Source organism: Gastrolobium bilobum, unplaced genomic scaffold (genome assembly GCF_033153095.1).
Source record: "Gastrolobium bilobum isolate Gb01-03AN ecotype WA unplaced genomic scaffold, APGP_CSIRO_Gbil_v1 utg2810, whole genome shotgun sequence".
In the NCBI taxonomy this organism is placed as follows: Eukaryota; Viridiplantae; Streptophyta; class Magnoliopsida; order Fabales; family Fabaceae; genus Gastrolobium; species Gastrolobium bilobum.
In genome coordinates this window covers 537,638-676,808 of record NW_026895666.1, presented here as the reverse complement: position 1 = coordinate 676,808, position 139,171 = coordinate 537,638, and the positions used below count along the sequence as shown (strand labels likewise).

General features: G+C 33.9%; 4 protein-coding genes across 5 annotated transcripts; 2 read left to right on the top strand and 2 right to left on the bottom strand.

Annotated features, from left to right (window-relative positions):
* Positions 1-24,875: 24,875 nt before the first annotated feature.
* Positions 24,876-25,420, bottom strand: LOC133287747 (ras-related protein Rab7-like). Its single transcript, XM_061485417.1, has 3 exons — positions 25,401-25,420; positions 25,171-25,270; positions 24,876-25,031 (listed from the first exon to the last, which is right to left on the bottom strand). The coding sequence occupies exons 1-3, from the start codon at positions 25,406-25,408 to the stop codon at positions 24,876-24,878; spliced, it is 264 nt and encodes an 87-aa protein (XP_061341401.1). The 5' UTR covers positions 25,409-25,420.
* A 31,878-nt stretch (positions 25,421-57,298) lies between these two features.
* Positions 57,299-62,659, top strand: LOC133288058 (uncharacterized). Its single transcript, XM_061485757.1, has 3 exons — positions 57,299-57,458; positions 58,318-60,172; positions 60,453-62,659. The coding sequence occupies exons 1-3, from the start codon at positions 57,394-57,396 to the stop codon at positions 62,457-62,459; spliced, it is 3,927 nt and encodes a 1,308-aa protein (XP_061341741.1). The 5' UTR covers positions 57,299-57,393; the 3' UTR covers positions 62,460-62,659.
* Positions 62,660-79,624: 16,965 nt separating this feature from the next.
* Positions 79,625-83,187, top strand: LOC133287740 (uncharacterized). The gene is made up of 9 exons (XM_061485409.1): positions 79,625-79,708; positions 79,804-79,920; positions 80,392-80,895; positions 80,980-81,344; positions 81,413-81,512; positions 81,611-81,670; positions 82,215-82,298; positions 82,434-82,550; positions 82,885-83,187. The coding sequence occupies exons 1-9, from the start codon at positions 79,625-79,627 to the stop codon at positions 83,185-83,187; spliced, it is 1,734 nt and encodes a 577-aa protein (XP_061341393.1).
* A 2,905-nt stretch (positions 83,188-86,092) lies between these two features.
* On the bottom strand, positions 86,093-130,423 carry LOC133287491 (uncharacterized). 2 transcript variants are annotated; one of them, XM_061485123.1, is made up of 24 exons: positions 130,291-130,423; positions 127,647-127,756; positions 126,516-126,681; positions 126,309-126,409; positions 126,082-126,154; positions 125,847-125,982; positions 125,489-125,649; positions 125,129-125,253; positions 120,514-120,613; positions 119,891-119,987; positions 105,863-105,914; positions 105,556-105,657; positions 105,318-105,464; positions 105,022-105,184; positions 104,700-104,930; positions 103,991-104,157; positions 92,616-92,744; positions 92,215-92,332; positions 91,882-92,077; positions 91,611-91,722; positions 91,378-91,532; positions 88,500-89,904; positions 87,477-87,671; positions 86,093-86,867 (listed from the first exon to the last, which is right to left on the bottom strand). In XM_061485123.1, the coding sequence occupies exons 1-24, from the start codon at positions 130,421-130,423 to the stop codon at positions 86,397-86,399; spliced, it is 4,845 nt and encodes a 1,614-aa protein (XP_061341107.1). In that variant the 3' UTR covers positions 86,093-86,396. The 2 variants fall into 2 exon arrangements, with proteins under 2 accessions (XP_061341107.1, XP_061341114.1); XM_061485130.1 differs by lacking the exon at positions 130,291-130,423 and adding an exon at positions 129,088-129,431.
* Positions 130,424-139,171: the final 8,748 nt, after the last annotated feature.

Genomic DNA, 139,171 nt, shown 5'->3' with positions numbered 1-139,171 from the left:
TGTTATGTTATAGAAATTCGTTTTGCGTGCCGTAGTTTTTTTTTTCTTTAAAACATACGGATGACACAAAATGTTATGTGTGTAAAAAAAAAATTTATGATCATATTAAATGATAAATGCAAAGTATTTAAATTAAATCGATAAAGCAAACCACAAGCGGAAATAAAGTACAGTGAAGCTTAATAATTAATACAGTTGTAGCCTCTACAACTCTAACCAAGGCTATCTTTGATTCTTTGCGTTGCATGTGCCTCCCGTTAAAAAGCTGCACTAACAGCCAAAACAACTTGCAACTACAGCACAAAATCTTTTTAACGATGAGGGAGGAAAATATTCATCTCAACATTGTTAGTTGCAATCTGGTTGGAAAGCTGACTCTTTTTAGTGAAATCCTAAGGGAGTCCCACTGTCCACGGAGGAGACAAACAACAAACGAAATAGACAAATAGTAAATAACTAAATATTCATAGATAGGGATATTCATACTACCTTATTTTTTTACTATTATTTATTATCATTCACTATAATTATATAGGGAAATACTATCTCATTTTATATGAGATAGTTATCTCATTTTCTTTTATTTCGAAAATCATACCTCCTCTTTTTTTTTTTTCTTTTTTACTTTTTGATGACGGACCTCACTTGAATTCTCTCTATAGCATGAGAGAACTATTTTTGTTACATGAGATTAATATTTTCCAATTATATATTTTGAAAAGTACATAATTAATATTAAAGTCTTTTTTCTCTCTATATGCCAGTCGACAAGTTTATAAAGAGAGAGAAAATAAAGACTTTAAGAGTTCTGTCTGTATGTGCTTATAAAAAAGGGTTTTCTATGTCTTACTTATTTTAGAAGTATTTTTTTATAAAAAGTATAGTTATTTAGATTTTTTAAAAAATATTTAATTTTGAGAAAAATTATTTGTCTTTGGATTTCTGTATTTTTTTTAAAGTTACAATTTTTAGCTTCCAAAAAAATAAGTTTTTGATTTTTTTTTATGACTTTTGCATTTTTTTTTAAAGTAAACATCTAAACAAACTTTGTAGTAGAAAAAAAAAATTCTTAAAAAATAAACAACTTTTGACTAAAAAAACACATCCAAAAGGTCCTAAATGACAAACAAGTTAATATATTCACGAAATAAGTTTTACAATAAATTAGAATAAAAAAATAATTTGTAAGAATGCTATAAAAGTTGCCATAAAAGACACAGAAAACATTACTTTTGACATGATTCAACTTTCCTTTTATAGTTTTTCTCATGAAAAGTCATTTGCCTCGTTACAAAAACTCATTAATTAAATCAGGAACAATATACTCAGTTTTAAAATTGAACCCATGACTAAGACACTAAGCGTGACAAAATATAATTATTCTTTATATTAAAAAATAAACCCATCAAGTTACCTTCCACATTCCTTTGATTCATCCAACAACAGTATTACTTGGTACGACAATTTTATACAAGTATTATTATGATACCTAGTAACTAATTATAATAAAAAATATATAAATATAAAAAAGTAGTTAACAAAACTTAATAATATTTAAAATCTTTTTTTGTATAAGTAATAATGATAAATAATATTTAAAATCTTGTTATTCATAAATTGTATCACAAAAACACATTCCTATCATTTCGCATTTTTTCTGAGGACAAAGACTTTTTTGCCATGTTATTGGCAAAAAATTATCGGACTGCCATGCTCTAGAAATAATTTTTCAAAACGTCATGTCACCTAACTCGCTACAATATCTAGCTAGTTAGGTATGGACACGTGGCAGCCAGTTTGAGGCCACGTAACTCGTTGGACAGTTCAGCATTTTTCCCCAGTCAACGTGTCAGACTGGCCAATTTGAGACTGCAATCCACTTAGCATAAAACACTGGGCAACATGATGTGTTACGTGGCAAAGTCGTTGCCACACTACACAACATCTTACGTGGCAACGACACATGGCCATCCGGAGGATATCCCACATTTTTTTCAACCCCGCCACTCGGAGGTCAGGCATATCCACCCCCGATTGTGCCCGTATACCATGGAGGGGGTAGTGCACAGTATACCTAGGGTATAGAAGACTTTGTAGATGGATACAGGACCACGTGGTAGGCCCTTTACATGGCCACACCCACATCATTTTCCAATACTTCTATGCAATCCCCCCATGGACATCCATCGCCATAGATGTCGTGGGAGAGTTTAGAATGGCTCTTGAATGAAGATGATGGTATGGATGGTGCTGCACAGGCCAACGATGGAGGTGGTATTAAGAGGAACCCTGAAAGGGGGTCATGCATTCCAACAATGGACTTGGGTTACTAACCTGCCACTGGCGGGTCATGCATTCCAACGATGTCAGGTGAAGGAATCAGATAACACACAGCGGTAAACGGACATGAACAAAAATCTCCCTCGACGTCGATGTCTGATGAGTCACTGTCTGGAACAACACCTTCATCCACTTCTTCATCGGAGTTGTCAGTATGGCATGTCAGAGCATGTACTCATCTTGGGTAAGATGCATTTCAAGTGACATTGGTACCAGTGGTGAAGGTGACACATACCTATCTTCAGGATTCACCAACAGCTCTTTGTTAATGTCGATGGACTGAAAGGAAGGAAGAGAATGTTGACTGCTAGATTGTCCACCGAAGTCGACTTCCGCATACAGCTCAATAAATGGGGGGTCTGGATGATCGCGAAATGCATCTACTATTAACGTAATATCTTCATCCTCAACAATCTCCACCGGAACCCATCTTTATTTACCTGAGGCGCATCAAGCAGTCAATCGAGATAAAGATTGACCTGTTGTAATTTCAATTTCTTGTATATTATTTTCTTCAGTTCATTAAAACTACATCGTGAGCTCATTTGAAATATTTTTGTATCTCCTTCAAAAACTTGACCATTAGGATCAAAATATTTCCTCCCGTTGTAATATACTAAGACAATTACTGAATCATTGCCATCACTCATTTTGAAAAAATTTAGATGAAAAATGCAGAAGGAAATAAATGGAAAATCTTTAGATAGTTCAGACGAAATGTTGCATCTGGCTGGAGAGGGAAGGGGTATATATAAAACCATACTCATTGCACTGTTGGGCGTTGTACATGTGCCATTTCCACATAAGATGTTGTGCAGTGTGGCAACTTTAGCCACATGTCAGAATGTGTCGCGTAACAAACCGTGCTGCCCAGCGTTTTATGTGGAATTGTGCCACGTGTCAGAATGTGCCACGTAACACACCAAGCTGCCTAGCGTTTTTTACCAAGTGGACCGCAGTCTTAGACTCATGGTAGTTAAAATCTTAATTTATCACTATGATTTTACCTTTTTATAGATTTTTTTCATCAAAATGATTTTACCAATATTCCAAACGCTTTTACGTTTTTATGATTTTTTTTACATTACGATTTTACGTTTTATGATTTTTTACCCCCTTCTGATTTTACGTAAAATCTCGATTTTAACTACCTTGCTCGAACTTGCCAGTCTGCCACGTTGACTGAGGAAAAATGCTAGACTGTCAAGCAATTTACGTGGCCTCAAATTGGCATTGGCTACCATGTGTCCAGACCTAACTCTCTAGGTGTTATAGCGAGTTAGGTGATGTGACATTTTAAAAAATTATTTCTAGAGCGTGGCAGTCCGATAATTTTTTTTGTCAATAATATGGCAAAAAAGTCTTTCTCTTCCTCTTAGATTTCTAAACTTAAAAGACTCCAATTGTATTCCAACTTGCCATTTTATTATGGTAAAGCTGACCCCATACCTGCACCCTACATTATAATGCTTGAAGTACATTTTTCCAGCTGTGGTCCCTTATTATACATTAATTATCTGAACTCAACCTTGAACAACTTGGATGGTCATAAAATTGCTTCAAATACCCGAAAAGAACTGCTTTCAGGTCATGTGAATTTCTGTTGACATATAAAATAAACGGTGCAAAAGTGCAAAACCACCAGTTAATTAGCATGAGACATGCACATTAACTATTGATGACAACAGGCTAAATGGCATGCTATATATAAAATATATATTATATAGTCGAAGTTAATAGGTCACAGACGCACTTCTTCAACTGAAAAGAGGGAATCAAATTCCCAAAGACTTTCCCACTACTTAGGAAACGACACGTAAGGCCCACGCGCACTATTCCTTGAGCTATATAAAAGGGCCTCCTTGGGATTGTGTCTATGCAACTCAATTGACATCTAAGCATCCCATTTGCTTGCTTAGAAAACTATAGTTCAACATACTACTAACTAGTCTTTGCTAGTTAATTAAATGGCCCAAAACAAGCCCTTTTTCTCTTTGATTTTGCTTGCATTGATCATTTTCTACCAAGGATTCCAGTCTATTGAGGGAAGATATCTGAAGTACGATGAAGGAATCAAAAGCCTGGCTAAGCATGAGGATCAGGACGTCGTACATGGTGGCATTTCAACAAATGTAGCCACACTTATAGACGGGTCTCCTCCAACGCCGCCCAGCGCGGCGGTTGGTGGGGTGCCGCCGGCTCCGGGTCGTGGCGTTGATGATTTTAGACCCACAGCCCCTGGTCACAGCCCCGGTGTTGGACACTCTATTCACAACTAAGGTTTACGGTTTGGTTTCCACTATATATATGTTTCTTATTCGAAGAAAATGGAGAAAAAAAAGAAAAAAGATAGTACTGATTGATATCCTTGTTAGTGTGTGCGTGGATTACTTTTTGGGGTTCTCGTGGTGTAGCATTCTACTATAGATTTGAAAAACATGTACCTTGTAAATATGTCCGTTTAATAAAGGCAATTTCATTTAAATGTTTGAATGTTATGTAAGATCAAATTTCACTCTATATTATCTCTTAACTAAACTAGTAACTTGTACCAATCAGAATGGGTTAATTTAACAGAGGACACGCATATAATATGTGAATAGATAATTAAATTGTATTATGTTTCTCTTTTTTATATTTTTTTCTTTGAGTATAACAAAATTTACACTAACTTAATAAAATATGCAATGAATAAATATATGAAAGAGATTTTAGAATTGAATAAAACAAATAGATGGAAAACTTTAATTTTAAAATGTTAAAGTATTAACATTAATTTAAGATTAACTAGTAACAAAGCATTACTTAAACTTGTAATTGCATCCACGACATTCTTCTAATATAGTATAACAATTTATATTAATGTTTTCAACTCTGGACCTCAAATAACTCAAATGAAATCTTAAAAATTAGAATGATGAACTGAAATAAAAGAAGGCACACGTTAGAAGCGAAACTCTCTTGCTTGAAGGAAAGAGCTATCGATGTTTGCGAATAGGATTCATGTTTAAAACAATTTGAATATGGTTGAAAAACATAAAAAACAAAACAAAAACAAAACAAAAAACAAAATAGAATACATATATGAATGTTCATGCTAAAAGAGAGGTAAAAATTATTTTCAAGAAAAATTAACAATCCTATGAAATAGACTTATATTTCGCGCTTTTGAGCGTAGGCAGTACTTTGGAAGTGGTTTAGAGATGGCTAATTCATTTAGTGCAATTTTCTTGTATGTTATGACTTCTTGTTTGCTGTTACCGCAAACAATGATATAAAAGGGAATATGTTTTTTTGGAGTTTGTATTTAATTGGAAAGTAGTAATAATAATAATAATAATATATAATAAAAAATCTTACTCATAGCTAGTTAAGTGCCGTTGGATTCGATAAAATTAAAGTGACCGGAAAAGTTCCATCATTCCTTGAATGTCGACAGAAAAAAGATTTATAAAATTTGTTATAAAAAAAATATTTATAAAATATACTATTTATATATGTTTAAGTTGTTATGAACAGAAAAAATATATAATTAATTAAATACATGAAATTACATTAATAATTAGTAAAAAAAAATTGTACTTTATTTATTTTAATTTCTAAAAATATTTTCACTACTTTAAGATATGACACTAATTTTGTGAGAATATAGAGCCATATGAATATGCACCTTCACAAGTAACGCACGCCTCTATTACAAAACCTTCGAATTCATACTCAATCACTTATAAGAAGAGTTCCTGTACCCTATGTCTAAACCCAAAGGGCTTAATCTGGGAGTCATTTTTAGGAAGAAAAAAAAGAAATAGAGGAATTTTATTATATCTTTCTCTTGTGAATCTAAAAAATTGAGAGAAGGGAATTGGAAATTTTTAAAATCCTCTAAAACTCTTCACACCCTTAAAATTAAAGTTTCTTCAATTTAGGGGATTTGAAAGAAGAGGGCGGGGATAATATTGAAAATTATTTACCTACTCTTAGCATTAAAATTTGAAAACTACATAAGTGTGAATTATTTTTTAAATGTGACATTACTAGAAAGTATCAAATACCGATAGAATTTATCGACGAAATATATTTCGTCGAAAATAGTAACAAATTTTTTGACAAAAATCATATTCCTTACAAAATAGAGACGAAATTGTTTTTCATCGAAACTAAAGACGAAACAAATTTTGGTCATAACCACTAACATAATTTTTTTTCTTGACGAAATCTAAATTCTAACAAAAGTTTTGACGAAAACATTTGAAATGAAATTTTCTACGAAACAAATTTCTATGGAAATTTTTCGAACAAATATTTAAACGGAAACATTTTCGTCAAAATTTTCATTGGAAAACAATTTCGTCAAAAGTTTTGACAAAACACATTTCCAACGAAAAAAAATTTCGTCGAAAATATTTAAGAAATAATTTTCGTCAAAATTTTTTATGGAAACTAAATTCCGTTGTAAATTTTGACAGAATTTTTTTTGTGAAAAATTTCCAGCAAAATTTTTTCTCCAAAATTTAAAAAAAAAACACGTCATCAATCTGCATGAAACCTCAACCCATGTCAATAATCTGCGTGAATATTTTCGATGAAGTTTATTTTCGTCAAAAATTTCGACGAAATTTTTTTCATCCAAAATATAAAAAAAAAAATGTCATCAATCCATGTCAAACCTCACCCCAGTCATCTATTCATGTGAAAATTTTCGATGAAATTTATTTATTAATTATATTAATGCTTTATTTTTTGACAAAAAAACAAGATTTTTGACGGATAAATTTTCGTCAAAAATTTTGACGCCAATTTATTTCAGTTAAAATTTCGTCGCCTTTCGATGCAAAAATTACATTAAAAAACTATTTTTTGAGAAAATTTTTGTCGTTTGCAACGTACCATTTTTGTCAAAAATATGATCTTTTTAGTAGTGTGAAAAGTATAAAAATTAATTTTTTTAGAAATTCTAAATTTATTTTTATATGTAAAGTATATTAATTTTATTAATTTTTAAAAAAAGGGTAAAATAGTAAAAGCATTTTATTACCCTCCATTTTACTCTCAAATAAAATAAGGAAATATCTTTCATTTTCCTTCCGTTCTTTTCCCTCCCTTCTTTATGGATTTCTTCCGTTCACCTCCCCTCCAAACTCCCAAACAAAGTCTAAGAGGAATTATTCTTAAATAATTTGAGATAGGATATTCTTATTACCAAATGTTTATACTACCAATCTAACATAACTATGTATTTTCAGGAGCACATCAAAAATTGTTTTTCTCTCTCTCATTCTTCACAAACTTTCCAGAGATTATCGGTTGAAAAGTGGCATCCAACGGTTGAAAACTGGTAGTAAATTAATAGTATGAACATTTCTTAATAAGAATATCCTACCTCAAATAATTTAAGGGAAAAACTACTTTCTTATTGTCGGGGAGTAGTTATCTTTCCTACACACTCATCAATTTCAGTGCAGTTTAATTTTATTATTTTTTTATAAGTGAGTGTATCATGATTGTGTCTCTGGTAAGAGAGAACTACTTTTTTACAATATGATATTAATAAAGCTCATAATTTAATGTGCTTTAACCAATTAATTAAAGAACTTTATTAATCTCATGTAATAAGAAAGAAGTCATTTCATACTATAAACACAATCATATATAAAATTCACTCACTTATAAAAAAATTACAAAAATCAATGTATGTATATAAAATAAAAATATTCTCCAAGAATATATTTTCGCTTAATTAATTGAGCATGTGGACATGTGGAGGCCTAGGGAAACTGCAGGTTCCCCAAACCGAGGAGCCAACCTTTTCGAAGATTCTCCATTCCCACTAAAATTAAGTAGACTAGTGCATAGTGACTGCTGGAGCTTGATTGGCACCATATGACTTTGCCACTTCGTAGGATCAATGACTATTTTATTTATCTTTGCCAGTGTTTGAGATGTTAGATTACAAAAAAGACCAGCTGTCCGATGTGACAAGTTCAAGTGGAAAGGACTGTGCAACTATGCTCCTTATGATTTGATTATGTAAGCAAAATTTTTAACTTCCAACTATCCGAATTTAAAATGATACTAATAGGAGAATGTAATAAAATAAAGGATGAAAAAAAATAATTATTAATTTATATTTAGATGATTGAAATCTTATTTTATATGAAAGGATCCGCTCCTTTTTTATTTTGGTTGTTAAACCGGAGGATCCACTCTTATTATTAACCCCTAACTTGGTTTATTTTATTTTACTTTTTGGTGAATTAGCATGGTTTATTTGATCAAGGCATAACTCGATGTATATATAACTAAACATATTGTTATGTGTTCACATTTTTAACTCTCTCAATCACTTAAATAACAGACTATAAGAAAATGTTAATGAATTGCAAGAGACTGTTTTTAGTAGATAATATGCTAATTTTTTTTATAAATAATAATATGCTAATTAATTTCATTATAATGGTACTTAAAATTTGAATTAATTGATATTCATATAAATTTACTTAATATATTTAATTAGACTATTCTCACAGCCATAATTATTATTTTAACCACTTAAGAATTAATTTATTTATAATTGGAACTTTAATTAATGTAAAAGATATTAGAAAAAAATAGCAAATAAAATGGAAATTGGATTGAGACTCTCGGAGGTCAAATGTATGGCCCACACGGGACAATAAATACAATAACCAAATGATCGGAGTCAAATTAGCTAGGAACTCCAGCAAGTGGTCTAAACACACAACTTTGATATATATATCAACTTTGATATATTTTAGTAATAAAGTTATGTGTACTGAGTTAATTTAATACAAACAAAGTTATGTGTACTGAGTTAATTTACTACAAACAAAGTTATGTGTACTAGATCAATTAATGATAAAAAATTATATTAATTGTGCCAAAATAATATTTTGTTTAAAAATAATAATGTATCACTCATTAATTAACTTCATACATACAGCGGTGCATACCCAATATAAAATATTTCTCGCAACATATTTGAAATGTATTTTGTTTTGTTTTGGACGGTGGTGCAGATGGTACCTATATAAATTAAGGGTTTAATATTTTTGTTTTTTTACAGAAAATATTAATCTGCTGTACTCGTATAAAAGTGAATAAGTTCTATTTTTTTTCTTCCCTAATTTATAATGGAATCCGCTTAATTTTATATAAGTATGACAAAAAAAAAATTACCGTAAAAGAAGAAATATTTTTTCTATAAATAAATAAATGCAGTCTCGGCTCAAGTGGGAACCACAAAATTGTGGTCCGGTCCAACCAGAAAGAGGTATGGTGATCGATGCCAAATCTTGGTCTCTCACTCTCATTCTCATTCATATGCAATATACCCATTACCCAATTAAATAGACCATAAATGTAGTTAATTACCGGATCTTGATGCAAGTCAAACAAAAAGAGGAGAAGTTGAATCTTTCTCTTAAATTCTTTACATTTAAGTTGCGGCTGCTCAATCATGCTACCCACTTGAAGTTTGGGCATACCATAAACAAAGATATATATACAGAGCATCACAGATATGTTTCACTTGAACTTGTCGACGAAATTAAAAAAAGATTACTTAGATTGAACCGAGGCCGTTCACTTATAGTATAATTAATATACTCTTTTGCTCACCAAAAAAAAATATAAAAATAAAATATAAAAAAATAAAATAAGAAGCGTACAGGATATCATCCCCATCTTTCTGCAGGGTCTATTAATTTTATGCTGCGAGAGTTGGCCAACTATTCTTTATTGCTTTATAAGAGCTCTTTAATTCGTACCTGTCGATCTGTCAAAGCAAAAAAAAAAAAAAATAGAAAAACATCTCGCGGACTTTGTCATGCTCGCAACTCATCAAAAAATTAACTATTGTAATATGGGTCACAAAAGCATAAACAACTAACACACAACACACACAATTCTAATTTATTTTTTTATAAATATTCATGCAGCAACTAAGGAAAATATTAGCCTCATGTGATAGAAGACAATAAGTCTCTCCTACACACTCAAAAAGACGTGAAACTCACTTTAAATTCTTTTTTATCTTTTTCTGTGCAATGAAACTCACATAAATTTGTGAGTGTAACATGAGATATCTTATTTCATGTTGCATAAAAAAATATAAGGGCAACTAATCTAAATTCAATCCCACATGGTTGGGTGGCAAAGTTTTTGCTACTAAATTTTTATCTCAGTTGCCTATTTAGGTAGAACTTAGTACAATACACAAAATTTAGTGTGTATCATTTTGAAGGATATAAGTTTATATTTCTTCATCTCTTATAGTTATGTATTTCAGAAAGTATATAGTTATAATATATAAATAATTTTTTTACTCTTCTACGTCATCCAATAAGTTTTTGAAAAATTTATGAATAGAGAAAAAAAAATAACTTTTATATTATAACTATATACTGTAGAGTAATAGTTATAAGAGGTGAAAAAATATAAATTTATATATTTTAAAATGACACATATTTAACAAATAATAACTAAATATTTCACTAAAAAAAATTCGACGGAGAATATAAAAGTACACTTGGCTAAAAGTACAAACACCGAGTGCATTTGGAATATCTCTTAGTATTATAATGATTAATCCTCTCAACACTCACAAACTATACACACAAAAGATATATTCTAGAAAGGAAAACAAGTTTTGCTCTACAAGTACTGCAAAATGGCTTTATATACAAATGTGGAAGTGATGATATTGAAATCCAACGTGCGCCTTTATTCAGCTGCTGATGTATAATGTTGCTTAACGATTCGGAAGTCGTACACTGAAATTTGTTAATTTGACAATAAATTCATATTCAATCAAGTTGGATCCAAGAAATGATGGCTTGTCCAATTACTAATTTAGCTACGCGCAGCCTTCATGGACTTTTGTCCATTTGTAGTAAAAACAAACACATGACAGCTCCGAAGCAACCTAAAAATATTTTCTTAATGAATTCTTTTAAAAACATTCAATTATTTAAATAAAAAATCATTTTTTTTCTCAAGTATTCTATATTCACCATTGTCCCTACCAGATCAAGACGTGATTGAGAAAAATTTAAAATAAAAAACATTGAAATCTCCATTAAGGTTAATTTGGAAAACAAGAAAAAAAAAATCTTTTATTAAAAACAATTGGTATTTGAAAATAGAAATAGATTCGAGAGTCAATTACGAGTAGGAAAAATATTAATATCCTATAACGTCTATTTTAAAAATGGAGACCTTAAATTAATTGTGTAAATTGTTAATAAACTCTTAAAATATTTGTTTTACCCCCAAGAAATTAAATTAAATAAAATTAATTGCTTAAAAATTTTAATTTGTGAAAAATTAATATTTGTTTAACAGGAAAGATCTTGCTCCAATGTATCCCTTAGGTAATAAGAAACTTAAAATTATGTCGTTTTTTAGAAAATATTTATGGATAAGTTGATTTTAATTTTAAAAAAAATCATAAAATTCATTTGATTAGACTTTATGTTTTTAGATCATGAAGTTGTCACAGTCAAAATGACCTAAGTTAAAATACAAGATTAATAAATTGTCACAGCTCAGCTAAATCTTAAAATCAAAACTAATTTTTCAACATTATTTGAAAAAAAAAAGATAATTATTAATTTATAAAAAAATAATTTGAATCACCAAATTTCCGCAATTAAAATGAGCATAAATAAAAATTGCCATTTTTACTGAAAATCACCAAGTTTTCTCTTTTTTTTAAACTGAAAAAATAACTCCCGGGGCTTTAAGCCCTCCTCGCATACTTGAAAAAGAGAAAAAAGAATGCCTGTTCTTATGTGTCAAATAGAAAATTAAATGATTTTAGGGTGGGCCATAAAAAACTTTGGAGAAACTATGAAAGATTAAATTTTTTTGCGGAAGAATGACAATCACTAAGTCATATTACTTGACTAGTCTGACCTCAATTTGACTTTTATTAATGTGAAGTGGATTAAGGGGAGTTCATGATAAGAGATCACCTCTAATAGGTTAAATAACACAAATTGTAGTAAGTAGGACCAATACTAAATCTCAACCAAAAATTAAGGTATTGAGTTAATGAGTATTCCTGTTTATATAAACTTGACTTGATTAATTATTAACTACTATGAAACTATAAACATGACCTTGAGGTGATATGTATCATCCTATTCCCATTAAATTATTAATAGAGCCCGTGTGAGTTAATAACACATATCATTCTGATTTCGTTGGTATAAGTTTATGGGTCAAATTTGATCAGATTATATTATTTTAAAGAGGTAGGTTCTTTTGACATAAATGTCAAATTTAAAGTTTGAGAATTTATCTGAGAGTTGTTAGATAAAAAAGATTAACGACTTTGATTTGTAAGCGTGTGACATAATTGATTTTTTTGATCTAACGACTTTCAGATGAGGTGTGAAACTCTAAATTTGATACTGATGTCAAAGAATCCTACCTCAATTTTAAATGTATTATATCGGTAATGTGAGAGACTGAACTAAAAAAATTGAGGGATGTAAGTTCAAATTAAAATGAAGAAGTTTTAAATATTTTGGTCATTACCCCGTCAACTCAAGACACACATAGATCAGTCTCTATCTTTTAAATAATTTATTTACTAAAAAATATATACAAAAGGAAAAAAAAAACAAAGTTTTTTAGTTTAATTATAATTGTCCTTTTTTTATGAAGAAATTTCTCCTTTTTTTAAAACGTAAAAGGTATTTTATTAGTGATATACCTCTATATATATATATATATATATATATATATATATATAATAAGACGTCTCAATAATTTTACTTCAACATGACTTATCCATTCTCATCAATACAATGATTGAATAAAAAAATTAATTAAATTTTGAAATCTATATTGTGGCTAATATTTTCTGCCGTAGAATAAACCAATTAAAAAAATAGATAATTATTTATCTCTTGATATATCTTTAATTAGATAGATAAGATTCAAATCTATCAGACAATTTTAAATTAGACCAATTCAATCATGTTTGTTCTAATAATAAAGAAAAATCCATTTTTTATATTCAATTTTAGTTTTTAATTCGCTTGAATCTAATCACTTATATATTTAATAAATTAAAACTGTCGAATATAAAAAAGATCAAAATGCATAAGACTTATAAAACAATTATAACCCTGTATGACTTGGGATATATATATATATCAGAATAATTTCTCTGCAGTTAATGCATATAAGTTATCTGCATTTACTCTCAAAACGATGTCGTTTTGGGATTAAAAATTAAATAATTATAATTATAAAGACTATAATAACCTTGAAATAAATTAAAATTACAAAAGTACCATGATTTCCGCCCCAAAACGACGTCGTATTATGCTTACTGCAGATAACTTATCTGCAGTAACTGCAGAAAAAGCAAACCCTATATATATATATATATATATATATATATATATATATATATATAGTGAAAAAGATTTCTGCAGTTAATGCAGATAAGTTATCTGCATTTATTCCCAAAACGACGTCGTTTTGGTATTGAAATCTTAAAAAATTATAAATATAAAGACTATTATAACCCTAAAATAAATTAAAATTACAAAACACCATGAGTTCGACCCCAAAACGACGTCGTATTGGCTTACTGCAGATAAGTTATCTGCAGTAACTGCAGAAAAAATGAACCCGTATATATATATATATATATATATATATATATATATATATATATATATATATATATATATATATATATATATATCATATCCATTTATTTTCGTCAATCAACTTTTATCATTTATTGGGAATCAAACTTATTAATTAACTATTAATTCCCAATAAATGGTAATCGTTGATTGGTGAAAATCAACTATTAGGATTTGATGTCAAATTTTAAAGTTTGACACCAGTGTCAAATGATTATATTACACACATATATATGGGATCTTTTAACTCAATGCATTTGATCATTGTAATTTATTAAAAATTAATAATTATTTAATGAGTATAATTCGAGAAATTACAACAATCAAATGTATGAAAAATCAACAATTGAAATATTGGGCAAATTTTTTATTTTTATACCAGAGTCAAAATATTCTCTCTCTCTATCTATATATATATATATAATAGGGATAAGTATTTTTTTTCCCTTAAAAATTTAATAAGTAAAATCGATTTTTTTTTTTAAATGAAGTATACCAATGGGAACTTCACCTATTTATACAATCATGTAAATAAATAACCAAATTAGTTGCATCCTTAATACATACGTATCACAATAAACCCAAATAATTAACCTCGAAAATATTTTAATGTAGGGTGACCCTATTTATTGAAAGAAAATAAGATTTCTGCTGAGAATTTCTCTCTACCGCATAGAGAAATTATAGAGAGAGAAAACAAAAATCAATGAGAAAGAAAAATGGAAATAGTAACCCATTTTGTTTTTGTCTCCGTGTCAGAGAGAAATTCTCTGCCTAAAAAAGCTGAGATCTTATTTCTTCAGGCGACGTTAGACGTTTGGTAAAATAGATTTTTTTTTATTCAGAAATTACAATTTTTAAAAATATAATGAAAAAGTGAATTTTTTCTTGAATATTAAAAAAAATATTTAATAAATCAAAATATTACTGAAAATATTGACTTAAATTTTATCAGTCTATATTTAATTGAGGGTAAAATATTATTAGAAATATGTGGTAAATTTACAAAATTAATCCTTGTAATTAATTTTGTTTATAACATTTTTGTTTTTTCATTTCCTCTCTCTGTCTCCTATCAAAATTCCCGTGGTTATAAATCTCATGAATCGCATGTTCCAGAATTTTCCATGTCTTGCCGGTGTATTTAGGATCCATCACAACCCTGTGCTTAAACGCCTCTATTTGAAAATTCATCTTCTTCTGATTTACTCATCTTTCCCTTCCAATCCAAATCCCAATACCCACAATCCGAAATCGCAACTTTCTTTTTGAAACCGGAATCCGAAAACCCTTCAGGTTATGAAAAAGCGCAAGATCGATGAGGTCGCAGCAGTAATGACATGAAAAATCAAATTTTTGTTTATAATTTATGTTTTTTTAAGAGTGTTTATCTTTTTAAATGACACAATTTATGTCATTTTACTCTCACAAAGATGTGAGACTCATATCTTTATTTTTTTTTTGTCAACACTCTCTCTGTTCCTTTATCTATCTTTTACTCTCTCTTAAAATGACACAACTTTATATCCTTTAAAATGACACATATTTTTTTTCATTTTTTTTACATAAAAAGTTTTGTACGTTGATGAATCGTTAGGTGGAATTAGAGGTGTGCATGGGGTAGGTCGGGTCAAGTTTTTATGCCGACTCGATCCAACTTAATTTTTATGGGTCATGTATTTTGACCCGACCCGTTTTAATTTGATTCAAGTCAGGTCTGACTTGGTTTGAATTTTTTTGAACTAGTTCAGATCAGGTCGGATCTGACCTGACTTGATTTTTGAAGTAGGTCAAATTCGACCTAACCCGTTTTTGACTTGGTTTCAAAACATGTTTTTAATTTGATTTTTTTATAGTATTGATTTATTTTTTAAACTCATGAAATTTCTACGTTGCAAACGACAAAATTTCGTCACAAAATTATTTTTTTGTCGTAATACATTTTGTACAAAAACGACGAAATTTTTTCTCTAAAGAAAATTTTTACAAAAATAAATTTTCGACGAAATTTAGTTTCCGTCAAAAGTTTTGACGAAAATGATTCCCTCCATCAAATGTTTTAAACGAAAAAAGAATTCCGTCAAAAATTTTGATGAAATTTTTTCCGTTCAAAACTTCGATGGGAATGTGTTCTGACGAAATTGTTTTGAAAGAAAAGTTTCATTCGAAACTTTCGACGAAATTTAGATTCTCTAAAGAATTTTGACAGAATATTTTTTCCGTCGAAATTTTTTATCGAAATATTTTTTGTCAAAAATTTTTGACAGAAATGTGTTCCATTGAAAATTTTGATGAAAATATTTTTTATCAAAAAATTTGACGAAAATATTTAGTCGAAAATTTTCGATGAAAATGTGTTTCGCTAAAAATTTTGACGGAAATTTTTTTTTTTTGGTCAAAAAGTTTAACGAAAATGTTTCTGTCGAAAACTTTTGCCGAAATTTGAATTCTATAAGATTTTTGATGAAAATTTTTTTCTTCAAAAAATTTCGATGGAAATATGTTTCGTCGAAATTTTTGATGAATAAGTTTTTTTGTGAAATATTTTGACAAAATTTAGATTCCGTAAAAAAATTTAACAAATTTTTTTTTTGGTAAATGCAACAAAAAAAAAGCAAAAAAAAAAATTTCCGTCAAATTATTTTACATAAATGTTTTTTGTCTCAAATTTTGATTAAAATATTTTTCGTCAAATTTTTTTGCGAAAAATTTTGATAGAAATATTTTCCGTAAAAATTTTTGACGTAATTGTTTTACGTTAAAACTTTTCTTTTAATGTAATTATGATTTTTTTTCATTTTTTTTTCACATAATTGGTGTGGGTCATTATTAAAGCCAAGTCAGGTTTAAAATTGATCCAAAAAAAAGTTGGTCAGTATTTAAATCCAGTTCAAAAAAATTGATATTTATGGGTCAGGTCAAGGTCAGATTAAGAGCAAAATAAGTGAACCATTTTTTTTGCACCCTCTGGAATTGAAGTAAATGTGTTGAGATTGAAATTTTATTTTGAAGCATTTATCCCGAGCCAATAAATGGGTAGGGATTAATTTGTGTAGAAGATGATGACGAGTCTCTCTGTATGTTTCTTTGAATCAATTTTTAGGATTATTTTGGTCTAATGATGTGTATGTGTTTAATTAATGAAATAACTACTCTATATATAATCTATAGTTTATGCGCATCAAATTATTCTTTTTATTGAAACTATGTGTTGATTTGGTTATTGCGGTAATTTCGACCTGCCGCAAATTCGAAAGACTGGACCCTATGTGTTAGCCCAGGCCCTAGGGCGTAAGCTAGATTCCTTATTGATTGGTTTAAATATTGTTCTGATTGCTTAATTTATAATTGGCTCTCTCTTAACAACTCTGTCTAGCTTTTAAAAAGGCTATGTCACGGAACAAAAGGAATCGAAAGAACGACAATTTGCTGGAGATCACAACTCCAAGAGTCAAATATCTCCCGCCATGTGCATTACTGGTCATTTGTCAGTCTTAACATAGTTGCGGTTAAGACACAATGCAAGTTGCATGACAAAGCTTCCTTTGCGCGCGCTTGTATTTAACTGCGCATATTCTTAGAACAAAACAACAGTGGCAGAGAGGAAATTAATGAGATATATAAAGGTTTTATAAGGGTTACGTTGTAGGAAAAGTGATAATGTAATGTTATAGAGATTCGTTTTGCGTGTCGAAGTTTTTTTTTTTTTTTTGCTGCGAATCCCACAAAATGTTGTGTGTGTAGGAAATTTTTTGTGGTCATGTTAAATAATAGATGATAAACTCAAAGTATAAACAATAATCTGATCACATCATGATTGTTTCCTTTTCAATTTTCTAATCAAGTATAAATTAACTCTCAACTAATAGAATGAACGAAGCTGATTTCTTATAAGACTGAAGTGGTCAAGTGATACCATGTCAAAGACCTGATTTTTTTATTATTTTTTGGACATCTCATATATGGAATGATATATTCGCTTCAATTTTCTAAATTAATTGCTAACTGACATTTTTTTTGTTTTAACTATGAAGCTATATAATGTGTTTTTATCTATTTCCTTATTTATTTCTGATTCATCTGTAGTGTTTTATGCATCATAAATACGTCAAACTCGTTGAAATTTCACCCAGATAGGGCTAACTTGCAAAATAGCTAGAGCAAAAATTACTACAGATCTCAAATCTAGTGGTAGGTGATGAACTGGTCTCCAGATACATCATACATGTTTCTATCTGATCTTGAAATCTATCAACCGCAAGGCAATTAATCACGGGGAGAGATCTTTTGACTCTAGAGTAAGACTTACAACTCTTACTCCTCATCTCAACCGTTGATTTCCGTTCATCTAACGGTTTTTTATAACAATTAATTATTTATTTCTTTCAAATAAATAATAACCGTTAGATGGACAGAAATCAACGGTTGAGATGGAGAGTAAGAGTTGTAAGTCTTACTCTAGAGTCAAAAGATCTCTCCCCATTAATCACCTAGAGTAAACGCTAACTTAAAGAATGGTGCATATTTATTATTCTTTACACATATATCTGGCCATTCTATAGGGTAAGCACAACTAATGGTTAATTGGACGTATGCTTTTTTGTGAAATTGTCTACTCTCCATTACATATTCTTAACCTTCTAATAATAACAAAATCCCTTCCCACTTCTCCTTGACAGCAGAGAAAGAAAATAGGCAAATGAAGTATATTGGAAATCTAAACTTGGAGGTATTTCTCATCTCTACCTAGCAACGTCCATTATTTAAAGTTGTAATAAAGTTGCATGTGCAGAAAACTTGTGGCCCATAACTCCTTTTGTTTCACACAACCGCCAAGGGGGTTTACTTTTTTATGTGTGTTGTTTTTTTCATTTAATTTCCAAAATTGCTAATATGTATGGTAACGGAATCTTCCTTGATGCTTGGCTCCTGCTTCGTTTCTTCTGTTTATTTTTATTTTTTTCTCACCCCTCCCTCAGTGTTTGGAGCACATGCTTCTGCTTTTCCCGGTCTATATAAATATTAAATATCATACCTAGCCTCATATATCAATCTTCTCCTCCAATTCCTTCTCCCTAATCACCAAGCTCTTCCTTCCCCGCCGCCTTTTAAACCTCAATTAAGCTCTTCTTCTTTAGCCTTTTATTCGTTACTTTCTCATCCTCACATTTGAAGCTTTGACCATGGCACATTTCACTCGCACTTGCTTGCTCTTTGTTCTGTTGTTTCTGTCATGTGAAATACTCTGCACAGAAGGAAGGAGTTTGAGAGAAAGCATTCTATCACCAAAATCTGCCTCCGTCAGGGCAATGAGCACTGCAACAGGCACAAGAAAAAGTGTTGTTGCTACCACAAGCAAGTTTCAGAGAAGTGCTAGAAGTTTGGAGGGATATGTTGAAGCTTTTCGACCCACAACACCAGGACATAGCCCTGGTGTTGGCCATTCGGTTAACAACTAATCAATTAGTAATATGCAAATGCAGCAGAGTACTGCATGTGCACCCGATATATATGTTGTTCTCCTTATAATGCTATTTCATTTCACTGTTAGTGTTAGACATATTCTGTGTTCGCAGCAATTCATATCCATTCTAGGTTTAGGTTCTTCTTATGCTGTTATGCATGCATGTATTAGTGCAGTTTGTAATGATTAAGCTATTTGACTTGTATTAAAAAAATAGCATATGTTTCTTAAAATTTATGATACCGAAAGCGCATTGAAAAGTTGATTAAATAAAAAGTTTGGATTTTCATAAAAGAGTAAATATTTTATTCTCAATTTCTAATTATCAAAATAACAAAATTCAACCTAGAATAAAGGTCGTAAACACTCTTTTATAAACTAATTACATATTGATCTAAAATTCAAAAATCTAAAATCTTAAGAATAAAAAAAAATTCTAATATAAATATAAATGTAACTAACTTACAAAAATAAATAAATAATTATAATTAAATCATTCAAAATACGTCTCAAATATTAGATCTCAAATCATGTCAAATGTGTTGCTTTTCTTTTCACGCCAAATAAATCACAATCATATTTGCTACTTTATTAGGACTTAGATTTGATCGTAGTTTGTTATATTTTAAATGACTGCTATTTTCAACAATTGAGCCATACTTATCGGGACTCTGAGCTTCTTGAATCATTGGTTGAGCCATGTGCAATAGATCAACCGTAAACGCATCAATTTATAAAAGGATTTTTTATGAAAGGAAAAATAGTTGGAACCTTATATTATACCGTCCTCTATTTCATCTAGAGTAACCAAGATATTTTTTTTTTTCTAGTGAGAAATAACAGCGAATTTCGGGGAGTTTTAGCGAAATATTGGGAAGAATGAAAATGTGAGTAGGTAAAAATGATGTAGAGACAGGATACACGGTCTTCAACCATTTCATCTATTTTAACTTATCGATCTTACGGAACATATATATCAGTCAGTTTTCGAAATAGCATATTCTATACTACGAAAATAGGCAAAAACTTCAACGCAAAGTGCAAAACCTAAAAACAATATCATATATGTAAGAGCTTTGCATGGCAAGGCTGGATTTCTATATTAATTTATTTTTTTGTACAGCATTTATATATTTTTCAAGTACAGCCATTAACTAATTAGCTTTATTAATCAATAGTTATTTAATTCAGTCAGCCTTTTCTTTCTTTCTTTCTTTCTTGTTTACGAGAGCCTTTTGTTCATACGGTACATATTTCATTTGCATTACGATTAGATCAATGACGTGATGTGGTAATTAATCTAGTAAGGGAATTGAATCAATGACGTACGTGATTCCAATTGTAAAAGTATAATAATACTCTATATAAGCTGATTCACATGGTTTTAGCTAGGGTAGGTCACAATGAGAATATGCCAGACAGCTAGCTTGCAAACCATTTCATCAACAGAAAAAGTTTGCCAGGGAATATATATGTTTCTCAATTCGATATACTAACTTTCTAGCTTGTAAAGTTGTTCTCTCCAACTACTAGTACAATTCAATAACTGAACACGGTAACAATTTGAACCTACAATTCTGAAGTTCAAAGTTCATTAAGACAGACGGATATAATTTAGAGGAGGGCAATGATGAAATAATATCCCCTCTACCATTTATTGTGTAATCCAAATTCCAAATGGGACGTGAAGAAAAAAATATATAACTCAGAAAGATTTGGTTGACATGGGTGCTACTTACAAGTTTAGTGCTTAAAAAATAAGGGGAGAAAATGAATCCAAAAGCTATGAATTATTATCTAATGTATCTTAAGTTGGTGATGATCAACAGCCCCTCTACCATCGTGTAACCCTAATTCCAAATGGTACGTGAAGAAAAAAATATATCAACATACATGACTGTTAAGGGATGGTAACGCGGGTCTGATCTGTGGGTAAATTTTTTTTTTTTTTTTTTTTTTTTTGTAAGCATGGGTAAAATTTTTAAACCCCAACACAATATGTATTTGTTTATGGGTTAAAAATTTAAACCTGAATACGACCTGCTATGAGTCAGGGTTAATGGATTAACGAAAAAAAATAAAAAAATATTTTTTTTAGAAAAATTAAAAACAAAAATTACAAAAATACACGAGTTGATCTATGTCCCACAACGGGTCGTGTTAAAATTACAAAAATTTCAACTCTTATCTTGGACAACTTAATTATGACATGACGTAAAATAATGTGTCATTTTTTCAAATTTGGACATGCGTAAAGAATTAATTCAACCTAGTTAAAACTTTAAGATATTAGGTGAGATTACATTAATAATTTTATATCTCTCAAATATACTCCTTCATGCAAGAGCTCTTTAGGCTTAAAGTGTGAATTTAAAGTGTGAATATTACACAAGTCCACTTTTTGGTCTATACCTTGTGTTTACTTAATCTCACCACAAAGTAGGGACAGTGAAGGTTAAATTCGTAACCACTTGATCACTTCAGCTCGAATACTATATAAAAAACCAATTCAACCCACCCACTTTATCAACTCAGATTGCATCTCAACATAAGCATTTTTTATATTGCATGCCGGTGTTAACATTTTTCACTTGGAAGTCATAGTTTCTAAATTAAGAAAATATTCTTGTAAATTGTAATATATTTATGTAACATTATTTAGAAAGTTGACAAAACCCCACACTGTGACACTCATATATGATTAGCTCAATGACGTGAAGTGGTAATTAATCTAGTAAGAGAATTGAATCAACGACGTACGTGATTCCAATTGGAATAGTATAATACTCTACATAAGCTGATTCACATGGTTTCAATTAGGATAGGCCACTATATATAGGGTGTGCATGGGACTTTTTCACCCTTTTGTACCTCATTAATTATTTAATAACTATTTTGTCCCTTATCGCAAATTATTTACCAATTTGTCCCTCTTTAATCGATTAAATGGAATATTTAATCAATTAAATGGTCAAATGAAGATTTAGTCGATTGAATCTCCTTATTTAATCGATTAAATCTTCTTCTTTTGACCATTTATGGGAGATTTAGTCGATTAAATAGAGAGATTTAATCGATTAAATCTTCAAGTCAACGATTTTTTTGTCTATTTTGACCATTTAATCGATTAAATTTTTGGCTTAATCGATTAAAGAGGGATAGATTGGTAGATAGTTCTGAATAAAAGGAAAAATGGTTATTAAATAATTAATGAGGGACAAAAAGGTCAAAAAGACGTGTGCATGGAGCGGTTCATAATCGGTTTTAACAAAAATCGAACCGAACCGATTTTAAAAGGTTTGGTTTTCAAACCGAACTGGTTTTCTTCTTTTAAAATCAATTTTTAATTTTCTAAACCGGTTTGAAACCGGTTCCAAAATCAGTTTATGGTTTATAACCGGTTTTGATTTAAAACCGATTTTAATTCACAACCGGTTTTAAATCAAAATCGTTATGAACCATAAACCGGTTATCAAGTTCAAAATCAATTTTTTAACAAATTCAAAATCAGTTTTTGATGGATTGTGCTATTTTTATAAGCAGTCGTTTGTTTCTCCCGGTTATAAGTAGTTGACCAACTATTTCTTGCAAGAATCTTCATTGTTTTGAAACTCTTAGGACGAAATGATTCTTACAGAAATTATTTCACGTTGTTTTGACAGTGATTGGTAGAAAAATAGTTGAATTATTTTAAAATTATAAAAAAAATTGCTCTTCAATCTCTCAAGATTTATGTTACTAAAAGTTTCATTTGAACTAATGGAGGAAGGTATGGGTAGGGGTGTTCAAAATGTCCAAAAGAACTAAAACAATCCATAACCAAGTTGTTCCATATTTTAAAAATTGGTTATTTTTAAAAATCGGTATCACATGAAACTGTATTTTATTTTTATAAACTGGTTATTTACCAAACCATAAAAATAATTGGTTATCCATAACCAAACTACTTTATAATTAAAGAACAGATAAATAAATCCATTGTGAGTTGTCCTTTTAATGTCGCTCTCTCAGAGACGTTAAGTCAATTGATTAATTTTGTTGCCGTTTTCGTTATGATTTTTTAACTTCATCTTTGTCATTTTAAAGTCTTCGCCTTGTCAAGTTATGAGTTTGCCAGGAGGCCTGTATGTGGTTTTTTTTTTTTTGGGAAAAAAGTTGTTACGTTACATAAGAAGTGCTTTTATTAGGATGCGACCTTTCGATTTATGTGTAATTTTTTAAAAATACATGTTTTCTTCTTGAGCTGCTTAACTTTTTTTGCTAGTTTATTGTTTTTGAGTCAATTGACTAATATGATATGCATGGTAAAAGATAATACTTATTTGTTCTTTAATTGTAAAGCAGTTTGGTTATGGATAACCATGGATAACCGATTATTTTTATGGTTTGGTAAATAACCAGTTTATAAAATAAAATGCAATTTCATATGAAACCGATTTTTAAATTGTGGAGCAGTTTGGTTATGGATTGGTTTAGTTCTTTTTGACATTTTGAACACCCCTAAGTCTATATATGAGAATATGCCAGACAGCTAGCTTACAGACCATTTAATCAACAGAAAAAGTTTGCCAGGGAAAATGTTTCTCAATTCGATATACTAACTTTCAAGTTTAAAATAACCGGTGTAAACTTGTTCTCTCCAACTACCAGTACAATTCAATAACTGAACACAGTAACAATTTGAACCTATAATTCTTAAGTTCAAATTTCATTAAGATAGACGGATATAATTTAGAGGATGCCAAGGATGAAATAACATCCCCTCTACCATTGTGTAATCCAAATTCCAAATGGGACGTGAAGAAAAAAAAAATAACTCAGAAAGATTTAGTTGACATATATATGGGTGCTAGCTACTTACACTACAATAAAAACGCTCTTTAGCCACTGCAAAAACCGTGGCAAAACATGATTTAAACCGTGGCTAAACGAATTGTCCACTGTTGTGGCTAGGTTGGGCGTTGCATTATTTCAGCTACGGCTATTTTTCCTGTTAGCAACAACTTCAGTGATCGTGGTAACATCTTGTCAGCCACGGATATATATTTAATTTGCTACGTTTCTAACTGTGGCTAATGGAGAACATTATTAAAAAAAAACCTCTCTCCTTACTGATCCTTCATCCTCACCTTCCTTTCATTTTCATTTATTTCCAACTCTTAACAGTAAAAAATAGTATGACAAAACTAGATACATTGCATTTTCATTTACATTAATTGTCCTTCACACTTTATATTTCTTTTATGAATAAAAATAAGAATTATGTGGGACTTTGCAATTAGAATTTTGTGGATACTAAAAATGTATAAATACCTTATTATTCATGCGTCATATAAATTCTGTCTCCATTTTGTCAAATTTAAATTTGTCAAATTCATGAGTCATGAAAGCAACTCAATTTCCAATGCATATATGTTGTTTAGTGTATCCAATGTCTTGTGTATATTTACATCATATACCAGATCACAGCAATCTGCTCCTCTATAAAATGCAGCACCAAGACCATGGAACCTTTCCAGCCCTGCCGTATCCCAAATCTGCCACAAGATTGTATAGTTGTATTCATTGTTTTACCCCAAAAAAAAATACTACAATTGATAACTTTAGAGATTACTCAAAAAGAAAGTAAAATAAAATATATAAAAAAGAAAAAAAAAGGAAATTTTAAATGCTCACCTGCAAAGTTACAAGTTTGCCATCAACTTGTATCTCCTTTGAAACAAAATCAGCACCAATCGTGGCTTTATATTGCGAGCTGAATTTTTTATAAACATATCTGCACTGAAAGTTAATGTTCCACAATAATATACAAAAAAGGACTTCCTAGTTGCATGCCTTATGTAAAAATAACAAAATTTCATTTTTTTTTTCATTTTTTGCTAAAAATGCGAATGCCAAATGGATACTGGTTCATCAAAGACGTCTTCCCGACCTTGAAAATAAGATGAAGAAAAAGAAATTGAAATGACATAGAAGCGGGGGAAGAAGAATAAAACAGGAAGGAAAATTTGGAATGTAAAAATGATAGAAAGAAAACTAAATGTCATATACCAAAGAACAATACGACAAAGAGTTAGGAGCCATCACTCATATCCTAAGTAGGTTTCATTTTATTCTTATATTTGCGCTGTAAATATTATAATAGAATAAGCAATTGGAAAATTCAAAGTTAATAGATAATATAAAACAGAAAGAAGCAAGTTAGTGAGTGAATACCTATAGAAGGAAGAGGAGTGGGGCGCTAGATACAGAGAGATGAATAATATAGATGTGAAAGGATGGTGCACCTGAAATTATCACTTATATATAAATGATAAGGCATAAGGCATCTAAAAGATCTGGTTGAAGAAAACAAGAAATATATAAAAAAAACATAACTACAATTTAACTTATAAAAAATATATAATGTGAAAATTAAAAACCGACTTTTGTATGCGATCTCAGGGATGACTTCTACTTATATATTTTGCTGGCCCTTTTGATATGCTCCATATATTGAATTGAGAACTAAGGATGCAGCGAGGAAAGTTAACATGTTAGATATCTTTAAGAAGAAACCTAATAAACAATGTAAAAAATCCTAATACAAGACAGAATATGCTCATTCAAACACTCTTTTGACATTCCAACCAGTCTTGTTATTCTTAAATTAGAAAATGTCAAATCTAAAAGTTCAAATTTTTTTTTTTGCAATTTCTTTTTTAATATCATCTTTGGGGTGTTCAACTCAAAACGGCAACTTTGATGTACAATACTCATGCTTATTAAAATCGAACGAATCTTGTCACCCTAATTTACAATCTAAGAAAACACTCTCTACTGCTGTGTTTGATATGACTTGAAAATGTTGCGCAGGGAAATTGGCTGCTGCAAAACCACATGAACTGGGGATTAGAAAGGTGAACCAAAAGCTTGAATTTGCAAAGCTATATGATATTTCAGAGGCACTTTCCTTTGGTTTGAGCAATGTAGGGTTTCATGTTAGCAAATACATGCCATTTGGACCAATAGAGATGGTTATGCCTTACCTCCTAAGAAGGGCTGAAGAGAACATAGGCATCTGGGGTGCTTCAGGATTTGATAGACAAATAATAAGGTAAACTAAAATTTTCATTCATTAACATCTTAGCCTATGACAAAGGAAATATTTGCTTGACGTTCCTCGCTAATGCTCTTTTTTTCTGTACAGAACAGACTTGGGAATGAGACTAAAAGATGCAATGATTTGATGGCTATAATCATGTTCTGACATTCAGTCACTAAGGGGGCCTATGTAGAATGGAAGAAAATGTAAATTGTGTGCACGAGGACTCGTCCTTCTGCATTTCCCCTTTTCCAATACCAGCGAATATGCATAATAGTACATATGTTTGATGGTCACAAGGACAGGGGAAGAGCATTGGGTGAATGGCCCTTTTGAAGTCTAGTTCAATCTCTAGATGAGATTTGGAGAGTATGGGCAAGTTTTTATCATTCAAATCATGAAGTTTTGCAATCCAAAATCTATCCTTTTATAATATACGTATCAAATTTACAATCTTTGCAACAGGTTAACATATGTAAGATATAAAAAAACACATCTTGTAACTTACGAATAATTCAGGTTGAAGAGGCCTCACCAAGAGCTGGATATCTAACCACTAAATGCATTATTAGAGAGGTCAAGTGTAAATTTTGCTTTTATAAATTTTGCCAAAGATCACCATGTAACGAAAAAAGGGAAAAAAAACACTTACAAATATTGACCATCAAAAGTTGATAATAAGAGAAGTATTGAATTACAGGAAAATAACAAACTTCCAAAATATCCAATAATAATCAATATAAATATATGCTATTACAGGAAAAAAACAAAAAACTCTAACAGAAGTAGAAAGATATACCTTGTATAGAGAACCAAACTTCTTCCATATTTCACCATTACAGGTACAATACTAGTCCCATAAAAAGAAATAAGAGTGAAAAATAACAATTACAGAAATTCTTTTATGAGAAAACTACACGCACCACATTGAGTTTGTGCAGAAACTACCCTCCAGCTTCAGCATGATGTGAAGATGCGATCTCATTTCACCTGTAGCACACAAGAAAAAACCAATATTGACATATCAAGATAAACTTGGACTTGTTGTAATCTTTTGGATAGTCAGAAGTGTAAATGTAAACAAATTATATGAAACAATTTACGCTGACAGTATAATCAAATTAAGCAAAGACTTAAATTCCAATATCCACCAGCAACTAGACAAAGCAAGTGGATGCCTTGCCAAATCCCTGCATTTTATGTCCAAATGTCCAAATTCAATTCATTCATACTAAGACCCAAAACACAGGCAAACGTAAATAACACACTCCAGAACAATAAAAAAAATCAAAAAACCAAGAACCATAAAAGAAAATAAAATTAGCCTTGAGTCCATAGGGACACGCATTTTCAAATAATACATGACGATCAAAATTCACAATTTGGAATTCTGTAACATAATTATTGAAAACCTAGATTTGGCACATCGTTAATTTAACGAACAATTTAATAGCAAAGGCACAAGATTTAACCCTCGATTATGCTTATAACAAGGATTAGTAAACCTCAAATTAGGAAACAGCTTATAGAAGAGAAAATGGAGAACAAAATACTAGGAACCGATCTTCAACGAAGGACGGAGGAGGAGGATGTACCAGAAAAAGCAAGGTTGAATCACCAAAATGAAGCTTTAAAGTAATGCAATTCTGAATTACCAATTAAGCTAGAAGCTTTAAAGCAACGCCTCCTTTCTTTTTTGCTATGAGCTTTGTTGGGAAAAGAAGTAAGGAGTCCGCATGATTTTGTTTATTGGAGAGAATAGATGAGAGTCGGTGTGTGTTACGGTGCGTTGGATTCTTCTCAATTTCTACAGCAATTTAATAACCGTGATTAAATTTCCGTGGTTAAACACCGCATTTCTTGTAGTGTTAAGATTTAGTGCTTAAAATATAAGAGAGAAGGGTGGGGGGGAATGAATCAAAAGCTATGAACTATTATCTTATTTGGGTTTAATGTATCTCATGTTGTAGGAGATAAATTACACACATAAAAATATGTAGGGCTCATGTGGGCCCACTGAGAAGAAGAGAGAAAAATAAGTGTTTGTTGTAATATTTGATTGTAGTGTTCCTACAACATGTGGGTCAGTGGCGGAGCCACATGTAGACTGGATGTGGTCTCGGCCCGGGCTAAATTTTAACAAATTATACTTATTGTATATAATTATATAATTATTTATAATTTGACCCGGATTAAAATTGTAATTTGGCCCGGGCTACAATTTGTAATTTAGCCCTATGTAAAACTTAAAATATTTTTGGTGAAAGATTTGGGTAAGTTGTATTAGGTTATGTGTCTAATTTTTACTTGTATAAAAAAAATTATTTTTAGTAAAATTAAAAAATATTTAATAAAATTATAATTATTCTTAGTGTTGCTTGCTCAGGTGTTCTGGATTTAATATAATTTAAATATATTACAATATAAACTAATTAAAATTAAGAAAAATAAGTACACATATAATTTATTGGCCGGGCTCAAATTGGAGCCCGGCTCCGCCACTGATGTGGGTTCAATTGTAGACCAATATAATGTGTACGTAATTATATACACATTAAAGTGTGTAGGGCCCATATGGACTCATGTGAGGAGAAGAAAGAGAAAGAGAAAACATGAGTCTCACACACTTTTAGTGTGTAAGAAATAAATTTATCTCCTACGATATGAGAAATAATAAACCCATATAAAATTATTAATATGGTATTTATATCTCATCGTTTAAGATTTTGAGTTTTTGGCGCTGAGTTAGTGGGGTTGGATATGTGTTCGATTCCCGCTGAATGCATTCTTGGGGAGGGGACTGAACCTTTAGCCATCACTGTTCCCCCGCACTCCGGATTAGTCACATAGCCGGCTCAAAGAGTCGAAGCTCGTGGGGATACCGGAGGGAGCCAACTCGTCTCAAAGAGATAATTAGGGTTGGGTAACTCAAAAAAAAAAAAAAGTAACCAGCACATTCATTCTAGTTTACATGCATGTTTTTTTTTTTAATTATATCATACATGCATGTTTTTATATGTATATCGGTTAATTAGCTCTTGCTATTATTGAATATAGAACTAAATAAACTGGAGCACAATCGATTTATTATTTTAAAGAAATTTCATTTAATAATGGATGCAAGCCGTGAAACTAATTAGATTACCCAAACTTCTGGGAACCACTTTATTTCTTCAGTAATTTATTTATTATTGAAAGCACAGGAATCTTTGATTTTTCATTTTTCTCTTGGGGTGTGTTTGGTTGGAGGATTTTTTTGAGATGCATAGGCATTTGAGAAGTAGGAATATTGAATGTCCCTGTTTGGTTAAAGCTTTTGAAGATATGCCTACCTAAATAGAAAAGCCAGCTTAACCATTTGCATGTCTATATGATGAAAATAGCAGGCAAAATTTTCCCATTTGCAATGTGGTATTACATGTTATCTAGCTAAATCATCATAGTGGGAAAGAATCAGATGACCAGCCTACCCTCCTATTATTTCGTCTGGGTTTTGAAATTCAGAAATTCGAAAACGAGTTCACTCAACTTTTGTCTGGGTTTTGAAGCTTTTATCATCCATGAATGATTCTCGCCTTGCCATGATTGCTCACTTTCACTCAAATAAAATCGACACAACAACTTGCGAATACAGAAGTGCGAAAACTCAGAATTTTGCGAATAATCTGTTGGTATCTGTGTTTAGTGTCTAATGGGTGTGATCCAGATTGTTGCTGTTTTTCTTTCAACAAGTTATTGATCTACAAAGTTAACTTGTAACATTGTTTGCCTTTGATTTGTTGCGATTGGATCTTGCCCAAGCTAATTTGCTATTTAGACATGTCAACATCTAATAAACCTGAAGTAATCAAAAGGGATGCTAAGGATGAAAAGAAAAAGGAAGATGATGGAAAGGGTGGATTCCTTGATACGGTAACTGCAGATGGTGAGAAGATTGAGGAAGCAATTGGATTTGGAAAGCCAACTCCAGAGGGATACACATTACAAAAAACTAACAGGGATATTTTTGTAATAGCAACTTTTTTTCTCATCTATATTTTACCTACAACCAAACATAGACTTTATAAAAGTTACCTAACTTTCCCAGTTAAATTTTTTCAACCAAACAACTTTTTTTTATATTTTCCTACCAAACTCACTTTCCTACCATTTTCTACCATTTTCCTATGAATATCATTTTCCTATTATTCATAAAATTTCTCCTCAACCAAACGCCCTCTTGGTCTTTTTTTTTTCTTTTTTCTGGCACCACATTTGAAGCCTCTCGTTGCAAGGTTAGGTTTGCCAGCGGGGTGACGACTTATTAGGTGCATGAGTCATTTCACTTATATGGTGCTCTCTTAGTTTATTCTTAAGTAATGCGAGACTTACTCGGATCACCACAGGCCAATCCACCATTAGTTCTGATACCACTTGTTGGGCCATGCAGTGAGAGTTCATGGCGGAAAGAGACTGTCAACTATGGGCTAAGTGAGCAACGATATTAAAGAATCTTGGAACACTATAATCAAACATAAAACCTTAAGGTATTAGGTGCATGAATTTTTTCACTTATATGATACTCGCTTAATAAATTCTTAACCAATATGATACTTTTTCATTCAATCGTTCATACATGAATTCCTTAAGCAACGTTTTGTTTATGGAGAAATCACTTTTCATGAAAGAGGAAATCTCACTTCTTATATAGACACAATTTTTAAAGTGAGCCACACCACTTAATAAAAAGAAAATTTGCTGATAATATTTTTATAATTTTTTTTTTATGTCACATGAGAGTGTAAAGCCCTTTATTTATTTGTGCATCGATCCATTCCAAAAAAATAATATTAACCTCAGGGAGCATGCAGCGAATCCCGTATGAAAAGGCCAAATGAATGATGGCTTTGGAAGTAGAATGCTTCGTGGGATGGGGCATGTGGACGGAACAGTGTCAAAGGTACACTTTTCAGAAGGAACCCTTCAGTTGTGCGAAGGGAAACAATAACCAGAAAACAAAAAAAGAAAAATGAGCTTTGAAATTTGATAAAGAAAAGATAGAGAATTTAATGCAATTTTTGTTATATGGGATTTGTTTGTGGAAAAGAAAAAATGGCTAAACAATCACACAAAAAGAGGTGAATCGTGTGTTGATTGAAATTCAAGAAATAATTCAAAAATTAACTGTTTAACAAGTATATCAACCAAAATGAATTCAAACAGATTGTAAACGTATTTTCCAATACAAAACAGAATTAAAACAATTCTAATAACATCAATTCAGAGGCAATTTGTAGTGGATCAAAATTGAAAGGAAAAATAGAAGAATTTCAATATTTATGTACACTCTTTTCAAGAAATCATACAAGAACGAATTAAAATAGAAAAGTAATGATCATAAACCCTAAAACAGATTCAATATGACATATATCAAGAATCAAAGCGAAATTCAATTGATAGAAATCAAAAGACATAGGGTAAGGAAGAATCACACCGCGATATATCCTGGTTCACTCTCCAATCACTTGAGATTTACGTCTAGACTGAGGTCGATCATTTTCACTATCACTATCATCAAGCTTCCAACAGGTACTTGAAGAAACCATTTTACAACTGAAATTTTACAAGTCTATAATCACACATTGATCACACTTAACCTAAGTCCTTAGGGTCACTCCAATTGTCTTTCCAACAATTACAACAATTCATTCTTGCTAAACAGATGTAGACCCACCTCTCTACATTCAAACAAAAAAGAAAGAACAGAAAAGATTGAGAAACTAGAAAGTAATTGAGATTTTTCTCAATGATGTGCAAAAGCAAGTCAATATGGGTTCAATTATGAGATTTCTTTGATTATGAGTTTTTCAGTGTTAATTCTTATGTTCATAACCCTAATGATATGTATTTATAAGTGTCCAATGAGTTATTAGTCGTTTATAGCCGTTGGACATCAAAATATTTGAATTTCTTCGAGTTTAACTCATTCGATCATAACAGAAAATATTCGATTACTTTTCGGGTAGTTTTCAAATACTTCTTCAAACCCCAAAAGTATTTGATTCCTATTCATCAAGTATTCAATTACTTTTCTACCCAGAAAAGTATTCGATTACTTTTATGCAGAAATCAATTTTCATGCTAGTTTTCAAAATTCAATGTATTCTAATTATTTCCAGTGACTTCTAAATGATTTTAAGTGACTTCTAACATATGTATTGTAACACCCCGTATATATCCGGTAATGTTATCATAATATCGTATTAAGCTGCGCTTAATTAAAATGCGGAATTACTTTTTCTTTTCAATTATGATGCCATTAACATTACCAACTTGCTTAATAATCAATTAATAAAACATCGCCTGTATGTAATTGCAATAAAACAGCTAACTGAAATACCTCATAACATAGATAATATAAGTGTGGCTTTAGTCACGGAACTACAACAACGTAGACCGGACTCTCTAACAGTTTATACAACTCCAATCTAAAAGTACTAACAAAAGGGTCATGGACAATCCTCATGCTCACTCAAATAAGGCAACATGCCCAACATCAGTCTCAACAACAACATATCATAAATAGCGGAAAACATAAACAACATCCCAAATCCAGTCATGCTAACATAAAGTAGTAAAACATAATCAGCTAAGCTCCGGCCTCCTGCCGCCTGAGGCATCAGTACCCATACTACCTGATCCTGAAATAAGCATTCCCCAAACGTGGGGTAAGATCTCTAATCTAGAAATCTCAGTAAGTCAGTGAGTCCTCAAGGATCTTCCACCCCAAGCTCACTTACATGTGCAATATAAGTTCAAAACAGTTTATCATTTCAAAAACAATGCAATGCAGCAGATAATCATGTCATGTGTGTCAATACTAATCTACTGGCCAGAGACAGTGCAGGTATACGTCTATCACCTACACACCGTGCAAGCACCACTTGCATTCACCCCGGTACACCGTCTTGTATGGCGCTACATACTCAGGCTTCCCGTCAAGATGAAACAACACATGCATATTAAAAGCCATTACATTTAAAGTTCAATCAACATATCAAATATTCAAAAGCATGTACACAACATGCATAAACCATACCCTCATGGGACATGGTGGAACCACAACATGGCTAAACCGAGGACACGAAAGCTTACCTTACAAGCTAACTCCAAAAGCCAAGAGTCCACAGCTCAAAGTCCAAACACAGCAGATTCACAATCTGTTATGGACCAACAATGCATCAACAGCATGCACCACAAGCATACAATATTAAGACAACGCCTCTCCTTACGTTTTACGTCTTAAGGCTCCATACTAAGCCATAAGTCCTTAGTCACTTGATTCTGACTTAATTTAATTAAAACAGAAGTTCAACTTCATCAATCTAGGGTCCACAAACCCCCAATAGCCTACTGTCCTCACAGCACAGCTATTGTTCTTCGAAATCCCAAAATATCCGGATATTCCTCGGGACCATATCCGGATATGCAATATCCGGATATCCAGAATCCCATATCCGGATATATCTAATATCCGGATACCCAAAACCCATATCCGGATATCACATATCCGGATATTGTTCGGGCAGATATCCGAAAATTTCACGACAGAATGCAGAAACTGCATTTCGTGAAGATATCCTTCCAAGGTTGGGTTTTTACCGATTTTAAGCACCTAAACATGCATTTCTAGATGTGTTAAGCCTCACCCAACAACAAGTTATCATCTTTTAACCTTAACATGCATCAAGCTTTCATTTTTAAGCCTTAGAACTCAAGTTAAAGGTTGGTACAACATACCAAAGCTCAAAACTCAGAAGTAAAGGCTCTTGGAGCTCCACACTCTGCCTCTCCAAGTCTGACTTGAAGGGTACACGAAAATGCTACCAAAGCTTGGCCCTTTCCACACAAAGGAAGCTCCTTGGAGCTTCACAAGCCAAGAGCAAGACTCTCACCACCTCAACTCAAGAGGACAGCCCCTCCAACACTCACAAACAGCAACCCCCACAGAACAGGGTCAATAACACAGCCCCAAAGCTACTCTCACCCCACACCAAGTGTTTAGGAGAAGGATTTGTGAAGGAAGTTGCCTCAAAGCTCAAGAAATGGAAGAGGAACACAATGGAACAGTACTCAGCAGTTGGCCAGCCCCAAGACTCACGTAGAGAATGTGTTATGGCCTAGGGTTTTGTGCTAACAAGCCTATATATAGCCACTTAACATAAAACACACAGTATTAACTTTAATTGCTACGCTTAGCATTTTAATCCCAAACTTTGGATTATGAAACTACATAATTTTCTAAGATTTATTATATTTTTCTTATAATTTTCTGAGCACTTTTCCGGTACGTGCTTTTCCAAGCCAGTACCGGTTTCCAGCACCAGTTCTCATTATTTGGACTTAAAACTCGCTTACAAGTCCTACATATTATTCTAGTAATTATCATGCACTTACATTAATTTTCCGGGATACTTTTTCGGTATGCATTTATACCGACTAGCAGAACCGGTATCTGCACTTTTCTTCCGAAAAGCGACTTTCAGCATTATTGCTCACTCACTATAATTATTAAAGCCTCATAATAATTATTAGGGTCAATTATGGAATCATTTCCTATTTTCTCATAATTTATTAATTAAATACCTTAATTAACGGTGCGGGTTCTTACATGTATGATCATGTTTCACACTTGCATAACAACTCTTGATGTGTGTGAATATTGTATGCATGATCAAAGTGAATATGTGTCACCTATATTAGTTTATAGTTTATTTTTGCACTTCCCAACATAAAATTCAATAAACTCAATCTTATAAGTTCTATAACTCTAATAAGACTATTGTTGAGATATATAGTTCCACATTGGTTGTATGTGCAACTAGTGTGGAGTTTATAAGGTCTTGGGCACTCCCACCCTTCGAGCTAGCTTTTGGGGTGGTGTATCCCAAGGTTCTTTACATGGTATCAGAGTCTCGCCGCCCCCCACTTTCTCTTGTGGCGTTTCTTAGCACAGGTAGGCTGGGCTTGTAGCATTGTCCACTCTTCAAGCCCAAGGGCTCTCATGTGAGAGGGCGTGTTGAGATATATAGTTCCACATTGGTTGTATGTGCAACTAGTGTGGAGTTTATAAGGTCTTGGACACTCTCACCCTTCGAGCTAGCTTTTGGGGTGGTGTATCACAAGGTTCTTTACAACTATTAAAAAATAGTAAGTACATAAGTCTTCATTGTCCTTGTAGTTTGAGTCTTCTTGTACTCCTTTTAGCTTATAAACTTCGACTTGAGTTTTAACTTTGCATATTTGAGCCTTCTTTCTATGTTTGCACTTTGTTATAAGCTTATTGTACCATTTATAACTTGTTGTCTTGTCTTGTGATGTTAGCTTTCATGGTTGAGCTATATTTTATACTTGTTAATGCTTTATTATCATCAAAACTTCATAAAAATAATGTTCTTGCCCTATGGTTCAACATTTGTGATTTCCGTTGTTTTTCTTTTTTGGTTATTGCTATTTTGGTATGTCGTTAAAAATTATCAGTTGTTAGTTTTGTGTAGTTAGTGTACTGCCTCCCAATATAAGAGTTTTATTATATGAATGACTTAGTTGACGGGCCTCCAACTCACACTTTCTAAGTTCCTGCATACTCAACGTGGCACCCCTTCTTTTTAAGAAAAAGAGAATCTGAAAATAAGTCAGGCATTCATTTATTAGCCTCCTTATTAGAGTAATTAATGCAAGCCCTTAAAAGAAACTCATTATCACTTCAATCAATAATTATTTGGTGTTTTTCTGTACTCACGGTATATATAGATCATAAGCCGACAAGGAGACAACAAGAACAATACAATCAGACAAAGCAAACAAGATACCAGCGATTTTAATTTGCTCGAGAGGTTGGGCTTAAACAGTTAATACACGCCATCCACTATAGTTCGATGGAATGTCTCCGCGGAATATTTTCCCAACGATCAGGAGTGAAAGACGTCACATGCTATGGTCGAAAACTTAAAATTAAACACTTCAATTTTATTCACTTTCTAGTACTTTTCAAATCGTATAAATATCAATGTAGATGACTAAGGGTTCTCTGTATCGGCTAGATATCTTCCCTCATCCACTCTCTTGGAAGTTAGCACACGTACCCTTGTCCATTTCACTCACATATATAATCATATATATCATCCTCATTATTAAATTGCTCATGGCAAACACTAATCTCCAATTTGCCTGTGTTCTCCTATTTTTGATTTTACACCAGCAAGATCACTATGTTCAAGGGAGGCATTTGAGGTCTCGGTTGTGCGGAGGGTGCTCAAAAGCTCGTGAAAACATCAGGAATGTAATAGCTCATGGTGTTGGTGATCGTGGAATTAGCAATGCCACTGATCATGATACGCACCAAGAAATAAAAAGACGAGCAGAATACCAAGTGGAAGATTTTAGGCCCACGTCCCCAGGTCATAGTCCAGGTGTTGGTCACTCCAACAACAATTAACTCGCAACGCTTCTTAAATGTTAATTGGCCTTTTCTCTCTTGCGTCAATTGTTGGTATCTAGTTTATATGTCACGCTTGATTTCATTTTAGGGAATTGTTTTGTTATCTTTTGCATGAGATAAAAGTAATGTTCCTACACTCGCAAAAGGAAGATAGAGGAGAGAGAATAGAAAAAAGAGAAAAAGTGTAAAGTGGTCCCACATAAGATTTGTATGTGTAGGAAGATGATTTTATCTCATATATGCAACATAAAAAAAACAATCCCCTTCATTTTAATGTATATAATTGGCCTTTTCGTCATAATTGTATCCAGCTCGCTCTCACTTTCTTCGATAGAATACAAATTAAATTCAAGAGTTTTATTAATCTAATGTAATAGGAGAGAAACTCTCTCATGTTATTAGGGGTGTTCATCAACCGATTTAAACCGCGGTGACCGAACCGAAAATCGAATAAATCGAAAACCGAAAAAAAACCGCAAATTTTAATTGGATTGGATCGATTTTTGGATGGGTTGATGAAAATCGATCCAATCCAAACAGATCCAATATATTAATTTCCCTCTACCTACTTGGATCTTTTCCAATCATAGCCCAAAATTTTTTAAACCCAAGACTCATTGGGTATCAAACTATCAACTAAACCCAAGAAAAAATCTAGTCACATCTCATCAACAATTTTATCTTTGTAGAGTTTCATATCTCATTGCCCAAAAAAAAAACTATATTATAGTTTACTAATACTTTTGTATTTAAAAAAATAATAATTTACAAAGCCAATATATACAAAAGATTTTATTTGCATAATAATTACGAAATAAATTTTAGGATTTTTAAAAAACCGAAAACCGATCCAATCCAAACCGAAAAAAATTGGATTGGATCGGATTTAAAAAAAAATCCAAACCGAATGGATGATTATATGATCAAACCGAAGGGATTGGATCAGATGATTTTTGCTTCAAAAACCGATCCAATCCAGACTGCGAACACCCCAACATGTTATAGAGACAATCATGTGTGAGACTCACCTATTTATAGAAAAAGAAAAAGAAATAAAAAAATAACACAGAAATCGATGTATGTGTAGGAGAAAAAAATGCTCTCCTACAACATAAGAGTATATTTTTCCTAAATTCAATAAGCGTTTGATGCCTTTCTGCCATGTGGTGCGTAAATTAATCTGAAGAAAAAAGCGAATATTTTAAGGGAAATCATTGTCGGGAAAAATTATCTGCAGTAATTTTTTATAACTATATACTGCAGGTAGTATATAATTATAATATTTAAAAAAAAAAATTCTCCTCAGAAATTGTTATTGACGTTGCGGAAAGAAAAAAAACAATCTTATCATTATAAATATATATATATATACTACCTATAGTACATAATTATAATGGTTGCTGCAGATAATTTTTTCAGTAATATAAAAAAAATAAACACAATTTTATTTAAAAGTTTCTTCACATGCAATTTTATAAGGGAAATTTTTTGTTTACAAACTCTTACAAATTACAATATGTTTGACCGATAATACACTCTTAAGTAAAATATTACTAATCAAATATAGTATATTTTATAAAACTAATCCTTCTCCGTTTTATAAAACTATTTTTATTCACTTTTATTGCCATTTCAAAATTCTGTCAACTTAAAAAATGTCGTCGTTTCCTTCTTGAACAGAATCGTTAAAAGTGAAAGGCCAACTTCCCATGAAAAATAAAATAAAAGGCAACAAGATAGGTCACGAGTCACGAGGGACAGAAGTAACCGAGTGAACTGTATTTTCCATTGTACAATATCATAAACTATCAAGATCAACAACACCATCCATCAGTTTTCATTTTTGGTATATTTTGGCGCCGCAATTCTATCACAATCATGGATCACATCCCTTGTCAATGGGTGTGAGATGGCCACGTTCATATAAAGCACCAACTGAGAAGTTATTATCAGCTGGGAAGTTATTATCATACAATTAACGGTTCCATGTATGCGCTTCGTAAAAAAAAATTCAACCACAAATTCAATTAGTCTAGTTCGACACTATCACATTCATATAGCGGCGGCGGCGGCGGAAATTTCTTATCACTTTTACCAATTTACCAATGATTTTTTGTTGCGCTTCTTAATTATCTTCTTAACATTACTTTTACATAACTCTACAACATTACTGCTGGTGTAAGCTAAATTTTTCAAATATATATAGAGCGATGCAGTCCGTCCTTTTTTTATAAAAGACTCATGTTTAGTACTCATGCATTTGTCATCTCCAAAAAGAACAGTTTATTTGCCACCGCACTCAACCCGTTGTATCATCACTCTTATTTAGGGTCTTTGCGATCTGAATTGGATCGATTTTGGAAGCAAAAATCATCTGATCAAATCTCTTTGATTTGATCATGTAATCATCTATTCGGTTAGAATTTTTTTTCAAATCTGATCCAATTCAATTTTTTTTGGTTTGGATTGGATCGGTTTACGATTTTTTGAAAATTCTAAAATTTGTTCATGATTATTGTGCAAATAACATTTTTGTATATATTGACTTTGTAAACTTATTTTTTTTAAATACAAAAGCATTAGTAAACGATAATATAATTTTTTTAATGAGATATGAAGCTCTACATAGATGAAATTTTGTTGATGAGATGTGACTAAGTTTTTTCTTGGATTTAGTTGATGGGTTAATAGGTCTTGGGTTTAGAAATTTTTGGGGTATGATTGGGGAAAGACCCAAGTAGGTAGAGAAAAATTAATATATTGGATCGGTTTTCATCTACCAATCCGAAAATCGATCCAATCCAATTAAATTTGCAGTTTTTTTTCGGTTTTCGGTTTATTCGATTTTCGATTTTTTCAGTTCGGTCACCGCGGTTTGGATCGGTTGATGAACACCCCTAACTCTTATTATTGAATAGTAATTAATTGGTTCAATTCTTATAAGAACAATTTGTTAGAATTTTTTATAATTATTATGGGATTCAATCAATTATAATTTTTTTTATTTTAATAAAAACGGGCTAAGTCATGAATCATTTGGGTACAATATAAAACTTATTTAATTAAGTGATCATTTGGTTTGAGCTTGAATATCTGTAATACTGAATAACAGACTCAACCAATACGCCCATGATGAAAAAGGGACTAAGGTTAATAAGTTTGATTAGATCCCCTCTGCATTTAATTGTATGTCAAAAAATAGTTGCTCTGCAACCTAGCTACCCCATCGATAATTGTGAATAGGGAGTGAGTGAACTGCAGGAGTATCAGAGTAAGCAAGAAGCAACGTATAAATCAAGAACAATGTCTTCAACAAATAAGTCTAAACTCTTTTGATGTTCTAATTTCGTATAATCTTATTTCGTAATTTCTTATATTTGGTATCAGAGTCTAAATTATATAATTCAAGAGCGAATTGTTTATTATTTGTCATGATTAGATTTCTTTCCAGATTGAAATTTCCCCCTCATATATTCTTATAAAAACCCTTGCAGGGCTTTTGTGAAGAATGATTTTCCTAAATTCATGAAAATTGAATTAAATTTTTTATTATGAGATATAAAAAATGGGAAATCCATACTAAATCCGATTACAATTTTTAAATCCCAACTATAATTCCCTTTTGTTCCATAGTGCTATTCATTGAATTAAGAAATAATCGACGCCTTATGGGTTATATATTTACTGATGTTGTTGCTTTTTCTTTGTCATTGTATTATCGCCTGCATGTTACGCAGCATGCTTTCTTTCTTTTTTTAAATATATTTTATTGTAATGCAATTCATTTATTAAGTGACTTATGGTTAATCTATACCCTGGTATCTTGGTGATCCTTGTTGGTTTTAATTAAACGCTTTTTTCTAAGAAAAAAAGCTTTTAAAATATATCTTTACATTTGTGATTGTGGCTCAATATAAATATTTGTATCTTGTTTGAAATTATTTGGAATGAATATTTTAAACAAAAATTATTTTATAGTCACGTAGGTTATATCGCATTAAAAATGCATGAATCCACGTTAAGATTGATAAATACTGCTCTATTTAAACTTATCTTTTTTTAATGGATGCAACTTATTTCTTCGGTGGTTGATTTGCTTGGTAGGAAAAAAGACCCATTCGGATCTCTTGAGTATAGCTCATTCGCAGGTTATGATACCTAAGGCACTTGTGAGCCCAATAGTAATATAATTTTCCCCAAATAGTACTTGTGTGATGTTATAATTAAATGTAATTTTATGGTATATTTAAAAAATATTATAATATTATATTTGCAGGCACTTTTTTTTTGGGTGAAATGCAGGCACCTTGTTAATATAATATTATGATGAATGTATTATTGCTCCTTTTTAATTATTATGGTTCATTTGTATTTTCAGTACGTGTTTAAGAAAGTAAGGTTGAATGAGAAAAACATTTATCAGATACTTTTTTATTTGTATTGGGAGTTGAGCAAACTAATTATATATATACATCAAAAGAAATTTGTTGAATAATGCCTATGATATTTGTGTGTTTATATTTAGACAAATTTTGTTATTATCAATATTTGATTTGAGATTTTGATGGCTAGAGGTATGTGATCTTTATATTATATTTCATTATTTTTTCTGATTATATTTTGAAGAAAAATATGGTAAAAAAATTAATTTGTTATATTTTGCATCAAATGATGATGTGACTTGGATGTGGATAACGTTGATTGCTCTCAATTTCTAATTTTCATTCTAATATTTTTTTTTTATAAAGGTGCATGCTTTTGCTTGAATTATTTAAGTGTAAATCTTGTTTGGGAATACTATTATTTTGAATTCATGATCAGTAGGGGTGTTATATTTTCTTATGGCGTGCATTATGGTTATGGCAAGAGAAAATTATCCCGTGCAAAATTTTTCATGAATTACTATGGGTAATTATCACAAAAGTGTGATTGCTTATATTGGTTTGTGAAAATTTATTTATAAAATTGAGGAATGCTTATGGTTATTTCATGCAATTTTCTGCCCAAAAATGGTGATTGTGTGTTATAACTATGAACTTATTTGGGATGAAGTTAATGACGGTGCATTGATCTATGTGATCTGTCTGGGGGACACATCTCTAAAGCCAGTGTATGCTCATTGAGCAACTTTTCTTTAAGGTTACATATGAAGTTATTTGAGGCTCATTGGTTTAGGGATTTATCTGCTCAAAGGTGATGGATTTTTGAACCCAATGTTATTTTCATTGATTAACTCATCTGAGGTTCTATTTTGACCTTGGTTTAGATATTGGTTTGTGCATTCTGTCCAAAGGGAATATACTATATATTGGCCTTGTTATGAAAACATGTTATGCTCATTAATTAACTCATTCGAGGTTCTGGCCTCGGTTATAATATTGATTAGTGCATTCTGCCCAAAGAGAAATGTACTATTATGTTGGTCTTATTATAATATATTGCTTAACTGAATTTGTATACTGTCCTTTAATTTATTATAATGCATTCTTATTTTGCCTTAATAATAAATTTCTTTTGTAGTTCCTTCAAAAGAATTTGAAAACATGTTTGATTCATTTTGAAATCAATATTTTGAAACATTTATTTTAATTTTTTATACATAAATATTTATTTAAAATAATTTATTTTCATTCATACTACTTAAGAATATGGAATATGAATGTTGTAAATTATGTGTTGTATAATTGTACAAGAGATCTCTCTATTTATAGAGGCTAAATGACCTAATGAGCTAAACCCAAAGAAGCCCAGACCTTACCCAAATCCTAAAATAAGAAAACAAATAATTGTAAATAAGAATGTAATAAATATAGATAATATTTCCATTTCTAACAATACTAAATTTTGTGACCTCTAATTATGTTTAATTTTGTGAAAAATATTTATGTTCCTTTTTTTTCAAATTTTAATTAATAAAAAATAATTATAAATTATGGTGATTGTGATGTTAGTACTTACTATCCCTAATTTAGCAAAGATTTTATGTACTCTATCAATTAAGTGTGATTAGTGAGCTAAGATATATAATTGTTGATATTAAGAATTAAAATTTGTGGCATAAATTGAAGTTTAGTAAATGGAATATGAATTTTGGAAACACATGTTATAAGGTTTTTCATATTATTTGGGTATGGTAATTCATAAAGTTATTTGTGAATTGTCAAAGTTCTTTATTGATAAAAATCATTGTTTGCATCCACCAAAAAAGAAAATCATTGTTTGCAATTACCTGCACAAAGGAGGCTATTGTATGCATCAAGATTTGAAGCTTACAAATAATGCAAAATAATTGTATATTATATACTCTGCCCAAATGGGAGTTTATAATATGTTAATTATTTTGTTAAAATTGCTTGATTGCCCATACTTAGTATAATTCCATTTAATGCAGTAAATATACTTTTGATATGAATGATAATAATGACATAATAGAATAGTTAATTAGATTGAATTATAATGAAAGCATATGAGATATAGATATTCCATTATTAATTTTGATATTGATAAGACATTGCGTTAAAGTTAGCCTTCAGATACTGTAGAGAGTACACTTGACATTTTCTTTAGTGGGAGAGATATAATTAATTTTGCGTGATTTTAAAGTGATTGTAGAGTCGGTGGGAGAAATTTGCTTAATTTTTGACGTTAGGATATAAGTTCATTTTGAAATGAACTTGTTTTATAGCCTCCTTAAGAAGGATTTTGAACTTTATGTCCTGTTTGGGCTAGTGTGAATTTTTTTATGATGGAAAAATAATATTAAAATCTCAAGTTATTAATTGGCTATGATATTTATTTATTTATTTATATACTTTTTGTGGATGACTTAGTTGTTGAGGATATTGATTGATGAATCTCTAACCAAAGGACTTAGGCACATGGTATTTAAAATGCATGTGAAGAACATGAGCATAATCAGTTCCTTTGATTTACTTGATTAGTGGTAATTTGAATTATTTATTATTTTTTTGTCGTGTTGAACCATTCATTTTAGATATAATTGATGTTTGGTTGACAGACAAATTTTATTTTGAACAATTGATAAGGATTTGAGTTTTATTGTTGTATATATTGAGTATATGTATTTATGTTTATCAATTGTGAGATATTTTGAAACTGAATGTCATTAGACCACAATGCCTGTGGTTGACACTATATTAGAGTTTGAGGTATGCTATTGAAACTCAGTGTCGTTGAAACCATCATGTCTGTGATTGACACTATATGAAAGTTTGAGACATAATGGTGTTGTTAAGACTACAAGGCTTGTGGTCGACACCACATTTGATTGTATGATGGTTTTTTGATAAATCATGGAATTTATCTGCCTTTAAGACATTTGGGAGAAATTTGAGGACTGATAGAGAAAATAACAATTTGGCTATTGTTGAATCACATTGGCATGCATGTTATTTTCTTGCTACACTCCACACTAATGATTAATCGACAGAGTCAAATAACATTTGTGACCATGGAAGGTCTTATATTGGTAAAGGATGTAATCACCGCCTGATTCATTGTTATTTGACTTTAGTTGGATGGAGTCATATTCAGATATCGCACCTTGGACCATGTATTTTCCTAAAATGTGGCAACATTATAAAATTAGTCCTTAGCTCGAGAGTCGTTTTCAAATAACTTATTTTCCTTTTAAATTAAAATTATACTATTGATTTTGCCCAAGTGGGAAAATGTTAAAAAAATTTATAATTATTGTGGGCTTGAATCAGTTGTAATTTTTTTTTTAATAAAAATGGGCTAAGTCATATATATGTGGGTCCGTTTGAATGAGATTTTTTTTCTCAGAAATCTTTTTTTTTTTCAAAAAAAAAAAAGCACTTCTCACTGTAAGTTCGTTTGGATGTCTTTTAAAAAAAAAAAACAGAAGTTACAAACAAAGCCAAAAACCTGCTTTTTGTGAAAGATAAAAATTTAGCTTATAAAAAAAGCAGAATTCAAAAGCCAAATATTGTTTTCAAAATCTAAATAACTTTAACTTTTGTAAAAAAACACTTCTAAAATAAGCAAGGCATAAAAGCTGCTTTTTTTTGTAAGGCCAAACAAACGAGCTCTTAGGGGTGCAATATAAAGCTCATTTAATTAAGTGATTCTTTTATTTAGGTTTGGATATCTATAATACTGATTAATGTGGTAACAGTGTAGGTCTAACACATAGGGCTATGATGAGAAGGGGACTAGAGTTAATAAGTTTGGCTAGGTCCCTCTGCATTCACTTGTATGTTAAAAAATAGTTGCTCCGTAACTTGCCCCATCGACGATTGCGAATAGGGAGTGGGTGAACTGCAAAGGAAGATCCTGATCTTTCAAACCTTGCAGGAGTATTAGAGCAAGCACGAAGCAATATATACAGTGGCGGACACAGGAATTTTAATGACCAGGGGGGGTGAAAATAAAAAATATTATTTTATAAATAAAAATATTTGAAATACAATACAGACCTAATATAAAAAAAAATCTATTACAAAGATTAAGATCACTTCATTTGACTCTTATTTTATTTTACGTATTTTCTTTTTGTTAAACTCATATATAATTGAATCTGTGTTAAAACTGAAAATAATTTCTTTTTTAATGTATGTAATCAAAGAATCATCAAGAAATTGGTCTTCTATTTTATTTCGAAGCTTGTTCTTGATTTTATTTTACGCATACGGATCCTGACTTTTTTCTTTCTCTTTAAATGTTAGAATCCACATGTGTAAATATGTTTGATACAAAAAATTTCATATGTTATTGCTGTAGAAGAGGCGAACCCATAAATAAATCATGTTATCCATTATCAATAAATTAGATACCCACAAAGTTATATACGTCCCTTCATTCTTTTTACAGCTAAAATTGTTGGAAATTTAAAGAGATTAAGAATAATTTAGAAGAAAAACTACAATTTTTTAATCTCTAATCACATGTTTGGTAGGAGGTGAAAAAAAAATTTCCTAGAAAAATGGGGTTGGAAAATTATTTGTCTATGCGTAGTAGGAGGTGAAGTAAAAATATGGCTGGGAAATTTTTTTTCCCATCATTTGCTTTTCTATGTAAAATAGTTGGGAAAGATTACTATTGAAGGGATGAAATTATTTTTTTTTCCATGTAGTGAAAAAATTACACAATATCATTAAAATTAACTCAACATTCTCGAAAAATTTTTGAAGAGTATTTCAAGGTTGAGTCTCACGCCCCCCTTCAATGAAAATGTTTGTGCTTTCTCTTCAGTTGTCTTCTCTTTCAATTGCAGGCTGAACAATTTTTCAAAAGTTTGATTTCAGCCATTGAGGTTTTGTGCTTTCTCTTTACGCTCACGCATGTCAGTAATTTATCTACTCACACACATTTTATAATATTACTAAAATATCATTTATATATATAATTTTTTCCATCAAATTTTAGGGGGGACGGGGGCCCACCCTAGCCCCCCTCTAGTTCCGCCCTTGAATATATAGAAACCAAGAATAATGTCTTTAACAAGTAAGTTTAAACTCTTTTGGTGTTCTAATTTAATATAACCTATTTTATAATTTCTTACGCAATTCCTATAACTTCGGTGTAAATGAAAAATAATATGCAACTCAATGAGTGCTAGTGCAGCAGTGGTTAAAAGTAGTTGTTTGAATCAAGTTTAAGTATTCTTAGGAGACTTTTAGACTTCACTACGCCTGAGTCCAATTGCGAAAACAATGTATATACCTCAAAGGAAGAAAAAAAAAATGCAAGATTCATTTTTTTTTTTCTACCATAAATTCATATCTTTCTTATCAAAAGAAAGAAAGAAAATCTTTTTTTTTTTTTTTGGAAAATAGAAAGAAAATCTTTAATAACGGCTACGTAGATGTATAATGTATGAATTTGGGTAAAGTATTATTACATTATACTGACAAATATATACAGCTCGTGCTCTGATATTAATTCTAAAAGCCATAGCCGATGTTCTATCTTGTTAAAATAAATCAAAATACAATTAGCCAACCCTTTAGCTTGATAAATCAGACTCTCTCAAAAGTAACATATATAATATACGGTAACTCCCCGTGAAGCCTGTTTTGTAGCTTGAAAAGAGTTGAATTATAGGTCCAATGAACATGAGAGGCAAATGCGAGAGATAAATCCACTTGAAGTTGAAGATGAGACATGAGAGGCCACAACATAATAGAAGTGGTCCCAGATACCTTTCCTCCTGGCCTGCGCTATAAGGCCTAATGGCGGTTATGTTAGTTTAAGCTGAAGCCACACACACCTATAGAATCCGACCCCACAGGCCACAAGTGACTCTCCTTTTTAACGACGAACATCATTACACTCATTAATTCAAATGGAAATAAGGCTGTCCTATGTGCAAGCGTATCTGTTTCGTTGGTTTCTCAAAACAGAACCCTTTCCTATTTTTTACGGTTTGGTTGTACACAGGGACAAACACTCGTGCTTCAACAAATTAATAAAATTTTCAAGTTTCAGCATGCGCTGTGTACGGCTTATGATTTGGTTAAATATACGCTTAAAATGTACGCTATATAATATAATATACACACACACACACACACTTAAAAAGGAGACTATGCTTATAAATTGTTTTATTATCTGTTCATATATAATAGTACTTTTTTTTTTTTTTTTACTTTTAAGCACTTCTTGCTCGGACTTTACTTACCAATATCTTAAGCAACTCCATCTCATTAGATATCTGAATACTACTAATCACTTTATAAGATTCCTGAGGGACTGAGAATATGTCAAAGGGTCTTGACGGCTTTTGTCGTTTGATCATTGGTATGGTATACTTTTCATTATACTTTGGTCTGAATAATTTTTAGAAAAGCAAAAGTAGGAAGGTAAGAAAGTGCTCATTATGTAACTAAAGAATATGGTTTTAACCCAAATCTTAACGAAATTATAGCAGTGCATAAATAATGTTCATTACGTCCGAGCTGAATTTATTCAAGGCCGGCGTCTTGGGTTTGCTTTGGGCTAGGCTGATGGACCACCCGATAGGCTCAATCCGCTGTTCATTAGAGGTTAAAAGACAGCTTTACCCCTGATGGTTATGACACATATAATATAAGTCTGTTTGGACTTTTTTTTTAAGTTAAACGTTATTTTTAAACTAAAGCTAAAAAAAGAGCTTAAAACAAAGCTAAAAGTTATTTTATGATTATATAAAAAATTTAAATTAAAAGTTCAAATCTCATTTTAAGAAAAGCTGATAAAAACTTAAAAAAAAAAAGCTCCTCATAAGAGCATTTTGACTTTTTGACTTTTTTTTATTATAAAAAAAGTTTTTTATTTTATTTTAAGAGCTTTTGTAAAAATCTGTTTGGCCTAACTTCTACTTATAAAGAAAACAGAAACTAATAAAAAGAGAATCTAAACAGGCACATGATTTCCAAGAGAATATTCTCTACAATCTAGATATATTTCATTCCTTCATTGAGGAGTCATCTTCTCCATCTTTTCTCTGCATGGTTGTTACTCTACAAAAATATAACCTTAGCTATAACTGTGCTCTTGTCCCTCCCCTGATTTTGAGCTTGAGCCTAATACCTAAATTGTTGAAAATCGACAATCACACGCAAATCGAAAATAAGAGAGAATTTTGACACGGTGATTTACCCTAGTTCATCCAATATAGGCTACGCCCAGCTTGTCTGCATTATATTCATCTCACCGTCACTCGTTACAAGTCACTCAGTTTACAAAGAGAATATAAATAGGATTAGAAAATCCTAACAACAGCTATTTATGGCCTAAGTCCAAACTACTAAGAAAATTTTTTTACAATAATTCAGAGACCCACAACATTACCTAACCTCTGTATGTGAAATATGAGCGGGATCTCAATTGTCTTTTTTACTGACCCCGACAACAAAAACTTCATTAGCATGCAAAGTATGAGTCATACCCATCATAAACAATGATAGTCATTTGAGTTCTAGTTCATACTTCACTCAATCTCTATCACTATTACATTGGAACAAGTTTAGAATCAAAACATGCATGAATCATGTCTATATACATCGTCATTTTTCATTTCATTATTTTAACTGATTATCAAAGAATATACACGGAATCTTTTGGAGCATGTTTAGCATGTTATCCAAACAATATTTAATCACGAGCGCAAACTAGCAAGCTATATTCTGTAATCCGTAGTCCTGAAAAAGTTAAATTAAACCCAAAAAAATTGGTACTTATGAACTCAAGTAACAATATGGATATTTAAAATTTAAAAAACAAATTGAAATATAAAATAAAATAAAAGTATGTAACAAAAAAATCAAAATTATGAGAGATATACAAAATTAATAATTAATCCAGATTAAATTTTAAAATATGTATTAAAAGAATAAAAAAATATAAGCATAATTATTTTTAAATAATTTGAATTTTAAATTTAACAAAAAAAAGTTTAAAATGACATGTCTTGTAATAAAATAAATAGGCAAAGAGGTTAAGCTATTTTCAAAAGAATATACTCTAAATTAATATAAAGTTGCCAGTTTCTTGCTAATTAATTTGGCTAAGATACTCAATTTATACGAAATTCGAAAAAGAAAATCTTAGAAAATAATAAAATAAAATTTTGAAAATACATAAAAAAATAGGAAATTAGAAGTGAATAAGAAATAAATAAGGAATCTGAGTATTATGTTTAATAGACAGTTATATATGTATTAAAAATAATTAATTTGAGAGTATTAAATTCGTCAGCTATATAAATAAGATATTATCTTTTTCGAGAACCATGACTCTATTTTTTATATAAAGGTAAAAGATTATAAAATATTAATAAAACTGAATCGATAATAGTTTACCAAAGAAAAAAAAAACTGAATCGATAGATAATATCAACTTTAATTAATGGTCAGAGCATCTCGCCTTGCCATATCATTCAGGTCTAGATTTGGCTAATAATTTAGGTGATTACTTTGATGTAACCTTTCGGACCATTTTGGTAATGATGAACATATCGTTGTCCTTAACCCAAAAGCCGGAGCATATACTGCAATAACTATGTGCCCAGAATCGTTTGAGTCAAAATAAAGCAATTTAAGCTTCGTAAGGCCATACTACTTGTTTATGTAGAGGCATTCTATTTTTATTTTATTTTTTCCTGTACAATTTAAGCAAAGGTGGACCCTCGATTTTGGTGCCCAACCAAAGGAAGATAAATCCTTTAACACAAAGGAGCGCAAGAACATGGAGCCATGAATAGCATAGAGCATGTGTGGCTCAAATCCTTGGGCTATTTATTACAGTTTGATTATAAGACCTGTTTTCAAGGGGATGTTGGACTGTTTATGTGATAAAAGGAGCCCATTTAACATATGTGAAGAAGCTTTGCTCTGTGATTCTTCTTCCCTCAGTGGGGTTATATAGCCCATCACTACCAGGCTACTGTTCTGTTAGGGTAAGATGGGCCTTGACCTTAATTCCTTCATCAGGAAACACAGTGAAGTATTGACCAAAATAAAAAAACAAAAAAAACGAACCTTAGTGAAGATTCTGATGAATATTATATATTTATAGAGTAAATATCATTTTTGGTCCCCAACAAATTTTACGATGCCTGCTTTAGTTCCTAGCAAATAAAAAGGTCCATCGTGGTCCCTAAGAAATTCAAAATGGACTCATTTTAGTCCTTTCAGGGACTAATATGAGTCTTTTTTGAAGGACCACGATTTCAATTAAATGGATCAATTTTGAATTTCTTAGGGACCACGATGGGTCTATTTATTTGCTAGGGACTAAAACGAGCATCGTAAAATTTGCTGAGGACCAAAAAAGTATTTACTCATATTTGTATCATCAACATATTATAGTTTATTTGGCGGTTTGAGATGGTCATGACAATATGACATGCCCGTTGTCATTGGGCATATCCTTATACCGAATATATTGGTACTTTTTTTAAATAGGAATATGTTAGTGCATTTTAGCATCTTACTTTTGGCATATATATTCTCAGTAAAAAAAGTTTAATTTTATACCTTAAATAGTATCTTATTTAATAAGTTGAATATATTATTAATTACATAAAATTTCAAAATTATTAAATGATAAACAACACATTATTAAACGTACGTATATTTTTTTGCAACAAAATTAAATTAAAAATATACTTCGGCATTTGATTTCAATCAAAACGTCACAAGTATTTCACCTAGCACGGATTAAATAAACGTTTGCATAAAGTTGGTATAAAAACTAAAATTAGTTTTACCACCGAAAAAAGGGTAACCATCCATGATTTATTACCAGCTATTGGGCAAGCCGTCGCGAGGTGGTACTGTTTCAAATATTTTCAAATAACTTTAATTTCATTGAAATTTAAGGTTATATAAAATAACTTTAATTTCATTGAAATTTAAGGTTATATATATATATATATTTATGGGATTAATACTTCTTATGTTATAAGAGATAATTATCTCTTCTACACATATATATACATAAATATATGTGCGATACATTTGAAGAGAAGATAGAAAAAAAAAGACATAGATCTGACACATTTTTATGTATGTGAGAGAAAAAGTTTATCTCATATAACATGAGAGATATTAATACCTACATTTATTTATATATTTTATAAATGAAAAAAATATTTATCCTTTTAAAGAATAATCATTTTAGTTAAAACTTAAAACTACTATTTTTTATTTAATATTTCAATTAAAAACTCTCACTTTTTCCTACTATGATTTATGTTTTTCTTATTATAAAATATAATAATTTCGACTAAAATAACATAATTCTATATTATTTAAAATTACAAACACTAATCCCATAAATATAATGAAAACTATTAAATGAGCCTTCACTTAACCGCTTAAACTTTGGAGTTAAATTAATTATTTACAGGATATCAGAACCTCTTCTGTGACCAAAGCAAGTGATCATAAATTTGAAATTGTTTTTTTTGCATACTTTTAATTTCTTGACATCTTAATATTATTTAATTAGAGAAATTTTATAAAATGGAGGACAAGATTCTACGCATGTGCTTGGATAAGAGATACCCAATAAAATGCCTATAGATATTAGGCGATTTATTTTGCAAAAGGGTGAAAAAATGACGAGAATGTAAACTACAAAAGTGAAATAGCATAGTGCATTAAGGATTTTGTGTGATCACCAAATTCCTCCGAGGCTAAAAGAAAAGTTTTGTATACAAAAAAAAAAAATGTTTTATAGAATAACAATAAGATTTGCAATGTTATACATAACTGAGTGTTGGTCAATACACAAGCAACATAAGCATAAAACGGGAGTAGGAGAAATGAGAATGTTTATATGAACTATGTTGTACCGACATCAATATGGAGCATGAGATACGACACGACACGACATTCTGACACGTTAACTATAAAAAATGTTAGATTTTGATACGACAAGACACATTTTGATATTAAATAATATTTTTAATTTATGTAGTATATATATTTTTTTAGTAAACATATTATGTTTAATATTCAATAACTTAACAAAAAATGAAGCAAAACTTATATTACCTTTTAATTTTGCAAAGAAACATGAGACATAACAAATGTTTATATTAAACTCAATAAAACGATAATCGTAATACAACAAATCTAATAGTTGGAATTAAAAATGCAACGTAATCTTTAAACCTTTTTTAAGTCTCTGCACGTGTGTCGGAGTGGTGGGGTGTCAGAGAGTATCGAAAAGTGTCGAACACGATACATTATATTTTTTGAAGTGTCGGTGCATCATAGTATACGGATGCACGGTCGGATAAAGATGTATAAGATAAGAAGTGAAGATATTCGAAGAAAATAAGAATAGTATCGATAGCGAAAAATACAAGAAAATATAAATTAAGAGAATTTAGGCATATAATACGAAGATTCTTAGATGCTTTCACGAGAACATACAATATTTATTTATTTTTAGTTATTATTATGTATAAATATTTTCACTTTATTTTTATTTTTGACTTTCAATTTTAAAATTTTAATTCTTATATTTTAATCTTTTATTAATTCATGTGTTTATTTTTTCTTTTTTTCCCATTTTTTTTTTAATTTGGTTTTATCGAACGCCGACAGTTTTAAATAAATATATGTTGTTGATGTTAATGTGATATTATTTCTTAAATTATTTTATACAAAGAGAATGACTAAAAAAATTAGAGAATAAATGTTAAGTAACACAAAAAAACATTATTATATATTAAAAATAGATTTTACATTCTAAAAATATAAAAAATAAGGATATTTATTTGCACCTTTATGTGAAAAGTTTAAAAGTTATCATACCATGTAGGAATTAATCATCTACAAGTAAAACAATTATTTGGCGGAACGAAAATAAAATTTTGATTTTCATGAAAATCTTACCCTCAGAATGGTAAATGAACTATCGAGTTAAAAATTATAATAAATATCTTAATAATAAGTTTTAACTATAAATGATTTTTCTTGTGATCATCTCTAATCACACTTAAACTTTTTTGTCTAAAAAAATATATTTATAATTTATTCGGTTACCGAATATGAAACTATACTGGTTTTGGTTCACGAAAATAAAAAACTGGGTTATAGATTATCAAAAAAACTAAAAAAAAAACTGTTATATCAAATGTGATTATCCTTGTAACAATAAAATATACGAATTTTTGAAGAAAAAAAAAAGTACGGTAGAGAGAGAATGATGGGCAAATGGAATACACAACGGCCAAAAGGAGTGCACGACGGGTTTCTTCCACGGTCAAACATTGGCGGACTTATAATTGTGCAAACATGTGTACGAGTGTATCGTAATGTTGGGTAAAGAAGATTTTATTTTTTATTTTTTAAGGATTATAGTTATTAAAAATATGATGGAATTTTTTTTTTGAAAAAGTTAAAAAAAATTATTTAATAGATCAAAATATTATCGAAGAAGTGTGGACAAGTTAACATTTTGCTGACAAAATAAGAATACCACCCAGTAAGTTTCATAATACATTCTCATGTAAATAAGTTTCATAATTAATTTTTTTTAAATCCGTACGAAATATTGTTTCCTTTAAATCTCATTTTTCTAGATAATAAAATAAAATTTCCATACCAAACACCCGTAAGTGCATACACAAATTTAAAAAATAAAAAAAATAAAAAAAATTCGAAGGTTGCTTCATGGGAGAAAGGTGGGGTGGTACCATCAAGGTTAAGTTTAATTGTTAAGGAATAAATCTTTAGTACTGCTGTACCAAAGATTCAGTGCATTCCACTAATGAAAATATTATATGTCAGCTAAATTTTTTTTTTTTTTTCTGTCAATTTTTTTCTTTTTTCTCTGATGTGTAATGCTCTCATTGACGAGATGTACTGAATCTAGGTACAGCAGTAGTACCAAAGATTTATTCATTGCTAAAAACATAGAGTATTAGGAGCTCATTTTATGTGATCTGAGATTTTATAGTCCTTATCCTAAAATGAAAAGAAAAAAGGAGGGAGAAAAAATTTGAAAAGAAGAGATGAACTAAAATGAATTTTTTTTTTTTGAAAAAGGTGCGCCGAAAAGATTATGTATCGGTATTAAAAAAATTCGAGTAATAGGGTTCCATTTACGACGCTACCTTTGAGTCCTATGGTGTGGTTATGCTGGTTCGCTTCCTTGCTTTAGTTAATACATCATATTTTTTTAGTATTGATTTTGGAATAAAATAATTTATTTTTTCAAATTTATACTCAATTTATTTCCATGGTGTTTGGATTTCGTAAATAATTATCTACATGGCAAACATGGTTTAACGCATGCATATTAACTTATGTTGAATGTGATATATTTGATAAAATTAATAATAAAAATATAATATAATATTTTCAAGGAATGAAAAATTGAAAAATGCTTTTATAATAAACTTAGTTGACTTTTGATTATTATTATTTTTATGTTAAACTGAAGTTTTTTTTTCTTATTTATATTCTTTTATTTTTTAATGTATTTAAATTTTTTTTTAAAAAAAAATTTCGGGGACAAATCCTTAAACCTCTGATGTAAACATAAATAAATTGTTCTAATGTTTACCAAAAGTAAGCTTCTCCTCTGCTAAAGGGGTCCCTTCTTTAGTAAGTTCAATAGTGATTCATGCAAAATTTTCACCCCTTTTACTCGTGTTTATTCATTTCGTATTTTTCTTTGCATAAAACGCATTAGTTGCAAGGCATCATGCTATTTTTGTACTTGTGAGATGAGTTAAATCAATCAAATATTCCAATGGCCTCTAGAGCACTAGGAAAAGGAATTAAAACCAAGCATGCAGAGTGAGTCAGTTGTAATTTGGTTGTTTCAACAGCAGGTGGGGGTTGACGCCCATGAGGCTCCATTTTCATGTCTTATAATATTCTGTAATGTCAAGCCACCATCACAAAATTGAAAACATTGGTAGGGTTGAATCGAATATTGTCTTGTATCGTGTTGAGTAATAATACACTCGTGTATGTATGTTGTATTGAATGCGCGGTAGGTGAAGACCCGTCGCTCTCCAGTCTCCAGTGTCTTATCCCTAGCGTCCCCATTAATACGCAGCACACCAAACCCTTTTTCCTTGTTGCTATTAGGGTTAGAACCAATGGCTATACTCTTGAATTTGTCAAATGAACAAGGTTGCCTTTAGGAGTAATGAAAACGTTATATAAAATTTGATTGCCATCTCTTTTTATATTAAATTTTATATAACCTTTTTAGATTTATTATATTTTAATATATATTTTTTTTATACATTTTGATAAATTATTTATTAATAAAGAAAAAGTATTTCTCCTGCTATTGAGATAAAATTATCTCTTGTACCTAAAATCACATTGTTTTCAAGTTTAGAAAAAAAAAGATATTTTAAAAATTTTATTTATTCTTATATCATGAATTTTATTAATTTTCCAAATCCAAAAACGATACAAAAAGATAATTTTATCTTCACTTATAGGAGAAATGTTACTCCCGTTAATAAAATATAGAGATTAATATAGAATTGTGTTATTTTAATCAAAATTAAAGTGTTTTATCATTTATGGTGAGGGAAATAAGATTTTATTTTATTTAAATATTGAATAAGAATAGTTATTTAAACTAAAATAACAGTCCTTTAAAGGGATAAATATTTCTTATATTTATATTATATTTCTATATCAAGATCATAATAATAATTTAATTTATAGTATTTTTAAGTTTATAAGTGTTTTACTGATTTTAGTTCAAATTATGTGAAAAAAAAACTTTTATGTCCCCTGTTAGGAATTTTACACATAATTTTTTTTTATTTTATTTTAACATTAAAATAAATTTTATTTAAAGTATTTTTAAAGCATCTAAAATAATAAATAGATATGAATTTTAAAAAAGAGGTCGGTCATAATTGTTACGGGGTTATATTTACCACCAGTTACTATGAGTATGTTATATGTAACACAATGTGATTAAGTTTTAACTCAACACCTAGAACCTCTCATTCACCTTTTATATTAATATAAGATAATAAAGATGACAATAAATAAGGGAGATTATAGTTACTATTTCCTTTTTTTTATTATCTCTTATTACTAAATTTTAACTGTTGATTTTTGTCAATCTATCGATTGTATTTATTGAGTCATACTTATTAATTTTCAATAAATTATAATTGTTAGATCAGAGAAAATCAACGATTATAATTTGATAATAAGAAATAATAAAAAAAAAAATAAGTATAACTCTGCAAGAAAAGAGGTGAATTCATTATTCTTTGTATCTGATTAATAATTTATTATTATTGCGATCTTTAATTAAAATTTTGTTAGGGAAAAGTTCATCAATGCCACTGTGGTTTACTTCAGAATCACTTAGGTCTCTGTGGTTTTTTTCTTATCACATATGTCCCGTGGTTTGTAAAAGGGTATGTTTTTTATCACATATATCTCTGTGGTTTCTTATTTTTTACAAAGCACAGGGACATATGTGATAGGAAAAAAACCACAGAACATAAATGATTCTGAAGCAAACCACATGTGCATCGGTGAACTTTTCCCTTAATGTTATCCTACTTAATTAAACATGTAGTTCATGTAGATATTTTGGTAACTCTCTGCAAATTCCACAGTTAATTAAACTTGTTATTTGTTACCAAAAAAAAAAAACTTGTTATTTTATGACGGTAGTTAAGTAAACAGGCACGTTCTGTGGTTCTTTTCGCGACCCTGTCTGCACAAATTTCATAGTTAGTCTGTGGCCATTCATCGGGGCTAAGCAAGCGCTGTGACTGTGAGAACATCGAAAAATAAAATAAAAAAATAAAAAAAAAAATCGCTAAGCGTCGTATGGGTTCCTCTCGTTCTCTTCCATGGACCTTCAAACCCTAATCAGCAGCCCTTCGACGACAAACCCACTCTCTATGTTCTGTCATCGGTATCTTTTACCACTCCTCTCTCACCTTATACTTTTATCATCTCTTGTTCTTTCCCTCGTTCTTTGCTTTCTATATTCTGTAAATTTCCACGCTTTTTTCCTCTCTGAAGTTGATCACTTTATTTATTTATTTTATTTGTTTCTGGGTGTCCAGTTTTGTTGCCGGTTGTTACTTCTTTGCATTTGGTTTGAACATATATGTTTTCCTTTTTTTTTTTTTAGTAAAAGTACTGAGTGTGATTTTTTTTTTTTTTTTTTTTTAATTTGGGTTAATGGTTCAAGGTTGATAGAATGTTCAGTTTAAGTGTTTATGACTTTTTTATTTATTTTTGTTTATATCCTTATCTTTTCTATTTCCAGTATGTAAAACTGAATTCTAATGATTATCTGTGTGATTTTTTTTTCCTTTTTTTGGCACTATGTAGTATATACTGTTTGATATTAATCTAACTTAAAACACATGAAGCTGGGTTAAAGAGTAGAATTAATTATCCCGTAATCAATGCTGTGAGGTGTAACTGCATTTGGTTAAATTTTGGTCACACAGGACTTAGCCATTTCAAACCTGCTCTTCTTTCGAGCCTTTTGCTATTTATAGTGAGATTTTCCGGTTTGTTAAATGATATTATTCTCGAACTGTCCTTTCATTTCTTTTGGCAGAAGGAAGACATTGTAATTTTTATTGGTTGCTGAACTGAAATGATGAACAGAAAAAACTTTGGCTGCTTTACATTTTGCAAATCTTTTTTTCTTTTTGACAGTGAAAGCATTCTGTGTTTAGTTGTTTTGTTTTGCACATTATTTATGTGTGAAGTGAAAAAAATTTAAAAATACTAACATGTATTTTTGGTTCAACTAGGGGATTGTTGCACTTGGCCCAAACATTCACTTCTTATGTGATTCTGTCATGTATCTTATTTTTCTTCGCTGCATATGGACTGTGCTCTGTGAATGGGATACAAAATTCACCAGATTATGATGCTTGTGCTTCTTTTGAGAAAAGTTACAATTTGGGTTCTTCAGACACTACCTTTAGCGACTCTAGTTTAGGATATGGGTTTCCAACTACCCATAACAGTTTTGAAAGTGTGTGCCCAAACAGTCATTCGTTCTGCTTTCCTTCATTGTTGTCTGGATTATCTGATAAAGAGAAAATTATGAAGGAAGATTCTCAAGGAGAATCTAGCAGTCATTACAACAGTCCATTTTGTGTAGAGTTAGCTCAAGATAGCAGGCAGACAAGTAACAAAAGCTGGTCATCTGACTATGGTGTGTTTAGGTTACTTAATGGAGGGGTTGTTTCTTGTTCTTTGAACTCAAGAGAGGGAGGGAATGAGATACCATATCTTCAAACTGAGGTTGGTCATAAAGGTGATATTTCTTCCTGTGGAGGCTCTTTACTTAAGCAGAAGACAACACATATTGGGCCAACGAACCCTGAGATGTCCAAATCAAATTCCTTTGATGGTTCCATCTCACCCAATGTTAGGATTGGCCCTACTCCACTGGACTGGGGACAAAAATATTTGTATTCTTCTTCAGCAGCATTTTTAACTGTGACAAATACGTGCAATGAGAGCATATTACACCTCTATGAGCCATTCAGCACGGACTTACAGTTCTACCCTTGTAACTTCAGTGAGGTTTCACTAAGACCTGGCGAATCAGCTTTAATTTGTTTTGTTTACTTTCCTAGATGTCTGGGCTTGTCATCAGCTAGCCTGATTCTGCAGACAAGTTCTGGTGGATTCATAGTAGAGGCTAAAGGATATGCTACTGAGTCTCCTTTTGGAATTCAGCCCGTATCAGGTGTGGAAATTTCTCCTGGTGGAAGGTTGAACAAGAAATTTTCATTGTTCAATCCCTTTGATGAAACCCTTTATGTGGAGGAAATAACTGCTTGGATATCAGTTTCTTTGGGGCATAATTCTGTTGAAACCGAAGCAATTTGTGGTACGAGTGATTTTCAGGTTTTTGATACTCTTCTCTTCCCAACTATTAAGGATCGATTGGTTGTGAAGAGTAGCCAAATTGATTCACCAGTGGTAGCAATCAGACCACATAGGAACTGGGATATTGGTCCCCATAGCTCGGAAACTCTCATGGAGATGGATATCACAGTTGGATTTGAGGGAAAAATTGTTGGTGCATTTTGTTTGCATTTACTGAGGCCCTCACAAGAAGCGTATCATACTATTATGGTTCCTATTGAAGCTGAAGTGGATAACCATTCTGCCTATGACACTGATGGTATATTTGTTTCAGCAACACTTGAGGGCCTAGTCACATGTGATAATGGTGAAATTGCTATCGCTATCTCTCTAAGAAATGATGCCCCTTATGCTTTAAGTTTTGTAAAAGTCCTGGAAGTTGCTGAACTGGAGCTTTTCCATATCAAGTACAAGGAAGGATTAATTCTTTTCCCTGGCACAGTAACACAAGTTGGCATTATTTACTGTAATCACCCTCACTTGGATTTACATGACTGGCCACCTGAAGTCTCCAACGTGGGAGAGAATTGCAAACTGATGATTCTTACTAATGATTCAACTAGTCCCCTGATAGAGATTCCATGTGATGACATATTATTTATTTGTATTGAACATCAAAGGCTTTCATCTGTTGGAGTAGAAGGCAAGTCTAAACTTATCAAATCTGGCAATATGAGGGAAGGGTATGAGGGAAGAAGCATGCGATTGCCACCAAATGTCAAGGTAAGTAAATTTTATGATATTTTTAGATGGAAGGAATATTTATTTTGCAATTTTTTTTGAACTTAAGGAAACTTCCTTGATAATTGCCTTTCCTTCATTTGCCAGTTGTCTTTCTGCAAATTTTTGTATGTGTATATATAGTCATTATGCACAGCAAAGAAACTCACTTAATAGACTATTGGTAATAAATTTACTTATTTTTCGTTAAATTATTTGTTATTATTTATTCTTATTTCCAATAATCATTAAAACCAAGTCTTTCTGCTACTTTTATATGAAGGGTTTTGAGACAGCAGATGTAGATGAACTAATTCTTGCCAACTGGAGGTCTCAAGGAACCACTGGTGGCATGTCTGTGCTTGAAGACCGTGAGGTACTATTTCCGATGATTCAGGTTGGAAGTTATGTCTCTCGATGGATCACTGTAAAGAATCCCAGCCAACATCCAGTTATGATGCAGCTTATCTTAAACTCGGGAGAAATAATTAACGACTGTGGGGGTCTAGATGATTTATTACACCCTTCTTCATCTGGTAATTTGGCTCTAGATGAAGCTGCTACTCCAACAAAGTACGGATTCTCTGTACCAGAGAATGCACAGACAGAGGCTTATGTGCACCCTTATGATCAGGTAACTTTAGGGCCAATAAATTTTTATCCCTCCAGTCGATGTTGGTGGAGTGGTTCAGCATTGATAAGAAACAATCTTTCAGGTGTTGAGTGGATACCTTTAAGGGGATTTGGAGGGTTGCTTTCTCTAGTTTTGCTTGAGAGGTTTGAGCATGTTCAGAGTGTAGATTTTGATCTTAAAATGCCCAAACCGCTAAATTTTTCTCTTCCATATGCCTTACTTCACATGAAAGAGATGACGTCTGCCTGTTCTCAACCTTTAGTGAAAGAGTTATATGCCAAGAACACAGGAGACTTGCCATTGGAGGTTAAAAGTATAAGAGTTTCTGGGAGAGAATGTGGGTTGGATGGTTTTAAGATTCTTTCTTGTAGGGGTTTTGCTCTTGAACCTGGGGAGTCAACTAAATTTCTGATATCATACCAAACCGATTTTTCTGCATCTGTGGTGCATCGGGATCTTGAACTTGCCTTGGCTACTGGTATTTTTCTGTTACCCATCAAGGCAAGTTTACCTTATGATATGCTAAGTAACTGCAAGAAATCTATGTTTTTAATGCGAGTGAAAAAATCCTTTCTTGGATTCCTTCTTGTTGCAACCTTAATATTTCTGATATTTTGTTTTATATTTCCTCAAACCACTGCATTGGGCTCCTTGGACTTCTCGTGCAAGAGTGATGATAACTTGGTCCACAGCACCATAAAAAGTGCAGTGAAAACCTCTTTGCTACATCATAACCAGAGTAAGAGTAAGCTACCGAAGTCTGATAAGATGGATCATCTAATGGAGGCCTCTTGTGGCAGATATTCTTATGGTGAAGGCAATCCGTCTGAACTGGGAATATCTGAGCATTTGATGCAGACTGCTGAGAATCATAAACAGACTAGTCATTTATTGGATACTCAAAGTGAAAGAAAATTGTCATCCACGGCAGGTCAGAGTTCTGGTCCAATGAAAGCATCCCAGTTGGGTTATCTCATGGTCAAAACTGGTAAAGAAAAGGGTAGAAGAAAAAAGAGAAAGAGTCTCGGTGCTAAATTAACAGCTTTGTCTGAAGTTTCAAGTAGTCAGAGTGGGAATTCTACTCCCTCATCTCCCTTATCACCAGTAACCTCTGCTACACCTAAACGTAACTGGCCATTGTCTCCTGATGTGGAGCAACCCTTTGAGGCTCTTAGTTCTATAGCACCGGTGGCTGCCCGACATTCTGACAACAATCAAGCTTCTGGTGCTGCTGCTGCTGAGGCAAATATATTGGAGCCTGCTTTTCCACATGGAAGCTGCAGTAATAATATGTCTTCGTCTCAAGTGCCATATTCTGCTTCAAAAAGTGTTAATGGTATACCTGTTCAGATACCTTGTGCTACTTCTCCCTTTTCTGTTGGACCTCCTTTCTCTTCCTTGGTGTTAGATTCTACTGTTACTTCACATGCTCGAGCTCCTGGATCCAAACTTCACAACCAGAAAGCTGTTCAAGCACAAGAGGCAGGACTTGCAAATGATTATACATATGATATTTGGGGTGAACATTTTTCTGGACTTGACTTTTTAGTTCCAAAAAATGTTACTGCCATGAAGTCCAGTCTCGCGGAAAATAATTTCGACAGCTTTTTTGTAAGGGGTCCACAAACCCTTATGACAAATTCTCAAGAAGGCTAATAAGTTGAAAAACTAAGTTATTTCGCTTTTTCTTGCTTCCACTCCAGGCCTGTGTTAATAACTTGTCGGGAGGAAAAAGAAGAAAAATATAGGTCTGGATAGAACCCTCGTAGCTACATGAATGCACACTCCCTATCATGTAGTAGTGTAAAAGGAATTTTAATTATGTGAATATTTTAACGAAACCAGTGCGTGAAAATCTTATAATTTGGGAAAGTGGAGAGAAAATAAAATAGCGAAAACCATCTAGTGGACTTCTTGTGGTTGGACTGGACTTGATGATGTTCGGTCCTTGTTGACAATATTAGTGTCCTTGTCACAAGAGCTCATAGCAGTCCCTTACTAGACGAGAAATTACTGGTACTTCGTAGTCCTCTATGGCATTCTGGAGACGTGAGTATTAATTGCATTACGATCCTCTGTAGGATAGTCAAATCTGCTGAGGACTCTAGCGCTTGGATTCCTAAAGCTGGATTTACTTTGGTAAAACTTTTGGATCTTCAACTATGGATTGGATCAGTGCGGTGGTGACAGAGGGTTTGATTTCATATGGACACATTTGTGGATATGATTTCTTTTCCTTGGGTTAGGCAGTGTATGGAGACATGAGTCTAGTTAAACGACTAAGCATGATTATATAGTTGACTAGATAATCCTAATTTTTAGTTGGGTTCTTTTTATATTAATTAAGTCTTTTGGGCTTGTTCTAAATTGAATTCAAGAGTCCAAGTCCAAAAACACTGTTTATATGGGAGAGTAGCCTACTCTTCTTTTGGGCTCTCCTTCATGTTAATTAAATCTTTTAGGCTTTATTCTGATTTTAATCAAAGAGCACAAGTCCAACATAAAAACAGTGGCTTTTTATCTCCAAGTTATTTATACGGCTAAGGCTTTGTAGGTTGTCTAGACAAGTTGAAAGGTACAATTCAGTCTATTGTATTGGTCCAAGCAGTAATTGGATCGCCTAGCAAGTGGTGGTCCAAATTCTATTTTAGGACCACTTTCCGTAGCATACAAAGATTACAACCGGTGCTGTCAACTGTGCATTACAAAGGATCGATACTGAGTGACTAACAAGCACCGACACGTGATTTGAGAAAAAAATTATGTGTCGGATACGTGTCTCACACGGACACGCTCCGACACACGGTCAATATTTGGGGACACCCGGTCAACTCTCCGACACATTTTTTCCACACCCAGTCAACTTTCTCCGACACGTGGTCAACGCTCTGATACGTTTTTCTTTTAATCTTAATTTTATTTTATTAACTAAATATAAAAAAAATTATAAATTAATTTTTTTCTATTACGAAATTTGACATGAAAAATTATTTTTATTTATATTTATGTTATGAAATTTAAATATTTGATTGATTTTATGACTTATATGGACTCTTATATGTATTAAATATAAATTATATTATATATATTAAAATTTTTATTTAATATCAAAATGTGTCCCAACGTGTCAAAATATAATATTTTTTAGAATTAACGTGTCGGCGTGTTGTGTCGTATCCCGTATCTCGTATCAGTGTCGGTGCATCATAGCTGAGTGATATATGCACAAACAATTCCTTCCTTTCTTTCTTTTTTGTCTACTTTTACCCAAAATAGCTCTCTATAGGTATTTACTTGAGTTCATGTGACCCTTTATTTTTTTTTTCTTTTGAAACATTTAAGATCTAATATTGCATAAACAATACATATAAAATTTATTTTCTTTAGATATATAATATTGTATCATTTTTTTTATAAATTTTTATACAACTTAATTAACTTTACGCATTAATTAAATTTAGGTTGAAATTGGAATAGGTTTTCACAAAAGTATAAAGCTGACTTTGGAAAAAGTTACCCAACAAAAGCTGCTTTCTTTGTGTGACAGCAAGAATGGTTTTAGGCTTAAAGCTCTCATTATTGTGTTCCATTGGTGGAGCATAGAAGGGCACATACATTGATATGCTGTCCTTGTAGTTGTAGTTTGGTCGTTGGATCACGTGCAAAGATTAAGACGACAGTTGCTGTCGTTAATGATCTAGCGCAACGCAAGCCCATAAAAAATCGAAACAAAGATAAAAACACATGAACCATCGATTTCGACGCACAACTATGTGAAGAAGGCGACGATCCAATAAGTCCGTGTCTAGTGGGGTAAGTTTTCCACATTGAAATGGGATATTTCCCATTGATTGAAGCTACAATATAGAGGATAATTACTTAGTCAGTTATCTAAATTAAACCATATACTTATGATGGAATTTAGAATAGAAATTTTTAGATATTTTAGATATTTCGACTAGGAAACGGTTGCCTCACCCTTTAAACGTGGTTTAGATCGACTGTTTTTTTTTTTTTCCTTTTCATGTCCACGTGACAGTGTCTTCTTCCTTTTCATCAAACACTACAAATTAACCTCTCATCTTTCCACTTTATGCTTTGGATAAGCTTACGGCGTCACTTTCATTTGAATAAACCTTTAGCACATCAAATGTATTAAAAATTCAGTACATTTATTTATTTATTTTATGATATGTGGACAAAAAACATCACATCATCTATTTATTTTTCAAATGATGTGATGTTTTTTATTTACTTCTCACAAAATAAATAGTCAGAGAAAATTTATTCGCTCACTCGTTACTAACCAGAGAGTCCAGAATTTTATGGTTGGACTTGGACACTCTGCACGCCCGCCATCTATACATGGGATGCGACCAACAGCTCCATGAACCATCCCTATAACTACGAATTAAGCGTGTTTTTGAATTAGTGTTAAAGTTTTATAATAAAAATAAAGAGAATTTGTAGCTGATTTTTTTATTTTTGTGAAAAAGGAATTAGCCAAGCATATTTTAGCTAGAGAATCTAGCTACTTTGCCCATATGATAGAAAGGAAGAAAAGAAAAGAAAGTGTCTAAATTCTATCGATTAAAATTCTGTATATTTTTTTTTTTTGGGTTTACCCAACATATTTTCAGTATTATGGAAGTATCTATTTTCTTATTAAAAATTATAAAAAAGTTAAATATGAAAGAAAATAACAATAAAAATATGAATAATACAAACATGTTACTATATATAGAATGCACGGTACTTTCTTAGCACTCAAATTATTTTCGTGTTTTGAATTCGTTTTCTTTTTTCCGTTCGAAACAACTCTAATGAAAATGATGCCCTCTCCATAAAAAAATCCACTAGGTCTTTGGCAGGCTTTGCTTCAGAATCCTCTTTATCTTAACACGTCACATATCACTTTGTAAAAATTGAATGAAGCAAAGGAGTTCTGATACCTTGATTTGATCCACATTCATTTGAGTAATATCATCCTCAGTTAATGGTGGCTCGAACATTAACACCTGGTCCCGGAACTAATTGGCAAGCCTCTAAATTGAGCTGTATAGACCTGAGAGCCCTTAATGCTTGTATTCTACGGCCATAGCAAGTACACATTGAAATTTTAACCACAAAAAAAAATATAAAAAGCACCATTTTCTTCGTGTGTTAGATTGGTTTATACACAGGAATATGTTCCATCCTAGTTAATATAGGATCTGTGAATGGAGTAAATGGTGGTAGATTACTTACACAAAATAATAGACAGAGTAAAACGAATGTGTATGTGCATATAGATATCTAGAGAGGTTAGGGTTTCCAGAGACTTATATGTAAACGTTAACTCTTTATTTATAAAAGATTTACCTCACGATGGATTTCCCTGGGTTAATGGGGTCATTATATGAATCCAGAACAAAATATTTATACCAATGGATTTTGTTTGTTTGTTAGATCATAACAATCATCTGATTAGCATTTAAACAATATGCTTCCCGTTCTGGAAAAATAAGGAGGAGGAGGAGCTAAAATGGACATGAACATTGAAAGGGTTCTGACAAAAAAGTTGGGGAACGATGGTGGATGTTAAAATTTTACATGATTGAAATTTTTGTATTTATTTCTCTCCGTGTACATTGAATAGATGGGTCCAATTATTATTATTGGCACAAAAATTACATATAATTTTTTTTATGTACATATCCTAATTATCTCTTTGAGGCAAGTCGGTCCTCTGGTATCTCACAAGTTTTAACTCTCTTTGAGTCGATTATGAGACTAATCCTAAGTCAGAATTTAGTCATAGTTAAAGCTCTTCTCCTCCCAAAAATGTACTTGGTAAGAATTGAACCTAGTTTCTCTCCCTACCTACTCAGCCGAGTGGCGGACCTAGAAAATTATATGACGGGAGTCGAAAAATTATATTACTATAATAAAAAGACAATGCCAATTTTAGTTGGATGATCACACTAAGAATACAAAAATACCTGTTAAGAATAACCTAACAAAATTACATAATTTTTTGCCAATTTTTTGGTTGGAATGTCAATTTTTTGCTTCCGGTGACAATGGTCAAATACACTCTCTATTTCAATAAGGAATTAGCCTTAAGACCTTATATTTTGTTTGTAAGATCAATTTTTTATTATTTACCTTCATACATTCTGGTGTTATAATTGCACTTTCTTTGATTTCTTCATAATCTTATTTTCTCACTTAGCTGTTATTTAACAGAAGACACAGTAAATTAAGTAATGTGTTATTTATCTTTAACATTTGGTCCCAACTAATAATTGATAACTATTACTGACATTTTTTTTTGCCAACAAAGTCAAAACTTAAATACTCTTCTCCTGAGTTCTGACATGACAATATGTACAAATTTTTAATGATTGTAAAAAAAAAATTAGATAATCAATTAATATAAAATCAAATTCTAGACAAATTTGATAGGTAGAGTGAATATGATTTACTAACAAAACTCTTCTTTGTATACAATGAAAAGGCCAACTTTCCACATTGATTGAGGAGGGTAGCAGACCAAGAACAAAATCTGCCATATATGCTGGTAAGTTGAATCTGATAAATAATAGTTATCTCTAATTGGGTGCAATGAATTGTTGGAACACTTTTTTTATAAATAGTATACTTGTCTTTCACTTTTTAAAAACACTTTCAAAATTTTGTTCTTAGAGACCATATTGCATATTATATAGTAGAACATATTTTCATATTTTAGAGGGGGCTAGGTTCACCCTAACCCCCTATGTAGGTCCGCCCATGACTCAAGCCTATGTTGCCAACTAAATTACACCTATTGAGTGTGAAATTTATTTTACTTTATTTTTGTTTTATCATATGGAATTTTAACACAAGAGAATCAATTTAGGCATACAAAATAAACTAACGTGTTTAGTTTCGCATTTAGAATTCCAAAATTATAGTTTGAATTAAAGTCACAAGAAACAAGCTTTTGCCCAAATTATAATTTAGAAATTTCTAACGAAAACCAGAAATTATTGTTTGTACTTTATGACACAGGCTAACAAATTTCATTTTCAAAGGTAAGATAATGAACAAGAGGATGGATTATTTCCGGAAAAAAAAATGAACAAGAGGACGGAATGGATGTTTCCCATCGTACAAATACGTCAATACCAATAATCCCCACATACTTATAATTTTTCGGACAGTGGGACTGTGCAACCTTCTCCCATTACAAACTTTGATGGTAACCTTTCACCCTCTCATTTTCTTTCATATTTTCTTTCTCTTTTTTTTTTTTTTTCCTCCTTAAAATCTGAGGTACATAACTTACACTAATCTTCTAGATAAATCATAATTTAAGATACCCTATGACATTTTGTTAGTTATATTTAAGAACAATACTAACTGAGAATCATCATACCATGTTCCAATTATTAAAGATTCATGCATTCCTCTCATCCGCTTCCTATGTCTAAATCAAAGATTAACTTGAGAAAATAACGGTTTGTTGTATACATATTTGTCCATTATATATATTGGTAGTAGATGAAATAGCTCGAGGCTAAGTTTTCCTCCACCAGACAAAATGGGTAGTTATTTTCCATGAGTTGGTGGAGCATACAATTTTATGTGTGTCTGGGTAGGTGTGAAAATGAGACACGGAGATACAGAGCTTGGACTTGGGTGGATTCCTCTTCGCCGTTTAATTTAAAGAAGTTTCCTTCAAACAATAATGAAGGCGTTTGAACTTTGAGTCACTCATATTAGTGTGTTATTATTTATCATGAACATGTCTCTAGTGTATTGGGAATGTCTCTCCAAGCCTCACAATAAAGCGACATTTAATCCTTTATGGTGGATATGTTATATGTACAAATTTTTATCGAGACATCTACTAGCTAGTTGTGCTGTGCAATATCTCGCACGAAAAGTCTTTTACAGTTTGCCTTAACGTGAAGGATGTTGATATCTATTAACATGGCCATTTTTTTTTATGCATAACAAGGCCATTTTTAGTTGCAAGATTTGGTGAAAATAGTGAGCTCCCTCTTAGTATCATTTGTTTATTTTCTTTGTGCGACATTCTTGGAAGAAGTATACCCTCTCTAATCGAGATATAATTAACGGGAGCGGTATTATTTACATTTCCCCCTCCTCCCTCTTTTCGCATTATTTTTTAGGAATATATTTATAAAAAATTTGTTTACAAACTCTTATAAATTATACTATGTACTATATGCAATATATGCTCAAGTAACATGTACTACCCGTAGTATATAGTGTAGTTTGTAAATATAATTCTATTCTATTTTTTATTCTTTTCCCCTTTTCCTATTATATTTTCTGATTATAACAATGATAAAAAAAACAGTACAAGCCCCCCGTTAGTACACACACAATATTTCCAGAGGCAAGTGGTGAATCACATTTTTCAGGCAGATCTTATGTAGTTAATTCATGAATCTTGTTGTTCCGGATGGTCCAACGACACAGTGGCCCAAAGGTCTAGGCCCAAAATCCTTGTCCACATCAGCCCTACCAACCTTCAACCTCACAACCCCCCAATACGATGATGCTCCCTAGGTGAGACACCAAAATATCTCATCTTGGGATTATAACTCCCAATGAGACCGCCCCAGATATCATAGGAGGTAACTGCTCTTTGTCACATACTGACACCGTCAGGTACAGGGGGTGCATCACTGCAACCATAGCAGCGCCTACTGCCCTTAGCAGCGTCTGCCACCCTTGGCGAAACCCAAGAAGAGTTGACCCTCTTCTCACCAACCCGTAGAAGATCAAGATGACCTTCATCCATAAATACCCCTCTAGATACAGAGAAAAACATCTTATGTATCGTTATTATGCCTATTTATCTTGAGTCATATACACACACACACACCCAATCCCACTTAATATCTATTAGCTTCATACTTGGAACTATATCTCCTAGCTTGGTCTCTACCTGTGCTAGAGGTATAACCCATATAGAAACTCATTCCAAAAGAGAACATAGTGAGCTTATAGTCCTCAAACAGTACACTTGTAATCAATTAAAAGAAAATATTGTAGTATATGAGGCTCTGAGTATATTACTGACCATTGTTGCTTGCTTCTTAATCTTATGTCCCCATCCAATCCGCGATGATGCCTCTGGCAATAATTTGCATTTGCTAATAACATAAAATCCGCCATTCTAACCCCATAGATTTCTTATATTTCACTTACAACTAGCTAGGCATTAAAGAATTCGATATATCAATTATTTCTTTTGTTGTCAGAATGAAACTTTTAATAATGGATTTTATTAGTCTCATTTAACATAAGATAATTATATTATGTTGTAGAGAAAAAATAAGTGGGTCCCACCATTAAAAAAGAAGAAGAAGATAAAGTACGAAAATCGAAGTGAGAGAACATGAGAAAAAATATCTTATGTGAAAGGAGAGTAATATTTTCCTTTTAATAATTTATAGAAAACTTTAGTGCAGTCGTGCCATGCATATAAAAGAAAGTAAGCAATCATACTAATACACTATGTACATGGGTCTGATTTTATGAAATAAATATGAAAATAAGAATAAGAACAGAGTCAGTTAGAATACAATAACCATTATATATTAAAGTTGAAATTATATTCATTTTATTCAATCTCATTCTTATATACGACATATAAAATAAGGGAAAACTATTTTTCTAGCAATAATAGATAAAGTTATCTCATGCAACTCTAAAACTATATTATTTTGAGAGTAGAGGGAATTAATGATGAATATTTTAGAATTTTTATTTGTTTATTTCTTATATATATGAATTTTATCAAAACATTCTTCATTAATTCTCCCAACCCTTAAAATGATGTAATTTTGGAATTAACGGAAATAATTTTATTTCTTATGACAGGAGAAATAATAAACCCATAAAACAAATATAAAAACACATACGAAATGACAAACGTTCAATATCTTCTCATATAGAAATATTATAATTCATTTTTACATGATTAACAAAAAAAGCTATCAGAACATTTTTTAGTTCATATTAAGGGAAGTGTTTTTTTCATATTACAGAAAAAGATTTTCTCATTTTATACACCTATTGAAATCTGAACTAGGATTTTTTATGGGAATAAGATCACTGCTTTTAAAGTAAAGAATTTCTCTTCGCCGCATAGAGAAATTGTAGAGAGTTACCCAATGGGTGCAGCTCAGTTGGTAACTTGGCGCTGAGTTAGTGGGGTTGGATATGTGTTCGATTCCCGCTGAATGCATTCTTGGGGAGAGGGCTGAACATTTAGCCATCACTGTTCCCCCGCACTCCGGATTAGTCCCATAGCCGGCTCAAAGAGTCGAAGCTCGTGGAGATACCGGAGGGAGCCAACTCGTCTCAAAGAGATAATTAGGGTTGGGTAACTCCAAAAAAAAAAAAAGAAATTGTAGAGAGAAAGAGAGCAGAAATCAATGAGAGAGAAAAATATAAATGGTTAGGGGTGTTCACGATCTGGATTGGATCGGTTTTGGAAGCAAAAATCATCTGATCCAATCCCTTCGGTTTGATCATATAATCATCCATTCGGTTTTGATTTTTTTTCAAATCCGATTCGATCCAATCCAATCCAATTTTTTTCGGTTTGGATTGGATCGGTTTTCAGTTTTTTGAAAATTCTAAGATTTATTTCATGATTATTGTGCAAATAACATCTTTTGTATATATTGGCTTTGTAAATTTTTTTTTTTTGAAATACAAAAGCATTAGTAAACTATAATATAATTTTTTTAATTTTGGTAATGAGATATGAAGCTCTACAAAGATAAAATTTTGTTGATGAGATATGACTAGATTTTTTCTTGAGTTTAGTTGATGGGTTAATGGGTCTTGGGTTTAGAAATTTTTAGGCTATGATTAGGGAAATATCCAAGTAGGTAAAGGGAAATTAATATATTGTATCGGTTTGGATTGGATCGATTTTCATCAACCCATCCAAAAACCGATCCAATCCAATTAAAATTTGCGGTTTTTAATCGGTTTTCGATTTTTTGATTTTCGATTTATTCGGTTATCGATTTTTCGGTTCGGTCACAGCGATTTGAATCGGTTTGGATCAGTTGATGAACACCCCTATAAATGGTGGTCCACTTTGTTTTTGTCTTTGCATCAGAGAAAAATTAAATTCTCTGCTTTAACAGCAGAGATCTTATTCTCATTTTTTTTATATGAGACAATGTTTTCTCATGTTAAGAATATTTTTTTCTCCACACCAAAAAAAAAAGAACGTTTTTTCTTATAAACTAAAGATAAATAAAATGTTATCAAAAAAAAAAAAAAGATAAATAAAATCATAATTTCAAATTATAAATTATTTAACCTCCTAAAATTTAATACATGTAGTTTAAAAGACAAACAACATCCGAAAATTTAATATATGGAGTTTAAAAAATAATGTTAGATATTCATTGAGAAGAACTGCAAGCCCTTAATTCATAAATCATAATAAGCTTGTTTTTCTAAACTCTTGCAATTGATCTATTCATTGGTGCAAATACTAGCGGGCTCAAAAAATATTATTTTTATCCGCATATTTAGTAATAAGATTTATAGGCAGTGCCTTTGAAATTTTTTTTTTAAAGAAAATTGTAAATGCTTTTAAAAACAAAAAAAAAAAAACTTCAACTTAACATAAAAAATTATTTTCAACACCTTTTTTTTTAATCAAGATAATTTATTGTATGACATCATAAAATATCCAATAAAATATATAGCATCTCATTCCATTCCACCGTATTTCATTCATTTTCATTTCACCCCTCAGTATATATTCAAGCAAAGCCTAATCTAACTAATATAATGCTTCATTACTATGCTTAAAAAAAAATAAAAAATTCAAGGGGTTTATATCCGCACTTGCGGATAGAGGCACCCAAGCAGGTCCGCCATTGGGTGCAAATCACATTCTACTTTCCTCCTTAAAATATACTTTATATATTTTCAGATAATCAAATAAAAAAATGATTTAAACATATAAGAAACAAAATTAACTGAAGCTATGGGATAGTCGAGCACAAATGCTTAACGTTCCATCATTTAGATGTTCTTTAAAAAAAAAAAAACATGACTTTAACATTATAAACTTTTAAAATTGAAATTTAAGCATTTTTCAGCATTTCCCAAAAACAATTACTGTGAGTGGCAGTTGCGTTGGGGAAAGTTGGAGATTGGTCTGGCTCGTAACTCATTATTAAATTTATGTTTCATTGGCTTTCGTACTTCGTAAAGCATATATCAACTTCAGTAATTGGTCTGCTTATAATTAATAAATAAAAATCATTATCTCATTTTTATATGAGATAACTCTCTCAGGTTATCTCACATTAAAAATTATGTCACCAATTTTTTTTTCTTTTTTTAATAAATGGTGGGACCCATCACATCATGTGTCTATAGTAAGAGATAACTATATCTTACAAATCCCTTAATAAATATGAACTTTTGTGTGAATAAAATTAGTCCCTCTGAACTCTAGCTGCTACTTCAGGACACGGCCTTTCATAAGTACTTTTAGTTGTGATCACATGCCCCGACAAAATCCACTCAATTCCTCAAAAAAATAAAATAAAATTTATGAAATAGATTATATTTATAAATTTTTTATTTATAAATTTTAACAAATTACACTATATACTATGAGTAATACATACTCAAATAATATATTCTATCCATAGTCGTGATCCTTTTACCCTTCATTAATTAATTAATAATTATTTTGTCCCTTATTCAAAACTATCTACCAATCGAACCTTCTTTAATCGATTAACTTGAATATTTAATCGATTAAATTGTCAAAACAAGCAAAAATAGTTGACTCGAGATTTAATCGATTAAATCTTCCTATTTAATCAATTAAATCTCTCAACAGGCAACAAAGGTCAAATCTCCTCCATAAACAAAAGCAGATTCCATGCATATGAAGCAAATCAACAAACATAGATAACCAAACAAACAAAGAAACCAACAAATTCACCTCTTGATGAACAAGGAAAACTCAATTGTTGATTTGCTTATCACCTCTACAATACGGTATCACCTCCCACAGGTCCTCCATTGATGGCTTCTTGGCCAGGTATTGTTAATTCCTTTAATTCTCCATCTCTTTTTTTGTCTTTGCTGAATTTCACTTTCAGCTAAGCTTTTTTCTTTCTGAGATTTTGATTATGGAATTCATGTTCTTTATTTAATTTTGATTCTTCGTTTTCCCTCTAATTCTAGGGTTTCATTTGTGCCAAATTTTAGGAAATCGAACAATTGAGAACTTACCAGTCGCTCGCAGTTTTCATTTCTGTGGTTTTCCTTGGTTCATATAGAATCTATTCTGATGTGAATTCAGTGTGATCTGTGGGAATCCGATGTTTTTATTTATTTATTGCTTATTTTGTTGGGGGTCTTAGGAATTTGTTGGTTTCTTTGTTTGTTTGGTTATCTATGCTTGTTGATTTGCTTCATATGCATGGACTCTGCGTTTGTTTACGGAGGAGATTTGACCTTTGTCGCCTGTTGGGAGATTTAATCGATTAAATAAGGAGATTTAATCGATTAAATCTCGAGTCAACTATTTTTGCCTGTTTTGACCATTTAATCGATTAAATATTCAAATTAATCGATTAAAGAATGGTAGATTGGTGGATAGTTTTGAATATAGGACAAAATAATTATTAATTAATTAATGAGGGGCAAACGAGTCAAAAAGTCTCCCATAGTTCATAGTAAAGTTTATAAACAAAAAATATATAAATATAACATTTCTCTTTCTTTATTCTTTTGCTGCCACTTTTAAATTTTTTAAATCAAGTTTAAATAAGACTTTGGTTATAATTTGTATTTATTTAAATTTTAGTGTTTATAATTTATTTTTATTAGTTTATTATTTTTATGTATTTAAATTTAAATTTTATAAGGATTAATATATTAATTAAGAAAAGATAAAAAATAATTTTTTTTCAAAATGAAGACTTATATTTCAATAAATAAAAATTATAAAGATCAAAATTTAAATATTGAACTATATAAAAAATTATACTTTATTGGTATAGATTAAAATTTAAATAACTAAAAATAACAATAAATAAGAAAATAAATTATAAGGACTAAAATTCAAATAAATAAAAATTATAAGTTTTAAAATCTTATTTTAACCTTTTATATTTTAACTTAGATAAAGTAAAAGTTGAAATATTTCATTTTTCAACGAGAAAAATACTAAGTAAAAACCCAAAATTGGAAACAAAACCCTTCGAGTGGTTAAAAAGTGTCATAATGCTTCAATGCTAGGTAGCTTTTAACTGACGTGTAAGATACGGAGTCCTTTACTATTTTTTGTTTGCTTTAATTGTATATGAATGGAATAAGAAATGGTGGATAGAATAGGTAAGGATTACGATTTAAACTTTAAAGCATGAAACTTGCTACATGTTGCATGTGGGAACATTTATTCACATCGGAATTTATGATAAAATTATAGTGTAAGGGTAAAAAATAAAGTAAATTAACTGTAATTAAATAATAAAAATACATAAATATAAAATAATATATATATATACGGTAAAATCATTTCTACAGTCACTTTACGTACAACAATGACAGGTGTATGATTATAATTCCCAATATTTAATTCTTTTATCTTTTGTATGATTATGATTCCTCATATTTAATGCTTTCACGTATATATATGGAAAATATTTAACTGTTACACGTACAACAAAGGCAGAAATGTAAACCCCTCTATATATATGTGTGTGTATGTAATATTATTGTAATTTAAAACTCATTAAATATTGTGGAATATTTTCATTTACTCTAAATTGCTAAGGCCGAAAAAACGGACTCGACCCGATAGGCTTTACAACAAGCTAAACCCGCTCCGCCCAACCAACCTAACCCATTTTTTTAATACAAAACGTGTTCGGCCCGACTGGGTGAGTTTTTCAACTTTCTTTCAAAAGCAGGGCGGGGCAGGTTAACTCATTTTTTGAAGAGTTGATGGCTCGTCCCGTCTGCTTTGCCACCTTGTATTAACGTCCCTCTCTGTTGATTTTACTTCCAATAAAATACCTGGGGTAGTTTGTGTGTGTACTCGTGTGTGCTCATATGCCTTAATATCTATTCATTTTGTCAACGATTTTAATATGGATTTGCTAATCGATATATTTAGGGCATGATTAAGTAAACAAAAGTGTAAAGTTTTACATGCAAAAAATAAAATGTTAATTATATTAAAATGTCTTAGCTATAATTGTTGGGAACTCGGTTCTCTTAACTCGGTGCGGAAGCGTTTAAGTCAGACCTTGAGCTCTGATATCTGCACACACAATCAGATGTCGGCCTGAGTCACCTGGTTGAAAAGCGCAACGAAAGTAAGAAAAATGTGCAAAGGAGAGAGATAGAGAAGAACACAATCAAATTGTTTAACGTGGGAAAACCTTTTTCAATATGAAAAAGTAAAAATTCATAGGACACTAGTCCAGAATTAAACTTCCACTATGTAAATAATAGGTCACAAATGATCAAACTTCCTTAGTCTTTCACTAGAGGAACAATCAAGCTTCACAAAGTATGATGGTAGTCTCAAACATTCTTAAAGAGATCTGACACTCAAACTTCTCTTTAGAGGTAATAAAATTTCATCTAATCTATTACAAGGTCTTCATGAGGTTTATACAAGGGAGAGGACGACACTCCACTTTCCTTCCAGAATCTTCTTTAATCCTTAGGTAGTTGAGGTGCTTGTGATCTTGAGCTGTACATCCAATTAAATGAGAGTGCATGCCAATATTAATAGGGCAACACCACTCAACAATAATCACATCTTGCTGTAATGACATTATCTGTTAAAGTTACAACAAAGTGTCAAATTGAACAAAAAATATTGTGTATAAGGACAAAAAAAATAATTTTATTCTTATCATTGTTAATCTCATCTTTATGCTTCACAATAACTACATTAATCTCATAGAATTAAAATAAGAACTAACATAATGAATTTAAATATAATTATACGTGTATCCACACACAAAAAATGCAATTATATGTATAGGTACTTAATTAAAAAAAGAGTAAACATCCTTTTTGGTCCCTGGCAATATTTACGAAAGCCTTTTTAGTCCCTGACAATAAAAAAAGACCAAATTGGTTCCTAAAATTATGAAAAAAGGGTCACGTTAGTCCTTATGTCAACTCCTTCGTCACTAACGTGGCCCTTTTTACATACTGTTAGGGACCAATTTGGTCCTTTTTTATTGCCAGGGACCAAAAAAGGTGTTTACTCTTAAAAAAATTTCATACAAAGATTAAATTTGAAATAAGTGTCAATGTAGCACCGATACTGATACGGGACACGTGACACGATACGACACGACACTCTGACACGTTAATTCTAAAAAATGTTAGATTTCGACACGTTAGAACACGTTTTGATATTAAATAATATTTTTAATTTATGTAATATATATTATATTTAATATTCAATAATTTAACAAAAAAATGAATCTAAATTGATAATATTAATAAATTGGGTTCACTTTTTCTACAGTCAATGTAGATAACTTATCTACATTGAGCCTAAAACGATGTCGTTTTGAGGCAGAAATCAAGGTATTTTTGTAATTATAATTTATTTCAAGGTTATAATAATCTTTTTCATTATAATTTTTTAAATTTTCAACCCAAAACGACGTCGTTTTGGGAGCAAATGTAGATAATTTATCTACATTCACTTTAGAAATATTAAAGCCTAATAAATTTTGCAAAGAAACATAAGATATCCCAAATATTTATATTAAACTCAATAAAATAGTAATCGTAATCTAACGAATCTAATAGTTGGAACTAAAAACTCAACGCAACGTAACCTTGGAACCTCTTTTTTGAATTTCTATAATGCGTGTTGGAGTGTCGGAGTGTCCGAGAGTGTCGGAAAGTGTTGGACACGACACCTCAAGATTTTTGAAGTGTCGGTGCTTCATAGATAAGTGTATTTAATATTTACCTTTTTTAATAATTACCAGCATTTAATAAAAACATTTAAAGTCGACTAACTAAGCACTGATCAGAAGCACAATTTTTTTGTTTCATTACCCGACAAGTTTTTTAATTAAAGATAAGAAATTCTTTATCACTTCAACCAATAATTATAGGTAGAAACACAATCTTGAATTACTAGTTCATTCAACGTGCTCCAAACATTGTGGGAATATATAAAAAACAAGAAATTGAAGAGGGTAAATTACTATTAATGTTCAGAGAATGTAAAGAATGAACTTGGCAATATAAGGGAAGACACATAGGCAGAGAGAGAAGCCGAATATTTCGGTACATCTTCCATTTATTTTGTGATATGTGTCTTACTTTATATCAAATCATTCTTTCTTCTAATTTTAAAATAAATTATTTATTATTGATTTGACAAAAGTAAAACACATGTCACAATCTAAATGGAAGATGTACCAAATTTACGATACATTTATAGCACCAAAGAAATTTTTAGAGAGAAGAGAGTGTACCGCAATTATAACATAATAAAAGCGCGCTTGTCACACTCACTTTCACATTCAAGCCAACGGCAAAGTGCACACAGACAATCTTCTTTCTCTATCTATCTCTCTCTCTTTTTATTTTTTTATTTTTGCCTGAGAGCTCTATCCCATAATCCAAATGTGTATGTGTTTAGAATGCATCAAAAGTCCATGACAATTTTGAAAGAATATGAAAGATGAAGAAGCAGTTCAGAGACAAACGAATATAATAATAAAATAATAAGGGGTAAGTAAGTAGTGAGTCCACTTATCCTCCAGAAACATTTTTAGGTGGACAGAATCTATATTATTGGGGGCGGATCAAATTGTACATATCATATTAAAATACGGTAAGACTTATATTTACAAACTTTTTGTTTACAAATTATACTATGTTCTTCCGGGAACACTAAGTTACATTATGTTCTCCGAGAGTACATAGTGTAATTTATAAAAAAAATTTGTAAACAGATCCTTCTCCTTAAAACATATATTTCACATATCTAAATTCTAAAATAAATTTAGTAGTTACACATCATGGTCCACTCAAGAATTTTTCTCTCCATCTATCTTTCCAAGTCCCTCAACCATATTTATTTGTTTGCAAATTGCAATATATGCATGTTGGCTGTTGCACAACAGTAGTAAAACATCATTAAACATTTGAATTCAGAGTTGGTTTTATTGTTGTTTTCATACCACGTTGGTACTTAGAACAACTGGAATAACTTACATTGGATGAGGCCATAAGCTTGAAAGAAACCTCGTCGTTTTCCTCCTCCTCCTCCTGCTGCGGTGGGGTTTTGTTGCTTTGTTTTCACACTGTTCGAGATTTTTTAATACTATGCAAGACAAAAACCATTATTTCTTTTTTAAGCAGAACCTGGCATTGGTGTTCGTTCTTGTGCCTACCCTGCTTTCAAGTTTCCCGCTCTGTGAATTGGATGAAATCTCAGTTTCTTTCTTTGTGACTCTGTCTCGGAAGTTGGTTCGTACAATGCCTTTTTATTATTATTGTTGTTGTTGTTGTTTATCATTTTGCAAATTCACTTTATCAATGTTACATAACACTAACACATACATGTTCTACCTTTTTGCAGTACTATTAGATTGTATTGGGGTATGTTTTTTTTTTTTTATCCAAATCTGAGAACTGGGTTCTTTCACTTCTTATGTTAAACAAATAGTCTTGTCCTTATGGTTTTCTTTTTCCTGCACGCCGAAATCAAAGTTTCTACCACAGATTTGTTTATTACTGAATGTGCCAAGTAGGACAAGATGGAAAATCGAGGGAGTGCCGAGAAAACCGTGAAAAATGGGCGTAAATCCCATCGAGAAAGGAAAATGGCTTTGATACAAGATGTATGTGAATGATATTCCTTTCGTACTTTCACTCCCTCAAAAGTGTTTATTCTATGAATCATCTGTCAGTGTACTTACGATTTCAAACTTTGCAGGTTGATAAGTTGAAGAGGAAGCTCAGACATGAAGAGAATGTTCACAGAGCGTTAGAAAGAGCATTTAGGAGACCTTTGGGGGCTCTTCCTCGTCTTCCTCCTTATCTCCCTCCACATGTTAGTATCTCTCTTCATCTTTCCCTTGTGTGCATGCATATGTGGAACACAAAAAGTGGGCAATGCAATACGTATTTCTTTTTTTAGATTTCTCCGTCTGTTCATTGATTACTCGACTAATCCCGTCAAGGTAGGAAGGATTGCAAAACCCTTCTTACCAAATTTTTAACACATCTGCATATCCAAAACTTAGAACTCGAGATAACTGGTTAAGCCGCACACCTTCCTCAGCCTTTTGGCTAAGATCAATTGTTTGCAATGCAATGTGTTTTTGTTACATAGATTGAAGTGTTTGCAATGCAATATGTCTTTGTTACATAGATTGAAGAGTTTCAGCCTTTCAGGCAATAAATTTAGAACAAACCAGATGAAGTCAGGGATCAATTGCATATTTTGTATCTCAATTATAGTAAATTTTTTTTTTTTTTTGTTTATGTGGAAAGTGATGAAAACTGTGCATGCGTATTTTAGACATTAGAGCTTGTGGCTGAAGTAGCAGTGTTGGAGGAGGAGGTGGTTCGACTAGAAGAGCAGGTTGTGAATTTCAGACAATGTCTATATCAGGAAGCTGTGTACATTTCCTCCAAGAGGAATGCAGAAAATATGAACGACCCAATTGACCAAAACTCTATCAGGAGCTCCAAACATCGAAGGTCAAAATCTTTGTCCCAAAGTGAGGTTAATTCAACTACCATGGCCAAGCCTCAGCTTTCTCTTGCAAGAAATGCTTCAAGTAGAAAGCTGTTCTCCTCTGACATTGTCACTGATCACACTGGTAAGCTAGTCAACGGGAAACAAGATTTGTTATCATCAATCACAGAAGAGGGACAGGGAAAAGAAAGTCCATTGTTTTGTAACACTCTGAAGGATAAGCAATCTGCAGATAAGAAAACGGTCAAAGTCATTACTCCAGTAAAGAAATCTCCAATCAAACAAGAATCAGCTGACAAGTGTGTAGATCACTTGAAGTTGCAGGTACCAGACAGTTTTCAATAATTACTATTAATTTGTGAAATGATTGAGCTGTCATTTCAACAATGAATTGTTTTGCTTGTTCAGCTGGAGTGGAGATTAGTAGATCTGGAAAGAGCACATTGTTTCTCAAGTTCATCAGATGATAAGGCATCAGAAGTTGATAGCACACCCAACAAAGTTTCAGAGGATATCGTCAAGTGCTTGTGTAGCATATTTGTGAGAATTGGCACATTCAAGGACAGAATAGGTGAATCAAAAACGCCTTCCCATTCTACAACTGCTTTCAGCCCATGCAGCAAGGAAAAGGATAAGTTGTGTGATCCATATGGTATCTGTTCAGAATCCAAAACGACAGATATTGGTGCATATAGTAAACTGTGTGAGATTAAAGCCTCAACTGTTGATCTCAACCGAAAAAGAAATGCAGTGTTTCTGATCCATAGATTAAAGTAAGTTATAAAGAATTAGCTGTTGGTTGATACTATGAGTGTCTATCTAATCTAACAGACATATTCAGGTTCCTACTTGGAAAGCTTGCCTCTGTGAACTTGAAGGGTCTTAATCATCAAGAGAAACTTGCATTTTGGATAAACACTTACAATTCCTGCATGCTGAATGTAAGATACCTTTCTGAGTTTCTGTCACTGATTTGCTACTTCTCACTGCAATGCAATATGCTGAGGATAACCACAATTATTTGGCTTTAATATTGTAGGCATATTTAGAGCATGGTATACCTGAAAGTCCTGAAATGGTTGTAGCACTAATGCAGAAGGTACAATAATCTCTCTAATATTCTCTATTTATTTTTTTCTTTTTTAAGAACAAAGTATTCAAAGCAGCGGAAACATTGCTTGTCCTTCTCAGTTGATCCTTGCTGCCATCCCATGTTGACATGAGGGATTTCTCGGTGCTCTTCTATCTAACTTCTAATTATTGTTTATTGCTGCTAGAAGATCTACCAATAAGACAGAAAAGTAAATTAAGAAAAAAATTTCCTATCATTATTCTATGTATATTATAGCAGAGAATACCGAAGAATAGGGTTGATCAAAGTATTAGTTTCAGCATCAAAAATCAACAACACTTTTATCCCAAACTAGATGGGTCGATAGTAGATAAACCCAAACGAAAGGTATCAAAGTATTAATTTAAGTTACTAAAATTACTATAATTCTGGATAGAAGCCATTTAACCGTTAGCTCTAACCTTCGTATATCTATTTCCCACATCCACACTACCAAGTATAGTGTCCTGTCTTGATGAAACTCTAGATAAACAATCAAGATGACTAAAACTTGGCAATGCTCTTGTGTCAGGCAAAAATAGTAGTGGGGGGCCAGTTGCTCAATGCAATTACAATAGAGCACTTCATCTTGAGATTTCCTTATTACCTGAAGTTTGTAAGCGCATAATCTACTCTTTGCTTGTGGTTTTGTTTTAGAAGTCAAATTTTTTTTATAATTTTTTGAAGTCCTCGTCATGCTTTTGTAGATTACAATTGATCCCTTGATTTTCATCTTTGCTTCCTGCGACAGACCTTCCCAAAATCTGCAAAAAATGATGAGATCAAAGCACGAACCATATTTGGGTTGGAATGGTCTGAGCCCATGGTTACATTTGCACTTTCATGTGGAAGCTGGTCTTCACCTGCGGTATGTTTGTTTCTCAATTCAGACGACAATATTGTTATGTGGACACTGATTAATTGCTTTTTTAGCTATGGTCATACTATGTGATCAACTAGGTGTTATGTGTTCGTTTGAATCTAGAAATTGAAATATCTAGGATAGGAACTAAAACTAAGAAACCATGAGTGGATAAGTTAGGAGACTCATGAGATCATTATAATACAAAATTAAACTATAATGTTAGTATTATTAATCTTTTACGCTGGATTTATTTCCCGATGTGGATAAATTCATAAATCTATTTGTTTTCCTTGGTTTTGTTGAATTGATGGAACAAATATATTTTTATTTTATGAAGGTAAGGGTGTACACCGCATCACAAGTTGATGATGAGTTAGAAGCAGCAAAAAGAGATTATTTACAAGCAGCAGTTGGCATTACAAAAAGAAACAAGTTGGTAATCCCAAAGTTACTGGACTGGTATTTACTTGACTTTGCCAAGGACTTGGAATCTTTGTTGGATTGGGTCAGCCTCCAACTACCCGTTGAACTCAGAAAGGAAGCAGTTGAATGCCTTGAAAGAAGGGGAAAACACCCTCTCTCACAGCTTGTACAAATGATGCCTTATGACTTCAGTTTTAGGTTGCTTTTGCACCAATAACTCACTGAGAGGTATAGCTCAATGCTCATCACTCAACCCTTCACTCAGCACAGATTTCTGAACTATGATGTGGTGGGTTTTTGCATATTGGATAGTTCACACACAAAGTAAATAATCAAAGATAAGAGTGTAATTAGTCTGGATTAAGTTAGACTTTAACTTAAGTAACTTAGACCTGTATAAAAAATATTAGATCTGGTCTGGCCTGACATGTTAGTCTGGATTAAGTTAGACTTTAACTTAAATAACTTAAACCTGTATAAAAAATATTAGATCTGATCTGGCCTGGCATGTTAGTCTGTGTAGGCTCCAAATTACAAGTCTGGTCTGACTTATATTTAAAAAATAAAAACCTAGACCTAGGCCTGTTAACTTGTTTAAGCCTATTAAACATTCAACAATTAAAAGAATAACTAAAATAATAATTTTATTTAAAATAAATAATATTATATAAGTCGGCCTGTAAGATGTAGGCTTATAGACCGATATGTACAAAAAACATATAGCCTGTTTTCTAAATAAGTTTTTTTAAAAGTTTACGCTTGTTCTATTTTATTATTTGTAATAGGTTAAGTTTGACCTAATATAAGCTAAGCTGTAGGTCTCTGCAAGCCGAATTAGTTCATTTACACCCTTAATAAAAAAAATGTGCGACTATGGAAAAAAAAAAAAAAATTAGCATGTGAACGGGTTTTGCCCTTTTGGATGCTGTGATCGGGTCCTTAACAGTGCTTTTATAAGAAATATAGGAATGGAGTTGACATGTGATTGATCACCTCAAAAAATTTCAGCCGTTAACATATAAATGAATGGTTATTATTTTCTCACCCTTTACGGCTTTACCCTTTTATCTCAATGCATTTTTCATTATCATTGATTTGTATGAGATCCTCTCATGAAATATACATGGAAATGGCAGTTTCGCTATCTCGTTGATTATGTGAATCAACATTTGTTGCTTTATACATGTCTCAGCGGCGGAATGGATACCCTCATGCTTGATGTTGCGACTTGGGCAAGTTTGTAAATATAATCTTTTTATATATATTAAAATCATTATTCTTACAATTTAAAAATTTTATAACTCTTATAATTTATTTTTTTACCGTTAATTTTCATTGATCTAACGCTTATAATTTATTGAAAATTAATAATTAATAATAAATGAGACCCAATAAATTATAATTATTGGATTGATGAAAATTTACGGTAAAAAAATAGATTATAAAACTTTTAGATCGTAAGAATAAAGCTCTTTATATATATATATATATATATATATATATATATATATATATATATATATATATATACATACAAGGAATGTTATACTTACAATTTTTTTTTACAACCTCTTACAGCCATATATCATAACCGTTGATTTCCGCCAATCAACGGTTGTCATTTATTATAAATTAATAATTAATTAATGAGTTTAATTTGCGAAAATCATAACCGTTGATTGGCAGAAATCAACGGTTATGATATATGGTTGTAAGAGGTTGTAACTATAACCTTTCCATATATATATATATGAGGTAGGATCATTTGACACCGGTGTCAAATTTGAAATTTGACACCTCATTTGAGAGCCATTAGATCAAAAAATTGAATGATTATGATTCTCTTTTTCTCTCTCTTCCATTATGCCTACGGTTACGATTTACTAACCGGAGATAAGATTATCTCAAGCAGCTTGACAAACGATAAATTCATATATATATATATATATATATATATATATATATATATATAGATATGTTATCCTGCCTACTCCCATTTTGCCTACCTTTGTCTACCACTTTCATTACCGTTCGATTACAATCTAATCCAACGGTCCATATTTGCAAAATAAAATAAACTTTTTTTTCCCTTTATTTCTCCTTACTTCCTCCTACATCCTTTCTCTCTCCTTCCCTTTCTCTCTTCCTCTACATCATACCGGAGACATTTTTTTTTCCCTCATTCTTTTCGACCAAATCGAGGAACCCAATACTTACATGTGAAAAACCATGATCAGAGGCTATCGTAAAGCGCAATTTTAATCGAACAGAAAGTTGTCTCATATATATTTAGCTTCATGTATATAAATATATATAAACGAAATATATATAAACCCAATTTTTATACCGGCGATTAATGTTTAGTTTATATATGGACCATTCGATTAATGTATAGCTTCATGTATATATATTTAGCTTCATGTAATTATTTCTCATATATAATGATCCAACACCGATTATTATACCAGCAACGAAGGAAAAAAAATATCTCTCGTGTGACGTAGAGGAAGAGAGAAAAGGGAGGAGAGAGAAACAGTGTGGGAGGAAGTGAGAAAAAAAAAGAGGGAACAAAATTTATTTTATTTCACAAATATGAATCTTGGATTAAATTGTAATCGAACGATAATGAAAGGGGTAGACAAAAGTAGACAAAATGAAAATAAGCAGAATAACCTATCACATATAAATAATAGATAAATTTATTTATAGGTATGCCCAATTACAAATTAGACAGTAAACTTCATGGTACAATGAAGAAGAGTGTAACACATGTACAAAAAATAAAATAAAAAATAAAGTGTAACACTACCAAGTGTTGGTATGGGTGGAAAGAGTTTTAGATTAGTTAAGCGTGTAATCTTCGGTTCTTCTCAAAATTTGAGTATGAAAAAATATTGTCCAGAGAAGTTTCCACCTTTAATGCGTAAACTTGAGAATATTAGTCTCTTTCAAAATACTTGTAGTTAACAATACATGATTTTTCGCAAGAATTAAATTTTCACTCTTACCTGTTGACTCTTGTTGACTATCCAGATAAATTCTAAACCAATAAGTGATGTATTATGACGCCGAATGAATCCATTACTTAATAGCAGAATTATGCTCTGTAACTTCGTGTTTGTATCTTCACAAGGGGTCAATATAATTTGCAAAATTATTGGAAAACAACATTCTGTAACACCAGAGAATCCCTGGAAGGAAATTAAAAAAAAAAAAAAAAAAAAAAAGGTACGCCGAAGCAATCACAATAAAACTCAAAAGCTGTGCACAAAAAATGTAGAAACTCCATAATTTCTCCGAATTCGGTGTCCGCCCCCCCTTCCCTTCCCTTCAGTTGTATATCCTCCCTCCAATGAAGTTAAGTCTCTCTATATGCAACAGCTTCACTGGGGAATACACGTTACGAGCAACTACAATCTTGGCGACTCAACCAAATGGAGAAGGAACTGGTCCTGTGAGTGCATCTGATCTTTTGATGCTTCCCATTCCACAGATGATGCATCCAGGCGCAGTCACAGCCGAAAATTTGGCTCCACACAGATCACATACATCATATCCAATGGTTGAAAGCCTGCTTAAGGTGGCAGCACAGAATTGGGAAGGATCTTCGAATGGATCAATGGACTTGTTAGTCAAACCCCTCTGAACACACAAGTCGATCAGGCTCCTAAATTCTTCCTGCTTGCTTGGTGGTGCTTTAGACGATAGTAGTTCTAGCATTTGCTTGGCATATGAATAATTTTGCACCTCCATGTTTCGTTTTATGGCAGTTCGAATGCAATTTATTCTGTGCTTAGCCAGAAGAGGCAATGAACCCAGATGGCGTGAAAGTCTTGCCATCTCATCTTTTGCACTGATTGCACTTGGACCGTGGACTTTTTGCAAACGTCCAATTTCCTGCAATCACGAAGACAGCTTTAAAGTAATAAAGGAACAAATACTTCCAATGCAAAAGCGAAACAAATTCGGAGGTTCATATCTAAACAGATAAAAGCAACATCTACTTGGCTGTAAGGATAAAGACCTCTGGTGTAATTTACCAGGTCTGATTGACCACCAAGGCGACCACAAAAAATAGTTTTGGCTCAATTCACTATAAGTGTAGACTGTAGTCTGTAGACAATGGTTTATTCTCTCTTTCTTGCACCTTAGACCGTAAACTGAAATTAAAAATCTTAGCGTCGGGTTCCATATATCAAAGGGAAAAAACTTACCTTTTCTTTGTATACAATTCCAGATTGACTAAGACATTAGGCCATTAGCAGAGATTCTAATAATCCCTTTTATTGAATCTAATGCTTGCTATCTTAGGAGTCAGATATCATTGCTTGCTTAATTACACAACAAACAGCATGGAAAATCTTGAACTACAATTTTATGATAGTGCCGTGTTATGGTCTAGAGAAACTGAAGCTCAATTACCAAATTTATTTTTAGGTCAGAGTCCATTCTATCTATGTGTCCATTCTATCTATGTCATTAAAAATTGAACCATGGTAATTGTACCTGAAGAAGAGTAACTGCTATCTTGTATTGAGCACAGATAGTTGCTTGAGCTTTTATATCACTTCCACGAGATTGTTCCTTAGCTAATGCAAGAAAAGATTCATTAAAGCAAGACAAAGCATCTGAAAGATGATTTAGCTCAAGGTGAGCAAGTCCAGTCTTGAAACATACAGAAGCAGCAGCCCCTCGGGGAACCTGTCATATGAACCATGAGATTGGGAACAAATAGAGAAACCATACATGCTCAGTAATAGGAAACTGGAACTAGAACAAGGTTTTACGGAAGGAATCTTAATGAGTTCCTTCAGCTTCTGATATCAGTATCAGATAAGAATTTGTACGAAATACTGAAGATAAACACTCAAACAAAAAAGAAAAATGACAGAGACACTACAGACTCTTCAAGGTTTTTGCTTCCTCCCTTCGCAATCCTCACTCAAACCTTGCTAGCCTCCCCCCACCCCCCCTCTCTGCCCGCCCCGTCTGTCCTTATTCTGTTTCACTAACAGAATCAGGTCCTTGCCCCACCTTCCAAGCGTGCAGGTTGTTACAGCACACTCCCCCAAACTGATCCCGTCTCATATTTTCCCCATTTCCCCCACATGCCTCTAATACTCTGCTGCCCTGCCTAAATACACCTTAGTGATAGGTGGGAGGATAATACTCACTCGGTTCAGTAAAAGTTGATTTCTCAGTTGTTCTATTATCAGAAGTAATCATTGTTTATAAGCATACTAACTCAATCGGAACATATTTTCTAGCAAACCTTCCTAATTTCTTCTCTTTCCCTAGCATCAACAAAATAATGAAAGGAAAAATTATAAAGTGAGTATTCTTCTATATTAATGCTATATTGCAGTTCAATCCAGAACATCTAATTCTTGCATGCCTCACCATATTCTTTCCCAGCATACAGAAAATACCATAGGACCTCAAAAAAAGAAATAGCAGAAAATATCTTTCATAAGAAAGAGTTACTCATTCCACATGTATATGGATGCCTATGCATGTATTTATTTATACCTGTCCAGGTCGCACAGAAGATGGTGGAGACCCAGTTTGTGGAGGCTTTCCTGAATCAGCAGAATTTGGAACTCCAAGAACACTAAGATCAAGCGGTTGGCTAGAAATTGGTGCCTGCAGCTGCGATGGGGAAATTACCGCAGCCTGAGCTGAGGATGGTGGTGGGACACCACCATCAGAAACTCCTATGGACTCAACTGGAACCACAGGTTGTTGAACAGCTTGAGGGGGAACATCACCTTGAAGACCAACATCAGCTACAGAAGCACTAACCTGGTTAGGAGTTGCTTTGCCGCTTTCAACCCCTGAAGAGAATTTAGAGAGATATGTCCCAGGAGGAGGTAGTGAAGCAGCAACCTGAAGGGATGGAATTGTATGCTGAAAGAAGTCCTCTGGAATAGGTCCTGCTTTAACACCACTTACAACCCCAGTAGTTGGCTGTGAAATTGATTCTGGTTGAGTCAAGGGATCTGTTCCAAACAGGTCACCGGGAGTTGAAATAGTAGAAACAGCCATTCCAGTAGAAGCAGGTGGCAGGGACAAAATCTGGCCAATATCTTGGGATCCACTGGTTAACGACCTGCTCCTTTGACGAGCTATACCTTCACTAAGTTTAAATTTACTAGTGGCTTCTTTAATCTTATCAACATTCACAGTAGAAGAGGCACTCGGCTTGTCTCGTATTCTAACACGTATTTTTTTGGATTTTGATACTCCTTCCTCATCACTACTGCTATCATCAGCAGCACCTCCATACATGGATTTATTGAATTCTTCTGCTGCTTTAGACTGTTCATCAGCAGAGGAACTGGCAAGCTGTTTGTTAAGACTTTCTAGACCCATCAATGGATAACCTTTGGGATTATCAACCCCCTTCAATTGATTAGATATGGATTTAACTGAAGATACTTCAAGACCATTTGTTTTATCATTACCTGCTGGGATGAAGGATTTAACCAAGCTATCTTCCCTTACCTCTACAATATTGCCTCTTCCTTTAATTGAGCCTAAATACACACCAATATGATCTACAATAATGGATGGAATCGTACCATCATTGGTCTTCATATATGGGGTCACCTCTGCAGCAAGCTCCCACTGAGGTATATCCTTCGCAGTAGTAGGTGTTTTGATTTCCCAGTTTCCACCCCCCCACTCAGGTCCTTTGGGAACCATGCTTTCTGCAGCAAAATTGGCAAATATGCCTTGTGTCCATCCAGTAGATCGAACTCGTAAAATCCTTTCACAATGTCGCCTCAATTCAGAGTCAAAACCTTCTTCTTCCAACTTCTGAGCAAGACGCCTCATAGCGCTAGGATTAAGATGGCATATAAACAGATCAAGCATGCTTTCATAATCTGCTATAACTTCAAAGGTTTCTTTTGCTCTATCAAACTGACCAAACCTGCAAGTGATCTTAAATTACAAAAGTGAACAAACTTTTAAATCACGCTATTCAAAGAACTATAGTACCATCCATACACCAACTCATCAATAATATGAGATCTGTTAAAACATTACGGTTATTAGTCTTATTTTTAGTGGGCTTGGCCTTGTACTAGTAATGACCTAATTATTAATACAAATAGGAGTACTAGGTTAGGGTATTGGATCACAACTATCTATCTATCTATCAATTATTGAGTACATAATTCACAGCTCTCTCTCTCTCTCTCTCTCTCTCTCTCTCTCTCTCTCTCTCTCTCTTTTCTCTCTTTCCTACCAAAACCCAATAATTCCAACAAGCCCCAACACTCTAGGTAACACTTAACAGACACATGCATGTCAAACTTGATATAGATGGTGCCATAAATCAACAATATGAAAATAATACTGATATTAGACCAGAATTATTCAAATATAAACAAGCAGAGGCCAAAGCTAATTTAAACAAGAGATAATCACTCATAAAAAAAGAAAACAACTTAAGCTAGATAGGTAAACATTATACCACAACAACAATCATCAAAGCCTTTTCCCACTAGGTAGGGTTGGCTACATGGATAAAATTACACCATTGTGTTTTGTAATGAACCAAATTCTTAGAAAGTCCATTTAGAACCAAGCCCTTTTTTAAGAGTTTTTCTTATTGGGGCTTCTATTGGTCTTTCTTCTCACATTTACAAACCACTTAAGGCTATCTTCTCCTGAATAGGTGCTACCCCTACTTTCTCTCTAAGGGTTCCATTTCTAATTTTGTCTTGTATCACTCACCCACTGCAACATACTCATCTCTGCAACACTGAGCTTATGCTGTTATTGACTCTTTACCACCCAACATTCAGAAAGATAAAGCAAATAGAAATTATACTATCATATAAATCCTCTATTTTAAATGATCATACTCATCATACGAGGTCTAGCATGCTTCTTTAATAATGATTTTTTTTTTTTTTAAATAGTGGCCTCCATATGCTCTTAAAGAATAATTTGATAAGTATAGAAAATCTATTTATTGGCTCCTGGCAACATGCTAAGGAGCCATAGACTGCTAGTCAACCCAGTATGACTAGTAACTATAATTCATTCACATTCTTGCAGTCTTACTCCACACAAGAATAGGCCAGAATCATGAACATATAATTATTGATGAGATGCAACAGACACTAAAAAGTTTATTAAAAAAAAACTACCACTTTCATGTATTATATAGAACTTTTTTTTTTTTTTTTTTTTGTAAATTATTATATAGAACTTTAGATACTAATAGATTAGCTAATGGCTGGGAAGTAAAGCCTCACCAATATTAGCAAGTAATAATTCAAGAAATCCAATACCGAACGGAACACACAATCATCATATCTCAGTAGTTCCTCCTCTAGGTACAATGGTAGCATCAGAAATACAATGAAGTTTCCTAGTCCACCACTCTACCTACCTGATACTGGTATAACCCAACTGCCTGAACCTGTGAAATAACTGGGATATAGGAGGACATCGTGGATAATCTCTTGAACGGAGAAATTCATCTTTTAAAACAGATAAAGCAGTGGGAAAATGAAGAGCTTTCACAGCATAGACACCCCGCATCACCTAAGGTCAAAACTCAACATCCTCAGAAAATCAGATTGACCACAACTAAAAGCCAAAACAAATAATCCTATCACATACCTGGGTGAATTGTGGACCTGATTGGGATAACGACACAGCTAAATCTCCACAAACTGGAGAACCACTAGCAAGGATGTCCAGAGACCTTGGTGTTATGCGCAAGCTGTCAAACCTTCATGCAGATAAGAATTCAAACCATCAATTGTTTCCAGCTTTGACAAAGATAAAGAAACATGAAAAGGGACCTTGAAGTCTAAACCTTCTACCCTATAGAAAGAAGTCAGACTTTTCTTAAAGGAGGTCATAATTTATAGGTAGCAAAGAAGGAAACCTTGATGTTATTTGGTATAATATTTCTGAAAGATCAAGTTTTTGTTCAAAACTTTGCTGCATTGTGGCAAATCCGATGAGAAGAGGCTCGAGAAGACCTACAAGACAACTTTTGACCTCAACCCCCTTCTTCTGTCTGGGATTTATTTCTGTAGGGCTAGCAAGCAGCAATCGGTCATTCAAAGCACCAACCAATACTGCATAAGAAATTTATAAAAATAGATCAGTAGGATAATACCCAGAAAAAAAAGTAGTACAGTAGTTGACTAGATAGAACACCCAAAACAAATGGCCAAGATATCGTGACATCCCTGCATGCAGCAAGACAATTTACCTGCAGAAGGCATACTAATTGAGAGGATAGTCCTCACAATTCCATCCCATCCAAGTATATTGATTGCGGTGGCAGTAGAAAAAAGAAGGGCAGGCCCAACCCATAAGAGTGATCTAAAGTAGGCATCAATTAAGGTTTCAAAAACGATAACATATCCAAGTGACACATGAAATTTAGAGCCGGCTTGGCTGAGTAGGTGGAAAGCGGGAAGGTAGAAATAAAGGACAGAGTGAACATGATTTTCAACCAAAGTTATGGCTGCAAGTGAAAGTGAGTACAGTTTACTTTCCACCTCCTCATATTTCCTTCCAAAATTTCCACCTACTACTCAATCAAGCACATCCTTAATGTGAATAAATGGTTCCTTGATTAAAAAATAAATAAATAAAATCTAAGGATATTGAAGGAAGTCCCTTGTCAAAGTTTGTAGAAGTGCCAGCAAGTATATCAAGTGCTGCAGAAACAATAAGAACTCTCTCTGTTGTTAAAATTCCTGCAACCTGTCCCCTAAGAGTCTCTTGCCAGTGCACCTGCCAAATTTGAAAAAGCATGGACTTGTTACCAAGCAGAACCATAACACAAAGGCATTTGGTAATGTTTCCAACAAACAAGGAATCCTTGAATATAATAACCCTCACATGTGGTTGTGGATTTAATATTGAAGAATAATTAGAAGAAAAAGAAATAAAGTCACCTTTGGTGAAAAAGCAGTTAATTGACAGTTAAGTGGTAAAAATATGGGCAAACAAAGTTACCCAAAAAGTGAAAGTAAAGTTAGAATTATGACTAGAAAAATATTCTAGTCTATTGGGTAAAGTTTGGTAATGAATGGAGGTGAGTAGATAGATGACCTTATACCCGCTGGTATAGTGAATGGATTTAAGTGACTAAGGAGTCACTGTTTCTCTTCACTCCACGGCTATGATGCACGGACATGGACACGGGACACAGGACACGACACGACACGCTAATTCTAAAAAATGACATATTTCGACACGTTGGGACACGTTTTGATATTAAATTTTAGAGTAAATACCCTTTTGGGTCCCTAAGAAAAAACACAGTCCTCACTTTAGTCCCTTACAAAAAATAATTAGTCTCGAGATCCCTAACAAATTCAAAATGGACCCATTTTAGTCCTTTTAAGGGACTAATATGGGTCTTTTTTGAATTTGTGAGGGACCACGATTTCAACTAAATGGGTCCACTTTGAATTTGTTAGAGACCCCGAAACTAATTATTTTTTGTAAGGGACTAAAATGAGAACTGTGTTTTTTGTCAAGGACCTAAAAAGGTATTTACTCTAAATTTTATAATATTATTTACCCTCATTAATAAATTTTATAAAAGCTAGATATGACTAAAAGCAGGAGACACAAGAGAAACAGATGCCACTAAAATAGTGAAATTTAACACCTTTTTTTTTTAGTACAGTAAATTTATCACCTTCATATACAAGCTGTTGTGAATGACTCAATGTGAACGAAACGCACAACTCAAGGAAGAAGCTGCAACTGCTGCATACAAATTATGGCGTCCACGTTGGGCACTACTTCGATCGCGTTCGTGCCTTCGCGATACCACTCTTCTCCTTCTATTCATTCTCTCTCTCTAACCACAGGTACATCGTCTTATGAACTTCAACTTCTTCTTCTTCTTTTTACCTGCATCAGAACCTTTGTTTTCGCCTTTTCCCTTGATTTGGGTGGGTATGCGAAACACCCGTTTCACAGCTGGTGTTTCTTTTGGGTTAAAGCTATGAACTTTTTCGGTCTTGGGGAGTTTTAAATGGAAATGGGAGGTGGTTGTTGCAAGCACTGTGTAATTGTCAGCGATATTGAATGGTTGTGGCTTTGCAGGGATGATATTTGGGCGCAAGTTTTGTGGAGGAATTGGATTTTATGGCGTCAAGGGTTAAACCAAAGAGGCTCCCCAGCAAGTATCAAAAAGTTTGTAAAAAAAAAAAAAAAAAAAACGTGTCCGAGCGTGTCCTAGCGTTGACCACGTGTCAGAAAAAGTTGATTGCGTGTCGAAAAAATGTGTCCAAGAGTTGACCACGTGTCCTAAAATATTGACCGCGTGTCCGAACGTGTCGGAGCGTGTCCGTGTCGGACACGTGTCCGACACGCCATTTCTCAAAAAAATTGTGTGTCCGTGTATGATAGCTCCACGGACGGATCGACGACAGAGGAGAAAGAGTTGGAAAAAGGAGATTTTGATTTTAAATCTTCCGAAATTCATAACTTGAGCTAGAGACCTCCAAATCACTCAGTTCCAAAGCCAAACTTGTGAAAAATTTCGAGAGGAATCCATTGGTACCAGTATTTTTCGTGTGGGGTTCACTGTAGAGAGAGATATTCTGTCTCTAAGATTTTGAATTTCATGGAAAATAGGGATTTTGATTGAGCTTGAAGCCATGGGAGCTTGAAGTAAGCTTTCCCCTTCATTCTAAGTAAGTTTATGTTAAGAAATCCTAGTTTTCTTTGAGTTTTGAGGAAGATTGAATTTAGGTTTCTATTTTGAAAGTTTGGTTTGATTGAGCATGTTAGAGCTTGATTCAGGCTTAGCTCATGTTGAGAAAAGTGTTTAGATGAGGATTTTAACGGTGAAAATGTATTCGAAAAAATTAAAGATACTGTATTTTTGAATAGTGTCGTATACATGAATAGTGGCGTATACGTGAATAGTACTGCAGAGATGAATAGTACCGTATGTATGCATTGATGATGGATAATAATGGAAATGTATTCCTTGGTTATAGTGTGAGACCAAGTGGACTTGTGGAACAAGAGCATGGACATTGAGCAAGGCTCTTGATTACTTGAGATTGAGGTAAGTATCAAATAATGGTTTGATGTGAAACTTATATGAAATTGATATATGTTTAACTGTGATAAATTCACCATGGATAGGTGTGTTGGTCATTTGTTGAGCATTTTGTTGGCTTGTGGACCCTTTGACTTGGAAGAGGCTAGGAAAAGCGCTATTTCAGGTAAGCTTTCGGTCCTTGGGGTTAATCCCCCGTTTGTTCCACCAAACTCCGAGGGAGGGTGGTAGTTTGATATGATATGTAAAAAAGATGTTATATGTTGCATGTATATGTATGTATGTTGGTGTGCCACACAAGATGGTGTTTCCTTGTGTGAGGAATAAGACGGTGTTTTCTTACGCATAGTATGAGACCGTGTTTCCTCATACGGTATGTTGCAAGACGGTGTTTCCTTGCGTAATGCATACTTGTTATATTCTCTGGCCAGTAGGATTACATTATTGCACACTGCATTGTCATACATATTCTGATGCATGCATGGATTTTATACTGTGTTTATACCAGAAGTGAGCTTAGGGGTGGAGGAGTCTTCCTAGGGTCCCTAACTTACTGAGGTAATTATATTATCTCACCCCGCGTTATGGGGATTACCATTTCAGGTACAGGAGTTGATGATGCTGAGGCATCGCATGGCGAGAGGCCAGAGGAGAGATACTATCTGACATGATAGTATGATTTGATTGATATGCCAATGAGTATTTGGCATGAATTTATTTTGGATATGTATCTATATGCCATGTCATTATTTTGAGAGCATAGGAGATGTCTATGTCATGTTAATAATTTATCTATTTTGTTAGTTATGTCTGTATATATATAGGTTACTTATTTGATTACATCTCTTTTGGTTGGTTGATGTAATCATGTAAGTAACTCTATGGATATTATTTTGAGATCTGTTATGATTCTGAGATAGCCTATGCCATGGATGGCTGGGTAATATGGTGGATGCTTGGATTATATTAAACTGTTAATCAGGTTGAAATTATCTTGGTGGGAATTATCCCCAGTGGTCCAAAATACAGAGGAAATGCTGTCTGTTTGATTTTGGCCATGGAAGTGAAAAAGTTTGCAATACATAAGAAAAAAGAGATAATTTATTCAGTTAGCTTCCGAATTAATTAAGTTAAGCATGTTGCGCACACTATCATATGTATGTTAATTAACCGGCTGCAAACGGGGCGTTACATAGAACTAATGAGTAATGACCTTTATCAAAGGGAGGCAAGGATCTAAAAGAGGCCTTCAGTTTTCTTTGTGGGTGATAAAAAAAGTGTAACACTCATATTCCATTTTCCTTAATGATAATATGTCTAGTTATAAAAAAAAATATTTATTATATGCATAGAACCTTATAGGGATTGTGTTGACAAGAGTAAGAAGAGGAGGAGAATCGATGGGATGCAAGAATAGGGTGATTTTTCATGCTTAACATGATGTTCTAGGGCTGGTGACGGGGTAAACCAAGATCAAGAGGTAAGCTAATGGAGCTATAAGATGAGTAATTGTTAATAGTTAGTGAGGAAGAAATATTTGGTATTAGAAACTATAGCACAAACCATATTGTTGTGCAGTAACCTTGAAGGAGAAGGTAAGGATGAAGATAGGGGTGGCAATACAGGTATTGACCCGTGACCCGACCTGCCAAATCACGTGTCGTGTCAACCCGCGGGTTAGGGCGGGTCGTGTCAGGGTTGTGTAAATGTGACTCGTTTTTTTTCGTGTCGGGTCACGTGTCAACCCGCGGGTTCACGTGTCAACCCGCACAGTGTCATTTTTTTAATTTTCAATTAGATATTTTATTATATTATTATTTTTATTCATTTATATATTGATATATATAGTCATTGTTTAGTATAGAAAAGAATACAAGGAACTAAAAATCTCAAGAAACAGAAGCTAATCTTTTTTTATTTTATTTTTTATTTTTTTATTGTTTTTAATTTATTTATTTTTCAAAAAATCCCACTTTTTTTTAAATTTTAAATTTTGCGGGTCGTGTCAGGGTTCGTGTTTTGTGACCCGTTTACAAAACGGGTCATGTCAAATAGTGTACGGGTCGAAAACGTGTCGTGTCGGGTTGACCCGTATTGCCTCCCCTAGATGAAGATAAAACAATAGGTTTGGCTAAATCTTTTGTGAGGAAGTATTCGAAGGGTAACATGATCCCATGAGAAGATCGAGACTGTGAGAGGAAGAAAAACCTGAGAAAGGGTGGTGCAGGGATTCCAAAATGGGTCGACACGACACGAATTTGACACGACAGCAATACACATAACACGAACACCACACTAATTTTTTGCCGGATAACAAAACATGACACGAATGACACGCAAACTATGGGTCAAAACAAATTGACCAAAAAAAATAAAAAAGGGTCGAAATTAAAATAATAATAATAAAAAAATATGGGTCGAATTCGTGTTGACACAACACAATACGAATTTTTTTTACGTGTCAACCCGAACAAGAATTTTCGTGTCGTGTCGCGAGCGACTCTCGTGTCATAACTTGTTTTGACACCCCTATTCCAAGTGAACTCTTGAACCATGGTTTTGAAATTTTTGTGTTGAGAATTGTCATGGGTGCTCGCTTTAAATCCTAGTTTGTTTGCACAATACATTATTGATTTTTGTTGAGAGTTGTTTTGCATTGTTGTCATGTACTGAGTGTAATTGCGGTAATGGGTCATGTAATAGTTCAATTATTATTTTTAAATATTAAAGTCATGCCTGTGGCTTTTAATTATTAAAGGCATGCATGTAGCTTTTGAAATTTTATTTTTGTCAAACAATATACCAATATTATTTTGTCCTATTCGTGTAAGAAAGCACTGTACTACAATTGTTATGCAGAAATGTTTTGCAACTTGGAATATTTCTAACGACAATTACTTATAGGAAAAAATGTTTGTCATTTTAAATGACATAAAGTTATGTCATTTTAAGCGAGAGATAGACACAAAATAATATTTTTTATTTAAAATTTAAATTAAAAAAAAAATCACTCACTTTCTCTCTCTTGATTTCCATTCTTTGTGTTTATCTCTCTTCTAAAATGACATAACTTATGTCATTTAAAATGACAAACATCAAACCCTTACTTATAATGGTAATAGTGAAACATGTATGGTGGGGATATTATCAATATGTGACACACAAAAATAATGGAGAGACAAAGATAACAAGGATACGAGGACAAAAGCATTATTGGTGTTATAACATGACTTCTAGTGAGAAAAGTTTGTAGACAACTCATATTATATGATTAAACAAAGACCCGCATAATAGCTATCAAGTTTTGTTTTCATTCTGTGTTATTTTTTATTTATGTATTGTTAGAGAAGTATAAAATCATTAAGGTAGCTTCACCCAAAAGTTTAAGTTGATGGGTGAGACACCGACCCACCTACCTGTGCTAAGAAACTCCACAAGTCTTAATTAATTATTAATTAAATAAGAGGCGGTGAGGATCGAATGCGTAACATCGAGACTCTGATATCATGTAAAGAACCAATTCAACCCAAAAGGTTAAGTTGTTGGGTGAAATTACATTAATGGTTTTATATAGCTAACACATCTCCTCACAAGAGAGCCTACTGGGCTTGATGAGTAGACAATGCACAGACCCACCTACATGTGCTAAGCAACTCCACAAGACTTAATTAATTATTAATTAAATGGGAGGCGGTGAGGATCGAACCATGACAACCAGGCTCTGATACCATGTAAAGAATCAATTCAACCCAAAAGCTTAAACTATTAGACTATCTTAATGATTTTACACTTCTCTAACATGTATTATTTTCTTTTAACTCTCAATCTTAACTAAAGCTGAGGATCTCCTAACTATTGTAGATATCTTTTCGTCCAATGAAAACTTTTTATTTAATAAAATCTAAGAACGTGAAATGTCTATAACAATCTTTTTTTAGCTTTTTGGGATATTATAAAAGGCCATCAGTAATAGCAACCCATAGGTCAAGGGAACAAGCTCTGAACAGAGGCAACAAATTGGCTAAATAATTATACATGCAAAAGGCTTAAGATTCAGAAATGCTAACCAACACAAACTCCTATTCTTCAACACAATTTTTAGAAGACTTCCAAGAAATATATGGGCAGAGAGTCTAGAGTTTAAATTCCACAAATGGAAATGTTAATGTGATATAGGTTGTTAGAAATATATTGTAATTAGAGTTTCCTTATTTTGTATTAGGTATGATTACAATAGGTTTGGGCTTAACCCATTAGTTTGTTTATATATTGTACATCCTTCATCAGTTAATATACACAGTATTATTTCGAATGTTCCTCTCTTTCTCTCGTTATTTACATGGTATCAAGAGCCTAAGGAACTTTGAATTTTTTTTTTCCGATGAACCCACTGTTCATCGTATTTTACAATTTTTTTCCCGAAATTGTCTCGTTGTCAGTTTCTGGACGATTTTCTTCCGCATTCACGCTTCTGTACCGTCAACCATCACCGTCTGGTGGTATTTGCACGCAGCCTACCGCCGTGATCGTCTTGACAACGTGGTCACAACGGCACCGGCCGCCCCCTCAGAAGACGTCCCACGCGCTCTCACATGCGCGTGCAAGTTTCAGCACTCTCCTCTAACCGGCGACGCGTGGAGCCTCCTTTCCGGCCGCGGTTGGTTGCGATTTTTTCGTTTTGCTGAGACGATTCTGGATCCGGTCTTGTTTTTCTGTTTCGACATCTTTTTGCGTTGACGCACAGATCCCTCTTCTACCGGTTAGTTGTATGATCTGTTCTTTCTGATTTTTTTTTTTTTTTTTGTTTATAGACTTTCCTGTCTCCAATGTTTCTGTTTCTGGGACTCTGGCTGGACGAAAGTCGGAGTCTACTATTTTTTCAAATTATATCCTTGCTCCGTTGAGTGTGGATAAATTGGATGGGTCCAACTATGATTCTTGGTCTTCCGATCTGCGACTTTGGTTGGATGGGCAGAATTATCAATCCCATCTTTTACCACTAAGGCTGAATCTGTGGCGGAAAATGAGCGCACACGATGGAAGATGATTGATGCTCAGTTGTGTAGTCTCATTAAACTACTCTTCATCCGTCTATTAAGCAGATTTTTCGACCTGCTAGTATTTGTGAAGCTGTTTGGAATCAGGCAAAAGTACGGCACACCAATGATACCCAGAGACTCTATGGTGTGTGTCAGAAATTGATGACTACCTTTGCTCCTCGAGACTTCCATTGTCCTATGACTGAATATTTGGGGAAAGCTCAGAGTCTACTTCATGATCTTAATGAACTTCTGCCTCTCACTGGTGATGTTACTAAGGAACAGGAACAACGTAATACACTTTTTATGTTGTTCATTTTATATGGTTTGCCTGACCGTTTAACTGCCAATCGGGATCAAATTTTGGGATCTGCTACAGTTCCTACACTGGATTCCGTGATGTCTACCTTGCTTAGAATTCCCTCTAAGCCCTCTACGTCATCAACACCTCCTATGATGCCCCCAGTGGATTCTGTTGACTCTTCCGCTCTTGCTGCTCAAGGGTATGGTCGTGGACGTCGATTCTCTAAAGGAAAGCTATTATGCACTCATTGTCATCAGACCAATCATACTGTTGACCGCTGTTGGAAGCTTCATGGAAGGCCATCTCCACCTCCTCGGAATGCTCATGTTGCTCAGGCTTTCCCTAGTACCTCGGCTCTAGAGTTACCTTCCAGTGCACAACCTCCAGCTGCTCTTCTGAACGAATTTGTGACTTGGTGGTCTGAGAAGCAAACATCAGGTCCTACTGCATCCATTGCACCCACTGGTAATTCTTTTGCTAGCATCTCTCAGTTGCACTCTATAGGCCCTTGGACTCTTGATTCTGGGGCTTCTGATCACATTTCTGGTAATAAGTCCTTATTCACTTCCCTTTGTACTACTGGTTCTTTTCCCACTATTACTATGGCCAATGGGTCTCTGGTCCAATCAAGGGGGATTGACACGGTTCTTCTTTTACCCAATTTATCTCTGGATCATGTTCTATATGTTCCTGATTCTCCTTTTAACTTACTTTCTGTTAGTCATTTGACCAAATCCATTGACTGTGTTGTTTCTTTTACTAAAACCTCTGTCATCTTTCAGGATCGGAGTTCGGGGAAGGAGATTACCAAAGGATGTGAGTCTCAGGGCCTCTATCAACTAGTTCCCTCTTCTTCAGCCTGCTCCACTGTGGATTCTCCTCTTACTATACATGCTCGTCTGGGCTATCCTAGTCTTGCAAAGCTTCAGAATCTTGGTCCAGGTCTGAATAAGTTAGCTCCCAAGTCTCATAAATATGTTTTTCTGGGTTATCCTCGATCTCAAAAGGGTTACCGTTGCTACTCTCCCACTTTACGTCAATACTTTATCTCGGCGGATGTCTCCTTTTTTGAATCAGTTCCCTTTTTTGGATCCTCTACTACTCCTGTGGATACTGATTCTGTACAGTCGTCCTTCTCAGGTGACCTTCTTTACCTTCCGTCTTTACCCGTCCATGTTTATGACTCTCCTTCTATCACCTCTTCTGCTGATGAGATCGAGCATAGTTCGTTAGATGTATCTGTGGACTCACATTCAACTGCATCTCCTCCCACGGCTTCGGTCCCACATTCGGATAGTGACCTTCCCATTGCTCTTCGTAAGGGTACTCGTGATACTCGCCCTCCGGCCAGGTATACAGTCAATATTAGTTATCATCGTCTTTCTCCATCATATTTTGCTTGCCTTTCCTCTTTGTCCTCTATATCTGTTCCTAAGACCACATGTGATGCATTTTCACATTCGGGATAGAGAGACAAGCTATGATTGATGAAATGAATGCTCTTCATCATAATGGCACATGGGACCTGATGCCTCTTCCTTCTGGAAAATCTGTGGTTGGTTGCAGATGGATTTATGCTGTTAAGGTTGGACTTGATGGTCAAGTGGATCGTCTTAAAGCTCGCTTGGTGACGAAGGGTTTCACTCAGGTCTTTGGCTTGGATTTTATTGATACTTTTTCTCCTGTGGCGAAAATGTCTACTGTTCGCCTTTTTATTGCCATGGCTGCTATTCGCCATTGGCCTCTCTACCAACTGGATATCAAGAATGTTTTTCTTCATGGTGATCTTGAGGAAGAAATTTATATGGAGCAACCTCCTGGATTTGTTACTCAGGGGGAGTCAGGTCTTGTTTGTCGTCTTCGTAAGTCTCTCTATGGCCTCAAATAATCTCCAAGAGCTTGGTTTGGTAAATTTAGCAGTGTTGTTCAACAATTTGGCATGACTCGGAGTGCAGCTGATCATTCTCTCTTTTATCGTCATTCTGCTTCTGGATCTATTTATCTGGTGGTATATGTGGATGACATTATCATCACAGGCAGTGATCGGCATGGGATCACTCGATTGAAACAACATTTATGTCATCATTTTTTGACTAAGGATCTTGGGAAACTTCGATATTTCTTGGGAATCGAGGTGGCCCAATCTAAAGCTGGTGTTGTGATATCTCAGAGGAAATATGCTCTGGATATTCTTGAAGAAACTGCTTTGTTGAATTCAAAGTCTGTTGATACTCCTATGGATCCAAGTATCAAGCTTCTACCAAATCAGGGGAAGCCCTTTTCAGATCCTGAGCAGTATAGGAGATTGGTTGGAAAATTGAACTACCTCACAGTCACTCGGCCTGATATTTCCTTTGCAGTTAGTGTTGTCAGTCAATTTCTCAATTCTCCATGTCAAGAACATTGGAATGCAGTTATTTGTATTCTTAAGTATATCAAGGCATCTCCAGGAAAAGGCCTTGAATATGAAGATAAAGGTCATGATAAAGATGTTGGGTACTGTGATGCTGATTGAGCTGGTTGTCCAGTTGATAGGAGATCTACTTCTGGGTATTGTGTCTTTGTTGGAGGCAACTTGATTTCTTGAAAAAGTAAGAAACAAAGCGTAGTTGCCAGATCAAGTGCTGAAGCAGAATACCGCTCCATGGCGACTACTACTTGCGAGCTCATCTGGCTTAAACAACTTCTCAGAGAGCTTAAGTCTGGAGACACTGGACAGGCAACTCTCATTTGTGATAATCAAGCAGCTCTACACATTTCATCAAATCCAGTGTTTCATGAAAGGACCAAGCATATAGAAATAGATTGTCACTTTGTTCGAGAAAAGGTTCTTGCTGGTGAAATTAAAATTAGCTTTGTACCCTCTAATGAGCAATTAGCAGATGTGTTTACAAAATCTTTGTAAGGTCCTCGAATAGAGTTTATATGTCACAAGCTTGGTGCATATGACCTATACGCTCCAGCTTGAGGGGGAGTGTTAGAAATATATTGTAATTAGGGTTTCCTTATTTTGTATTAGGTATGATTACATTAGGTTTGGGCTTAGCCCATTAGTTTGTTTATATATTGTACATCCTTCATCAGTTAATATACACAGTATTATTTCAAATGTTCCTCTCTTTCTCTCGTTATTTAATATATGGTTTTGACATCCTCAGTCCACCCATAATCAGCTTCAGAACACAAGAGAGATACACTGAGAATGACAATAACATGATATTTTGTCCCTTACAATCCCCAACAACTTGGTCCATTCTTCAATTTATGGTGACCGTATTAATTGAAGTTGCTCAAGCGGACAATTTATGCTGACATGGCCACTTCTGAATTTTGGTTCATTTCATCTCCCTAAGATCAGTTCTGTTTTACTATGAGGGACTAAAAGATTATTTACACTAAAATTAATATAATTTTTAAATTAATATCCTGGTTATAAAATTAATATAATTTTTTAAAGAAAGAATAAATTTTTAAATAAACACACTTCCTCTTCGTCTCTCCACTTTCTTCTTTTTTCTTCACTCTTATCTCTCTCTTTTTCTACTTATGCACAGAGGAGGCGTGTACCAATACTAGTTCAAGTCATAAGCAGGGTACTGCATGATACCTGTAGTACATTCTCGTTCCTTTTCAACTTGATTGACTTTTTGCCCACGCTCTTGGCAGATGTATAATGGCCATCAGAAGTTGAAGTTGAAGTTGAAAGGCGGTATCCTTGTATAAGCTTTACTAAACCAATTTGGTTCCCATGAGAAGCAAACATCAAAGTTGAATCTACAACAAGCAAAAAAATAAAATCAATCCTTTATACTACTAATAAACTAATGCTAAGCATGTAAAAATATGTGAGCGTGTGTGTTTGTGTGTATTGGCAGGGATCAATTGACACCAATTACTTAATACACTTACGCTCAATGATTTCTTCTAGAAAATTATTTTAATCAATCCAACTGTTGAAATGTGAGTAAATATAGTGTAAATCTTGCAAGATAAATTTCAGAAAATTTGAACAAGAAATATTTTACAAAAAAAATGGTAGATATTTCCATTTATTTGAAATGTATGGTATACATTAATCTTAAAGAATTTTTTATGGAGTACAAAAGGTCTCTAATGTGAGATTTTATGCGTGTGATGTGCACAATACAAAATTTATATCCAACACTGGATTTTGTGAGAATTTCACTCTATAGAAGGTAATTCATTTGAGTAAGATTGATTTTAATTTATACCAGTATCAACGGATCCTGTGCCTACACACATAGACACACAAACATATCATGATAATGTATGAATATATGTATGTATTCAAGCACCTAAAGGAGTAGAAAAGATACGATCAACTTCAGTTTCAAACATAAATGGCGTTGGGCCACGAATTGAACCATCACTAGTTTCTGTAGGTTGGTTTTCTTCCAAAAAATTATCATTTTCCTTAGCTTCTTGCGAGACCCCTCCTGGTAGAATATATACCGCCAACCCTGTCTTGTCATCATCAAGAATAGCAAACTGATTTTCATTGGGACCAATAAATGCTGCATCTCGACCTGTAGACAATTACTTCATTTATTTACTGCACATAATGCATGACCAAACTCTAGAAGAAAGAAAATAAATGCCTTCCACGTACATATTTACCTTTCACTGTGCTGCTTTTACTGTTTACCGTCTCTGCATCAGTATTTTCCCGGTAAAGCACAACTTCATTTGTAGTACCACTGAATTCATAAACTACAAGAAATAGATGTTGCTTTTTACTGTAAATAAGGTATTTTGCTTGATACTCCACATTCCCAGGAATCTATACAAAGTTGATAAAGTACAACATATTAATATTAATATTTACAACATATCAATATTATGCAAATGATAGTATCACTAGAAGTTAGAGGGACGACGTGATACTTGTGAACTTATTACTCTCTCTACGTTACCGAATTATAAAGCTTCTTGTAGATACTCTCAGATCCAGATGAGAGATTATATGCCATAAGATTTGGTCCATCCACATAGAAAGCCCTGACGGGATAATGAAGAACTCGGTTCTCTTTATTGAAAAAATTTAGCTCCAAATGAAATGGCTGGCAGTAGATAAATGGTAAGAGTTGATTGAACAAAAAAGTCTAAGGAGAAGAAATCAGTCTCAAAATCAAATTGTCACCGGGATCTTACCTGGAAAACTGGAATGTCCCTCAGATGATGCTTGGTATCTAGAACAGTGATGAGGGGTAAGCGAGATATTGGAGCACTTTTTGTATGGCCTTCCATAAAGTGCTACAGGAATATTGTAAAAGTACTAAATTTGAATGAGAGGGCATGTAAACTTACAAAATCTTTCTTAGGAGATTAAATGCAGGACTGTATGGGAAATTCGAAGCACCAAATTTGGTGATCAAACTTCAGAGTCACATCTAATTCATTGCCTCTTCTTCTGACATTCAGGCTTATAAGAGAGAGATAAAATAAGAAAGAAACATACACTGTAAAGAAAAGCCTTCCTTGCAATGTCTGATATTGTAAGATGACTCTGGCTGCATGCATAGTAGTGTACGTAATTCAGTTCTTAATGCCAGAAGCACGTATAAATAATACAATAGATTGCAAAGGGATCAATCCATCACAAAACAACATAACCTTTATCCCAAAATAGTAGGTGCACACTCAAATAAAAGCAAGAATAGATCGAGGAAAAATAAATAATTGTCAACAACCAATTCTACCAAAAGCTTAAACAGTTATATGAAGGCAGATGAATAGTTTATATTATATTTCTAACATGCTCTCTAACACGAGCACATTGGGTTTGAAAAGTGAAAAATGTATAGACCCACCTATCCATACTAAGAAATTCCACAATTAATTATTTATTAAAAGAATGAGAGCGGCAATGATCGAATTATATACCACTTGGTCATAGACTCTGATACCATGTCACGCAACTAGTTCAACCCAAAAGCTTAAGTCGTCAGGTAAAGATAGATGAATAGTTTTATATTTTATATTAGATATAGGATCAACTTACACCGATATAAGAATAATAAGTCCTATACTAAATTTTAACCGTTGATTTCCGTGCATCTAATAGTTGAGATTTATTGGGGATTAATAATTAATTAATGAGTGAGACCCATTAAATCTTAACCGTTAGATGTACGAAAATCAACAGTTAAAATTTGATGTAAGACTTATTATTCTTATACTGGTATAAGATGATCCTGCCCGTTTATATTATATTTCTAACAATAGTAAATAAGAAAAATAATATATATGAAATAAAAATAAATAAATAAGAACATAGAGAAAATGAAAAATTAAACCATCACACAACCTAATAAAATTTCAGCTCCAATACAGCCATACATTATTGACAGCAATCACCACCATGTGCAACTTTTCAGCATAAATGGACTCATCAACTCTTGCTGAAAGCATCAACGTGGCACAGGCAGGTGCCACGTGATGCAGGGAAAGAGATCTAAGTCTTTAAACTGGATTTCAGCCTTAAAGAACCCAGGTGAGACACCATTTACAGCATGAGCCTTTTTGAACTAAACTAAAATTTTTGTAAGCCTTCATGGACTAAGTTCTTAAATATACTTAATTTTTCTTCACCCACCTTAACTGTTGTAAATAATTGTATTTGTTTATTTATTTATTTATTTATTTCCATTCTAGAATCTTCTTTAGGCTTAGCCCATTAGGTTATTAAGTCTCTTTAAATGGAGAGCAATAGTATAGATGTAATATACAATTTTATCAATAAGATTATCTCTTTTTTTCAACTTGGTATCAAAGCTCTCGATTCTAAGGGCTCTACTTCCGCGGATTCCGCCTTCAAAGCGGAACCCTATTTGTTTGCCTCTCGCCGCCACAGGAAAAAGTTTTCTTTCCGGGGACCTTTTGGACTGAGAGGATCTTTGTTTGACTCCTTTTCTACCGTGGTACTGTTCATCGCGCGCACTGTTCATCGGGGGGTCTGTTCATCGGGTACTGTTCACGCGCATTGTTCACGAGGTACTGTTCAGCAAAAAAAAGTAAAAAATTTGTTCCAAGACAGAACAGCTCGGTTTTGTCTCCTCTTTCCAGATTTGTGTTTTCTCTTCGGTTAGACATCATTTGGATTTGCGTTTGTGTGATTTTCACCTCAACATTATGACGGGTTCAAATGGTGCATCTTCGAAATTTATTTCTATTCGCCGAGATGAGTTGGAGCGGATTCGGACTATGCTTGATTCTCTGAGTAAGCCCTCTAGTACTAGTGTTTTGGCTATGACTGGTATGAGCTCCATTATCATTCTTTTCTTTCTTCTTATACTGATTTTAAACATTCTTGGATTATCGATTCTGGTGCTACTGATCATATAGCTTGTTGTGCTGACCCTTTTCTTTCTTATAACCCTACTATTAGCACCCATACAATAGTCGTGGCTGATGGCTCACACACATCAGTTGTGGGTTCTGGTAACATATATTTACAACCTTCCTTACTTCTCCAAAATGCTCTTTATGTTCCCAAACTCTCCACTAATCTTCTTTCTATCCATAAAATTACCAAAGATTTGAATTGCAGTGTAACTTTCTTCCCTACTTATTGTGTTTTTCAGGATCTCGCCACGGGGAAGACGATTAGGGGTGCTAAGGAGCAAGGTGGGTTGTACTATCTGGTGCCAGAATCTTCTGCAAAGTATACTAAGGATCACACCTTATCGACTCAGTCTCAGTCTACTGTCGACTCTTTGATTTGGCTCCATCATAAACGCTTGGGGCATCCTCCATTTCGTTTGCTTAAGTCTTTATTTCCATCATTATTTTTGTCTAAGTCTGTTGAGTGTTTTCATTGTGATGTTTGTGAGTTTGCTAAACACCATCGTGTCTCTTTTCCTTCTAGTACCATTAAAAGTGTTGATCTTGTTCATTCTGATGTTTGAGGTCCTTCTAAAGTTCCTCATGCTTCTGGTAATAAATGGTTTGTTTCTTTCATTGATGATTGCACTCGTGTAACCTGGGTTTTTTAATGCATGAAAAATCTGAGGTACCACAGTTATTCTTTCGATTTTATAAAATAATTGAGACCCAATTTGGTAAAAGAATTAAAAGACTAAGGTCCGACAATGGTACCGAATATGTCAATCAGCGTCTTTTCAAATTCATCCAAGATTAGGGCATGATTCATGAACTTACTTGTGTGGACACCCCTCAACAAAATGGAGTTGCTGAGAGGAAGAATCGACGTCTTCTTGAAGTTGCTCGTGCCTTACTTTTTCAGAATAATGTACCCAAGTTCTACTGGGGAGATACCATTCTTACTGCAGCTTTCTTAATCAACCGCTTGCCCTCTCGGGTCCTTGCCAATGTAAGTCCTATTCACTCAATGACTTCATTCTTTTCCTCTGTTCCCTCTATGCAGAGTCTTCAACCACGGGTTTTTGGGTGTGTTGTCTTTGTCCACGATCATAAACATTTTCGCAGTAAGTTGGATCCTAAGGCTCTCAAATGTATCTTCCTAGGTTATGCCCCTGATAAGAAAGGCTACAAGTGCTATCATCATGCTAGTCGGAAATTCTTTGTCTCAATGGATGTTACATTTCATGAATATGAGTCCTTTTTCCCAAGTCCTTATCTTCAGGGGGAGAGCAGTTCTTCAGTGGATTCATCACCTTCTATCTTTGAGTCTGGACCATCCATGTCTTCTCCTACACCTCTTCCTCTTGTTTCTAATTCTTCTGTGTCTAACCCATCCAATACACCAGAAATACGGAGGATTGTGACACCTGAGTTGGTATATCACAGGAGAAAGCAGCCCACACTGCTTCACCAGCAACCTCAATCGTCTAAACCACTGGTAAGCCCTGAATCTCTTGTTTCTGATCCTAATATTATTACTTCTCTTGTTTCTGAACCAAATATTGTTGCCTCAGATGATTTTCCCGTTGCCAATATGCTTAGTCCGATCATGTTGAACTAGATTATGAGCTATACAAATGGCTAACTTATTATCACAAAATAGCTTCATAGGTCCTTCATATCTTATTTTAAGATCATCAAGTATAATCTTCAACCACAATAATTCACAAATGCCTTGAGCCATAGCTCAAAATTCAGCCTCTACACTTGACCTGGCAACCACATCCTGTTTCTTACTCCTCCATGTCACTAAGTTACCACAAAGGAACATACAATAACCAGTAGTAGATCGACGGTCAGTCACAGATCCAACATAATCGGCATCAGTATAAACTTCTAAAGAGAGATTGCCATCATGCCGGAATAACAATCCTTTACCAGGAGTGACTTTAAGGTACTGAAGAATTCTCTCTACTGCTTGCATGTGTTTTTCTTTTGGATTATGCATGAACTGACTCACAATACCAACAACATAAGCTAGGTCTGATCTAGTACGAGCCAAATATATCAGTCTCCCAACTAGCCGTTGATATTGTCTTTTATCAACTGGAGGACTCTCCTCTTCATAACCAATCTTGTGATTCTTCTCAATAGGAGTACTAGATGGTATACACCTAAGTTTTCCTGCTTTTTTAAGAAGATCCAGGACATATTTCCTCTGACTGATAAAAATTACTTCCTTTGAATGAGCTACCTCTATCCCTAGGAAATATTTCAACCCAAGGTCTTTAATCTCAAATTCAGAGGCTAGTCGTGCTTGCAGAACATGTCTCTCCGCAATATCATCCCCTGTTATAATAATGTCATCAACATATACAAGGAACACAGTAAGCTTACCATCTTGGGAGTGCTTAAAGAAAAGTGTGTGGTCTCCTTGACTCTGTTTGTATCCTAAGGTCATCATAACCTTAGTAAACCTCTCAAACCAAGCACGAGGAGACTGCTTCAATCCATAAGAAGGCCTTCTTTAATCTACAAACTTTATTTTCTCCATCCATAGAGTCAAAACCAGGCGAGATTTCCATGTAAACTTCTTCTAATTCACCATTAAGGAAAGCAATCCTCACATCAAATTGATTTATATCCCAGTTGTGATGGGCAGCAAGGGACAACAAGGCTCTCACAGTATTCATCTTTGCAACTGGGGAAAAGTTTCTTCATAATCAATGCCATAGGTCTGAGTGTAACCCTTGGCGACTAATCGAGCCTTATATCTCTCAAGAGTACCATCAGAATTGTACTTTAGGGCATAAACTCATCTGCACCCTACTGCTTTCTTTCCATTGGGTTTATCAATAACCTCCCATGTTTTATTCTTCTCCAAGGCATTCATCTCCTCTTGCATGGCCTGAACCCAATTCTTATCTTTTAATGCATCGTGCACTGATTTTGGGATAGAGATGGAATCTAGTGCTGACATAAAAATTTTGTGCTGCATAGAAAGGTTAGTAGAAGAAACAAATTGAGAGATAGGAAATTGAGTGCAAGATCTTTTTCCTTTTCTTAAGGCAATGGGTAAGTCATGAAAGATACTGGGTAAATTATCAGAAGCAATGGGTAAGTCATCAGAGACAATAATATCAAGTTCAGAAACAAGAGATTCAAGACATACCAGTGATTCAGACGATTGAGGTTGCTGGTGAAGCAGTATGGGTTGTTTCCTCCTCTGATATACCAATTCAGGTGTCAAAATTTTCCGTATCTCAGGTGTACTTGAAGGTTCTGACACATCAGGAGTAGACACAGGAAGGAGAGGTGTAGGAGTAGACAAGGACGACCTAGACTCAAAGAAGGAAGAGGACAAGTCTTCTGAAGAACTTCTCTCCCCCTGAAGATGGGTACCCTAGAAAAAAGACTCAGATTCATGAAAGATAACATCCATAGAAACAAAAAAATTTCCACTCGGAGGATGATAACACTTGTAGCCTTTTTAATCAGGGGCATAACTAAGGAAGACACACTTAAGAGCCCTAGGATCCAACTTACTGCGATGTTGTTTATGAACATGGACAAAGGCAACACAACAATTGAATCTGAAATATATTGTATATTCAAGTGTGTAAGTCTGTACAAGGAGGCTCTCTATTTATAGAGACTAAAAGACCTAATGGGATGACCTAATGGGCCAAGCCCACAATCTAGACTATTCTAATAATAATAAATTAATATTATTTCTAACACTCCCCCTCAAGCTGGTGCGTATATATCAAAAGCTCTCAGCTTGTTACAAATATGATCTATTCGGGGACCTCTAAGAGCTTTAGTGAATACATCCGCAAGTTGATCATTGGAATTGACAAATGTTGTCTCGATCTCCCTTGACTGGATCTTTTCTCTAACAAAATGACAGTCAATTTCTATATGCTTGGTCCTCTCATGAAAGACTGGGTTAGAGAATATATGCAAAGCGGCTTGGTTGTCACAAATGAGCTTCATAGGCCTTTGTTCACAGAGATGGAGTTCCTTCAGCAATTGACTCAGCCAGATGAGCTCACAGGTTGCATTTGCCATTGCCCGATATTCAGCCTCCGCACTGGATCTGGCGACCACAGTTTGCTTCTTACTCTTCCAAGAGATCAAATTTCCTCCGAAGAGAACACAATACCCTGAGGTGGATCGTCTATCTGAAGGAGAACCTGCCCAGTCAGCATCTGAATAACTAGAGATCTCTGAACTCCCTTTATTTGTATATAATAAACCTCTTCCTGGCGCCTTTTTAATATATCGGAGAATTCTAATAACTGCATCCCAATGGGAGTCACAGGGAGAATCAAGAAATTGACTTGCAACACTCACTGCGAAGGAGATATCTGGCCTTGTCACAGTAAGATAATTCAATTTTCCAACTAGTCGGCGGTAGCGACTAGGATCTGGCAGTGGCTCCCCCTGTCCTGGTAATAACTTAACATTGGGGTCCATAGGTGTATCAATGGGTTTACAGCCTAACATGCCAGTCTCATCTAGGATATCCAGTGCATACTTCCTCTGACAGATGGAAATGCCCCGCCTAGACTGTGCAACTTCGATCCCCAAGAAATATCGAAGTCTGCCAAGATCTTTGGTCTGAAATTGATTGAATAAATGCTCTTTCAACAGATCAATCCCGGTCTGATCACTGCCTGTAATGATAATGTCATCAACATAGACCAGGAGATAAACGCACTGGCCAGAAGAGCTATGCCGGTAAAAGACAGAATGATCGGCTTTGTTTCTGATTAATCCAAAGGATTCAACAACTGAACTAAAGCGGGTAAACCAGGCCCGAGGAGATTGCTTCAGGCCATATAAAGATTTCCGAAGTTTACATATCATTCCAGAACTCTCCCCCTGAGCAACAAAACCTGGTGGTTGCTCCATATAAACTTCCTCCTGCAAGTCACCATGTAGAAAAGCATTCTTAATATCAAGTTGAAGAAGGGGCCAGTGATGAATGGCGGCAAGGGCAAGAAACAAGCGAACAGAAGCCATCTTAGCAACAGGAGAAAAGGTATCCCCATAATCAAGACCAAAGATCTGTGTGTATCCCTTGGCCATTAAGCGAGCTTTAAGGCGATCAACAGTGCCATCAGGACCAACTTTAACTGTGAACACCCATCGACAACCAACAACAGACTTCCCGGGAGGAGTACGAACAAGATCCCAAGTGCCATTGGAGTGAAGTGCCTGCATTTCATCAAGCATCGCCTGGCGCCACCCTGGATGAGATAGTGCTTCACCTGTGGTTTTAGGGATGAAAACATAAGAGAGACTAGAAACAAAAGTAAAATGTTGTGAAGAAAGTCTGTCATAACTCAAGAAAGAATAAAGGGGATGAGGATTTCGAGTGGATCGAATACCTTTCCGAAGGGCAATGGGAGGAGTCTCTGATGGAGGATCCGGAGGAGAAGAGCCGACGGGAAAGGGCGATGAGTCATCAAAAGGCAAAGTCGGAGGAGGTGCAGGCTGACGACGCTGGTATGTGAGGAGAGGACGATCTGCAGGTATGGAGGTAATTGGTTGCTCCTCTGGAATAGGGTCACCTGCAGCTGGTAAAGACAAGTCAAGAAAAGGAACAGGAAGGACCTGATCAACTTGGGACACTGGAGACGGAGTAGAGTGAAAAGGCTGCTGATCAAGGAAAGTGACATCAGCAGAAACGATATAACGCTTGAGATCAGGAGAATAGCAACGATACCCTTTTTGAAAACGTGTATACCCAAGGAAAATACATTTGAAGGCCTTGGATGTCAACTTGTCTTTACCTGGAGTAAGATCATGAACAAAACAAGTACAGCCAAAAATATGTAAAGGCAGAGGATAAGAAGGTGCTCCGGAAAACAAAATACTGTGGGGAACATCATTATTTAGCACAGAAGAGGGCATGCAGTTGATAAGGAAACATGAGGTGATAATAGCATCTGCCCAAAAACGGAGTGGGATGTTCATATGAATGAGAAGGGTACGTGCAGTTTCAACTAGATGTCTATTTTTACGTTCAGCGACTCCATTTTGTTGTGGAGTGTGGGGACAGGTAGTCTGGTGTATCGTCCCTTGTGTATCCAGAAATTTAGAAAATTCAAGAGACACATACTCTTTTGCAACACTCACTGCGAAGGAGATATCTGGCCTTGTGAGTGTGTTTTCCTTGCTGACAAGAATGACAGTTTAAAGACTTAAGATTGGATAAAAAGGGAACCATATGCTGAAGCTTGGAGAGGTTTGGATGACCCAGACGGCTGTGAATTAGCTCAGGAGACTCTGTGAGAGAACAAGCTACTGGAGAAGGTGGTGCAATCAGATAGTAGAGACCTCGTGACTCAATGCCTGCTCCAATCGTCTTCCCCGTACCCGAATCCTGCATAGAAAAGGATTGTTTAGAGAAGGTAATAGTACATGAAAGATAATGAATCAACTGGCTAACAGAGATTAAATTAAAAAGAATGTCAGGTATATAATAAACAGAACTCAAAGTTAAAAGGGGAGTTGGGTTGGCTTCCCCAATTCCACGAGCAGGAGCCTTAGTGCCATCAGCAAGAGTGACAGGGGGTAGGTTATTAGAATAAGAAAGTGAAGTAAAGAGATCTTTATTACCACAAAGATGATGAGTAGCACCTGAGTCTATTATCCAGGGTCCAAAAGATGATTGATAAAAACAAGCAACATGATTACCAGTGTCTTGAGTAGGATGCTGAGAAGAAACCTTCTTGAGAAGTGTCTCATAGTCGGCACTTGAAAGAGTTACTAATCCAGTTGAAGGTGGCGTAACATCAGTTTGAGCAAATTTGGCAGACGGTGACTTCAAATGAGGGTACTTCCTATAGCAGCGTTCTTCAAAATGCCCAAGATTCTGACAATAATTGCAACGAGGCCTCTGTCTGCGACCGCGTCCACTGTTCCAATTGGAATCACTGGCCCGAGAAAAGAATGGAGATGGGGTAGTACCGGAGATGATGCCAGTCGTGTTTTTGGACGCATTATTTGAGCCCTCCATCACAAAATAAAAGGAGATGACCAGAAAATAGCAAAGAACTACAAGAAAGCAAGAAATCGCGCAAAAACGTTGCACAAAAGTGTCCAAACAGCGGGTTTTTCACTGATATCTTTCAAACGGATGGGACCCACAACGAACGGAGACCAGATCTGGAAAGAGGGTGAGGAGGCGAGCAAGATGGTGGTGGTCCGGCCTGGAACGGTGGCCAGACGGTGGCTCACGCGCCGGAACAGTGGTTCGGCCGCCGGAGACTTCCACCGGCGCGTGGATGCTCCGATCAACACGCGGCTTAGATAGACAGGGTCGCCTCCCTGAGCCGCTCCTGATCGCGTGGTGGTTGGTTGGAAAAGTCGCCAGAAAAGCAGTCTGACGGCGGTGAACAATGGCGGACAGTGGTTTTGTGGCGGTTTCCGGCGATGAACGGAGGCTGACGATCTTTTTCCTAATGATACGAGGTTGAGGACAAGAAATTTGTGACTAAATAAGGGTTAGGTGTGAAAGGATGGTTGCCGGTATGATGCACGGCAGTAAAAAGAAAGGAAAAGATATATATGCGGAAGCAGAGCCCTCAGATCGAGAGCTATGATACCAAATTGAATCTGAAATATATTGTATATTCAAGTGTGTAAGTCTGTACAAGGAGGCTCTCTATTTATAGAGACTAAAAGACCTAATGGGATGACCTAATGGGCCAAGCCCACAATCTAGACTATTCTAGACTATTCTAATAATAATAAATTAATATTATTTCTAACAACAACCAAACACTCGTGGCGGAAGACTCTGCAAAATGGGAACAGAAGGAAAGAAGGAAGTCATTGAATGATAGGACGATTATTGTTAAGGACACGTGAAGGTAAGCGGTTGATCAAAAAGGCTGCAGTTAACACGGCTTCGCCCCAATAAGAACTAGGAACAGATGTCTGGAACAGTAGCGCTCTAGCAACTTCAAGTAGGTGACGATTTTTTCTTTCAGCAACCTCGTTTTGTTGAGGGGTATCAACACATGTGAGCTCATGAATCATACCTCTATCTGAAATGAATTGTGACAGACGTTGGTTGATGTACTCAGTACCATTATCAGATCTTAATCTTTTAATATTCTTACCAAACTAAGTCTCGACCATGTGATAAAATCGGATAAATATCTCTGGTACTTCTGACTTATCTTTCATCAAGAATATCCATGTCACCCGAGTACAATCGTCAATAAAAAAAACAAACCACTTTGCACCTGAAACACTATGCACTTTAGAAAGGCCCCAAACATCAGAATGAATCAGAGAAAAAGGTTCAATGCTTTTGATAGCACTAGAAGGAAAGGACACTCGATGGTGTTTTGCAAATTCACAAACATGCAATGAAAGGTCTCAACTGACTGCTTTAGAAACAGAGAAGGAAACATTGACTTCAATAGGCTAAACGGTGGATGCCCCAGACGCTTGTGATAGAGCCAAATCATAGACTATGTTGTAGAAGGATGACGTGTCATCAATAACTGATTTTTTGTATCATTTGTAGCATGTTCTGGAAGTAGATAATACAACCCACTCTGCTCCTCAGCAACTCCAATTGTCTTCCTCGTGGTAAGATCCTGAATAACACAATGAGAGGGGGAAAAGGTGATAGCACAATTCAAATCAGTTGTAAGCTTTTGAGTGGAGATAAGATTAGCGGAAAGCTGAGGAACATAAAGAACATTTTTAAGAAACAAGGAAAGTTGAATTTGAATGTTACCAGAACCAATAACTGATTTATGGGATCCATCAGCTACGGCTATAATATGACTACCAACAGTAGGATGATAAGAAAGAAAAGACTCAATAAGACAAGTCTTATGATCAGTTGCACCAGAATCCAAAATCCATGAGGTTTTAAAATCAGTGCAAGAGGCAAGAAGAGATGTAGAACATGTGTTCTTACCAGACAAGATCAAAGAATTGTCAGACGTCTTACGCAAAGTATCAATAGCAACCTTCAGCTGCTCCAACTCCTCTTGCCGAATATTCACATATGGAGTAACATTATCGCACTCCTATGAAAACGAAAACACATGTCTCTTGTGTGTCCAGCACTCTTACAATAGGTGCACCAACGTCCCATGGACAAATAAAACAGATCAAAGAGAACAACCCAAAAGAAGTGGGTAATTATCAATGAAGTCAAGAAAAAGTCTTCAAAGAGCTCAAACAGCAGAACAACTTCAAGTTGAAGTCCAAACAGAAGCAAAATTATTAGATCTGCAAAAAGAGGAACCAAAAAATCTGCAACTTGAGGGGGGGAAACACACAAACGCACAACCAGACAATGTTGTAGAAGCCTCTGAACGTCCCAAACAGCAACAAAAAATTCAGATCTGATCAAAGGAGGCACGAGTGGCCAAAAAGATCCAATTTTTATGACAAGTAAAGGTCTCTGAACGTCCCAAACAGCAACCAATAAATCAGATCTGATCAAAGGAGGTGCGAGTGGCCAAAAAGATCCGATTTTTATGACGAGATCAAAGACCCACTGCTGGAAACGTCCGTAGGTTGATAGATCTGGAAAAACGGAGTTAAACAGTGGTTCTCTTGGTCCAAAAGGTCCCCGGAAAAATTTTCCGGTGGTGGCGAGAGGCTAACAAATAGGATTCCTCTCTAAAGGCGGCAGTTGCGGAAGCAGAGCCCTCAGGATCGAGAGCTCTTATACCAACTTGAAAAGAAAGAACTTGAAAAGTAGGATTGTATTATATGAAAATTGTTAAAGACTTAATGGGCTAAGCCCAAAGAAGATTCTAGAATGAAAAATAAATAAAAATAAATAATTACAATACAATTATTTACAACAAAATCCCACCTGGCTTTGGCTCTATGGATGGAGGAAATAAAGTTTGCAGGTTAAAAAAGGCATTGTATAGATTGAAACAGTCTCTCCGTGCCTGGTTTGGGAGATTTACTAAGGTTATGCTGGCCTTAGGATATAAACAGAGTCAAAGAGATCACACAATATTCTTCAAGCACTCCCAAGATGGGAAACTAACTGTGCTCCTTGTATATGTTGATGATATTATTATAACAGGTGATGATATTGCGGAGAAACATTTTCTACAAACACGTCTAGCCTCTGAGTTTGAAATTAAAGATCTTGGGAGATTGAAATATTTCCTAGGGATAGAGGTAGTTCATTCAAAGGAAGGAATTTTTATCAGCCAAAGAAAATATGTCCTTGATCTTCTTAAAGAAGCGGGAAAACTTGGGTGTAAACCCTCTAGTACTCCTATTGAGCAGAATCACAAGATGGGTTATGAAGAGGAGAGTCCTCCAGTTGATAAAAGGACAATATCAGCGATTAGTTGGGAAACTGATATATTTGGCTCATACTAAACCAGACCTTGCTTATGCTGTCAGTATTGTAAGTCAGTTCATGCATGATCCAAAAGAAAAACACATGCAGGCAGTGGAGAGAATTCTTCAGTATCTTAAAGCCACTCTTGGTAAAGGACTGTTGTTCCAGCGTGATGACAATCTTTCTTTAGAAGTTTATATCGATGCTGATTATGTTGGATCCGTAATTGATCGCCAATCTACCACTGGTTATTGTATGTTTCTTTGTGGTAACCTAGTAACATGGAGGAGTAAGAAGCAGGACGTGGTTGCCAGATTGAGTGTTGAGGCTGAATTTCGAGCTATGGCTCAAGGCGTTTGTGAATTATTGTGGTTGAGAATTATACTTGGTGATCTTAAAATAAGATGTGAAGGACCTATGAAGCTATTTTGTGATAATAAGTCTGCCATTTGTATAGCTCGTAATCCAGTTCAACATGATCGGAGTAAGCACATTGAGGTCGACCGCCATTTTATCAAAGAGAAGCTTGATAACGGATTGATCACCACTCCATACATCCCTTCTGGACGTCAATTAGCTGATATTCTGACAAAGGAACTTCCTTCAGAAAGGTTTCAAGAGCTTACTAGCAAGCTGAGAATGATAAATATCTATTCCTCAGATTTGAGGGGGAGTGTTGTAAATAATTGTATTTGGTTATTTCTTTATTCATTTATTTCCATTCTAGAATCTTCTTTGGGCTTAGCCCATTAGGTTATGTAGTCTCTTTAAATAGAGAGAAATTGTACAGATATAATATACAATTTTATCAATAAGATTATCTCTTTTTTTCAACTTTAACCCCTACCATTGGAGACCATTTAGCACCCCAAACATCCTAAGTTCAATCTTTGTTTGGTGGCCTTCAGAAAAATGAGAGGCAGGCTCATACACCAGCTCTATTTAAGCAAGAGCTTTATCTTGTGAAAATACCTAAAGACTTCAATTAAGGAAAGAGAGAAAGATAACATGTTAAAAATATGATATAGGTGATGGAGAACTTCTACCCAAGTGAGATAGCTCTATATACAATAAGTTGATAACATCACACTGATTTATTTTTTGGCAAAAAAAGGTAGAAACAATAAATGGATGACCAAAAAAGATCATAAATCAGATGCAAGTCAAGTGTACATGTTAGAAGAATTAGTATTTTTTCCCCTCTAGCGATGAGCCACATTGGGGAGCCAAAAACACGACAAACTAAAGCTTAAAAAAGCAGCCAATGGACACTTCATAATGAAGGATAAGTTCCATACCTTCCCTTAGAGCTTAGAGGATCAAGGTTGACTTATATAAAAACCTAAATAAAAGTTCAATTTGTGCTGAAGTTCTGTTTATTAAAAATTTGAAGAAACAGTTTCATGGAGCATGCAGCAGAAACAAGACTTATACTCAAAATGGTTAAGAGCTAAATGCCAAATCAATCCACGAAGCAGCAGCATGATATACAGAACCATTTCAATTATAGAACCCAAAACTTTGTCATCAATGGTTCTCAGATCCAGGCAGATGCTGCATCTAACACTCAAATACTATTGTTGCAACTAAACCCTATGTGCAGGTATAGACATCAAGTGCAATTTCATGATTCAGATATAAGCTAGTACTACTCAAGCAAGATTCAAGACTAAACCTCAGAGCCAGAATGGTGAGATATTTAGAGTCAGGACAGCATAATCTAATTAACACAATGGATTCTAACCACCGGTTTTTCCATAAAATACTAGTTATATATTTTCCTCTACCCAGTTTCATATTCCAACTCACCCTTTCAGATGATGTTCTTGTAATTGAGCTTGAAGCTGGTGGTCTGCTAACACTCCAGATGAACCCAAGGCTGACAATTTTTCTTTTAAAACAGATGCTGCATAACACCTCTACCATTAGCATATATCTGATTAAAGAGCTAGATGGAAACAGAAAACATTATGCAAATAAGACATGCATGACACTGATAGAAGAAATAAAGTGAAAGATATAGGTACAAAAAGTTAAGTACCAAAAAGTGTACAAAACAAATGAGTATCATAAGAAAATAAAAAGATAGAGAGATCTACTAAATCTTTTTTGTCCGAACCCCCCCCCCCCCCCCACAACAAAAAAAAATAAAAATCGAAGACATAGCATGGAAAAAAAATATTATCCACAAAAAGATGTCAAAAAGCTAATATTTGGCAAATAGGATAGTGGGCAGAAAAATAAATAAGATGTCCCATGAAAAATAAATACGAAAATTCAGAAGATTTTATTATGCCATCAAGTTGATGGATAGAAGTAGAGTGGCAAAACTACAAGTACAAATTGTGGAAATTTTGTTTATTCAAATAGAAAATATCCTAAAATACTGAATGCTCTTTAACCTTGATTCCAGCTAAACAAAAAACAATCACCTGATGATCCCCGTGCACTTTGCAAAACTGCAAAAAGTTGCTTTCTCCTTTCTCTATTGGATGTGGTCTTATTTTTTGAAGTGTCTCCACTTGTAACATTCTGTTAAATAAACACCAAATTTAAGTATCCAATATTAACTGGAAAGGAATTGTTGAGATATATAGTCCCACATTGGTTGTATGTGCAACTAATGTGGAGTTTATAAGGCCTTAGGCACTCCCACCCTTTGAGCTAGCTTTTGGGGTGGTGTATCCCAAGGTTCTTTACAACCATGATGAAATATAAGACTGAAATGTATTTTTTCATATATTGATTGACACCCAAAGGGATCTTTATATACAGATTACAAGGTAGTTAAGGAGTTGAAGTAATAAATAAAATACACAGTAACCGAAGAGGCATCACACTACTCAAAGGAACAAGAAGCTAGAAACAAGTAGAAAACTCTAGAATATTCTACACTCCCCCTCAAGTTGGGAGATATATATTGATCATCCCCAACTTGCTAATTAAACCCTCAAAGATGGGTTTGTGTAATCCTTTGGTGAGAATGTCGGCTGTTTGCTCCTTGGTAGGTATATATGACAAACATACACTACCCTCCTCCAATTTTTCTTTGATAAAATGACGATCAACCTCCACATGTTTGGTTCTGTCATGATGTACAGGATTTTGAGCAATACTGATTGCAGCCTTATTATCACAATAGAGTCTCACAGGTAGAGAATAAGATATCTTTAATTCTCCAAGGAGCCTTCTTAACCAGATTCCTTCACAAATGCCATGGGCTAGCGCCCGAAATTCTGCTTCTGCACTGCTTCTGGCAACAACAGTTTGTTTCTTACTTCTCCAGGTCACAAGATTTCCCCAGACATAGGTACAATATCCTGAAGTGGATCTTCGGTCCATAGCAGAGCCAGCCCAATCAGCATCTGTATAGATTTCTATCATCCTCTTGTGTCCCCTTTTAAAGAGCATTCCTCGACCAGGGGTGTTTTTGAGGTACTTGAGGATTCTATAAACAACACTAAGGTGTTTTTCCTTAGGAGAATGCATGAATTGGCTAACCATGCTAACCGCAAATGCAATATCAGGCCGAGTGTGAGATAAGTAGATCAGCTTCCCTACCAACCTTTGGTATTGCTCCCTGTCAACATCTTTTCCATCTTCAATTCCCAATTTAATATTGGGTTCAACTGGAGTTTCTGCAGGCTTGCACCCAAGCATACTTGTTTCTTGTAGCAGGTCTAGAATATATTTCTTCTGAGATAAGGAAATTCCCGCCTTGCTACGAGCAACTTCCATTCCAAGGAAATATTTGAGAGATCCCAGATCCTTTAGTTCAAACTGACTAGCTAAACCCCCTTTTAAAGATTTTATTTCTTCCCAGTCATCACCTGTGACAATTATGTCGTCAACATAAACAATGAGGATAGCAATTTTGCCACTATCGGAGTGTTTAAAAAATAAAGTGTGATCAGTCTGAGCTTGGATAAATCCTCTTTCTTTAACAACACGAGTAAACTTTTCAAACCACTCTCTAGGGGATTGTTTAAGTCCATAAAGAGATTTCTTCAACATGCATACAGAACCATCTCCCTGTTCAAAACCAGGTGGTGGATCCATGTAAACTTCCTCATGTAAGTCCCCATTTAAGAAAGCGTTCTTTACGTCCAATTGATGCAAGGGCCAATCAAGGTTGGCAGCAAGTGATAGTAAGACTCGGATAGAGTTAAGTTTGGCAACGGGAGCGAACGTCTCCTGATAGTCTATCCCATAAGTCTGAGTAAATCCTTTGGCAACCAATCTGGCCTTATATTTGTTGATGTTGTTATCTGCATTAAATTTTATTGTGAACACCCATTTGCAACCTACAGTTTTCTTTCCTCTGGGAAGTGCCACGGACTCCCAAGTTCCATTTTTTTTAAGAGCATCCATTTCTTCAAAGACTGCATCCCTCCATTTAGGGTCATTAAGTGCCTCTTGGATATTTTTTGGTATTTTTGTACCGTCTAATATAGTGTTGAAAGCACGAAAACCTGGAGATAACTTTTCATATGAAATGTGATGAGAAATAGGATGAGCAGTGCAAGATCTAGTACCTTTTCGAAGGGCAATGGGCACATCTAGGTCAGCTGTACCAATGTTCTCAAGTGGATTGCTGGAACTAGGACTCGGGTCAGAATCCTGGCAGTCTAGAGGATCTTGAGGAGATTTTCGCCTGCTGTAGAATTTTCCCCATTTACCAGGAGGATCTCCAGTCTCTGGTACAATTGCTGTCCTTGTCTCCTGTACATTAACTCCCCCTGACTCCAAAGGTAAAGAAACAACAGATGTTTCCAAGGGTAAAGGTAAGACAGTAGAATTATTTGGATTCCAAGACTTGTCTTCATTTATACCAATAGACTCCCCCTGAAGAGAAGTCGAGGGAAAAAATGATTGTGTTTCACAAAAAGTAACATCCATAGAAACAAAGACCTTTCGAAGAGAAGGTGAGTAGCACTTGTAACCTTTTTGATTAGGAGGATATCCTATGAAGACACATTTAACAGACTTATGATCAAGTTTGGACCTTTGATGTGGAGGAATATGAACAAAAACCACGCAGCCAAACAACTTTGGAGGAAGGGAAGAGAGAGCCCGAAAGGAGGGAAAAGAGCGGGTAAGGCAAGATATGGGAGAATGAAAATTCAGGACGCGAGAGGGCATCCGATTGATGAGATATGAGGCAGTCAAGACAGCCTCCCCCACAAGTATTTAGGGACATGCATTGTAGACAAGAGGGCTCTAGCAACTTCAATGAGATGTCTATTTTTCCTTTCAGCCACCCCATTTTGTTGAGGGGTGTTAGGACAAGAACTTTGATGGATAATACCTTGCTTGGTTAGGTAATCACCAATAACAGAATTAAAATATTCAGTACCGATGTCAGTTCGCAGGATTTGGATAGAGGTCTGGAATTGAGTTTGTACCATAGCATGAAAATTTTTAAAAGTGGCTGCAGCTTCAGACTTATCTTTTAGAAGATATACCCAGCATACTCTAGAATGATCATCAATAAAGGTAATAAACCAACGAGTTCCAGATATATTTTTTTCACGAGCTGGGCCCCAAAAATCACTATGAATCAATGTAAATGGAGACGAAACATGATAATCTCTAGGGAAATAAGAAACACGAGAGTGTTTTGCAAACTGACAATCATCACAAAAAAAGGAACTTGGTTTTTTGTTGATAAATAAGTTTGGAAGCAGCTTTTGAAGATAAAAGAAATTTGGGTGTCCTAAACGACGATGCCACAATAAAACATCATTACAATCGTCTGATAAACATAAAGAGTGATTTGCAAAAAATCTCTTTTCATGAGAATCTTCTTCAAAATAGTAAAGCCCTTCTTCCTCTCTAGCACTGCCAATCATCAGCCCCGAATCCTGTTCTTGAAAAACACAGGTTTTGGCAGAGAATTTAGCAACACAATGCAATTCAGAGGAAAGTTTACTAATAGAGATAAGGTTACAAGTAAGAGAAGGGACATGAAGGACAGAATTCAGAGTAATATGTTCAGAGAGCTTAATGGATCCCTTGCCCGCAATATTAGAGAAACTACCATCAGCCGTCTTTATTCGTGACTGGTGATAATAAGGGGTATAAGAACAAAACAGGGATGCATTACCTGTCATATGATCAGAAGCTCCCGAATCAAGAATCCAACGACTACTATGATCAACATGGAATGCCATACCTTGTTGAGCAACATGACTAGTTGCCTCAGCAGATTGAGACATCACCTTCTGAAATTGCTCATAATTCTTACCGTTTAAACGGTGGTTAGTAATCTGTATAGCTGGGTTGTCTCCGGAAGACGAAGAACAGGGAAGAGGAAAGACACCGGAAACATTACCGGATGATTTTTCAGAATGCTTATTCTCAGTCTCAATATTTTCAACTTCCATTGTTCAAAATAAAAAAAAAAAAAAAAAAACAAAAAAGGAACTCCAATCGTTCAGAACTGAAAAATCACGAAAAGGAACCAACTGGACCCAACAAGAAGAGTGCTCCAATCGTGATTTAAACCCCCAGAACAGGAAGAGGAAGGCCAGGCGAGCCGTTCTGTGAAAGCCGCGTGACAAACGGAGGCCGGCAGGGCGGCGCGTGGCTCACACGCGCCGGAGAGGCAGTTCTGCAGTGGCGGCGCGTGGCTGACTTTCCGGCGACGGGGCTGACGTGGGTCGACTCGGAAATGGCTTCTGAGTCCAATGGTGGCCTTGGTTTCGTGATTGGAGGGGTCCAGATATGGTTTCTGAGTTATTTTAATAAACAGTGAAAAATGGAAAACGGAAGGAAACGTGAAGGTTTACAAGATGACCACAGGATAACCTGCTCTTGATACCATGATGAAATATAAGACTGAAATGTATTTTTTCATATATTGATTGACACCCAAAGGGATCTTTATATACAGATTACAAGGTAGTTAAGGAGTTGAAGTAATAAATAAAATACACAGTAACCGAAGAGGCATCACACTACTCAAAGGAACAAGAAGCTAGAAACAAGTAGAAAACTCTAGAATATTCTACAGGAATTTATAAATAACCAAAGGTGGCACGTAACTGCAAATACTAGTGCTGCTAAATTAGATTTGGTATGAAATTCTAAAGCTTTAATTCGTGGTAAGGGGTACACTGCTTCTCCACCCTGTTGAGAAAGGATGCGAGGGATATCAATTGATTCAATTGCTGCATCAGAATGTAATATGTATTAGCGAACCAAGTTTCATGAAATGGAATGTAAGACAATGTAGCAAGACAACTGTTAGTATGTTTCTTCTATCCTTTTCTATGTTAAAACATTCTACAAGGGAGGGGGAATGTAGCAGCAGAAATTTTGCAATACAATTAACATAAGAGAAACAATCTATCAAAAACCAACAGGAAATTCAGAGTAAAGGCAGAAAGAGTCAAGTTAGCTAACCAGCAGGCTCAAAAAAATTTGCCTGCATAGGAGGTCTATTAGGATTAACTATAACACGTGTTTTCCAAACTTGCAGACTTCCATCCCTTAATAGGGTTACAAGTAAACGCAATATGGGTAGCCAAGAAACTGATGCTATTGGTTGTGAGCCAACGTGTGTTCTGAAATTGCAATAATATAATCATCAGATTCCAAGTCAAGAACAAGAGTAACCAAAATAACAAGCCTCAACTTAAACATTTCCAACAATTGACCGAGAATTACAAATTCAAAATAGTCAAAATAGATAACCATGATTCGATGCCTCTAAGTTACAGAATGGGAAAAACTCAACCATAGGTAAACTACAGGCACTCACATTCCAATCATACTAGGTCTCTCAGTTGATACATCCCATGCCAGTAGTGTACCACGTCGATCACCAACAAAAATCCATTCTAGAGTTGGATGAAAAGCAAATGCACCAGCGCCATTAAGCTTTATAGTATTGTCAACTGAATAGGAAACAAAATATAAATAACACAAAGGATATGACTTAGAAGAGAAATATAAACCATATCAACAAGAATAGAATGTGTCGGGAATCATCTCACGTTGTAGTGTGTAATGAACAGCATAGGTGTGAATGTTATATGCTCGAATCAAACCTTCTGCATAAGCAACATACTGGGACAGAAAAGCAACAAAGTAAAGGACACGGTTGAAGTATCATTAGAAGAAAGAACAAAGATTAGATCTTTTTTGCATCAGAAATACGCAAAACATGAACCTGCAGAATAATATAATTATGACAAGAAGTACATTGAAATATATTCACTACCAGAACAGGGAGACGAGGATGACAAGCAAGATTCACAATAGGCTTCTTCAAGTCTGTCTTGATTTTTGTGGGTGCTCTACCACCTTCAACAGTTCCAACAACTTCATTTATGCAAAAACAGATATAGAACAAAAATCATGAGGATTAGGAATCAAACCACTGACAATAGCACATTTATCTACACAGATGAGAAACCAGACATCCAACCTGTCACACTCGTCCGTTTAAGGAATCCGAAAAACACAATAGGTTGCAGTGGGGTCAATGCCAGATGAACTTCTGCCTCAGAAGAGATTCGCTCTGTCTTCTTCTCTGGTGAATGCAATACACATGTTTGATCTAAATCAAAATCACAAGACCGTATTGTGCAATCCTATGGATGGAAAAGCAACGGCTGTAATAAGTACTAAAGAACTTCGCAGTCAAATGTACTAACTAATATAGATCAGGATTGACCAACATTATATTCAGAAAAACAAAAGACTAACTAACTAGTTCTATCTCACAAGTAGCTGGAAATGAATAAGTATTGACAAATGGAATTTACACAACAAATAAAACAAAATTCAAAAATTCAACAGAATGGATTATCTATGCCAGCTCAACTTTATATGCAAAATAATGATAACATCAGAATAAAAAAAATAAAGGAAGACAATAACAAGATCAAAAAGATTCTCTTCCAATAAAGAGATTTTAAGAAGGGAGAATGACACAGTGAAGCTATGATTTAAACAGAAAAATGAATTAGCAAATTATCTTCAACAAAACCTAAGTATTTGAAACCTCTCAAAAGGCAGGACCTTTTCTAAATAGCATATTTTTTTCTTATTTAGAAGGACACAAGGAGGAAACCCAACCAAATTGCAGTCCAAAACTCATGTCCACAAACCCATTATTTACATTTTATATTAAATCTTGCACAGTATCACCAAAATGATACGCAAGTTTTACTATAACTTCCTATTTTAACACAACTTTGTTCTTTGGTGCACTTAACCAGGCAAAACACTTCAGTAAGTCATCCTACAATGTGGTCCCCATCATCTTACAACGTAACCATCAGGATCTGATTTGCATTTTGTTGTCACTCTAGCCAAAAATACAGAAAGCATTTCTGGAAATTTATGGGCCTCAAGAGAAGAACGACTCTACAACACTTATATTATGCTTCTAATCAAACTACAATCTTATTAATACTTGTCCTTCCATACTTTTAAAAAAAGGCCAACATGTTCCATTGAGAAGTGAAGAACCAGTAAAAAAATATTACTATAAACAACAAAAAATATCCACATACACTGATATGCACACAAGAGAAGTTCAGGTAGGGCCAACCTGGAGGATTGCAATTACAGTATGCCCACTTGTAGGACTATAAGACATACGTACAACAGGAGCACCAATGTCAAGAGCAGAAATCTTGCTCCCTGTTAATGCATCAAATTCTGCATACATGGAAACAAAACCAATAAGTAACACATTTGCCAAAAATAAGTCAAAAAACAAATAAATGCAACATACAAAATGGGTAAGTTTACTTCACGCAGTCAACTCACGAGTGCTAGATGCAAGAAGCCAACGGCTCAGATGTAATGGATCAACACAGAGGACTGTTTTTATCAGCACAAGCATGTCTATCCAATTCTGAACGAGTTTTTGAGTGAATAACGACTTTAAAGGCTAGCTAATGGCCAAATTGGATATCATTGTTTTAGGTTTAGTTATGAATGAGGCAACTAATTCTTCCATTACAATATCCCATGCTTGTGCTCGTGCTACATTGCTTCTCACGTGTTTTTTTTCCTTTTTCTTTTTTTTGGCTAGAGAAAAGAATAATTTATCAAAAGAGAAGAAGAATAAATAACAAGAGGAACATGAATGCTCCTGATAGCATCAAAAGCAAGGAAAAAAGAGAGATTATAAATTAAAAAAAGAAAAAGAAAAACACACACACACACTCATCTCAACGGAGCTCTCCAATCCCTCAGACAGAAACTATCTTGAAAAAACCACAGGATAGATTTTAGAGATAACATGAATGGTTGATTCCAAGTACGAAGTATGCAGTTTTGAATTATGTTTTTGGGGTTTTAAGTCAGAAGGGGTAAGAAATAGAATTACATGGGACAAGAACTCAAGGTAAGGAGTGATATTCAAATATTCTCAGTATTTTGAAAACAGAGAGTAACAAGTGGAATTATTATCCAATAGTATGGATAGATTCAGTTAACAAGTAGAGTAGGAACCATAATAAGCTAACCAGCTAGTTTTAAGTAGAAGGACTGAAGATAAAGCTTTAGAAAAGATTAGGTGAACCATACCAACTCATCTAGCACGACTTAGACCTATGTATTAAAATCCACTTATTAAGTTCAATTTAGGATAAAGGCCCAAGTTGTTGCCCTTTTTTTCATAGATTACAACTCCATCGACCAGAGGGGAACAGATCATCAAGCCCTTCTTCAACCCTGAATGATTTTGATGCATTCACTATAGAGGGCAAACCATATTGCTAGTTGTTGAAAATATTGGAATTATCTGTAATTAAGATTTTAATTATATGTAGTTATTAGTTTCCTTTATCTTATTAGGATTTGGGTTTATCCTTTAAGCCTATTAATCTCTATATATATTATAAACTGTTGTACATTTTCAATACACAATCTCAACTATAAGTTAGTATCAGAGAAGTTCTGGGAAACCTAGCATCCGCAAAATTCTAATTCTATTGCACCCACTGCCCAACGGCCGTCATCTTCCTTGCCGTGCAACCTACCAGCAAGCAATCATTGTGGCGCATACTTCTGGCAGTCCTCCATTAGCCCCTGACATGCGTGATCTCTATCCTCCTCCCATCGCATCGTCCGCCACTATTTTTGCCGCCGTTCGCAATGAATTTGAACCATCATGCCAAGGCAGTTCCGTCTGCCCAGGTCTCACCGCCAGAGAAGGTGCGACACACCGTCAATTGCTGGAAACTTCCGCCGGCGTGTCAGGCCGCCGTTCGCCATTGTTCCTCCACTGAACTTATCACCTTTCTCCCCTCTACGTGGATCTGGTCTTGGTTCGTTGTGGATCCAGGTCATGGGAGATTCCAACGAGCCACTTTCGGTTTTGTCCTTTCCGGCGAACCACCATCATTTTTGGTCTCTTTCACGACTTTTTTCTCGTTTGGGAGAGAATAAGATAAAATTACTAAATTAACCCTCCAATAAATACATTTTTTAGAAAGAATATTTGTGTTCATTGCATTTTTTACTACTTTTTAATTTGATGAGGTAACGAAAATACCGAATACCACCCTCTACTATTTTTTTTTGTTCTTGGTGATATTCTGAAATGGCAAAATTTTCAATTTTACACTGAGACTACTGCTATACAAATCTGATGGGCAAAATTTTTAAAACTTCTTCCCAAACATAATCAAAACTCATCTCAACTTTTCTACGCACCCAAAAGCCCTTGCAGTGTTTTTTTTTGACACCGTTGCGATGGGAGACTCGAATTCTATTATCTCTGGGGTTTCTTCTCGAATCCATATGTGCTTCTGATCTCATTGAGAGATCCCATTCGCTTTCATTGTTATGTAATTTACTAGTACTATTGGACAACATAAGAGTTTGGGATTGGATAATGTGCCATTATCCTTATAACCTTTATTTTATCTTAACATCGTAATTGGACAACAGTTTTACAATTTATGAAGTTTAGAACAAATGCAAACTGGTATAACCTTTCTAAAATTTATCAACCAGGAAGTATGATTTGGTTCAAATGCATCATTATATCTAGCTTATACCACACGCATTTGTGACCTCTGGTCCTCATTCATTATAAGAATCGAATTTCAAAAAAATCACAACGCCTCTACGATACGAAACATAGCATTTATGCGTTTCCAAATTCTATAACCAGAGTGAAATTCGGTTCCTGAACGTAAAAACATCAAGAAGGAGAGAGTGATAGTGCAGTTGCTAACCGACAATGTAGGTTCCGATGGCGACGGCAACGAGTAACTGATGAGGATGGAAGGAAGCAGCATGAGGCTGCAGAGGTCTGTCGCTACGCCCTACGTGGCGCAGATCAAGATGCTGCAATGTCGTCCACTCCATAAATCCAATCCGGTTCCTCAAGTTTCCACCTACAACTTCATCGTTACCTTGTCAATACCGAAATGAAATGAATCAAGAGGATTCAGATCTTCTTCGCAGTTCAGATGCTACAAAAAAGCATGGAATGGCAAGTGGCAACAACTATCTGTAACTGTAAAACGGAATTGGAACAATGAAGAATTGCAATATCGCACAACAGAAAGAATTAAGTAATAACAACTCCGATATAAAAGGAGGGAAGGAAGGAGAAAGGATGCAAGATTCACCAACACTTCTGTTTGTAGGCCCACGGGCCAAGTACGACTGGCTGGACCTACGTGGGCCTAATATAAAACCAAAACTTTCGGCCCAATTTATCCAATGTTCTTGGACCTAAAAAAAACCTTCTGTCATCTCTTTTTACTTTATTTTATTTTCTGTTTTCATGATAGGAGTTTTTGTTAACGCAGGTACATAATAAAAAATGAAAATTATTAAAATATGAACATTTATTTTATTTTTTTGTACAAATATGAACATTTTATATTTTGAATGAAAAATATTACATGGTATGAGTTTGTTTTGATAGAAAAATTCTCTAACATTTGCGTACTAAACGTATCATTAGATACACTAACCTACTAAACTTAAAAATTCAAAAATAATTTTATTTTTTAAAGTAATTAGAAAAAATTATTACTATTATTTTGAATCACTAACATGCATCATTAGACACACGCTGACAAAAACCTTGTAATATTACTTGTAAGATCATATATTCGTTACAAACCTTCGTGTAGATAATTTGATCAGATTGACTTGTATTTATTTTGCTTTTATATGGAGTCATATCCATGACATCATCATTTGCGTTCCACCTATAATTAACTGATCATGAACAAATTCCACATGCTTATTATATTTAGTCATTTAGACGCTCCTAGATATTGTTAACACCAGACTTGCAACAGCCCAATTCACAACAACGGCCCAATTCGCAACAGTCCAATAAACTCAGAATTATGAATACAAACGCTAACGTGGATGATGCAACCTTCACAGCCACCAATCACGATAGAAACTGATAGGATTTGATTTCTGTTTTCTGTTTCTAAAGTTTGGAGTTAGTTATTATGTATAACAACTTTTCCCGCTTCATCTTTACTCTGTATAGCGTTTCTATCTCATCTATATATATGAGTTCAAGCTTGTAATTGATTATTATTCAATAATGAAATTTTCCTTCATTTCTGATATGGTATCAGAGCTCTAAACAGAGCTCTGGTACTCAGCTTCGACAAATTTTTCAGTTCTTACTTTCTTGATCCTTGAGCTTTCTTTTTCATGGAGCTTCATAATCCACTCATGGATTTCAACACTAATCTTCGAATCCAATGTACTTGCATCCCAATGAGAGTCCTTCATTGGTCTTGGTCCATCCTCCCCTTACTGGGAGTAATTACCATACTTGGGCTCGTGGCATGACAATATCTCTTCTATCCAAGAATAAGCTTGGATTTATGAATGGAAGCATCATTGCTCCACCTAATGATGATCCATTTTTTCCTCAATGGCAGCGCTGTAACACAATGGTGATGGCATGGATGCACAGATCTATCTCTGAATCCATTGCCAAGTCAATTTTATGGATTGAATGTGCTCGTGATGCTTGGCTTGACTTAAAGCAAAGGTTTGCTCAATGTGATGTATTTCGCATATCAGATATTCAAGAGGAAATCTATATATTACAGCAAGGAGATCATTCGGTTACAAAGTTCTTCACTCATCTGAAGACTTTTGGGATGAGTTGGAGAATCTCAAACCCCTTCCTGCATGTGAGTGCCTTCCCCCTTGCAACTGTGGAACAATAACCAAAATGCGTGCACATCGTGATAGAGACCACACGATACGCTTTCTGAAAGGCTTGAATGATCAATACACTTCTGTACGGTCACAAGTAATGTTGATAGATCCATTACCTAACGTGAATAAGGCCTTCTCGATGATTGTACAACAAGAGAGGCAATTCAATTCCGATGTTGGAAACTCATCTGTAGCTAACTCACAGGCATATGCAGTTTATAACAATTCTGGTAATGGATCTACCAATTCTAACTCCTTGAACAGTGGAAATCGAAGGATGTTCAATAATCAAGGTGGAAGAGGCAATAGAGGACGTGGCAGATTCAATCAAGGAGGAAGAGGCAACAGAGTTTGCACTCATTGTGGTAGAAATAACCACATTATTGAAACATGCTACCAACTGCACGGTTTTCCCCCTGGATACCAACGTGGAAGGAATGCACATACTGCCAATAATGTGTTACAACAAAATGCTTATGAACCTGAGTCCAATGATTCTGTGCAAACACAACCACCAGTTATCCAAAGTCCATTTTCAGCCAACCAGTATCAGCATATACTATCACTTCTGCAAAATTCCATGACACACACACCAGATGTTGAGAATCCACCACATGCTGTGACCAATTCACAAGTGTCCAATGCACACACAAATGCATCAGGTATTCATAAAACTAGTTGGATCATAGACATCGGTGTCACTGATCACATAACATACATGTCATCTTGCTTTTCTTCAATACATAAAATTGAACCTATATCCATTACTCTTCCTAATGGTACACATGTAAGTTGCAATTTCTCTGGTACAGTTAACCTGTTACCTTCTCTCGCACTGCTAAATGTTTTGTATGTGCCTCAATTCTGTGTGAATCTTATTTCTGCTTCCAAATTAACTCAATCCATGCAATGTTGTCTCACATTCTATAGTTCGTTTTGTTTCATAGAGCAGATGCAATTCCAGGAGACGATTGGTATTGCTGAATTCCAGAACGGTCTCTATGTGATAGTCCCTTAAGTTGAAGATTTCCCAAAGGATAATAAAGTTGCTGCTACTACAAGTTCTGCAAATAATTTGACCCATGCCATGGACAAGTCTATAGATTCTTCTCTGTTATGGCATAGGCGTTTAGGTCATGTTCCAGAAAATGTAATTCAATCAATGTCAATTCAGTTTCCTTTCATTTCACCTCGAGTTGTAGGTCCTTGTGATGCCTGTCACCTAGCTAAACAAAGAAAATTACCCTTTCAGTCTAGCATCACTAAAACCAATATGATTTTTGATATTTTACATGCAGACATATGGGGGCCTTTCAGTGTTCCATCCATACATGGACACAAATACTTTCTAACCTTAGTTGATGATCTATCTCGATTCACTTGGTTGATTTTGATGAAAAACAAGAGTGAAACTTGCATACATATACGCAATTTTATTGCATTTGTTGAAACACAATTCCATTATGTTGTTAAGATTTTCAGAAGTGACAATGGCAAATAATTTTTTATGGATGATTTCTTTTTATCCAAGGGCATCATACACTAAACTAGCTGCATTGAAACACCACAACAAAAATAGTGTTGTTGAACGTAAGCATCAGCACATCTTGAATGTGGCTCGTGCCATTTTATTTCAAGCTTCATTGCCAATTCCACTTTGGTCATATGTTGTCACTCACAGTGTCCATTTAATCAACCGTGTATGCAGTCCAACTCTTGGAAATAAGACTCCCTATGAAATAATATACGGTGAGCCTCCATCATTAATTCATTTACGTGTCTTTGGGTGTTTGAGTTATGCATCCACTTTGTTGTCAAATCGCACCAAGTTTTCCCCACGAGCAAGAAAAACAATTTTTCTTGGATATAAACCAGGCACAAAAGGGTATTTGCTATATGATATACAATCTCATGAACTGCTTGTCTCACGACATGTGATCTTCTATGAACATGTATTTCCTTTCAAGACAACAAGTGAACGTCTTGACAGTAATTAATCAATTGAATCTTCTTTAACCATTCCACCAGATCTCTCTGATTCATCCTTTCCACCAGACCATCTTGGCCATAATCCAATTCCCAATCATAATCATGCCACCACACCAGACTTGCAAACCTCTCCTTATGAGATATCACCTTTATCCACGATAGAAACCTCTCCTAGTGATCCTCTAGATGCTCTGGAACAAATTCTCCTATTATTCGAAAGTCTTCAAGATTGAGAAATACTCCTCAGTATCTTAAGGACTATCACTGTGGCCTTTCTATCAATCAGCAGCATCCATAATCTTCAGGTACATCTTGCTACCCTTTATCTCATTTCCTGTCTTATGAGCAGTGTTGCCCTTCATATAAATTTTTTTTGTTTTAGTTCTTGTACACACACAGAACCACACACATATTCCCAGGCTGTCAAATACACAGAATGGCAACAAGCCATGCAGGCTGAACTCAAGGCTCTGGATCAGAATCATACATGGACTTTGGTGACACTTCCTCCTAACAAACAACCCATTGGATGCAAATGGGTTTACAAAGTCAAGTATCTCTCTTATGGGACCATTGAACGCTATAAGGCACGCTTGGTTGCCAAAAGATTCACTCAACAAGAAGGAGTGGATTACTTTGATACATTCTCACCCGTGGCCAAACTCACTTCCGTCAAAACACTCCTTGCAGTAGCTGCTATTAAGGGATGGCACCTTGCTCAATTGGATGTAAACAACGCCTTTCTCCATGTGGACCTTCATGAGGAAGTCTACATGCAATTGCCCCCTGGCTTATCTGTTTCTCAGCCCAATGTTGTCTGCAAATTGCAGAAATCTTTGTATGGGTTAAAACAGGCCAGCCGGCAATGGTACGCAAAATTGTCTTTTGCCTTGCTTAGCTTGGGCTATTCTCAAACCAATGTTGATCGCTCCATGTTTGTAAAGCAAACACCTTCCACTTTCACCATACTTCTGGTATATATTGACGATATTGTTCTTTCTGGTAATTGCATTACATAGATCAATAATGTCAAGTCGCTTCTTGATGCCAAGTTCAAGATCAAAGACCTTGGACAACTTCGTTATGTTTTAGGACTTGAGGTAGAAAGGTCCAAATCTAGAATTTCTTTGAACCAAAGGAAATATGCTATCGAACTTATCACTGATGCTGGTCTTCTCGAAGCTAAACATGTTTCCTCTCTAGTTGAAGCCTTGTCCAAATTGTCTCGCACTCAGGGCACTTTATTGCAGGATCCAGCCTCTTATCGACGCTTGGTTGGCCGTCTCCTCTACCTGACCACCACCCGTCCTGATAAAAGTTTTGTTGTTCAACAATTGTCTCAATTTGTTTCTCAGCTTACTGACGTACACTTGACTGCCGCACTTTGTGTTCTCAAATACCTTAAAGGTTGTCCAACCACTGGTCTATTTTTCTCTGCTACATCTTCTCTTCATATTCGTGCCTTTGCTGATGATGACTGGGCTTGTTGCCCAGATACACGAAAGTCTATCTCCGGTCTCTGCGTTTTCATTGGCACATCTCTAGTGTCATGGCGATCCAAAAAGCAATCAACCGTCTCTCGCTCGTCATCTGAAGCTGAGTACCGTGCTCTGGCTAGTCTCTCTTGTGAGCTGTAATGGCTCCAGTTCTCTTCCAGGACCTCCGTTTTCCATGGCTGAAACCAGCCTCAGTCTACTGTGACAACCATTCTGCCATTTACTTGGCACATAATCCCACTTTTCACGAACGGTCGAAGCACATTGAGATTGACTGTCACGTGACGCGTGAGAAAATCAATTCTGGGTTACTTCGTCTTCTTCCGGTCAAGTCCTCCGACGAACTTGCCGATGCTTTCACGAAGCCGCTGACTTCTCCTCTGTTTTCTCAGTTCATTTCCAAGATGGGCCTTGTCAACATCCTATGGCCATCTTGTGGGGGGGGGGGGGGGGGTTAACACCAGACTTGCAACAGCCCAATTCACAACAACGGCCCAATTCGCAACAGTCCAATAAACTCAGAATTATGAATACAAACGCTGACGTGGATGATGCAACCTTCACAGCCACCAATCACGATAGAAAATGATAGGAATTGATTTCTGTTTTCTGTTTCTAAAGTTTGGAGTTAGTTATTATGTATAACAACTTTTCCCGCTTCATCTTTACTCTGTATAGCGTTTCTATCTCATCTATATACATGAGTTCAAGCTTGTAATTGATTATTATTCAATAATGAAATTTTCCTTCATTTCTGATAATTGTGCTTAGTTTTATTTTTCTTGAGTTTACCAAACTACAATCACATTATATTTATTTGAAGGAAAAAATATGAAGAGGTGCTTCGATCAAAAAGGTGATGGGAAGTAGGAATGAATCACGTAGGGCCCCATATTATGTCATCTTGTGAAAAAATTAAAGTCCTCTCTCAATCTGATTGTAAACAGTATAAGAGTTATACACTATATATTAAAGTTATAATTAAGAGTAATATTATGTCATCTGAAAAAATAAGTTTTCATTGTATTGAGTCAATCCATAAGCAAGCTAGCTAAGAGAAACTATATATTACATATTAATTATATATAAATTATTATAAATAATATTAATGTGGATTTCGATAACCCTTGATTTTTAAGGATTTATGAGAATAAATCATGTAACTCCTATGAGTTAATTATATATAATTAGATGGATTGAATTTTATCATTTATTCCATTGAAATTCATCATAATTGAGAATCTATGATACAAATTTTGTATAGAGACAACACAATACAATGAAAAGTTATTTCTACTTTTCTCTTGTTTATCTATAGTTGCTTTTCTCTTATCTCTGATTTTCTTCTAGTTATCTATTGTTTATAACATAAATAAATATCTGATAAATTTTGATATAAAAATTGTTACGAATATTTATTAATTAATTATAATTAAAAAGTAAATAAATAAATTATTTCACAGCCGTATTTGAATTTTGAACTTGATCGCACAACGTGAAACTTAGAAATAAAAGAAGAAGATAAGTATATTCTTAGAAATTAGAATATACAACACTTTCACCCAGAATTTCAAGCGAACACTGTTTCATCTGCAATGTCCTCTACTCCTCTGTCATCATCTAGTTCGAAAGACGAGTGACGGCGTATTGGATCCAAATTCCCAAGTCCTAATTAAATAGATTTGTCCAAAGTAAGAGTTATACTTTAAGAAGTCATATTAATTAATTAATTATTAATTACATTACAAATGATAATCGTTGATTTTCGTCTATCAACAGCTAAGATAAGGATTAAGACTTAAAAGTCTTACTCTAGAGTTAAAAGAACCTTCTTTATATATATATACTCTTCATCTCAACTGTTGATTTTCGTCCATCTAACGGTTATCTATAACAATTATTTATTTATTTATTTCAAATAAATAATAACCGTTAGATGGACGAAAATCAACGGCTAAGATGGAAAGTAAGAGTTGTAAGTCTTATTCTAGAGTCAAAAGATCTCTCCTCCATATATATATATATATATATATATATATATATATATATATATATATATATATATATATATAAGTTGGATTCTTTGACACCCGTGTCAAATTTGAAATTTGATACATCATCTAAGTGTCGTTAGATCAAAACAGATCAATGACTCTGATTTGTAAGCATGTGACACCATTGATCTTTTTTGATCTAATGGCTCTCAGATGAGATGTCAAATTTCAAATTTGACACCGGTGTCAAAAGATCCTACCTCATATATATATATATATAGGGCTTATCGTTTCTCAAGCTGAATCAATTAATATAAGGAAATAAATATAAGGAATCATAATCAATTAATCGTACAAAAATGGATCAATGGTGATTAGGGGTGTTCGCGGTTTGGATTGGATCGGTTTTGGAAGCAAAACTCATCCGATCTAATCCCTTCGGTTTGATCATGTAATCATCCATTCGGTTTAGATTTTTTTTTCAAATCCGATCCGATCCAATCCAATTTTTTTCGGTTTGGATTGGATCGGTTTTCGGTTTTTTGAATATCCTAAATTTAGTTTCATGATTATAGTGCAAATAACATCTTTTGTATATATTGGCTTTGTAAAAAAATTTCTTTTGAAATACAAAAATATCAGTAAACAATACTATAGTTGATGAGACGTGACTAAGTTTTTTCTTGAATTTAGTTGATGAGTTAATGAGTTTTGAGTTTAGAAATTTTTGGGCTATGATTGGAGAAAAGACAAGTAGGTAGAGGATAATTAATATATTGGATCGGTTTTCATCAACCCATCCGAAAATCGATCCAATCTAATTAAAATTTGCGGTTTTTTTTCGGTTTTTTATTTTTCGGTTATTGGTTTTTCGGTTCGGTTTTCGCGGTTTGAATCGGTTTGGATCGGTTGATGAACACCCCTAATGGTGGAGCCCACAAGTTTGTCTATATGATATGAGATAACTTATCTCCTTTAATATGAGATTAATAAAACCATTTTTTATTTAGTAACTTATGTTTAAGTTCATAATTAATTGTTGCTCTTTAGAAATTTTTTTAGTTTATTTATAATTGAATGCCGGTAACGAGTGATATATATATACATGGGTAGGATCTTTTGACACCGGTATCAAACTTTAAAATTTGACACCAAATTCTCACAGTTGATTTCCGTCAATCAACTGTTATCATTTATTGCAAATCAAACTTATTAATTAATTATTAATTCTCAAAAAGTGATAACTATTGATTTGGCAAAAATTAACGGTTAGAATTTGGTGTCAAATTTCAAAGTTTGACACGGTGTAAAATGATCATATCCTATATTGTTATCATTTATTGCAAATCAAACTTATTAATTAATTATTAATTCTCAAAAAGTGATAACTATTGATTTGGCAAAAATTAACAGTTAGAATTTGGTGT

Bases quoted from the DNA above. Each gene is read 5' to 3' on its own strand.
- LOC133287740 (XM_061485409.1), top strand. From the start codon at position 79,625: ATGGAAAATCGAGGGAGTGCCGAGAAAACCGTGAAAAATGGGCGTAAA. The intron at 79,921-80,391 runs GTTAGTATCTCT...TGCGTATTTTAG, and splicing joins CTCCTTATCTCCCTCCACAT to ACATTAGAGCTTGTGGCTGA. The intron at 81,513-81,610 runs GTAAGATACCTT...TTAATATTGTAG, and splicing joins ACAATTCCTGCATGCTGAAT to GCATATTTAGAGCATGGTAT.
- LOC133288058 (XM_061485757.1), top strand. From the start codon at position 57,394: ATGGACCTTCAAACCCTAATCAGCAGCCCTTCGACGACAAACCCACTC. The intron at 57,459-58,317 runs GTATCTTTTACC...TGGTTCAACTAG, and splicing joins CTCTCTATGTTCTGTCATCG to GGGATTGTTGCACTTGGCCC. The intron at 60,173-60,452 runs GTAAGTAAATTT...TTTTATATGAAG, and splicing joins GATTGCCACCAAATGTCAAG to GGTTTTGAGACAGCAGATGT.
- LOC133287747 (XM_061485417.1), bottom strand. The intron at 25,032-25,170 runs GTGAGCATTTAA...ATCTTGTGGCAG, and splicing joins GCAAACTTGTAACTTTGCAG to ATTTGGGATACGGCAGGGCT.
- LOC133287491 (XM_061485123.1), bottom strand. From the start codon at position 130,423: ATGGAGTGGACGACATTGCAGCATCTTGATCTGCGCCACGTAGGGCGT. The intron at 104,158-104,699 runs GTGCTTGAATAC...TGCTTGTTGTAG, and splicing joins TATCTTTTCTACTCCTTTAG to ATTCAACTTTGATGTTTGCT. The intron at 86,868-87,476 runs GTACAATTACCA...TCGTGATTGCAG, and splicing joins TAGCAGTTACTCTTCTTCAG to GAAATTGGACGTTTGCAAAA.